The sequence below is a fragment of the Pezoporus flaviventris genome, unplaced genomic scaffold (genome assembly GCF_033815535.1).
Source record: "Pezoporus flaviventris isolate CSIRO_AGI_PZ_B2104156 unplaced genomic scaffold, CSIRO_AGI_Pfla_v1 ptg000212l, whole genome shotgun sequence".
Taxonomy (NCBI): Eukaryota; Metazoa; Chordata; class Aves; order Psittaciformes; family Psittacidae; genus Pezoporus; species Pezoporus flaviventris.
This window is the reverse complement of record NW_026892760.1, coordinates 1,769,013-1,913,120: the sequence shown is the minus strand read 5'-3', so window position 1 is coordinate 1,913,120 and position 144,108 is coordinate 1,769,013. Positions and strand designations below refer to the sequence as shown.

Genomic DNA, 144,108 nt, shown 5'->3' with positions numbered 1-144,108 from the left:
GGATGCTGGTTGAGCTTCTCCACTGTAAAGATCTTTCTGTCTGGCTCGTGATGTGATTGTACATGTCTTTCCCAGGGAAGTTCAGCAAATGAGAGACACAATGTCTGTAATCACACAGATGTCTGGCTGGGCTCTGAAAAACATAGGTACAGATGGACAAAGGCAGGGCAGGCTGTCACCACACTGGGCTCCTGCTCAGCGCTCCCCATGGAAAAAAACACAGGACCCAAGAGCATGACTGTGACTGGGCAGGTCTCATGGGGTTTGCTGTCTCCCAGCACTCACAGACCTCCTGTTGTGTGTCTGAGAGAGCAATCTTGTGCTTAGAGCAGTGACAGAAAATGCTGTAGTAACTATCACACAGTCAGCAGGTCTTCCACCAGGATTGGTATTATTATTGCTATTTGATTAACAAGTGTTATTAAGGTATGCACAGAGTACGCATTTTGCTGAGGTGCACAAAGGGAGCGTCATCAAATCTGAGTACAAATCCACCTCACCAGTTATGAAATAAATGGGCAGAATAGAAAGACAATACTCAGTACTTTCCAGCACTGAACAGTGCTAGAATGATTGAGATAAAAAATACTCTGTACAGAGTTGGTTGCAAGCCCTGGGCTATCTCCCCTCAGGCCAGTGGTGTTGCTCAAGGGCATGGCATGGGTCCGGTGCCTGACACCTGAGGTCTCACAGAGGGCTTGGATCCCTCCAAAACAGCAGCTGGCCGCAGAAGTGGCTGTGCTGAGCCGAGCTTCCTGCTCACAGTCCAAGCTCAACCTTTCCTCGTATGAGACGTGCTCCAGTCTCTTTGCCATCTTACTGGCTCGTTGTTGAACTCTTTCCAGTAGCTCTGCATCCTTCCTGTACTGCGGAGTGGAGACCTGGGCGCAGTTCTCTAGGAGGGGCAGGAATCCTGTTCCACAACACTGGACCCACTGCTCACCTCTAGGGTACATCCTGCCCCAGGAAGGTGTAGGATATGCAAAACACACCACCAAGTGAGCTGTGGAGTCTTTCTCCACACACCCCGGACCCTGCACCCACCCTACTGCTTCATCTAACGCCACACTATGACGTCACACCACGCAGGGGGAGAGTCTGTGAGGTTGGGCACTGTGGGCCCAGATGGAACTCACAGCGTTCTGCAGGCTGAGTGCCACTGGCAAGGCGGTCTCTTGGCCGTCTTCAGGAGCTCATCTGCCCACACAGACAAACCCTTGCAGCTTGAAGAAGGCGTAATTTCTCACCAGGATGGTGCAGAGGAAGGCTCGTCCACGAGCACGGGCGGCTGCCTGGCCAGGGAGAACAGCTAGCCGCAGCAGGCAAAGTTGTTCGAAGGCTCGGAGCACCCAAGGGCAAAGGTCTGCCCACTGCCCTGCTGCAGAAAGTGAGGGTGAGTTCAGCGCTGCCTTTCACCCCATGTTTGCACCAAGCCTGCCCGACTTGGCCAGGCCCAACAGCGCTGCAGAACCAGCACCATCCTCCTGCCTGGGCTCACTGTGGCTATGTGACGATGAAGGAGCTGGGATACTGTAGTTCCTAGGGGGCACCCCAGGACTCGTGCCACCCTCCCTCCCCAGGTACGGCATACGTACCCTGACTGCAAGGGGATCCTGCCCGGCCTTCCACTCCACACTCTCAGCTTCCCCTCTGGAGGCCACAGCCACAGCCCTTGCCTCACCCCCGGAGAGGGACTGCGTGGGAACAGCACCCACCTGCCTGCAGCTATCTGGCATGTACTCAAGGAGGATCCTGAGGCTTTTCTCTGATTTCTTTGCCCAGGGTTGCTCTGCAGTGTGGTAACGGCCATGGTCTTCCTGCAGAGGTGCCTTTGCTCAGGGATCGCCACCATGTGAGTACAGCGCCTGCTCAGTAACAACACAGGGACACGGAGCGTGGAGGGCTCAGGGCGAGCATAGGGAGGCTGGTGGAGGAAAGTGGGGCTGGTTGTGCTCCCCGCCAGGAGCTTTCTGGCTACTTCAAGATTACTGCTCCTCAGCTTGTAAGAGAAAATCCCCCATGTGCAGGGCTCTGCCCTGGATCATTGCTGCCAGCCAAACTCCCTCTTTTCCAGGAAAGGGCTCATCCCCTTGACAAAGAAGAGGCTCTTCACAGTCCTCTTCTTGATGATCCTAGCGGCTTTTGGTGAGTATTTGCCTGTTGCCAGTGGAGGCATGGAGGCAGAGAATGCGAGCTTCAGAGTGAGAGAGAGGTGCTGGTGGGGCCCTTCCAACCCCTCCATGTCTGAAGCTCAGGGAGCTTCTGAGATGTCCATGATGCAACCAGCCCCAGAGCCAACAGCTGAAACAGGTGCAGAGCCTATGATGCTCACCACAGATGGGAGGAGATACGGGCTGTAGCTGTGGGGCTCCAAGCACACCTGGAAGCTAGGAGTGTGCAGAGCCCTCCGGCATGGGGAGAGGGTCTCCACTTGTAGTACCAACCCTTCTCTGCATCCCTATGTCCTCAGCCAGCCTCTTGCCATCCTGCTGTGGGAGGGGACCATGTGACTACAGGGATCATTAGAAACCCTGATATAATACCTCTTTTGGTGATGTGAATTACAGCTGGTGCCTTCTGTGGGACCTCGACGGTGATGTGGATGCTGCAGACAGCAGGTCTGCCACAGGTCAGTGACTGCAGCTGTGGGACCGTAAAGTCCCACAGAGGAGCACTGGTGGAGGTGGGTGCATGGGTAAATAGCCCAGTCCCTCCAGTTCCAGGCAGTGACATAGAGAATCAGCCGCAGCTTCTGCCATGACTCTGGAAAGCCCTGGCAGTTCTGGGGACTCAGGAGAGCCTTTTCCTTTCAGGTACTGCTGGGGGAGCCTGCAGCTGACCTGTATTCCTTTCGGTAAGAGTCCTCCCCTCTCTCCTGACCTGCATGCAACACGTTTCATGGGGTAGCGGCAGATGAGCTCCTGCTATTTTCATTCACTTTCACAGTGCCCAGAGCGTGTATCTTGTGCTCCTGCCTGGGCCTTTTGCTAAACCTGGAGGGGAAGGAAGTATTCACAAGCCAGGGAAAGTGAAAAAAAAAGGCTGGAGCTTTGCTGCCTCTCTTCCTCCCAAGCTTGGAGGCTTTGGGAGGGGCTGGGCAACTCTCTGACAAGATCTGCTTTCCCGCTGACTGCAGAAATATGCTTGCTCTGGCGCGGAAAAAAATGGACAACATGCAACATCTGAGAGATGAACTGGCAAGCCTGGCTGCAGAGATCAACACTGTGAAGAAGGTGATCCTGCACTTTGGGAAAGAGGGCCGGGCCCTCCCTGGGCAGCTGCTGGGCTTTTCTTGCTCAGCCCACACACCCCATCCGTTGCCGGGGGATGCTGGTTGTGCTTCTCCACCGTAAAGACCCTTCTGGCCAGCTTGTGACGTGGTTGTTTGTGTTTTCCCCAGGAAGCTCAGCAACTGAGAGAAGGGATGTCTGCAATCACACAGATGTCTGGCTGGGCTGTGAAAAGCACAAGTACGGATGACCCCAGGAAGGCAGGGCTGTCATCGCACTGAGCTCCTGCTTAGCGCTCCCAAAAGGAGGCTGTGTGGCAGCCTCGGTTCTCTGAGGCACAGGGACACGGAACAAAACCACGGGATGCAAGAGCGTGACTGTGACCGAGCAGGTCTCCTGGGGTTTGCTGTCTCCCAGCACTCACAGACCTCCTGTTGTGTGTCTGAGAGAGAAATGCTGTCGCCGGGCATGGGGATTACCTTGTTTTCCTGGGGCACCCACAAAGGTGTGGTGCTGCATATGGAGGCTGGCAGACATCCTTAGAAATAGCCTGCAGCCACCAGGTCCTCAGAGCATGGAGCCTCCTGCACTCTCCTTTCTTCTCCCTCCAGGGGCTGCCATCAACCTGCAGAGATCATCCAGCAGCTCTGCATGGCTCTGCAGGATGTTTTGGTTCCTGTGTATTCCACCCATTCTGGATACCTTTGTGCAGGTAGAGTAGCAGAAACTGTCAGTGCTGCTTCTCTTGCCTCTTACAGAGTCGGTTGCAAGCCCTGGGCTATCTCCCCTCAGGCCAGTGGTGTTGCTCAAGGGCATGGCATGGGTCCGGTGCCTGACACCTGAGGTCTCACAGAGGGCTTGGATCCCTCCAAAACAGCAGCTGGCCACAGAAGTGGCTGTGCTGAGCTGAGCTTCCTGCTCACCGTCCCAGGTCATGTCTGTGTATTTCCCCATTTCCCTGCCACAGCTTGACTGTCCCTCTCCTGACTGGACAGTGAAGGGTGGGGAGAGGCTTCAGAGCTGCTGTGCGAAAAGACAGGTTTCTTTAAAGGCCTGACTCAGGTGCAGGTATCAGATGTTTCCCGCTGACAAGCTGTTTTCCTTTTTGCCCGGTTAGGAAGATGAGTGGGCACTTCCATTCACTTCCCATTTATGGGGAAGTGGACAAATGCCATTCGTTTTGAGGTTTTCCCACAGGTGCAGTGCCGCCTATGGTTCTGGCTGCACAGGAGAGCAGTGGGCCACATCACACTCTCACTTTCATTCTCTTGTCCTCTGCTTTCAGCCTGATTCTTCCCCGGGATACTGCTGGCCTTTCCAAGGGTCTGAGAGTGAGGTGCTAATCCAGTTGCCTGCAAAAGTACGACCAACGGCCATCACCGTACAGCACACCTTAAAGACAGACTCTCCGCTGAGGACTATCAGCAGTGCCCCGCGAAATTTCATAGTCTATGTGAGTCTGCTGAGCCCTGGGGGGCTGCGACCCGGCTGTGTGGGAAAGCTGTAACAGGGACTTGCTGGTCTCTGCGCATCTGCTGAGATTCTGGTGCTCCCAAGCACTGCCATCCTCTGACGGGACATTTCAAGGGACATGTGGAATGGTGTCACCCCACGTCCTGCTCAGTGCATTTTCATAGAATCATAGAACAGTTAGGGTTGGAAAGGACCTTAAGATCATCTAGTTCCAACCCCCCTGCCATGGGCAGGGACACCTTACGCTAAGTCAGATCACCCAAGGCCTCGTCCAGCCTGGTCTTGAACACTGCCAGGGATGGAGCATTCACAACCTCCCTGGGCAACCTATTCCAGTGCCTCACCACCCTAACAGGAAAGAATTTCCTTCTTATATTCAACCTAAACTTCCCCTCTTTAAGTTTTAACCCATTACCCCTTGTCCTATCACTACAGTCTCTAATGAAGAGTCCCTCTCCAGCATCCCTACAGGCCCCCTTCAGATACTGGAAGGCTGCTATGAGGTCTCCACGCAGCCTTCTCTTCTCCAGGCTGAACAGCCCCAACTTCCTCAGCCTGTCTTCACACGGGAGGTGCTCCAGTCCCCTGATCATCCTCATGGCCCTCCTCTGGACTTGTTCCAACAGTTCCATGTCCTTTTTATGTTGAGGACACCAGATCTGCACCTCCAGGTGAGGTCTCACAAGAGCAGAGTAGAGGGGCAGGATCACCTCCTTCGACCTGCTGGTCACGCTCCTTTTGATGCAGCCCAGGTTACGGTTGGCTTTCTGGGCTGCAAGCGCACACTGCCGGCCCATGTTCATTTTCTCATCGACCAACACCCCCAAGTCCTTCTCCGCAGGGCTGCTCTGAATCTCTTCTCTGCCCAACCTGTAGCTGCGCCTGGGATTGCTCCGACCCAGGTGTAGGACCTTGCACTTGGCATGGTTAAACTTCATGAGGTTGGCATCAGCCCACCTCACAAGCATGTCGAGGTCCCTCTGGATGGCATTCCTTCCCTCCAGGGTATCAACCAAACCACAGCTTGGTGTCATCAGCAAACTTGCTGAGGGCGCACTCAATCCCACTGTCCATGTCAGTGACAAAGATATTAAACAAGACCGGTCCCAACACCGATCCCTCAGGGACACCACTCGTTACTGGTCTCCAGCCAGACACTGAGCCATTGACCACAACTCTTTGTGTGCGGCCATCCAGCCAGGTCTTTATCCACCCTGTGGTCCATCCATCAGATTGATGTCTCTCCAATTTAGAGACAAGGATGTCATGTGGACAGTGTCAAACGCTTTACACAAGTCCAGGTAGATGACATCAACTGCTCTACCCCTGTCCATCAGTTCTGTAGCCCCATCATAGAAGGCCACCAAATTGGTCAGGCAGGATTTCCCCTTAGTGAAGCCATGCTGGCTGTCACCAAGCACCTTGTTGATTTTCATGTGCCTTAGCATGCCATCCCGGAGAATCTGCTCCAAGATTTTGCCAGGCACAGAGGTGAGACTGACTGGTCTGTAATTCCCAGGGTCATCCATTTTCCCCTTCTTGAAAATGGGGGTTATATTTCCCTTTCTCTAGTCATTGGGAACTTCACCTGACTGCCATGACTGCCCAGCACCTCTAGGCTCTTGAGTAACACGCGACGGGGAGACTCAGTCCTACTGCATCCTGCATCAGACTGTGCTGGAGCTGCAGGAGCTGGAGGGAAACCACATTCCCAGATCTGGCATGAGCGTTTCCTTGTGGCTGTGTTGAGCCTGAACTGCTCCCATGTGCTTTATCTCCAAGGGACTGAATGAAGGAGGCAAAGATGAAACTCCGCTTGGGACATTCACCTACACTGCACAGGAAGAGGTTATCCAGACCTTCCCTTTGCAGGTACAGTGCAGCAGGATTTTCCCCAGGACCCATTTTCTGGGCCATCAAGCCTCAGGTTTCCAGAGCCACCTGCCTTGCTCTCTGAGGCCTGGCTTCTGATCTGCAGGGGAGCAGGGGTCCTTTGGTGCGAGGGTGGGAGAGGGGAAGAAGGGAGAAGCTGCCACCTTAGCCAGTGCAGGAGCTGGTCCTGGAGCCAGACCTGGCTGGCAGAGGAAGACGGGCGGAGCCTGCTTTTGCTCCCAACACCCCAGGAGTGACCCTGGGTTCTTTGCAGGATGAGATGAGAGACTTCCATTTCTTGAAGCTTGTCGTACAGAGCAACTGGGGAAAACCAGGCTACACCTGTATTTATCGAGTGCAGGTGCACGGGAAGGTGGATGGAACCAGTGCCATCAGCCAGATTTCAGATGTGAGGAACTCACTTCAGTAAGAATTAAAGAGGAAAATGGAGAAAGGAGGAGAGTGATTGGCCGTTAGTCTGGGGCACAGCAATGTCAGTGGCCTTCTCACAGCTGCCAACCACTGCCTTTCGCAGGCCAAGGCCTTCCTCAAGCTTTTCACTTTCTCTCCACCACAGGAATGTTTCTTAAGTGACCAAAAGGAGACAACATTCCCATTGCCTTTTCTTGCCTAGTTCCTTGACAAAATCTTTTGTGGGTCATGATCATCAAAGCACGGGCCCATTCCATTCACACAGCACCTTGACTCTGGGGACGGGGTCCAGTGGGGCCCCGCACAGGGTGCAGCCAAGTCTGCATGAGGTGATGGGGCCTGAGCAGCCTTACTGCCGTGAAGGGGAGGATGTTGGCTCAGCTTCCCCATGCCCATGCATGCTCCCAGGAACAGCCCTCGCTTTCTGTCTTCTGCTCGACTTTAAGAAAGCCGCCATTTCCCCATCTTGAAACAACAAAACACAGTCAGCTTCTATCTGACTACTACACATGCAAATATCTGTCTTTGTCGTGGAGAGATTCGCCCAGTTCAGCTCCACGTTTTCAGCAGCAAGTCTGCAAGGCTGCGGACCTACACCCATTACTCTCAGACTGATGTAAACTCTGAAGCCTAAGTCCAACACTCCCACCATCGTTCCCGCTACTCTGCTAAGTCTAGGAGGCCTGAAAACCAATGGAATCTTCTCCTGACTCCAGTGGGTACAGCTCTGTGGGAAAAGCTTGGGTACTTAGCTCTCCGTCCATGTCGCTTTCCTCATTTGCCTTTGAATTTAATGTGGGACTAGGCAAGCTCAGGTGGACAGTTACATTGTCATACAGCTAATTCATACTTCAGGATAGGGGATTTTTTTTTTTTTTTTTGAGAATTCCACTGCCTCTGTCCTTTGTTGGTAAGGATATGAGACTTCATTGGTACATGCTTCATTTTCCATGGAAGACTCTGTCAGGAATGCTGGGAAGAAAAGCATCTGGTCAGCTGTCTGCTGCAAGAGGATGGCAGTAAGCTGAGAATCAGATTGACTAAGGTTGGAAGTCCCTTCCGCAGGACACCTGGTCCAGTGCCTCTGCTCAAGCATGGTCATACAGAATCATTTGCTCAGGACTGTATCCAGACAGCTTTTGAATAACTCCAAAGTTGAACAATTCGCAACCTCTCTGTGCAGCCTGTGCCTGTGCCAGGGCTCAGTCACTCTCGCAATAAAATAGTTTCCTGACATTTTAGAGGGCACCTCCTGTGCTTCAGTCTGTGCTCATTGTCTCTGGTCCCGTCACTGGGCACCACTGAGAAGAGCCTGGCTTTGTCCTCTTTACACCGTCCATTTGGACATTTATACACTTTATTAAGATCCTCGCGAGCCACCTGGTTTTTTCTAGTCTCTCTCATACTTTCTTTGTAGGAGAGATGATCCAGTCCCCTCCTCATTTTTGTGGTCCTCGGTGAACTCTCTCCGGTTCATCCATGCATCTCTTGTATTGAGGAGCCCAGAACTGGGCACAGGACTCCACATGTAGCTTTATCAGTGCTGAGTAGAAGTGAAGGGTCACCTCTCTCGGCCTGCTCAAAATCCTTTGTTTAATGCAGCCCAGGGTATCATTTATTTTCTTTATGGCAAGGGCGCATTGCTGGCTCGTGGTCAAGCTGATGTCCACCGAGACCCCCAAGTCCTGCCAAGCTGCTTTCTAGGATATATTGGTGCCCGGGGCTTTTCCTGCTCAGGTACAGCATTGTGCAGTTCTTACTGTTGAACTTCATGATGTTCCTGTCAGCTCATTTCTCCAGCCTGTTGAGATCCATCTGGATGGCACCTGCTGGTGTATCTGCCACTCTTCTCAGTTTTGTGTGCCGTTACTGAGGGTACACTCACCCCTCCATCCAGACCATTCCTGAAGATGTTAAAACAGCACTGGACCCAGTATTGACTTCTGGGGTACACTGCTAATTACTGGCCTCCAAAATAGTCTTTGCGTATGCAGGACAGGGAGGTGATTTGAGACAGCTAGCATGGTTTCACCAGGGGCATGTTGTGTGTGACCAACCTAGCTGCCTTCTATGATGTCCACTATTTCAGTATAAATTCAGCGTTATTTTCTAAATGACTGAATTGGTGCACACTGTAACAGATTCCGTGGTTTTGGTGCCACCAAAATAATTTTAGTCACAGCACAGCAATCTTGTGCTTAGAGCAATGACAGAAAATGCTGTAGTAACTATCACACAGTCAGCAGGTCTTTTACCAGGACTGGTATTATTGCTATTTGATTAACAAGTGTTATTAAGGTATGCAGAGAGTACACAAAGGGAGCGTCATCAAATCTGAGTACAAATCCACCTCGTTATGAAATAAATGGGCAGAATAGAAAGACAATGCTCAGTACTTTGCAGCAGTGAACAGTGCTAGAATCATTGAAATAAAAAAAAAAACATTGGTTTTACCTTAAAAGAAGATTAGATCATAAAAATTCCATGAAGTCTGGAATGCAGCTGAATAATAATTCTGATTTTAAGATGCACAGAATATATAGGAAAACTTAAAAGTATTTCAAAGGGACAGACAATAAAGAAAGTTTGAATCATCAGACATCATATACTGTAATGCAGGCTCTAGCAGAGAATTTGATGCAGCCAGTAAATCGGAGTCAAGATTCTGGACACTGTCTTCCTCCTGAACTCTTACCACTGGCTCCCTACCTCCAATCTTTATGGCTCAAATTCACCTTTCCACAAGCCAACTGTTTGTCGCACAGCTTGTCATGGGAAAGCTTAGTATCACCTCCCTCCCTTATCATGTGTAGTTTAATGAGCAAAGACACTCTTCCCACTTTGAGAGGGGTGAATCCCATCCGACACCAGTAAACCTGGTGCCATGTAAGCCATCCCATTATCAAAATACTCCAAACTGTGGAGGTGTCACCAGCCATGGAGCCATGTACCAAAGGACCGAGTCCACCTAGTCCATCTAATGTCACTGCCCACAGCTGGAGAGGATAAAATAACTTGTATCCCAGATCCCCCTTACCCACTGTCCCTTTTGATCACACTTGGGACTACGGGTCGCAGCGTAATCACCACCCCCATAGAAGACCACTAACAGGCAGCAGCCCGAGGGCCATACCAGGCTGGCAGTTTCCTGACAATGTCCTTAACCTGGGCCCCAGGGAGGCAGCAGACTTCTGCATGAGAGGGGTCTGCCTAGCATAGTGGCCGCGCTGTTCCCCTCAGAAGAGAATCACCTACAACTACAACCCATCTTTTCTGCCTCACAGAGGTGATCGTAATATGGGGATTATGCTTTTCTGACCCTGCCACCACTTCTGCAGCAGATGGACTTCTGACCATCCACTGACTGGCCTTTCAGTTCCTGAGCCTCATATTGCTGAGGTTGTACATGTCAGTTACATCGTGTCAGCAACTCAGGGGTCCTAGTGATCATTGCACTTTGTGTGGAGATGGAATCCCTTGTGATCATTGTGCTATGTGCAAAGGGTATGCTAAGTGTCCCTGTCAATACCACAGTGAGGAGGAAGAAGAAACAAGGGAATAATTCCCCTGGGTCAACCGCAATATTGTGCAAAGGAATGTTTTGTTCATTGTTTAAACTGCATGAATGTTCTTAGAAAACAGGGGGGTAGGTAACTTAGAGACATGTCCTGTTACAGAACGTTGTGAAATCTGTGCGCTGAACAAATAAACACATAAGGAGTGGAATTTATGGGGGCTAAGATGGTGGTCAGACTTGTGACAGACATAGTATTTCTTCACCCGGAGACAAGACCCCAGCAACAGGTGAAGAAGCCCGGGAAAAGAAGACAACAGGATTGGCTGAAGAAGCCCGGGAAAAGAAAACAACAGGACTGGCTGAAACCGAAGAAGCCCGGGAAAAGAAGACAACAGGATTGGCTGAAACCCAAGAAGCCCGTGAAACCAAAAAGTATAAGAGACTATTCCCAGAAGTTCCCCTTGTGCGTCTTGGGCGGAGCGAAGACTCCCCGGCACACCCAGTACTGCTTGCTTATTGTCTCTCGATATTAATGATAATAAAAATCATTGGCTAGATGATTCCTACTACTCCTTTTAGGTCTGCCCCTAGGGTGAGCAGATTGTCCACACGGTCACATGTGACACAGGCTCTGCCCTGGATCATTGCTGCCAGCCAAACTCCCTCTTTGGTGAGTATTTGCCTGTTGCCAGTGGAGGCATGGAGGCAGAGAATATGAGCTTCCTCCTGAATTTCTTCCTCCTGAACTCCTACCACTGGCTCCCTACCTCCAATCTTTATGGCTCAAATTTACCTTTTCACGAGCCCCTTTTGAAATTCTTAGAAACATGACATTCAGTGTCTTAATGATCAAGTAAATAAAACTCCGTAATAGGTGTTTTCTGAGTAGAAATTAAAAATGTCAAGCAACTTGTTGAATATTTCCAAACACAAATAGTGTTTCCTTCTTCCTCACCAAGATTCTTCTCATTTTGCTGTTTAGCTGGATCCCAGGTGTCTGAACATCTACCACAAAAATAAAAGCTCCATGAAGTTTGCACCATGTTAAGTATATGAGGCCAAACGCAAACAAGTTACAGAGGCTATTCTGATATGTAGCCAAAAGGTGTAAAGGTGTAGCTATTTTCAGGCACATCTGGAACATGAGCAGATCCTTGGTGTTCACAGTGAATATGCGGGAGAGATCTATTGACAGGAAAAAAGAATGTACAAAGAATAGACTTGATAATAGAGATTCAGAAGTTGCATTATCATCATCAAAATTGCCTCCTTTGGGACAAACTCCTCAACAACTAGGTGTGCATCCTCTACATAAACAAAACTTATCCTCTATATAAACATGAAAAAAAAAAAAAAGAGGCTGTTGCCTCAGGTCTGTAGACTGGAAATCGAGTATAGCGGCAAAGACATGGTGCAAGTTGTCCACCAATTTTGCATATCAAAACAGCTGTAGATACCATAACACCCAGTATATCTTAATCTTCGCCAAAGAAGTCTTCTTGTAGCTAGGTGACATCTCTGAATTATAGAGATACTCAAAAGCTAATTAAAAATTGTTTGCCAAATATTGTTTTTATCAGAAAAAAATGTCATGACTTTTTAATTACAAATTGTTTCCAGAGACATTTTTTTTAAATTACCAACTCAGAATACAATACCTGAAGAGTATGAAAGTTTAAACTACTGTTTTCTAAAACAAGAAATTTCACTATATTTTTAAGGTTTCACATACTTTCTTTTTTACTGAAACCTGTGTAAAACATGACATATGAAATGTATAACTGAGAGAAGATAGCAGTCATTTTACTTCAGAGTGTATTGGAGTGCAGAACATTAAAGCTCTTTACTCTTCATATTGGCTAAAAAGCAAGAGCTTACCAAAACCAAACAAAAGAGTCTCCTGTGCTGAGATACTTACAGAATCCATTTTAAAAGAAAGAGTAAGCTGTAGTCCCTTGCAATGAGGGAGAAAATACTTTGAAGCAAGGTAACTTCTATTCTTTGCTAATAATATAATGTCATGTGCGAAAAGGAACACCAGGTAACATGACATGCATGAGCTGACTTTATTAAGTGGCCAAAAATGTGGGACAGGCTGCGTTAGGTAATGACTGTACACATATGCACACATATGCGTGTGTGCACACAGACACACACAGAGTTAACACAGTACGGGGGGATGATCACTTCTCTGGCTCTGCTAGTTATGCTATTTTTGGTAAAAGCCAGGATGCCATTGGCCTTGTTGGCTGCCTGGGCACAAGTTGGCTGACCAACATCCCCAGGTCATTTTCCACTGGGCAGCTTTCCAGCCACCCTTCCCTAAACCTGTAGTGTTGCATAGGGTTGTTGTGGCCCAAGTGCGGGACCTGTCACTTTGCCTTGTTGAATCTCATACCATTGGCCACAGCCCATTGATCCAGCCTGTCCAGATCCCTCTGCAGAGCCTTCCTACTCTCCACCAGAGCAACACTCCCAGCCAAATTGTGTTATCCACAAATGAGGGTGCACTCAATCTCCTCATCCAGATAATCAGTGAAGATAGTAATCAGAACTGGCCCTAATACCAAGCCCCGAGGGACAGCATTAGTGACCAGTCACCAACTAGATGTGACCCATTTGCCACCACTCTTTGGGCTCTGCCATCCAGCCAGTTTTCAACCCAGTGATGAATTATCCTACCCAGGCCATGAGACCCCAGTTTCTCCAGGAGAGCACTGTGGGAGATGGTGTCAAAGGCTTTACTTAAGCCCAGATAGACAATGTCCACATCATCAGCCGGGCAGATCAGCTTATTGTAGAAGGAGACCAGTTTGGTTAATCAGGACCTGCCCTTTAGGATCCCATGCTGGCTGGGCCTGATCTCTCTGTTGTCCCGCACATGCCTTATGATGTCACTTAGGATCATCCGCTCTATGGCCTTCCCTGGCACTGGGGTCAGGCTGACAGGCCTGAAGTTCTCAGGGTCTTCCTTCGTGCCCTTTTTGTAGTTAACCATCACATTGGCTACCTTCCAATTCTCTGGGACCTGCCCACTAGACCAGGACTGCTGATAAAATGATGGAGAGTGGCTTAGCAAGGTCCTCTGCCAGCTGCTTCAGCACTCCTGGATGTAACCCATGCAGTCCCATAGACTTGTGTACATCTAAATGGAGCAGGAAGTCACTAACTGTTTCCTCCTAGTTTCTGTGGATTCAATCAACTAAAATACATAGTAATATGGAGTATTTTCACACTGATTCTGTGACAGAAAATTGAAACTGCAGAAAAAGCAACACTCTCCAGCTGCTCCATGGCGGTGTCTTCATAAGGGCTTAGTGGGAAACATTTTATTCATTCCATCTGGGGTCCTCTGCTTCTGCGTGGTGCCAGATGTCCATGTACCAGGTTTCCCAAACTCTATTATGCTGTCTGAAACCAATACACAATGATATTACACTAGGCCTTTCCAGCAGTTTCAGGTGCTCTTCTCCTGCCACTTGTTGATCATCCCCCTCAGTTCTTGCCTGCTTCCTTGTCTGTCAGCCATGGGTAATTATACTTAGTAACTTACTTATAATCAGGGCAAAAGTTGCGATACTTTAGCAGCAAATAAAAAATATTTTGGAGACAAAAGTACCAAATTAAACATTTGGGAAGGAATGAAAGCTTAAACAGCCTATGAAAATTTTTTGCTTTTATCATATTTTGCTGACTGCATTGTCTGTAAGTTTTGGAAAACTGTCACAACACAGAATATCCAAATAAATTGACGTTAGGACTGCCTAGTCCTTGGAAAATCTCTGTTTTGTAATCCTGATGGGTTTAACTTTAAAGAGCTTCCCTAGGTCTTCAGGAACAAAGTACTAGCTGAAGCAGCTGCTGTCGTAATGATCCTTTGAAAGGACCCACAAATAAAGACAGCAATAATTGGTTACTAGAAGGGATTTTCCAGAGCTCACCAACAAAACGTTTCTACTTTGCACATTCAAGGTGCTTGCAAAGTAATGTGCTGACACTGTCATGCCTGCAGTACAGCGTGTCAGCCTTTACAGCAATAGCACTGTACAGGTGTAACCAGAAGCTTTATCATCTATGGAGCTCTATCCCCACCCTGGTGTTCCTTGCTTATTTTTCTATTCCAGTGAGATAACACACACACACACTCACACACACACCCTTGTTTCTGTTTGTCCGAGACTTTAGTTTTCTTTTAAACTCATTTTAAAGGATCAAAACAATAGCAAGCATGATGAAAGTCTCAGGAAAAAGTGTCTCTGTTGGCTTTTGGTCAAAAGCACATTTTACAAAGCACTGGCATTGCTGATAACATTAGCTCAGCTCTGTGGTGGTACCATGCAGGGCACACATGGCAGTGATGTGCCATCACTGCTCCTGTAGCTTTGATATGCTGAGTCTTCTCTGCCTTGTCTGTACCAAGTGCATAATGCCTCAGGTTATTATCCTCTTGTCCCACACAATGTCTTCTTTTGCATGTAATGCATAAGGTTGATACTCTTTTATGTTTTTGAGGGTGGTTTTAAGATTACACATGAATAGTACTTGTTTCAGCACTTTTTAACAGGCACTTTCAGCTTAGCTATTTACCAATATGAGTAACTTTTATCTCTGGAGAACCCATCTTTACTCCTGAAAACACTTTTTGATCATTCTTCTTGCACTTACCTCTTACAGTCAAGTTACAGATTAAGACCTTAGATATTATTAGCTCCCACACCTCCTCTTACTCCTAATACATTTTTAGAGAAACAAAATAAAACACATTTGAAATTACTGTCATTTTACAGTGAAGAGCAATCAGGCACTTACTTAGCTACTGCAGGACACGCTTTGGAAAGTATGTAATCATGTATGCCTCAAGGGCCCAAATGTAAACGGTGTACAATAAAAAACAATTTTGCTACAAGAAGGAACCTCAATTAATATACATAAAGTATTTGAGGAACTTCAGATGAAAGCTGCTATGAACTGTCAAAACATTCATATTCTAATATATTCCTTGAGACAGTTTGGCCCAAAGTAAGCGTACCTCTCCTCCCAGCTAAAGGCTGACAGATGTTCTTCATGATGAATAGTTTATGCTTGAATGAACAATTTCAGAAGGTATTCTGATTTTTTTTATTATTTTATGTTTTCTGAAGGTGAGCATCTGCAAAAGCTACATCTAAGCGCTACATCTAAGTATGTGTGTGCATGATAGATATTATAAAGCTTTGTGCTGGAGGGATCTGCAGCTAGGTGACAGCCAAAAATAATTTTATTCAGGACAGATGGGTGATGTGGGTATGTGGGTGCTAAAAAGCTCTCTTACTATTCAATCCTTATGTGTGCTTTATTAACCCATTCTGAAGATCCACATGAAAAAACATCTAAATTTTGAAAATATGAAACATGAAAGTAGGTAAGGTGAGCTTTGGCAATTTCCACAGCTTGGGCTTTTGGGGTGTTTGGAGTTTTTCTAAGTTTTACTGTTCAGGGTTCAGTGATACTGAAAAAGCAGGTTTCCACAATTAGCTTTGCACAATGTCCATTATAGGAATTTCTGTGTTTGCTAACAGTATGCTTTATAACTTTGAATTTCAGAACGGAAAAGTATCTATTTAAAAGTTAAAATTAAATGCCAAGGGGCCCTCTACTGGCTTACGGTATTAACACCAAACAGTAACAAACCCCAGATACTTGTAACCCTGCAGGAAACATGGCCCGAAATCTAAGAGATTACCAGATGCATTTAGATTGGAACATGCTGGACTTTTAAAACAGATTTGTATCCCTCCCACGTCTTGAAAGGCTGATGGCAGCATATGCTGTATGCGGCATTAAGAAATTGGCTTATCCAGTGGCTGCTGACTGCATGGTAGACAAAACCACATTCATACTGCAATAGAGGGGGCTGCAGTGCTATGCATCATCGGTTGAAAAAATGCTTTCCAGGGGTATGAAAATAGAAGAAAAGCATGTCCTGTTGCATTTTCTTACAGCATATCAGGGCCCACACATTCAACAGGGGTTATGAAATTCCTGATGTTGCACAGTCCTTCACCGCTCCAGGGAGCTATGACAGAAGTGGGCTGCTGGCCTCTGTTAAGTTTAGAAACAGGACTGGCAGTTGCACTGTGTCAAAAGGGAGCTTTTCACCTGAGACACCAAGTAAGAAGCTTCTTGTGGAAACTGGAAATTCTTGCTCAGAGGTGCAGCAGGTGATTGTTAACCTTCAGGAGGAGTATTTTAATAGCTGTCTGTGCCTCCAGTTTCACCCCCTGGTAGTCTCTAGAAGTGCGTATACAATGCTGCAAGCCAGATCTGCAGACTTGTTTCTTCATACTTTTTCATACTGCAGTATTGCAAAGAGCAGCAGGAAGTGAGAGCTTTTCTTGGATTACAGGGAATTTTGGAATTCCACAAACTTCCTTTAGAAATAAAGAAATGAAAAATATATAAAATAATGGGATTATTTATTACTTTTTCAGGCTGAGAAGAAGAATGGTAAAAGAACCACTGATGCTGATTGCACTAGTACTTGATAGGCCCTCTGACATGAGGGTATGAAGGACCACATCTATAGTTAACTTCACAGTCTAGTGAAATGCCAAAGTTGTGACCTCCAGACACCTATTTATGAAACTGCAGTGCATTAATACCCCCAGCTGCCAAACGTCATCCCACTATTTAGTGGATGATACCTTCAGCTTAATTCCATTTTCAGACTCTCAACAGAAGGTTAGAGTTATTAATAGTGGCCTTGGGTAAAAGCAGAATTTTTTATTTGACTGTATTAATTTGTACAGAGCAAGACGAACAAATTTTTCCTCAAGTCTACAGTGTAAAATCTGAGCTTCATGCAATTGTTTCTGGCAACAATTCCCTGCCAGCACTGGAAATCAAGTCTATGATGAGTCCATCCTAGGATTTGGAAAGAGGTATAAGGTGTTCCCTCAGTGACTTTGGGAACCCCATGAGACCCTGCTAAAATTCCAGGCTGAAGCAAATAACTTCATGATACTCTAAAGTGAAAGCAAAGAGCAGTTTCTGGGAGAAGGAATGTTGATAACATGATCAATTTATCTATAATGTCCCATGCCTCTGGAAGCTTCCTCCTTTTAAGCAGCTTCCTCAGCTTTACATATAACTAAGCATAGCAGCTGTTGCCCTTTTCTAATGGTCATTGCGGGTCTCACTTATTTCCATGTGGTGTACCAGGCTTTTTATCCTCCTGCTCAGAAGTGTTAAAATGATGGCCTAAACAGTCCAGCTGCCTTCTATTTAGTTTATATCTGTAATTCATTCTGCTGTTTGAAGACCCAGCTTCAAAGTGGCTGCTTACAAACTTGCAGGAGCTGGTACGCTGGCTCAGCATTACCCTGCCCTCTATCCCACTCATCACACAGGACCTCGGTACAACATTGGATTAAAAGATTGATGTAGGATTGATGAAGATGATGCACCTGCACTTTCCTTTGGACATCACCACTGATGTGTGCTGATGTCTATCAACATACTATGTCTTTTTCTGATGCTCAAGTTTTCATTATAGTAACTGTGAGCTGTTAAGCTATTTTGGCCTACTGCAAAAGGACTGTCAGAGGCCTCCTCCTTCTCTCATGCTGAAGAAGTAAAGTTCAACATCTGCACCAAAGTTAGTCCAGATGAGAACCATGAAAATGGTCAGAAGACCATGTCTCCTACGAAGAGAGGCTGAGAGAGTTAAGGTTGTTCAGCTTGGAGAAAAGAAGGCGTAGGGAAGACCTTATAGCAGCCTTTCAGTATATAAAGAGGGCTTATAATAAAAACACAGAGATGCTTTTTACCAGGGCCTGTACTGACAGGATGAGAAACAACTGTTTTAAACCGAAAAAGGGTAGATACAGGTTGAATGTAAGAATGAGGTTGTTTTACAGTAAGGGTGGTCAGGCACTGGGACAAGTTGCCCAGGGAAGTTATGGATGTCTCATTGTTGGAGGTGTTCAAACTCAGGTTGGACTGGGTTTTCAGCAACGTAATACAGTGAAAAATGTCCCTGCCCATTGCAGGGTAGGGGGTTTTAGCTACTCCAGACCATTTGATGACACTATGTTTCTATGACTAATGGTCTGAAAAGTAACGCAGAGTACACCCTCCATAATTCTGCAGATGATACAAGACAGGAAGGAAAGGAGCGGCTGATACAGAGGGCTCTGCTGGCATTCAGGGGGATCAGAGCAGGCTGGAGAAATGGGCTTACAGGAACTTCATGTACTTCAGCAATGGGAAATGCCAGGCCCTACCCCTGAGATGTCTTTCTCATGGCCCATGGTGCCTGGTGTTGGTGCTTACAATATCAGGGAGAAAAAAAGGGAATTAGCTGTGGGGTGCTGTGCTCAACGATAGTCCAGGGATGTCCCCAGGGTGCAAGCAAATGGTCCCCATTTGGAGCCATAGCCTCTCTCTGCACCCATTCTCCATATTCTCCGCAAACCTTTTGCCACTCTGGTGTGGAAGGCGACAGAGTGGTTATGGGGATCATTAGAAAAGCTAGTAAAATAACTCTGGTGATACAATTTGCAGCAAAGTGTCTGCCACACAGGTAAGTGACCACTGAGGGACAGGAAAGTCCCATAGATGAGCACTGTTGAGGGTGATCTGGTAAATTCCTGAATCCTCCAGTTTCAGGCAGTGACCAGCAAAGAAACACCAGTGTGTTTCTGCAGGTACCAGGAAAGCAGATCTTGTCTGAGAGCTTCCCAAGCCTCTCCTGGAGCCTTCCAGCTCACGGACAAGCTCCCTTTTCTTTCCCTGCTTTGTTAGTGTTTGTTTTCAACTTCAGGCTTCACAAAAGGTAAGAGTGAAAGGCACAAGTATAAGAGCATAAGGCTGGCTGCCATTACCCTACCAGATTTGCCTCGGGCCAGGAGAGTGCTCTTACTGTGGGGACTTCAGCTTGTCCACTGTCTGCCCCAGCAGTATACGAAAGGTTAATGCTCTGTGCTAATGTTCTGTGTTTGAGTCCCAGAGCTGCCAGGGCTTTCCAGAACCAGTAGCTGTAAGGAGGCATGGCAGAAGCTGCTGCTTCTTTGACCTGCTCCCCTGTGCTTTATCTCCAAGGAGGTACTATTAAAGGTAAATAGCATAGAATTTATCTGTACTTTACTGTGCACAGCAAGAATATATCACAAAGCTGAGCCAATCTTCTGCAATTATTTTAGGCCAAATGGTAATGAAAGACAGCAAAGCCTTCTGGAAATTTCAAGTCTGTGTTTGAACTATCAGACTGCTACGAGTTTAAAAGTAAGAAGATAGTTACAGAGTATTCTAGAAATTCTGAGCTTAAGTCTAAGACAACCTACTGCTCTTTACAGAAAATGAAGATCCAGTTAATTTCTATAGAATGCACTCGAGTTTATATGGTGTTTATACCTGGAAATCTGCCCTAATTCATTAGTTCATTTGCCCATCAGCCTATTTCTATGCTGGGAAGAAGACCCATCTGCACACTGACCTACACAGACCCTGTACCCTGCCTTTATGAGTCTAGCCAGTTTCCTCAGCCTGTAGATACAGCAAGCCTAGGATACATTCTGGAGCAGAACTAGTGCTCAACATAGCAGTAGCCATAAAGATTTGAAAGACTTAAACCATGAAAGACTTAAACCAAGAAAAAAGTCCACATAACAGTTTTCAAGTCTTGCCCATGTAGTTCATGTGAGACAAGCAGTATGATTACCTGTAAAGGAAGTGTTGTCTGTATAATCTCTAAGACAAGATCCAAATACAAAATTCTGAGTCTGACTACAATCTTTTTCCTTTCTGGAGCAAACAGGCTGTTTTAAAAGAGGAAAAATCCCACCTCATTTGCTTCAATCACTTCTTTATTTAAATGGAATAGTTCAGGAAACTGTTGGGTTTTTTGCTGTACTTTTCACAGTTTCACTTTGCAATAAGTGAGAAAGTCTAAGAAGGTGAAAGCTTTATGAAACCTTAGGGCTCAAAAGAACTGAAAAAAAAAAAAAAGAAAAAACCCCAAACAAATAAAACCAAAACAGAAAACCATCAAACTTAAAACATTTAGCTATATTTGGCAGCTGACAGCCCAGTGCTGGAAGACTTCCTAATTTCCTCTGTGAAAAGGAAAAGCAGTTCTACAGCCAAGATTGGTAATTAGGAACCCATGCCACACTTCTGAAATGTTTCTGAAAACACACACCTTAGGAAGCAGGATGATAGAAATTGTAAATCTGACAGTGAAAAAAGGATATTGCCTCCATCAACATGTCGTAAGTGCTTCTAGAAGGGAATAGAGTCACAGGGCTCTGTAACCAAAGCTTTGAACTGCTTGAGACATAAAAGCAAACAGCCTTCTGCTTTCTTCCAATCCATGAATCACACCCTTCATCCTAGCACTGAAGCTTTAGGTGCAGACTTTTATCAGCCACAGTAATCTCTGTTTTGGCCAAGTCAGATTTTGGTCTTACCACCTGAGCAATGAAGTGTTCTTCAGGGATTACCTATACAGAGAACAGAGCACTGCGGAAATGCCAAGAATTTCATAACATATCAAGCCTGCGCCCATGTCATCAACTGATGGCATGTAACAGTTTTTGACTATTCTGCGCATTCCTTCTGTCCCCGTTTGTTGAAAGACAAACATTTCCCTACACCTTAAAAATCACACTCAGCAGAGTGAGGCAGCACTGCACACCAGTTATCCTTTTGCTTTAAACCATGTAAAATTATCCCTAAGATAGTTGCCCTATGTTTGCATGCCTTCCACAGACACTACAAAATAATAATCTGATAAAACAGAGGTGTGCAAGGGGGAAGAGTGACTGCTAAGCCTTCAAAATTAACAGTTAACTAAATGTAACACAGTTAACTGTAGTAGATCACCATTAATGCATCTGTTAGAAGTTTCAGGGCCATCTGGTTTGAAACAGACTTCCAGTCACCACTTAAAGAAACTAAACTGTGGCCAATCTTAGGATTTAGCCCAGAACCGTAATGAAAAGTGATGGGAGTTGTCTGTCTGTCTGTCTGTCTGTCTATCTATCTATCTATCTATCTATCTATCTATCTATCTATCTATCTATCTATCTATCTATCTATCTAATCTATCTATCTATCTATCTATCTATCTATCTATCTATCTATCTATCTATCTATCTATCTATCTATCTATCAATCATCATCTATCGTTAATAGTTTGGGTTGGAAGGAACCTTTCAAGGTCACCTACTCAAACTCCCATGCAATGACCAGGGACATCTTCAACTACCTAGATCAGGTTGCTCAGTGCCCCATCCAACCTGACCTTGAACTGAGCCGTGAATGAGGCTCTGTAAGAGTCTCTGTCAGTGTTCATAGGGACATCCCTTTGCTAGGCCTGTGGGGTTATGTGACAAGGTGCTGGCAATGGGGGCTGCAGGACAGCTTCTGTGAGAGACTCCACCTGCCTCATGCTGGACACAGCTGGACCCAGCAGACCCATCACAGCACATGGCTGAGCCCATCAAGCAAAACAGTGGTGCCTCAGAGAAAAAAACTTGAAAAAGGGTAAAACTCACTGGGCAGAGTGATGAGGAGGGGAAAAATAAGAGTGAGAAATAGCAGGGGGAACACCAAGGTCAATAAAGGGTACTGAGGAGGCATTAGCAGGGACCCACTGCTGGAACAAGGCAAAACTGTAAGGAGTGTCCTGGTTTTAGCTGGCATAGAGTTCATTTTCTTCCTAGCAGCTGGTGCAGTGCTGTATTTTAGCTTTAGTCTGAGAACAATGCTGATAACACACCAATGTTTTAGTTGTCGCTCAGTAGCGCTTACGCTGATCAAGGACTTTCAGTCTCATGCCCTACCAGTGAGGAGGAGCACAAGAAACTTGAAGGAAGCAGAGACAGGACACCTGACCCGAATTAGCCAAAGGGGTATTCCATACCACAGCATGTCATGCCCAGTTTATTCCCCATGCCCCCCCCTCCCTTTTCATTTTTTATATATTCTTTTTTAATTACTTCAACCATTAAACTGTTCTTATGTCAACCCACAAGCTTTACCTTTTTTTCTGATTTTCGTCCACATCCCATTAGGGAAGAGCAGCTGAGCAAGTGGCTGTGCAGTACTAAGTTGCTGGCTGGGGTTAAACCATGACAAAGAGGAAGGAATAGCAGAGAGGAGCTGTTATGCACTGACCATAAACCTCCCATCTTCCTGCAGTGCTTAGGAGTTAGGAGTGAAGGAGTGAATTTGAGCTTGGGAAATGTGGCTGGAAAGGTGCTATCTTAATGTTTGCCTTTTTACATAAATCTACTTTAATTGGTAATAAATTAGTTTTCCCCCAGTCAAATCTGTTTTGCTTGTGACAGTAACTGGTAAACAATCTCCCTGTCATTACCTCAACCCACGAGCCTTCTTACCCTTCCACTAAGGAGGAGCAGCGAGTAAGCAGATGGGTGGGTGTTTGGCTCTTTGCCACAGCTAACTCACCCCAGTATGTGTACAACAAATAATATAAAATAAAATAAAATGCTGTGTCATATGAAAGAAAAATAATTCTAAGTTACCATGCCTTTACGTTTTACTAGGGGGTTTGTGAAGACCAGCATTCTTTAATGAGAAACAAACTGCATCCACAAGATTGCATTCTGGTCATCATGACATTAACTTTATGTGCTCAGCGTCTGTTCAGGAGGACCGTTATATGTATGAGTTTTAACTGACTGAATGACAAAAAAAGTATTTTTCACATTTGCAGGAAATGAGGAATTTTTTTTTTGCTGAAGTCAGCACAACAGATTTGAAAGCAACAAAGAAATAATCCACAACATTATCCTAGTTATTCTCTCAGCATTTATTTGAAATATCAATACTTTCCATAATATAGTTTATGCACTAAGCAGTAGGGAATTGTATTCACTTCACATCATCCAGTACTGAAGTGGCACATTCGAAGCAGCACATTAAACTTCTGGAAGAGACTGTACAATTTAGATAAATAGAACTCTGGATAACTAAACTAACAGAACTTCTGCAACCATTACCAAAAGAATGCCAAGAAGCTAGGCACAGCACTGTACACACAAAGTGCAGGAAGGAGGAACACAAGAGAACCAACTAAACACATGGGGGGAAATGTTTTTGCATATATGGCCACATGTCTTTAATTGGTCAACTCAAAAAGGTAACATGCTTCATTTAGTCCTCATTGAGGAGAGAATGTGCACAAATGATGTTCGAAGAACACATGGTAGACTGAAACAAATTAAATGAGTGGCATGTTTGGTTGGTTATTGTATTCCCCAGTGAATGAGTTTACAAAGGGTATCTGGTGCTTAAGCAGCATCATTTTGTGCCAAGACTTGACAAAAAACAGTTAACAAATGCCAGTTTTATTCCCCATCTTGCCCTCTTACTGGCATTTTGGTGAGCATGCTCTAAGTACCTGAAGGGCAAATTCAGGTGGTTTGTGTCCAAGGTTTTTACTACAGGAATCCCCATTTTATGGTTTACAGTTTACCTGTGGATGGAAATAGGCCTTTTAACAATAATTAAGACTATAAGAATGAGCAGAACACACAGTACAGTGGTTCACTTTCTGAGAAACCAGGTCTACATTTATGCCATCTCTCTGAGAATAAGCCAATTTGGTTGGAAGATACAATTCTGGTTAGTCAATGTTAGACCTGGGTGAACCGCATCATTAGGAAGGGAAAGATCAAACAGCAAGAACTCTTCTTTTTATAGAGAGCTAAGACTCAAAAGTAATACAATGGTGATAGGCATTATCTTCCCAAAACCTCCTGCTACTTCACTATGAGTTACCTGCTTTGTTTGCCATCATCTTACCAGCTTCAACTCCATAATGCCTCTGGTTACCACCAGGCCAGCATGGCCAATAAACTAACCCACACTATACTGGCTCAGAAGATACCACGCATCACCACCATGTAGTATGACAGCACACAAACCAAAGATGCTCAGTGGGAATCAGTAACTCTATCCACTGCAGTTTTCACTTGTAAGGTGTAAGAAGCAGCATTTTGAAAGCAGTGGTACTGCACAACTATCTGGGTCGCAAGTGGTGGATCAGCCATCCTAATTGGGCAACGGAACTAGAATATCAACATAATTGATGGGGAAGAAACCTGACTGGCCATGAAGCATCCCCTCATACCAGTTTTCATCAATCTGGTTAGTGAGGGTAATGATATCACCCTCTTTAAATCCCAGCTCCCCTTCGTTTTCTGGTTCAAAGTCATACAGAGCTCGGCAGCATGGCTGATCCATGTGAACACCTATGGAGAAGAAACACAAAGAAAAAATGTGCTTAAAAATCTCAACAGTTGTATCATTTTTACCACAGTACCTACTACTGGTGTTGCTGTTTCTGCTGTCACTCATATGCCAACAACAGTTCTCTGGTAACATCTAAATTTGGACTGCTAAACTTATTTAGGAAATAGCTATTAGCTTTTGGCAGCCTTTAATTTTCATATGTGACTACCAGTCGATGTCTGAGGATCCTGAAACAACAAAGATAAGGGGTAACGAGTTAAAACTTAAACAGGGGAAGTTCAGATTGGATATAAGGAAAAAAATCTTCACTGTAAGGGTGGTGAGGCACTGAAATGGGTTACCCAGGGAGGTTGTGAATGCTCCATCCCTGGTGGTGTTCAAGCCCAGGTTGGACGAGGCCTTGGGTAGCATGGTTTAGTGTGAGGTGTCCCTGACCATGGCAGGGGGGTTGGAAATAGATGATCTTAAGGTCCCTTCCAACCCTAACTATTCTAAGATTCTATGAAGATACAATGAAGCTCACACCTAAAAGCATGGCCACAAGCAATATGGAAAAAAAAAAAAAAAAAGAAAAAAAAAGAGAAGCAAAAGCCGTAATATATTTCCAGCTTTACTGGCACAGAGATGCTTTGTCTATTTGCCTCAGGTAAGTAGCCTAAGGGGCAGCTTAAAATGACAACGAAGTTGTAACTGTGTCCTTGTCCTTTTATTGGAAATGTACAGTTACACTGTAAACCACTGTATGCTCCTAATCCTCTGAATTTTAATATGAGATTTTCAAAGACCTTTTCTCCCAATCCTCACAAAACACTTGATTGCAGGGCCACCACAAGGCAGATTCAAAACAAGTTTGAAATTAAAAGCTTTCTAATATGTTAGTTCATGAACATCTGAAAATAAATCCATTAGAATAGCTAACGAATAAGTTATTAGTTAGGTTAGATTTTTGGACATTACATATAATTAATAAATATCCCCTCCACCCCCAAGACTAGTTAGTATTTCAGCTATTTCATGTATACTGGCTTCAGGATGAGTAAGTTTCAGATTTTAACTTCTTGGATATTCATTTCAACCTCATTGTGGCTAGAAAGCCCATGCTTGAGATATTTTAGGACAAACATATTCCACTTCTATAGATCTTAGTAGAGCAATTACCAGATTTAATTTATTAAATTCTGTAGTGAAACTTTTTTCATTCCTTTACCTATCACTTAAGTGTATTTTGCTTTATTTGTCATGAAGACTATCTTGCTGGCATAAACAAGCCTTACAACGTGTGTTTGGTGTCTCTGTTGATATGAGCTGAAATTTAGAAGACCTTAACAAATAAATTCCAATGACCAGACTGCAGCTTTGAATGAACCAACCCAAAAATACTTTAAAGACATTTCAAAGAAGGCGTTTGTCTGGAACTGTTAAACACTTCAAAAGAAAGAACCCCCATTGAAGAAAATGCTAAATACAGCTCTCTGAAGAGGAAAACATGAATGCTGCAGACACACAGGAACATAAGTCTGCCCTGCCTTAGCACAGACAAGTGTTCATTACAGTGTGTCATGTAAGTGAAGGTGACAGTTACTGAGAGCTTTAGCTCATGTACAAGGAATCTCCATTGTATCACCCTTGTCATTAGCATAGGTTACTAAGAACTTGCATGATTATCTAAGACAATTTCCAGCTGCAGGTGCCACATGGAGATACTGTTTCTGCCTGTATCTGGGAGAACATCAAACATCAGGATGTGATTGGAAGGAAAAAAACCCTGATTAAAGATGTAGTGAAAAAAATCCAGTCTTGTAAGGTGGAGTGTGCTAGCAATTGTCACTGAAGTAAACTGGAATAACTGAGGTCAGGATCTGTATGGAGGACAGCTCTCACATGTCATGGAGTAAAAAAACATTACTCTGAGAAACAAACAATAATGCTTTTTTAGTATGTGCTGATATGAAATAGACACTTCCTTAAGATACTAATTATGCACAGTCATATAAATGCTTAATCTTGCTTGCACTGCTCTCAGTTGGGCAAAGAAAATAACTTTGATAGCTTTGTTTTTCTTTTTAGTGATTTTCACTTTCAGGCTCTTCCTGTTGTACTACCTGGTTTTAAAAGGCAGGATAAGGTTATAGGGGCTTTGGAATGGTTCAGGGTTCTGCATTTTCACAGAAAATGTCCTGTTGTTCTTCCGGTTTCCTAGATGTCTTTATAAAGTTCTATATTTTGAAGTGAATTTAAGTAAGGCCGCATCTCTTTGCGCTTCTAGAACTAAGGAAATTTTTCATGCAAAGACACATTTAAAGCAGTGGATGATCCATTCCTGTTCTCCTGCCTGAGGATGTGAGCAAATCACAAAGAAACAAAGAAACAACATTTCTAACAGCTCTGTCCTATACTATCTTCATTCTCATTATCTCTCACTATGAAAGAACTAATCTCTAGATGAAAGCATAGAAATTCAGCATTGTAGCAAAACTTCAAAGTTGGGTTTTCTCCTCATATTGATACTGCCTTTTACCTGATGGTTTAGGTGTAGTGGCATGGGATATTCCTCCATTATGCTGAGTATTATCACCAGTTGTGAATTCCAGGCTCATACGGGGTTTGGGCTGGTATTCTCTCCTGGGCTGAGATGATGCCTCTTTTATTCTGCCAAAACATGAAGTGTCAAGAATTAGCTTCTTGTTAACAGATGAGATGCACCAAACTTCTTTATTTCCACGGCTGAAGTTCTGATGCACTGCTCATTCAGACTAAACAAGTTTGGGCATTTGTAGTAATTTTTTGTTTACAGCATTAGTTTAAATTACAAAAAAACCACACAATGTGACTATGCCATGAGGCTGTTAATTTTAATTTCCCTCTAAGAACTTAGCATTTTGCCTGGCTTCCTTTTGCCTGACAATAACAAATCGCTACTAAAGGGGAAAAACTTGTTACGTGATTAGCCATGCCTGGAGAAGTGCTGTATGAGCATCTCTGCCCCAATTTTTAGCATGATTTTTGCTTCCATCCCTGGCAAGCCTTAACTGTTCAGCTGGCTGATGCCAACTCTTGTCATTTTAGGAGGAGACTGTGTGGGAATGTACTGACTTCAGCTGCAGACTTAGTTAATTTGTAATCTGGAATACTTGTTTCACAGAGGTACAGAACTCCAGTTTTCCTGACTCTCAAAATAAAAATACTATGCATCATTAATTTCAACTTATTTTTCTAATTGAGAAATCTGAAATTTCTAAGAAAGGGTACATTTTCAGATTCCAAGGTAAAATTCAGGGACAGGATGATTACAGAATCAGAGCAGCTTGTGCAGAGCAACTGCCACATATATTTCTAATACTGCACATGGGAGAACACTCGAGCTAAGACCTCCATATTTAAAGCACAAGTTGGTTTCTCTAACCTTCTCTAGATCTGCCCTAGACTTGTTGCTGGCAGCACATTTTGATTTATCTATTGAAAAGATCTGCTTTTAAATTAATCAATTTTGGTATTGATGACAAGGGTTTCCGTACTGTCCAATATACTACGTATGTTAGTCACTTCCCAGAGATCACTTTTCTTCTTTACAAAACTGTAAACATAGTAGAAACATCAATTAATGTTTTTAACAGTTAACATGAATTGTCAAAATAAACTTAAGAAGGCTTTGCTGTGTTTCACTTATTAACAGAAATTACTTTTTCAAAACAGCAAAGTTTTGAAGCAAGAAATACTTTAAGTTCATTATACCTAATGAAACAAACACCATGAAACAAACACCAGATATGAACTAAAAGGCAACAGTTCTACTGACTTGCTAAAAATTACCCAAAAGCTCAGCATAAGCCACGTTTCTTAAGAAAAGAAACATCTCCAAGGAAACCATCCCTGCTTCCCAGCTGCTCTGTCACAGAACTCTCTCTTGAAAACTGCAGCCTCCTTTTGCTTGATGGAAAGGAGAGTTTAAAAAGAAAAGCCTTTACTGACCTTCCAGATTTTATTTACTTTATTGCAAGTCTACCAATGTTTGCTAAGTTTCTGAAGTCCCAGTTCCTGGAATCATGGCATTTTAAGGAACCTTATGCCTTCCATTAATGCACACAAGTTAAATGAAAATTCTTGCATTTGCAGTTCCTGAAGGAAGTTTTAAAGCCTAATCTAAAGGGCTCAGGAACACTTGAGTGTATTTTTAAATTTTTGATGTTTTTTTCTCAGCCTAACTCATTTTTTCTTAAAATTCTTTGGACAATATACTAAACAGGACAGTATCAACAGTAACTCAGCAGTTACAAGACATTGTCCATGCCAAACAATAGTACAAACAACTTCCATTTACATCTTTTTGTAAGTATCTAGGAAGAAGTATCTAGAAAGTAGGTGATACCTGCTGTAGACATCATTAAGAATGATCAGTAACAAATTTGCTTGGCTTAAAACTAAAGCATTATATATTTTTTTTTGTCATAAAACAACCCCCAAAACCCAGGGCCATGCATTCTTTGCCACCTATGTACCATTACCATCAGCAGGAAAAGACAAGTAGTTCTAATAGCAACATCTCTACATCCCTTCTTAATCCCTGGCATAAGCATATCACAGTGCTCCAGTTTGTGTCCAGTGGATTATTTAGCCAGCACACTCTTTACAATTAGGGATGCATAATAAGTTCATGCAAAAGATTTACTTCAGCTGATTTGTGACAGCAGTCTGATGTAAGGTTCTTGAAAAGCTAAAATGATTCAGAGCTGAAACTTAAAGAAAAGATACTGAACATTTAGCAGAAGTTTCAAAAGTGCAAAGGATTATCTGAATTGATACAGGAAGAGAAATCTGTTGCAGAGAGGTATGTTTGCTGTACGGAGTAACTTATGGACTACAGAACATCTCATCTGCTCCCAAGGATTCTTTTGTAAAGTGAACTGCAGCATTCATTTGGAAGTGCTGAAAATCACTCTGTGAGCTGTTCAGGCAGTACTGCAAACTGCCTTCAGAAACAGCCTTCTGGGCAGCCTACCTACGAAACAAATGCTGCTCCCAATCACAAAGAAATGTTAAGACTTAGAACTGGATGAGGTTTTACAGACTGTGTGCTCTAAGAAAATAAACACTGACAGACCCAGCAGTACCAGAAACTAGATCTGCACGAATGACATCAGAAAACTGGAAGGAATCATGGATGATTTAAAAACTGCCTTCACACAGTATGTGAACATTATCTGCTCTTGAGAATTATATGCAGCTTTAAGGAAGAGTCTTCTAGAAGTATGTGAACTAAACCAATCTTTCCTGGTGTCCTGGGTTCAGCAGTAGCCGTCATTTTTCTCCTCCTTGGTAGCTGGTGCAGTGCTGTGTTTTGACTTTCGGCTTGGGAACAGAGCTGATAACAATGATGTTTTGGTTTGGCCAAGGACTTTGTGAGCCTCATGCTCTGCCAGGGAGGAGGGGAAGCCAGGAGGAAGCAGAGACAGGACACCTGACCCAAACTGACCAAAGAGGTATTCCATACCACAGCACGTCATACCCATCCGGGTGGGACTCGTTTCTTGGCCGGTGGTATTGTATTCTCTTCCCTTGTTATTTTCTCTTATCATCGTTGTCGTTGGTAGTAGTGGTGGTGATTTGTGTTGTACATTGGTTGCTGGACTGTTCTTGTCTCAACCCGTGGGAGTTGCACCCTTTCGATCCTCCTCCCCGTTCCTCCGGGAGCGGGGAAGGGGAGAGCCCCGGCGGGGGGGGCGGTGCTGGCACCACTCACTGGGAGTGAGTGAACAAGCTGTCTGGCTAGGGTTTAAACCACGACACCTGGATTTTTTGTTTCTTTGAAGAAGAACATGTGTGTAGGAAACTGATGAACTCTTACAAACATTATTTTCCTCACTTCAAGGGGGTACAATCTGTTTTTTATGGGTAGGAAAAAAAAACAGGAAGTTCTAAAATATTCTAAAATTCTGTTAGAAAGATATTATATTGTACCAATTCTGAGATGGCACTTGCAGTTCCAGAAAAGGGGATGGAAGAGGTAAATTAGGATGAGCCTTGTATCAAGTTTGATCTGGTAATTAAGCTGGAAAAAAGGAGTATCCAGTTAAGGTGGCAACTGACAGGGGTCTCACTACCTGGCTTGGGAAGTTGTTCACGTAGTTGTAACAATCAATCTTTAACATCTTCTCCTGGGAAGGACTACGTCATGAATGCATGCAGGAATGGGAAGGAATCCAAAGTTGTAAGTCCCACTGACTTCCCATATTTATAAGCACTTGCTTTCATTTAAATCACATCTTTTTTGAGCTGACATGCTTTCCTGAACACAGTTCTCATTCAGTCATACTAAGACGTATATGTATCTCTAAAACATACAAACCTCAGCTTCCAATTGCCTAATGAAATGATCCTTGTTTTCATATACATACAGTTACCACGTTGCACAAGGCAACAGCTTTGCATTTTACTCATGTTTACTGCCTCCGTAAAACAGAAAAACACAACCCAACAATCAACAAAATTACACAAAGTGCATTACCTATCTTCCAGCTTAGAAGTAACTCGCTGTAGGATCTGTGTGGCCTGCTTGTGGTACTCCAGCTGGGCTTGTACAAGAGCAGAAAGCTGGCTCACTTGTTCAATCTGAGGATTGACAACAAAACATCAGATCAGCAACAGCGAGTAAAGACCACTGTCTCAGTGACACTGAAAAGGCAGTTTTACTTATCTCTCTAAAAAGTTGATTTTCACATTTGTAGTTTGTAAATAGTTACATATCAGTCTTTATTCATACCCGTGTCTGGTTATGACCTGATCTGGAATGGTAACTGCAGCTCTTCTCTGCTGATGAGCTCCATGGCAGATTTGCAATGAACAGCAGCCTACAGACCTACCTCATTCAGCAGAAACTATGGAAGTAAAAATGAGACTGTAATGAGAGCACAATACACCTTTTCCCTCCCTGCTTTTGAGGGGCACAAAACCAGAGTGACTATGGTTATGCTTCTGGCCTGTGAAGCAAACCAAAACATGAAGATACTACATACTCTTGGATACAGAGTATTTGTAGTGCAGGCAGATAGTATTCTACTTCATGAGGGAAGAAACACCCAAAACTTTTGTGTGGGAATGCAATAGCTAGCAGTTTCAAAATACCCAATGCAGCAATGGTATAATGCAGGCCAGCACTACCTGACCCCATAGCACTAGATGTCACTACAAGGATTAAAACTACAATCTTGGTATACTTCTTTCATTTCAGCACAGCTACTTTTAATTTCTAGCATGCAAATATTTTCAGGTTAGTCATGGCCCCTCTACCGCAATCTGGTAATACAGAATTAAATTAGGTGTATATTTAAACTTTAAATAAATCAAATCATTTACTTCAATAGAAATATTTAAACTGAGTTTCTTTTGACCAGGTATTCTGTAACACAGATTTCAGCTGAAATGTTTTTTTCTGCCAAAAGAAATAAATTTTTCTTCTTTCTTGATTTTATAATCTCAACATTAATTATAAACAGAAGATTTAAAATACCTAATAGATGCTCAATCCTAAACGAGTCTGTAAGCAAAAAATAAGCTGCAGGGTCAGATTTGAGAAGTCATATTAACTTCAGCTTTCCTATTCACTATTGCAGCTGATTACAGCAGAGACCATGTAGATGCGAGTTCGTCATCTCTGATCTTTACCAATCCTCTCAGGAGCCCACACACCTGAGCAAACATATTGGCTCAAACCTTAAAACCGCAACTAAGTAAAAGTCATGACTTATATTTATACAGCTCTAAGAAGGAAGCTAAATTGGTTTTTAAGTAACACTACACAGGAAGCACAAATGATGCTACAAAGAATTTATGTTCTTTAGCTCAGCTACCTATAAAATTCAGCTACCTATAGAAGTCCTACATGTGCATGCTGTACATTACTATAGTTTCAGAGCCTTCCACTGAGTCGAACAAGGAAGCAAGTGCTTCCCCATTGTACAATGACGGGAATTTGTGTTGTGAAGTATTTAATAAGGCTTTCTGGTTTTAGACTGTTTTAGATTGCCTTCACTGCTCTTTTTCAGATTCAGCTCAAAGATTGACAAGGGACCTCACATCCATCTCCAAAAGGTTGAACATGCTTGACTCAGCAATTTCCTTTGATTCATCAAATTTCTCCAGAGCCTGGCGAAGTTCTTCATCAGGGAGTTTGCCCTGTCTTTTCTTCTTGTAATCAAAATCCAGGCGTCGACCCTCCATTTTCTTTAGGTGATGCTGAAAAACAAAAACACAAACACAAGCAAAGAATAAAGGATGCTCCCCAACTCTCTTATACTGCATTGTAATCAGTTGGTTCACTAACATTTGCAAGTGTTTGCTGTGCATCAACGCTTCCCCACAGGGAAGAAATACAGATCAATGAAATAGGTCATTTTACATATCATTTAAGAAGTGATGGTGTGCTGCTGTCTAACATTAAAAAAAGGCCATGCAGAATGTGTAACTGCAACTACCATCTGTATAGTATATACACGGGTTTATAGCTTTTTAACACTGATGCACAATTACCTGAACACTACGTTTTTTCCCAACATGTTTAAAATAAAACTCTTTTAAAAGCAGTTTTGCGACAGAACTGAAAAGTAAAACTCAAGTCAAAAGAGATTATAATCAGATCATCTCTAATTCTGAAAGCCCATTTTAAACCACATGACTAACATAAAACTTTTAACATATACACAGTCTGCACATTTGGTATTATTAAAATGCCACATTGAGGGCAATACCTGTATTTCTCTAAGATCTTTGTCATGCAGATTCTGAAGTGGGTCAATGAAGTTTTGTTTTACTTCCATGTCAAGAGAGTCCTTGACCTCAGAAAGCTCCTTCATAGCTTCTCCGACATCTGCAAGTGCTGGTCCTGAAAGAATGTATGTCCAGCTTGTTTCGAAATAAAGTTACAAACCACCTTAGAATGAAACTGAGTCATACCATTTCCCAAGTTTATCAAAGAGTATTAATACACTGAAATATTAATAAAAATTAATACAATGAAAGGACATGGATTTTACACGTCAGCAGTCCCCAGAGTTTATGCCTTGCAACACAGTTGAACTTCAGGATCTATGCTGCATCAAGACAGCTTTCTCCACACCACATGGAAGGGTTGTATTCTATTCATTCCTCACTCTGGTGAAGCAAACATACTAAAAGAGAATTATCTGTATTTGCTCCAGTGTTGCCATCACCAGACACTAAAGCGCATAGGAAAACATGTCTAACGCAAGTTTAGGGCTCCCTGTTTCTACCAGTGAGACTGGTGACAATATCAAATATAAAAATTCTTAACAATTTCACAGAATTATTTAATGAAAGTTTTTTATGAAACTGTTGATTTCATTCAAGTTCATAAACTTCAAGAGCAATTAGCTGCTTTCTGAGTTTTCCTCCAAGATTCAAGGCCATAAATATTACCACTCTGGACAAATTTACGTCCTCTGCCTAAAAACAAAAACAAGAGGCTCAAAAATGCCCTCCTGGTTTGAGATATAGGTTGGTGGGACACCCCCCTTCCCACACACACACATTTTCCAAGAATACAAATGGTCTTAAAACCTAGAAATGTGAGAAATCAGGAGTTTTGTCTCTCAAGCAGGGGATACCAGGAATGCACTGCAAAACTAGAGAGCCTGCCAGACCCAGATGAAGAGTGACAAACCAGCCATAATAGCCGCTATTAGTTAAGGACATGAAAATAGTTGTCCTATGTACTCTGCTGCATGCTACTGCAATCATCAGGGGATATACAGTGATTTTCAAAAAACTAAATTCTATTAGTTCTTCATTTTCCCTTTAAAAATGTGTTTGAAATCTAGCAAATGCGAGGCAAACAATAAAAAATCAGAAGTCTTTAGCACAAATCAACCTACACCTGCCAAGCTAACTAGTAAATTATATAAAACAAACAAGAAAATATCTTTTCCACTGCAGATGTCTTTATATCAGGAGGAACACGTTATGAAGATTTAAATAGGAAATGGAATTTTCACAGACTTGAAGGTCCTGCTGTATAAAAATTATTGCTGTATAAAAATGACTGCTGTATAAAAATTTGGCCAGGAAATTTGTGTGAGAAAAGTACAGAACAAAGGATCCGGCCATGTATGTCATTGTTTTTAGTTGGACCTCTACTGTTGAAGAACACAGTGTTAAGTCTCAGTTTAACATTTCTAACTCGGGCAGCTATAAACTTATTCAAGGCTTGGAGGGAGGAGTGGTTGACAGATAAGACAGGAGTATGCACTAGTACCTTAAAGTATGGAATTTCATCAGAAAAAAGGTCTAAGTCTATTAAAAATATATCAGCCTTTATTCTTTGCCTGTAATGACAATAACATTTATTATAAGGATTCTGAGGACAAAGGGTTTTATTGTACACATGCATAGACAATATTACAATTTCTGAACACATATCTTTAATCCCAATACATCCTCAGTAGTGTACTCCATGACAAGAGTGCCTAAAGCCTACACGGATATGGGTTCAAATGGAAACAACTCTACTTTCATCCACAATAAAAAAATCTCTAGTCCAAATCCATGAAAGATATTCAACAGGCCTACTCCTAGTTTCTCCTTAAAGGAGAAGTCTGATGAAGCATAACACTCATGCTTCTTGCAGAAGCTGTTCTTTGTAAGAGCACAACACTTCAATAATGAAAGTTATATTAAATGTTACTACCATTTTTATTGCATTATTATGGAAAGGGAAGTAATAAAGTTACCAAAGTTGCATTCTTCTCCAAGCTCTCGTCCAAATTTCAGCATCGCATCTGCCAGCAAGGCTTCAGCCTGAGGGTAACCTGGTCCCTTCTCCTGGCCTCGAATTTTTGACATAGTGTTGATCATGCTGAGTTTAGCTCGGGAAGCTGAAGCAGGCAAGTGACAGAGGTTACAAATATGCAACAGTTTGATTACACAGAGAGGAATGCACTCCTTAGATTTCTATGAGCTACCTACAATGTTATTTCAAGGACAGTATGTAAGTTTATGACTATGCTTTGTTTTTCATCTATTATTTTTAGAGCAAAGGAATGAAGTGGTGTTGATCTGACTTTTTTTTGTCTTCTGCTTGTAGACCAGAGAGGATGTTCTGTCCTGAACTTTAAGTCAAAGCTTCCCCAGAAAGCCCAGGAACACTTCCAAGATAACACGTTCAACAGGTGCTCCAACTCACGTAGAAAAACCTTTAATTCCCCAAAGCCTATCTTCAAATTCTCAGGTACCAGATGGACAGCAGATTGAGCAAGCCTTGCTTTGAAGAAAACTTCAGACTAAACTGGAATTTAATCCAAGAATAAACTGCGGTGCCCTATATGTTTTAAATGTTTGAAAGAAGTATTAAATTATATTCCCAAACATGATGTCCAACAACCTCTGAAATTGTTCTTGCTTTTTATGGGGATTTGGGGAAACTCTACTTCAGAGTAGTTTTAGCCTTGTATTTTATTTCAGATGCACAAATGCAGATTAAAAGAAAGCACACAATTATCATAATTGATGAAAACAAAGACAGCAAACATAAAAGAACAAATCTGTTTGCTGATGTGCTTTAATGAATTTTTGCAAGTATAGACTGTGAATGGCCTGCAGAGAGTGAATTAATTAACAGCACTTGACTTCAGATTTTGCCAGCTAAATCCTAACGCCAGCAAAGCTGATGCAGTGAGTGTTTCTACCTACATTACTGTGTGTGCTACAGTGGGGCAGCTACAGATGCATCTACCTACCTTTTGCAAAGGCCTGACTTAGTTGCTCTTAGTATTTCTGCTTACAACACATTAGTAGGTCACACTTCCATGTGCTGATTTCACCGGTCAAAATTCAACCTTGTACACATTTCTGCAGCAAAACATAACACTAGCAGTCTGGAGTCAACAAGTGCTTGCTCTTAATTTTTTGTGTATCAAGAGAGGGTTCTTGTTGCTGAGTATGTTTCACTTTGTAACATAGAAGCATAGAAACAGACACAGGGAAATCAAGCAAATGTCATATTACTTATTATTTTTTTGACATACAGTAAATATGTTTTTGTAAGCTTTCTCATTACCCTTGAGTGCCACCAGATCATGCTTTTCAGCATCTGTATTTCTTGATGCCTTCTGTTTCAACTCACTATAAAACTACAATCAGCAGACTGGCTGACTGTTCAGTACAAGCAACTGCATTTTAATGAAGTGTCTGGCTTTCAAAAATGGCATCAAAGTTATGGTGGCAATTAAAAAATACAGAAGTGCAAAAGAAACTAAAATGCAAACAAAATCAGACAGGGTAGTGAAGTCAGCAAGCTTAGTTAAAACAGGAACAAATGAGAGTATTTTCAGAAATAAAATAAAAAAGATTTTCCCAAAAGAGTGACTATAAATAAGTGGCTATGTTCTGGACAGGTAAGCAAGAGTAGACAGAAAAGAAAGAAAGATGAAAGGACAATTAGGGAAGGGCAAGAAATAAATCATAGAAGAAAGGCATGCATGAAAAATTCAAGCTTCAATGATTCATCTAATCCTTTAATAATGATTACATCAGAAACCTGATTTAGTAGGAAATTTTAGAATACATCTAAGTGGTCTCATTCCACTTTTCTTCTATTAAGGTTGTTTCCAGTAACTTCCACAGGAGCAGAGGTGTTTGTGCTCAGTCAATCTCAAAATCCTGTCTGAGCCCTTTCATTTCTGTTCCTTTATCTGCTTTCTTCCCTAAGTTATGTTTCTATCTGGGCGAGGAGAGGCAGAGATCCACAAAACACCACATGGAAGTGACATGAATACTTGGGTTTTTTCCAGTTGTGGCCCCTCTCCTTTACATTGGTTTTCATGGTGTCACCAACGATTCACCTTAATATGAAGTGTTAACAGCACGATGGCAAATCGTAAGAATATTGCCAGAAGAGTTTGAAAGAAACTTCAGCAGTAGGTTCAACTGATCATTCTTTGTATTTTCAATCTTGTTCATCATTCACCCTCTTTTCCTTGAAATTACGGTCACGTACATCTGAATGGAAAGTCTTTGAGCCTTCAACATGTCCAATTTTAGTTACTTTCAGGTTTGGGGGTGATTTTTTTTGTTTGTTTGGGGGTGGGTGTTTGTTTGTTTGTTTTAATTGGTAGGTCTACAAAGCTATCTTTTTCAGTCACACTTTTTCAGTCACACTAATCTCAGCCCAAAATCTCTTTCAATAAGTTCACCTTTGTCTCTAATATCCTTTCCCTTCTTTTCCCTACCCTTTCTCCTTACCGCTTCCCTTTTCTTTCCAGCATTTGTTAATTGTTTAGTGAAGTTAGGCAATGCTGAATACTTCACTTATTGATCCTTCAAAACACCAATAAGCTAATTATCTTTAGCACTGCAGTACTATGTTATCCAAGAATATCGATGTTTTCAGGGCACATGTTGTTATCAAGGAGTGTATTGGCTACTGTAATAGATGGAAACCTAGCTGGCAGTTGATTCCTGCTCATGACAGAGAGACTTTAACAGAGTGTTTTTCACCAAAGTATATTCAGTAGAGCACATATGTTTATGTTCATCATGACAGTTTGTTGGAAAGAGCCAGGAAAACATAGGTGCACAGTTGTTCTACGACCTTCATACTTGGCTGTACTGGGGAGCCTGGCCAAAGCTCTCGGTACAAACAGTGAGATCACGAGAAACTGCACAGCCCCACGAGTAAACAATTACCGAGCTGGCATAAAGCTGGTTGTTCTTCTAAGGGTATAACAGCAGGACCCTTTTGTAGCTGATTCCAAAGCCTTACCTATGGGTGTATGCATCACATAGGAATCTTCCCAGTTACCTCAGAATCTCAGCATCGGCTGCAGCGGGGCTTCCCAGCTTGAAGTGTGGGCCTGGATGATGATTTGGTGGTAACTGATGATATATTTCTTCTTAATCTCTGTTCTCGCTATGCAGCGATTGTTTGATGCATTCCTGATTTTCCTCTGTGCTTTATTTATGTATGTATCTCTCTGAATTGCTGTAGTGTACTTATTCACTATAGAGATACATAACCTGATTTGCGTTAGTGCGCTTATTCCCTTTAGTGCGCTTGTTTAATAAACTGTGCACGTTATACAGCTAACATATGGTTGTTTTGTTGAGTACGCTGCCTGTTTGCAGAACAGGTACATCCCAAACATTCTTCTCCTTGCAAAACCCAGGTAAACTTTTAAAGACAATCTTCTGTTAAATACTGCTGTTAAATAATTTTTTTTTTCATTACATTTCTTCCTTTTCCCAATGATGCTTCTGTTTTTTATGAGAATGAGAAGGTAAACAGGATATACTGGAAATCAGCATTTTTGGCGCCCCAAGTAAACACCAAGATAGTAGGGAGATTTTTAAAAAGGAAATTTTTTATTTTACTGGAAATATTAGTGATTTTCCACACAATTCTTGTCACTATAGAGTCATTTTGCAATTGGCATAAAACAATCTAAGATCAGGTGAGAGCTGAAAAGGATCAGTCCTACTTTCCTCTTACTCCATCTGCTATCTTTGCACAGCATGGAATGGGTAACATGATCTCATTTGATATGCAAGAAATTACATCTTCCTCCTGCCTATTACAGTTTTAGTTTCCTGATTCTACTTGCACATGCCACAAGAAGATGAAGAGATGTATAGCTAGAGCATGGAAACTGCTCTTTTCTGCGGCACTGCAAACCTGCCTCAGCTTGAGATGCCTGAAATCACACCCTTAGCTACTTCCAGAAATTCAACTTTCTGTTGTTACTGTGAGCCTCCTTCATGATTCACAGCAATTGTAATCACTCAGACATGTCAGGAAGGCAGCCAGGGAAGCACTAAACAGCCAAAGCTTATTACTGAGTCTATATGATGATGCACAACAGCAGCTTCACAGTACTTAACAATTTTATCACTAGCCCCATGTTTGTCAATCCTATGGCTTTTTCTGCAGAGTGGTTGTTGACAATGAGCAATGAATCTGCAGAGTCAAGTCATAAACACTTTTTCATCTGTTGACATAGAAACTGTTCTAGTCATCATTATTTTCTTTCTAGCAGTTCTTGCACTTGTAAATATTATTCTTCCTTTTTTCAATGCGCTGGCAACATCATCAAATTATCCTCCTTCCCTCTGTTTCCAGCTATGAGGAAACAAATTCCTTACAGTGAATGAAAATCTGGTCTGTACTTCCATGAGACTCTAAGATACTTACGGTAGGTAGAGGGCTCCATCTTACCTTCACTTTATATCTGTTGACCCCATTAGCGGAGACACCATTGACTTATTGAACCCTTATACTCCTACATCACTACTCTTGACTTTAATGGTTTACATGATTACAACAGCTCCATCCAGATCCCTGCTCCTTCTACGGATCCTCTGCCAAGAGAGCAGCATGCACCACTCTCTCACCCCAATCACAAAAAACCTTCCTTCATAGAAACCATTTATTTATTTCTATTGTGAAGGTTCAAATTAGTCATCTTTGATTATGTTCTTTTATCTGCCTTTTTCTCCAGTTCTACAGCTCTTTTGCATGCTACCTTTTAGCTCCCTCCTTAGTAACTCTGACGAGGATGGGAAATCCCTAGAGGACTTGGTGAAAGCCCTTGTTATGCCTCCTCCTGCACCCTAGAGGAATTTGCTTCACAGCTTTGTCTTTATTCCCATCGTCTGCAAGGACTGCCTGCTCCTTTTCCCTCACACAGGGACTGCAGAATGCCTCATGCAGACACCCTCACTGTGCCTGATCCCGATCCCCAACTGCAGGTTGACGGCCTCATCCTGTTCCCATACCCAGGCTGGTGCCTGATGCCCAGGGCTGTTGCTGCACCAGTACCCCCCACTGCCTGGCTAGAGCAGTGGAATCTGCCCTGGCTGCCAGGCACTGCCCTGCTTCCCCTGAGGAGTCCATAGCCACCTCCAGCTCTCAAGGAGTCCCACACTGCTCACAGTGTTGACATTCAGATGTCTGTAAGTAAATACACCTATTTCACCAATTTTGTCTTGATCTTGACTGCACCAGTGAGCATGGTATCATTCAGACTATATATATTGGTGAGACAGAGTGTCTTCAGAAAGTGCTGCAAGTACTGTAAGACTGTGAAATTACATTACCTGGATTGGGCTGAAGATACTCTATTGTCTTTGCCATTATCTCCATAACTGCCCTGCTGGTAACATCCACTTTCTAAATGAGAGTTAAACAAAAAGAAACAGGAAAAGACATGTTAAGCAAAAGGAAGACTTTTTTCTTCTTTTAAAAATAAATTCTTATAAATTCTTTTGACTTAATTTCTGTGTCCCTGAGAACTGCCCCACTACCAGAATGGTGATAGTATCAGGAAAACTACCAAAGTATGAGTTCACCACTTCAGTTCATAGCAGATCTTCTTAAGTGAGGCCATTAGTACAGAGTACCTCAGGATGTGTTGGGAACTTGATGTGACTTATTGTACGGTGCTGATACTTTCCATAACCTTGGGAAACATCCACAACATGGAAAATTTTTTGATAGACCAGTCACTAAAACTATTTGAAGAATTAGCCATCTTTGATCCCCCCGCCCCCCCCCCCCAAAAAAAAAACCTGACAAAATGAGAGGAAAGCCTATGTCAATCAAAACCAACCACCAGTAATAAAATGAGCTTTCTAACTCTTTCAGAGCAAGTTCTAGTAAAACTGGATCAAGGAAGACTCGGTATCACTCTGTTTCCAGTTTCAAGAAACCTACCAGCAGAGACACTCTGGCCATTGACTTCCCCTGGCTGACTCCATTAAGAAGTTAATTTATATTTAGAAATCTAAAATACTTAAACCTGAAAAGCAGGTTTTTTACTTTCTTCTACTGTAATAGGAATTCTTGTTTTTCTTAAGATGTACTCTGCATCAGCTTCCTAAGCGGCATATAGCAAAGTATGCAACTATTCTCCCTCTCAGAATCAGGCCTCAAACTAAAAAATGTTGCTTTGGCAGGTTTGGGGATCCTTGTAACCTGTTCTGTACTCTGCATTTATAAAGACACATTGCATTTCTCTGCAGGGTAGCTCGTGTCCCACAGGGTGAACTCCTTTACCATAATGGCAAGTTCCTACTTTAGAAAAGAACACCTGAGACAGGTTGTTTGCAGCACACTGTGAGTGACGTCTTTCCCATTTCCTCTTGCCACTGCCATCTGCCAGGTCTTGCCCTGTGCTTTACACAAAGCAGCAGAAGAGGTCTGCCAGCCCTGGGTGAGTAAGTAGCTGAACTGCCTGGTAGAGAGCCCAGAAATGGCTAGGAGGCTGCACAGGAGAGTGGGCGTGGGGAAACAGAAGGCCAGGGACAGGCAGAAGGAGTGTGGCCACTGCCTGCAGAAACGCTGGCAGGGAACACAGGGCCAGGCGGGGAGTGTGGAGGAAAGCAATGAGTTTACTCCACTCTCTTCTCAACTCTCAGTGCTTTCACCTCCTGGGCTGCCAACCCATGCCACCCACCACCACTACGTGGGACTCACCCCTGGCTGTTGCAGTGTCCTATTTTCCACCCTAAACCTTGGACTAGTTTTCTGAATCTTTGTTAACATCTTCCAGTTTTGACAGAAGTGCCTATACTTGTGGCACATTCAAAAGGAAGCTGGGCAGAAGGGGAGAAACCAACTATGCAGTACTTTCACAGGAAGAAGTACAAAGCATATGCCCTTCTCCTTTATTTTTTTATCCAAGCTTTTTTCCCCATCTCACTATATAAATGTGCAAATAGCTTCTGTTTCTCTCGATCAGTTATGTAACACATACCTACCCTACAAGTCACCTAGCAGTAACTTGTATTACAAGATTTTTCAAAGTCGAAGCTAGAAAAAAACTGTCCATATTTATCCTTCCAACTGAAATACTATCACCATCACACCCAGCTGTGGCTTTTTCCCCGCCTCCTCCACAGAAACACTCAGTGCTACCACTGCCAGCCTCACCAGGCAGTATGCTGGGGTTAACCCGATCTACCCATGTAACTTCGCCAGTGGAGGGTGCCTAACAAGATCTCTGAACATGTGAGTGAATATGCCACTGCGACTGTCAATCCCCTTTGGCAGACAACTCTTGCTCCTCTTGACTGATGCTTGAGGAGCTGAGAATTCCAGGCACCCTTTACCAGTGAAATTACCATCATGTAGGCAGATTCCTTTTCAGAGAACTTGTACGCTGTTTTGACCAAAGCTAATTTGTAGCTGATGTCTGCCTCAATCTCTGAATGAAATACTGGCATTACAAAGAGTGCCATATATTACATATGCCTTGGTTAGAAAAAAACACACATAAGAAATATAAAGCTCAGTCTGGCTGAATAAAAGTTTAGTCTTTAAATATTATTTGAGTGATCCAGGGACAGAAACTTTGAAATTCCTGTCCTAGAAAGGAAACTGAATGGTAATAGTGGATATACCCTAACGAATTTAGACTTACCCTTTCCATTTCTTTGAAGTCATCATCTAGCTTGGTTCCTTCTGCACCTCCTACTTTTTCACTCACTTTCTGCAGTTAAAAAAAAAACAAAAACCACATTCAGCAATAACTGAAAAATCTAGCATGTTTTCCTGGTGAAATGTTTTGGGGTTTTTTGTAAGTTAGTACAACAGTCAGACATACTATTCTTTCTGAAAAAGTTATTTCAAACTCACTTTAAATTACACAATGAGAAAATAAGATGTTACCGCTTAAGTTTCAGAGACCCAGTCTCCTGCTGGTGTCAGAAATACACTGTATCATGTCTTTGCAAGATCACACCTCTATTTCTCTGTTGAATGACTGTTTGTATCTTGGAACTTATCAAGCAATTAACCATCAATGACGAATCTGTAGTCAGCAGACAGAAATATCCATGGTCACATGTGCTCACAAAAAAAGGAGGTGCTCTGACAGAATAAACAGGGGAAGGAATCAAGGCTATAAAAAATTTCTCATCAGAGCTGAAAAATGGCCCAGCTGCTTTGCCCAATGTGTACCAATGCAACACCAACAGTAATAATCATTCCTAAGCGCAGAGCAAGAAGCTTCCAAGGCTGGACTCCAGCGACTCAGAAGACAACAGGCACCCATAACCCCATGACTAAGAACTCTCAGAAACATAACTGACTTAAGCCACTACCAAACCTTCACCATTAAGAATTGAGTTTCTAAATAAAAGTGATAGATACAAAAAAACTCTACTGACCATGAAAGACCTTGAGGTTCACATGAGTTATATATAAAATACCCATTTGACAGCTCTGTTAGAAAGAACGAAAGGGATCTTTGGTTTCATGTCTTTAGAAAATACTCTGTTTTTTATAAAATACTCAGTTTGAAAACTAATTGGAAAATGAACCTGTGCTACTGTTTCATTTCCCTGATTCAGTGGAAGACAATGAACTGAGTTTCCACTTACTGTCAGTGAAAGTGACAGTAACAGATTTGAACAGTAACTGCTATGCAGCACCATTCAAAATGGATTATAGCAACTGAGTTGTCAGTCGCAAAGTGTTGTAGTGGTGTAATTCCACAACTAAGTCAGGTGCATATGATCCAGTGAATGGACTGATCTTTCATTGGGCTGTCATAAGAAATTCATTAGATTTATGATTTTCTGTTTTCTATCCATTTATAGTTCTTTGTAGTGAACGCCATGTAATTCTTCAAACTTTCCTAGGTGCCTGTGAATCATCTTTAGAATGTTGTAATGAAGTGTATCTACTGATTTCAATGAAGTGACTCCTGCAATAAAAAAGGAGAAACAGAAGAAAAATTGCCATTATTCCTCCTGGTTTCAACCACTGTGTTAACTTTTCTTTAGCCTTCTTTTTGCATAAAAGGAGGAAGACTCAGTTCATTATTCAAATGCTATTAATAAAGCCCAGACAATTGGTTAATTTTAAATTCAAACTCCAGTTCACTCCAACAAAGCTGCAAGTGCAGCATTGCTAAGCATTTATTAATGCAGGCTATAATTATAGGAAATGGCTACCAGCTCTGTTTATTTTCTGTCAGCTCCTGGCAAATTAGTAGCCAAAATGGAGCATTAATGAGACCGGTATTATAAAACATCATGAAAAAAACCCAAAACCCAAACAGCAAACAAAGACTTTTACTTATCCATTTTTCCTGTACAGAAGAGATGTGCAAACCCATGCAGACACTCTCTGAATGCAGATGAGTTTGCATGGTCTGTATTACTGAATTTTTGCCTTGCAGAGGTTAGTGAAGTGCCACAAAAAAATCACAGATTTCAAACTCAGCGCTGTTAGGAATAATTCTGCAGTGGCAAAGTGATAGATTCAGTGTCCTGAAAGGTGCTATTCATTTGCAGTTTCTGTGAAAAAATGGTAGAAAAATAAATCATAGAAGATCAGAGGCTTTCTTCACCAGCCCTTGAATGAATCTTCTGCAAACAGACCTCCTATTCAGATTTCTACCAAGTTTTCATGTCCCTGAAAACAACAGTATGAAAATACACTAGTACTTACATATTGAAACCAGATTTTAAATAACTAAGTTCAACTCTAAAAGGATACAAAATCCCCAAAGATAATTAAGGTTCCAGCCCTTTTTCAGCTGTAGCTTTACTTCTCATCACTTTGAGGTCTTCTCATAGTTGATGAGGATTTGCAAAGTAATTGCAATTGTAATCCCCACAGATGCCCTAAAGTTCCCATCTGACATCTACAAACCATAGCAATTACTCCTTCCTTCCATATTCATCATTATTTTAGCTGAGGAATGTATGGCACTATTTATAATGCAGATCTTTAGTCTGTTGGAATACTCACTGCTATGTCAAAAAGTGAGGTGGCATGGTTTAAGCCCAGTTGGCAACCCACAAAAAAAAACACGCAGCCACTCTCTCACCCCCCCCCCCCCATACCTTTCCTCCCCCAACACCTGGAGAGATGGGGCGGAGAATCGAAAGAATGTAACTCCCATGGGTTGAGATAAGAACAGTCCAGTAACTAAGGTATAACACAAAACACTGCTGCTGCCACCAATAACAATAATGATAAGGGAAATAACAAGGGGAGAGAATACAACTGCTCACCACCTGCCGACCGATACCCAGCCTGACCACGGCAGTGATCTTGCCCTTCCGCATAACTGCCCCCAGTTTTACATCCTGGGCATGATGTACTGTGGTATGGAATACCTCTTTGGCTAGTTTGGGTCAGGTGTCCTGTCTCTGCTTCCTCCCAACTTCCCCTCCTCCCTGGCAGAGCATGAGACTCACAAAGTCCTTGCTCAGAGTAAACATGACTTAGCAACAACTAAAAACATCGGTGTTATCAGCACTGTTCCCAGGCTGAAAGTCAAAAACACAGCACTGCACCAGATACTCAAAAGGAGAAAAATGACTGCTGCTGCTGAACCCAGGACAGCAAGTCATCCTTTTCTTCTAAACATGCTATAGATTTTTGGTCACTTTGTCAATATTAGCCTCATAATCACCATCGTGAGTCACTCATTTAAGGTTACTAACGGAACTATGTGCTAGCAAGAAAATTCATTTGTAAAGCTCTGGGTCAAGTACTGTTACAGGCAACAGAGGTGAATCAAAGAAGAGAGACGAGCTGTAAAGCCTTCAGCTCTGGAGCTGAGTGACTCATCTTTCAAGGTAGTTACACCATAGGCCCTCAAAGAAGTACCTTCACCTCCATTATCCAGGCAAAAATTGGGTTTGGGAAAGCAGTGACAGACCACAGGAAAGAGCTGAAACAAAACCCCACTTGAAAATTTAAACTCAGCAGTCAGAAATAAGAACTCAAATTAAGGGTTCAAATATAAGAAAAAAAAAATCCTCAAAAGTTTCTGCCTCTTAGGTCAGGGAAAATCTCTTTGCAAGGCGATAATCTAAAGTGGGCAGTTGGGAGCAGTGGGCCTGAGAAAGGCAGTCTAAACAGAGTTTAATTTGCAACAGAGCCCACATCTATGTCCATCACTGTCCTACTAGATTTATTCTGCAGCCCTTTTATATCCATCCTCCAAATCAACTGTTAAAGCATTTAATTAAGGCTACCGCTCTTACCATTCTCTAAGATTGCCAGATTTGATTATAACAGGTTATGAAGCTATGCCAGTTTCATCAGCTGAGGATCTGCTCCTGCTCTGAAGATTCAGAAGTCTAACACAGCCAGCTAACAATTACAGCTAGCCAGAAAACAAACTGTCCTTTGCCATATCATTTGAGTTGAGGTTTCAACATTTTGGTTCTTGCTTTAGAAGAACCAAACAGCAGAATGAAAATTAGACCCTTTAAGTTGTCCTGGAAAATGGTAATACTACATCTCAGTCCGGTCATATGGAAGAATTAAGACCCAATCCGATACCACAGCCAGCATTATTTACTTATTTTGTGATCATGCATTCTCTTCCTGATGTTGATTACCCATTCCATCTTGCCCCCAAAAAGCCTTCGCAACAAAATTATCATTAAAATATCAGCACATTTTAATGAAAAATAAGATTCAACATCCAAACATTGAGTAAAAGTGCTGCTGTGCTCTGTATTTGGAGCTACAAATGCATGCCATAAAGGAGAAGAGACTTACTCTCTCAGTCTCACCATGGTGTGACTGCTTTGCAAACAGGGCATTCAGTTTGCATCATAGGTGAGGGCAGTCTATTGTGGTGGCAATCTATTCAAAGCTGGTTTTCTGCTTCCGTATAGAAGCAAACTGCCTTCTGTACATGCTGCCAAACTTTCATGAAATTAATAGAGCTGCAGTCTCAGGTGACTACTATTTGTAGTTTAATGATGATCTTGCTGCATTTTTGTACTGTGCTAGGCTTTCTGGTAGCAGTTTGAACTGTGAGTTGCTCAGAAGGCACTCTAGTACAATGCAGTACCGTAGTACTGAATCTCATAGAATAGCTAAATAATCCACATTTGATTTACATTAGTATCTTGCAAATAGTGACATACAGCAGCATCAGACTGATATCATTATCAGTTAGAGGACTGCTGTATGGGATATTGTACAAGTGATTATCAGTGTGTATTATAAAAGGCAACTGGAATTTTCAGCATATTCATAGTGATTGCACAAGCATATTTTTGTCCCGTGTGACATGCTGAATGATGACACAGCATTACAAAAAAATAAGGTTAACTGCACAACTATATGAAAATGGAACAAATGGCTCCATAACTAAGACCTACTAGTTTTTTTGTTTCATGTGAAATCCATCTACCGAACCATACTCCTGTCCTTATGGCTTATATTTCAGATCCTGTCAGTCTTTAAAACCTGTCAGATCCTGCCAGTCAAAAAACCTGCCTTTTTAATATGGTCTACCAGGAAAGAAACAAGTTTCTTTCTTCCCCTGATTGTAGGATTTATGCTGCTTTTCTTGCCCCTACTGAAGCATTCTGACCAGCAGATGTTAATATTCTGCCTAGGTGGAAATGTATCTTTATAAAATTGGAGTTTGCTCTAAAGCACATAGCACTTGTTCTCAGTCACATAAAATACTGAGAACTCAACTGTAAAACATGACATTGTTACGTGTAAAAAAGATCTGTATATTTTTGATGCACAAAAAGGTATTAATTACATCTTTTCCCCCACACAAAAGTCTGTACAGTTAGTGAAGGTTTGCCAACACTGTAGGCTTTTCGGAAGGAGAAAACATTTGGAAAAGAACATTTATAAAGAGCACAATCTCTTATCAAGAGTATGCATTTTTTTATTATTATTATTCTGTCACTTCACATGCTAGAGTAAGACAAAACCTCCAGACTAATTTTTCTGTTTGATCCTGCACAGTTTGGCATTTATGGTATCAGAAACTGTTATCTCAGAACACACGTGAAATCTGAAAATGTTTATGGTCATAGCCCTGGTTCTCTGCAGATAGTAAAGCATATTTCCTTGAGCCAAAGGAAGTATTTAGCATAGCATCAAGAGAGAAGTTTTTCTGATTTCAGATAAATCAGAATAAGGACTAAAAGAAAAATCCACCTCAAAAGCATATGTAAATTAGCTGTATTTTAGACTCCTCCAAGTAACACCAGAATATAAAATAAAAGAAGGACCTTTTCCAGGTTAGTCTGGAGGTAGCTTATCTTCAAAACCACAAAGAGGCTGTAGAAAATATCAAGTGTTGGTTCACAACACCTTATCCTGTACTGGAAAGGAAATTGACGTGTTATTTCCAGTGAGGTAGAGAAAGCTTGATGAAGCATTTACGGAACAGCTGATTTACCAAATGATCCAGTATCATTATATTGGAGAGCTACAGGAAACTCAACAGATGTGAGAAATCTCATCAGAAGCCAGGAACGCCTGCTAAGCCTCACACTTACATTGCACTAATTTGTTAGAGCAAAACCCCACGTTTAAACACAAATGATTTCACGAGAGAGGAAAGCTATCACCCAGTCTCTTGCATTTAAAATTCTTTGAATTTTATTCTATTTCTCTGTTAATTTGTAAGCACCTTGCGCAAAATCACGACTGTCAACAGGACATGACATGAGAATGTAGAACAAGTCACTTAGGCAGTAAAACAAAAATAGGATCCAAGCTTAATATACATTTAAGATACAGTAATGCTCATTTACGTTTCACCAGTAAATTTCTCTCCTTCAACGGGATGACTGCTCCACAATGCAGTCTGGAGCTCATCAGCACAAGATCCTTCCCTTGCAGAACTGAGGAGCACAGCGACTCCAACTGAGGAACACAGCTACCAAGGTCATGAAGGGGTCATGAAGACAGTGTGAAATGCAAAAGGGAAAGAATGAGAGATCCAGGAATCTCCAGAGAACTCCACTGTTTATCTCATGTTTGCACTGAGACTTTGATTATGCCATGGAAGCTTTGCTTTCTCCTTGGCAGAATGAAGAAATACACTTGCCTACCACATGGGAAAATTGTGAGCATTCATTTGCACCTGCTACTGCTTGCCATCAGGAGTGTATCTAACAAATGTTTGTGATGTGGTTTAGGTAAGCATCTGCCAGACAAGCCTGAGATTATCTTTTCCTTTTCCCTTCTGTCACTCATCAGATATATTTAATCAGGAAATAATATACTCCCTCCCCCGAGAGCACTGATACAACTTTCTTCCTGCTAGAAATCCCTGTTGGCTAGCTTGTTCCACAACACCAGCCACAGGCTGGGTAGGTTTATTCTCCCTTAAAAGTTCCCTTGACTCTGCTGTTGCATGCAGAATATCAACAAAAAGAGTACACTATTCAAAGATCAGGAAGTGAACTGAGTTTTGGAAACTCAAGAGAAAAGGGAAGGGTATGACTGGACTCTAAAAGGCTTGCCTTAATCTTTCACAAAGGATCTTCTAATTACCCTTTATATATATACACAATAGCTTGGTCTTGCTAGTCCTCATAGCAGCTAGTAGCAGGGCACATAGCCCTGTTAATAGCTGCACAAACAGCCTAAAGGCACATCAGAAAGCCAGGGAAGTTGGCTATAGATGTAACATACATACAACACAGGAACTGCGTTGTATGCCAAAGACAAAGCCATTGATAAAGCTTGTCAAGTCATGAAGGAAACTCTTCAGGGGACAGGATCTTCAGTAACACAATACAGCTAAGTGGAACTATTTATCCCCAAGAAGGATAAAAAGAGATCAGTATCCCAACCTCCAGCACTGATGCAGTGTTATAAATACGTGTTGTGAACTTATCCTGCATTCTTACTCTCATTAAGAACCAATCCCCAGTTTGCCTTTTCGTTTTTTGTTCTTCATTTTCTGCTAAAGCTGTCGGGGGGGGGGGGGGGGGGGGAAGGCAGGGGAGGAGGGTGTCTGTATCAATCCTTTCTTCAACCAGTCTGATATAGTATTTTGCTTTCTGACTACTAGCAAGGACCACACTGCAGAATTCCTGCAGTTCCAGCATCACAGGGAGTCATTCAAATTCAGCACTAGCACATGATACGAAAGTATGCTGCAAGCGTCTGCACTGACAGGAGTTACTGCAGAGTCTCTGCTGCAATGCCACTGCATTACATTGGAGGCTGTCCATTGGTAAGTGAAATAAAGCAGGGTGAGAGGAGGGGAAGAACTGCTGATGAAGTGCTGGTGTAGTAGTGCCCTGCACTGCAGAGACACCCACCATGACAGATGAGGTAAGTATTACTCTAGAGCAGACAAAAATTTAAATCAGTATCATGCGTTCCAGTAACAGAGATGTGCTGATAGCTGAGACACTGCAATGCACCCACAATAACCAAGATAATCCGTTTCATGCATTTAAACTTATTTACTGAAGTTTCACGTTTTACCAAGCATACACTTTGGGATGCTGTTCTTTGTAAAGTTTAAGTTCAGACAGAAGCTGGTCACAACCCCAGCACCTTTGCAGTTCTGAGTGGCCTCAAGAGCTGGGAAATAGAAACTGGCAAGAACTCAAAAGCTGATGGAGCTGAGGACTGTCAGAACACTGTGTGCTTTTTTTAACACTCTGTCCTCAGCAAGCTACCAGTATGAGAAACAGGGAAGAAACTGGCATTAAAAAGGTGGCTGCGTTAGCTGAATGTGCCAATGTCTGCTTTTTTTTTCAGTACAGAAAAAGAGCAGAGAATCTGTTCCCGTATATTGTCTGTTCCCACATGGTACTTCGTCTTATGACAACAGTAGCATAACCTACTCCATTCAGTGGACCTGTAGGCAATAAGATGCTCCCAAGGTTTTCACTCCTGTGCAAAAGGATCTGGATTCAGACCCACAATTATTAAAGGCTCTCCACACAGCAGTACTGGGAATGCTGCCCTATGCTTCAGGGCCACTGAGAAAGAGGACATCTGTGCTCTGTTTGTTTCACTGAGTGCCAAAAAAATTGGTAGCTGCGTGAGTATCTCTTCAGTGCAAGTGGCTCAATCAGCTGGGTGGCAATAAGGAAACTCAGAGAGGAGAAAAACTAATACCAGACGGCTAAGAATTTTGGGGATTCTCAGATATCTAGAGGTGCTCAGCACCAGCTTTCTCCTCTGGAACGCTATCAGTTGCCAGCTCTTGAGCTGTCACATTGCGTTACTATGAATAAATAATGTTTTTTGTATTTTAGAAGGAGAGCGTAAACCATGAAATTATGCATTCGTTCACACCTTTATACTTCTCTGTCTCCAAAGCAATTTGTTTTAAGCTTAAATGGGAAGATGCTTCCTCTGGTAGATAGAACTGAAGTGTTAAATTCAAATGCTGCACTTTCAGGCAGGTAAGCTGTGTATCTGAAAGGCAAAAAGAGGGAAAGACAGCAGCATATATCCATCCAGCTAGTATCCTAATCTGGAGCCCATGTACAGTATGACTCATTTTATCTCAACTACATACATTAACACATGCTAGCCCCATCTACATGGGTCCTAAGTTCAGCAGAAACAATGATCTCTGCCTTCCTACTGCTTCACTTGGCACATAGAAGCGTGCCTTACCACAGAGCAGATCATATCTGGGTAGAGGTGACAGGTGGCTTAAACCACCCCATAGTTTCTTAACTATGCCACCAGCCTCCTGGAGCTCACCTGTGCCATTTCAACACAAAACCCTGTTTCCTGCAGCACTGGTTTCAGCTGCCAGCTGGGAGGCAGAGTTCATATTCACTACTCATGAAGAGTAACATTCAGTCTTGGCTACTGATCCAGCTAACTTACATGCACTGAATGCCAGTTCTGAAAAATGCTTGAGCATTTCACATGCAGGTATGGCAAGTGAGGAGCACTTGGGCACAGTTTACACCTTGCTAAGATCTTCACAAAACACAAATCCAAATATCTGATCAGTACTATGCAAACAGTGACACGAGGTAGTGTTGCTTGGTAAAGCAGACTCCACTACACATGACTTTGTTAAGCAAAACAACTACTCATTTTAACGGAATATTAAAGCTTTGGGGGCATTGTAATTTAATTTTCTCAGTACAGGAATAAATTTTAAGTTCAGCAGAAATAAATAGGGCATACTCAGACCCCTCAAAATGGCAAAATAACAGCACAAGAAATTTGCAGCAATTAAATCCCACTTAAGGCATAATGCATAACTCTGCATAACGTATACCAGTCTACATGCCTTTTGCTGGGTGCAGTCTAGTCCTTAACATCTGGAAATGTGGGAATGCCAGGAACATTCAGAAGCTGCTAGAGGCCAAGAAATCAAAACACGGCTTAAATACTGTTCACTGGTTTAACAGCTGTAGAAACTGCATTATTGTGAATTTTTCCCTTCTGAATTTGAAAGTGCATTTACTGGAATCTGACAGTGAATTAATTTCTGTGTGGCAAAGGCAGGTTGTTAAAGATATTCTGTGAAGGAAAGCATGTCTATATGCTGTTGCTGGTACAGATGTACATTTTATTTCCGGCGTGCCTATTGCCATATGCCTAAAATGTTGCAGTCTGTACAGCACAAAAAAGTGCCTGTCCAAATTATCTGTATATTTTCTTATGCTATTGGCAATGTTGATAATTTATTAATTATATACGGAGCAACCCAAAGCTATCCACTACTTCCAGTCTGATAGCAGAGAATTTAGAAATTGCTGAGGTCTGCTTTAAGCTTTAACTTTTTTACATGAACACTACATAAACTAAGCTGAATGCCCTTTCCTTAAACTCACATCCTGTGCCTTACTGTATAAAGGCAGTATGTTACAAAGCACTGTTACCAGGGGCAGGAGAGCACTACAGCAGAACAGTAGCACTCAGACAAGCTCTGGGTATCTCTGAGGTGATGCCTTTGATTGACTGAAATGCCTTTTTTCACTTCTGAGATGTATGCAAATGAGAAAGGAGAAGAGAAAGGGGACTGGATGAGTTATGACAGAATGAAACCTACTCAGATAAAAGAAGAAAATGGCACAGAGGTCACCACTTAGGCTGACACTGTTCTGTGTATGAGCACGCTGCACAGCGCAATGGCCAGGGGCAGATGCAGCTTTGCTTCTCCATCTGCAGCAAGGTCAGCAGGGGGACCCTGTCAGAGTCCCTGGCGGGGAGAAGGAGCTACCCCTTCCAGCCACAGCCCTAGTGGATTAATATTTTAATTTGCAGACGACAGTTTTCCTCCTTTCACCATTGTGTGTATCCGCTACCAGTGACAAAGACTTTAAATGTAAGGAAACAAAGACTGCATGAAAAAGAGACCCCAGACTCAGCTGTGACCTAAAAGACACTATTGCGATTCACCAGCAGCGTCCCTGAAGTCCAGGCAGTTACACAAACATGCCTCCATCAAGAAAAAGCAGAGCTGAGCCCACTGCTCTCTCCCACTTAGAAATGCTTAGAGGTACCAGAGAAATGAGAAAAATGACCATAATATCTCCCCCGGAAACAAACTGTACTGTAGCAATGATCTCACTAAGCATCTCATGACCACTGCCAAGACTGATTATAAAACATCATGGATCGACACAACAAACTCTGCTTTAGATGCGCTAACAATACGTGTCTGTGGTACTAGCTGCAATTCAAGATACTGATGCTTTAAGAACGGTCCTGTGACAAAGGGAAATTAAAATATTTTGCTATTTTTTTTTTACTGAATTTACAAAGCAGTGTCTCATTATCTGAAGGGATACAGAGATTTTTGAGAAATAACAATGAAATAAGCTTTTTTTATTTCTTTTTTTTTCCTAATGGTAACTCACAATTGGTTTGAATGGTGGAATACAGATGAAATTTAAAAAAAAGTTTGGCTTGGTAAAAGGACCTGTGACCAGCTCAAAAATTGTCAATATTTACACCTTTGACCATCTCAAGATATTTACAGTCTTTTAAGGTCTTTTACAATCAGTCTTCTAGTCTTTTACAGCAGCCGAAGCTCTGCGCTTCAGAATACATACATACCTGAAATTTCACAGACAAGAGGAATGTTCCTATTAGAATGCAAATTCAGCTGGTTTTTGCCAGGTTATACCCCCTGTAATTTTAACATCATATGAGAATAAACTATTGCACTGCCTTGGAAGTATTCTTAATCAATGTAAAAAGTAATTCTCCAGAAATCTTAAATATTTAACACGGCTGTTTCTCGCTTTAAAATACTGTGTTTGAATTATTAACCAAAAGTGACATACAAGCAGAAATTAATTATACACAGTGGAGATCGGCTTGAAGTGTGTAAATACGCTTTGCTAGTCTTGACCTGTCTTAGGGCACCTTCCAATCTACAGAAGATCCCAGACAAGCCTGCACAAAAAATTCAGTGGCAGTCAGAAGCCCCTGGAACTCATCTCAATACCATCTTCAGGTTACGGAGACTCTGAGCAGCACAGATTTTTCACTGTTACCTGCTTATGATGGTGCACTACATGTCATAGTTTTAAAGATACTGTAAACTCATGTATCCTCAGAGCCTGGTAGAAAGCCACCAAATGAGGAAACCCCATATTACAAGTGATATCATACCCATACAGACAGCTTCAGACACCACTTCTGCTCATCTACGGATGGGTCTCTGTTACACCAATAGCTTTACAGCTTTTTTCCAGTGGGGTGCCTCAGTGACTGAGCATGACCTATGCCAAGTCATTTAATCACTTGTGATCAGATTTCAGCATATATGCATTTTCCCTACACCACATCAGCAGAAGGGTGGATTAATCAGCTGGGATCCCAGGAGCCACCATGCCTTGGAGTTAAGAATGTTTGCAAAGTACCAATAATCTTCTTGGTAGAACAGCAGCAAAACTTGCTTCTTGGCAACCATGCGAGTGCTTCCAGAGCTGACCTTTTACCACAGAAATCAGCAGAAAAATTACCACTGCCTTTACTGAGACAGGATCAGCTAAAGCAGCAGAAATGATGAGGTTTTAAACACCTGACCTGCTCAGAGGACGAGGGAAGGCTTTGGATGTTGTTTACCTGGACTTCAGTAAAACCCCTGACACCGCTTTCCACAGCATTCTCCTAGAGAAATAGGCTGCTCATGGCTTGGATGGGTATACTCTTTGATGGGTAAAACACTGGCTAGAAAGCAGAGACCCAGACAGTATTGATGAATGGAATTAAATTCAGGTAGCAAGGTCTCAAGTGGTGCTCTCTAGGGCTCAGAATTGGGCCCAGTTCTGTTCGTATCAATGATCAGGATGAGGGGATCAACTGCACCCTCAGGAAGTTTGCAGATGATACCAAGCTGGATAGCAGTATTGATCCAAAGAGGCCATCAGCATCAGAGCGGCCTGTATCAGCAACAGAGTGGCCAGCAGGGCCACGGCAGTGAACGTCTGTTCACTGTACTGGGCATTGGTGAGGCTGCACCTCGAATCCGGTGTTCAGTTCTGGGCCCCTCACTACAAGAAAGACATTGAGGTGCTGGAGAGTGTCCCAAGGAGACCAGATTTCAGGAATACCAGCCCAAAACAGAACAGTAATGCCAGACATTTTGAAAGAGAAACTTTTAATGATATGTCAACCTTGTAGTGGTTTTGCATTTCATTATTATCAGCTGCCGTTTGATACTAACAATCGTACTTAACAACTGTAAGTGCAGTAGTCCACAGTTAAAGCCATTAAGTATCTTTGCTCTAAGCACCACTGTAATTGATTAATAAGAATACATAAAAGCTTTGCCTACGCTAGGGAGTCTTCTGAAAAAACTCCTCCTTTAAGGCTAGAAATACCCTGGCTCCAGCAGGCCTTCCAATACTGGGAGTATGCCGCTGACAATTGGAACAATGCTGTTTCCAACCCTGTTCAGAAATGGTTTTCACTCTGCAAAGCCTGGTGACCTGCCTGCACCTGGTCTCTCCGTGGATCGGCAAGGTGGAATTCAAACAGTTTAACATTTCTGTTTTGCTAGATTAAATAAGGTAAGGATAACTTAAGACTTGAAGACGGCTGCTGGAATTTAAAAAAGCAGCAGCATAAAGGCATGCTGAATTACACCTACTTTTGCACATGGAAGGTGAGAAAGAAGGAATGAGTAAAAATATAGCAACACTTTAACTATGAACATCTTAAATATTCAAATGAAGGCATTTTGATCCTCTAAATTAAGTGCAAATGTGGAAGACTGGAAATTACACAAAATCCAATACTATCACCATGACAGTATGCCACTGGTTTCCTAGGGGAATCATTCTTAATAGTTAGCTTTACAGGATAATGGCATTACAGTATCCAAAGAAAATGCGTTTCTTCTGCTTAAGAATAAAAACTATTTGTGTCTTGAGCTTCTATATTGCCAACGTTAATTTGGTGTGAAATTTGCAGCATAGGTGCACATCATGTAGTCACATCCTAACACAGGCATTACAATACATTTGAGTACAGGTGAAGTTTGGTTGGTTGGGTTTTTTAAATGATAAAACCCCATAAATAAATATAATACGCATATTTAAATGAAGACATGCAAGTGCTAATATTTCTTTCCTTCACCATTAGCAATGCAAAACTGAGGATTTTACTGGTTGAAAAGTATCTAGAACTGAAGAAGGGAATATGGAGACAGAGAAGAAGTCATACAAGTTTTTGCAATATCTCATTTTTCATACTTCAGTTATACCAAATATGTCACTTACTTTGAAATTCTTTAAAATGGTGGACAACAGATAAGACATGTTGTGAATAACCATGAACCTGTGAATAACATTTTCTCAATGTCCCAGTTCCTTAGCTACTGTGTGAAATTATAATACCCAGAATAATAAACTGGTTTTACATCTCTCCTTAAAGTATGCATGAGCTATGATGTGATCTACAAATCAGTCACGGTTTTCCTTCTGATTATGATCCAGTAATCTCATATGCCAGCTACCCTATGCCAACATAAGCATGAACAAACACTAAACAAGAGCTATGGAAAGATTTTTGACATACAAATTTAGCAGCACTTTTCAAAAGCCAGAAGAACACCACACACAAGTGACACTGTGAAAATAAGCTTGGTACACACAATCTGACAAATCACAGCAGATCAAAAAAAATTGTATGGGTACACATATTAGTGGTGTTCTCAAGAAAGACTTTTTACCCACTTCTTACCCTCAGGGAAGTCTCAGGTTCTCCATTACCAGTATGGGGGACAAGACAAGGTGGGCCATGACCCACTGAATCCTGTATTTGGACTTTCAAAAGAGCCACATGGGAAAAAAAGCCATGGGCTTAGCATTGGTGTGGAAACAGCAGCCTGGAGAACACCACAGCACCACAGAAATATTCAGTAAGACAACTGGTACTGCCACTGTGCTTCTGAAAGGGGACAGAATCTGGGGGGGGGGGGGACTAGGAAAATAAAGACTAACAGCATGTCCTTTTAAAGATGCCAAAAATTCACAGGCCAAAGTCGTCTTTCTAAGAGAAGAAAAGCTACCCCCAGCTATGCACCATCTCCTGCTCTTCACCAAAAACATGAAGCACTATCTAACATGAAGCACTATCTAGCAGTGAAACTGTCCGAAAAATTGCTATCAGCTCTCGTGACGTGGTGGCCACCCAACCATGGCTATCATTTCCGATCAGTGCACAACACACTAGAATCTGTCCATGAATCAATTCTGCCAGGAGCCACCCTGACTTTGTATTTTTATGGTTTCAGTATCAGTACAACTGGAGTTCTTTGCTGAGATAACCTGGCAGTGCACTCCACTCTTGTGACTTATGACCTATTTTATTCAGCAAAAAAGTGGGACCATGAGAAGGCTTTGCTGCTCTACAGTTTCCATTTCATGCTAAAGCTTATCTTACCACAGCACAGACACTCTGTGGAATAATGCTACTCTGAATTACTGAGAAGATCGAAGAATTACTGTGCTTAATGCAAAAAAGCATGTAACTGCTCTTATGACAAACAGTGTACTGATCTGAAGGAGCAACTGATTAAGCTTCTAATTCTTCTTTTCTGTATAATGTTCTCTTGCAAAGCTGGGTTCTTCCAGTTCACTTTTCCCTTAACACATGAAGTTGTTTCTGTCAAATAGAGCAAAATGAATAGTTAGAACTGCAAATCACAGAATGGTTTGGGTTGGAAGGGACATTAAAGCTCATCTAGTTCCAACTTCCCTGGCAGGGCGCAGGGACACCTTCTGCTAGACCAGACTGCTCAAAGCACCATCCAACCTGGCCTTGAACACTGCCAGGAATGGGGCATCCACAGCTTCTCTGGGCAACCTGTCCCAGTGTCTTACCAATCTCAGTGAAGAATTTCTTCCTAATGTCTAATCTAAATCTTGCCTCTGTCAGTTTAAAACCATTGTGAAAAGTTGCTCTCCTGCTTTCCTGTAGGACCCGTTTAAGTACTGAAAGCTGTTCTAAGGTCTCCCCAGTGTCTTCTCCAGGCTGAACAACCCCAGCTCTCTAAGCCTTTCAAAAGTCACCACTGCAACTGCTGAGCCTGACAGGAAATACATTTTTAGCATCTACTGGCAACTGGCAAGATAACAGATACAGACTGCATTTTTTAAAGTTCAGAAACCTAATGAGTGCTTTCTTCTCTTATAATGTGTATCAGTGAAAAGAAACACCAAAACAGCCAGTTTAAAGTAAGGACATTATGACCTGAGTAACTTACCAACAATAAATTTTATAATCATCACAAAATTTGAAGATGGAAAAATAAATCAACACAAAACAATCTTCCAATTTTGCTGTCTTGACACAGGAAAAAAAATCCTATTTGAAATCCAAAGAAATTTTACCTCTAAGAGACTGCAGGACTGGGACTAGATGCACTAAGTATACAAGCTGACAGAGCTAGTCATTTCTTGAAATGAGGTTGCTAATGTTCCTGTGTCATTGTTCTTTGCCTGAAGAATAGTAGCTACATTTTTCTCAATTTTTCTCTCACATATTTGAGCTGTAAGTCTGCCTGGGTAAAGCTGAGACTATTTTTATGCAGAGTATATACCATTATGCTACTTCAGTCTATAAAGACTATAGGCTTGACACTGCCTAGGCACTAGTGTTGAGGAGAGGTATACCTTCATTTTGTCAGGCAAAATGCAGTGAAACTTCTCCAGCATCACACTGCCCAAGGACACATCTGAAAACTAAAGCCCTCTTGCATTCCTCATCACACACAGCCTTCTGAAAACTGCAGACAAAAGCAGTAAAAAGGGAAGCTATTATGACACTGGGCATCTTGTGTTAGACAATCAAAGAGATGACTAATATGAGCTCTGTTTAAACAATTCAAACGATACGCATGATGATGTCTTTTTCTTCCCTGGAATCTCTTCTACGTAATAGCTTCTGATTATTCAATGCCCTTTGTAAGGGCAGTTGGGAACCCACAAGATCAATGCCCTTAATAACTGCAGAAAGATTTTTATAGTTTAGAGCATGTGAATGATAACCAGAAATAGTAACTACCGGTACAGGACTACTGTGAAGTGAATTTAGACATGTTCAGAAATTTCTCAAACAGTTTGACAGATAATGCCAACTGGCCAAAAAGGCTTCTTTTTGACAGGATTCTACCAGTTTCATTATGACATGATAAACGTTTTCTCCATGACAGGACTGAAATTCTCTTCAAATCAGGTCATAATAAGTTACCCTGTAAGCTCACTTAAGAGTGAGACTGAAGACCCTAAAATGTGGTTCTCTGACACCCCACAGCTTAGTCCCTCAGTAAAAAAAATATGCTTGGCTCAATTAACATTTGGAAGTGAGGGACAGGAAGAAGGAACTCACACAAAGTGGAAGAAGTCCAAAAGAAGAAATTAAGGTAATCTAGTTCATGAGAAAAATGTGTGTGAACAGAACAGCACATATTTAAGTAGCTACTCTCAGGTTTATCCACAAAAAATTCTCTGCTGCCGCAGAACTGTTTCCAGCATCATGCATGTTAGGAAATTTTCTGTGATCTTGAAATGCCACACAGGGCAAGAAAATCATGCTCTAATTTGACTAATTTATAGCTTACAGAGTTTCTAGGCGTGTTGATTTTTTAACAAACTCTGTGAAAGACACCTTCCTCTGGAGGTTGATGACAAGTTGGTTTGCAAGATCCTTTCCTACCATGATATCGACAACACTGCAAACTAAGTCAGCAATTAATATGTGCAGGCTAAAATAGTAAGGTAAGAAGGGTAAAAGTTAACATTACAAGTGCAGAATGTGTAAATCCCTCCATAAGCATAAATAAAAACCAAACAAACAAAAAACCAGGCCTTGTTTGCCTTACCATGGCATCAGTGAAGTTTCATTCACTTCAAAAGGTACCAGAAAGAGCTGCAGTAACTAAATACACAAAAGAAAAGCAATTTGTTTGCATAGCAAAAATATCAAGAAAAATTCTTCATGATCCATGAACTTTATTATACAGCATTTCCTAATTTAATTACGCATTAAAAATCCATTCACCTATAGCTTTTGAGAAGTTAAACGATTAACTACTTACTCAGGCAAATGCATTCTGGTATTCATTACAGCTTGTTACAGTTAAGACACAGACAATCTCGCTTTCTTTTGTATGTAACCACAAGTTATAAATTACATATTTTAACTGCTCTGTAATAAGATGTTTAAATTACTTCATGGTAGCCTGCTGTATCTATAAAAGGTTTTACTTTGAAATGATGGGCCTTTACAAAGGATAAACTAAGTGCCATTCACTCACAGCAGAATAATAATTCTCCATTACTTCTGTCGGCCTTTCCAGTGGAGAAAATTGCAAAGGTTATTCAGGCAGGTTTTTCTGGTTTATAGAGCCTTTAGACAAATGCACCACTGCAGTGCACAGGATTGCTGCGTTTTACCCCAGGTGGTATGTATAAAATCTTTTAAGGTCCATGTCAGCAAGTGAAATCTTGGTGTCTAGACGATCCTGCCCTCGTGCTTTATCTTCATTTCTGCATGCCTAATTACCTCATGGAAAACCTTTGACCAACAGACACAAGAAAACTCGCTCTCATACTAAGGATGTTGACAAAGCTGCAAAGTTGTGATTAGTGACAAACGTGTTTTGGCTGTCATTCTGAGGCACATGTGTATGTCTGTACTACATAATGCAGACCCACATCAAAGATATCCAACCACATCTGGTAAGGCTGGCATATCAACAAGAGCATAGCACAGTGCTGTAGAGAGTAACTGACCTCAGCTTGTTCGAGGACATGGTAGATGTGGTCCCACAGGGGGTGGTAAAGGATGGCAAAGGAGTGCAGCAAGCCTGGCAGGTCTTACAGGGCAGTCACCCCTGAGCACAATGGGTAATGGTCATGGCTAATGGTTTATACTCTACCTATAGGATAGTAGCAACTGGACTTCCTCAAGGGTCGGCCCTGGAATCTCATCAACTTTTCATCATCTTTATCAGGGACCTGGCTGCCTGTGGAATATATATACACTGCAATCAGTATATATAACGTAGATCTGGTAAAGTCCTGATTTTGTACATCCTACCACAGTGGATGTATTAGATGATGTCTGTCTAAACCAAGAATGGGATGCATCAGCAAAGAAAGCTCAGAGAAATTTAAGACTCTCTTGGTAGAGAAAGCAAATTGCAAAGAAAGATCTGTATTTGAAATGATCATAACTGCAAAATTACTACAAGAACTATTTATTTGTTTAGAAAACGCCGTGACTGAATAGCTGATTTTCTGGGGAAAAAAAAAGAGCACGCAAATGCTCACATCAATTTGCAGAATATGTAAATACTCTAAAACTCAAGTTACAAACTTGCATTTTTAATTTGTAAGGAATACATCTGCATTCCTAAATCAATACCATTAAGTAATCAGATCAAACCTCTGCCCTATGGAAACAAAATTTTGACCAATGCAATTAACTTACAAGCTGCAAAGGCAACAGCATTTTGTGGTAATCTGTGGGAAAGCCCATCAGCACAGATGATTTTGTGTACTTCATGAAAAGCATGCTGATTGTTGCAAAAAGCATACTAAACATTTGTATTTAAACTTCAGACTGTGTTCCCAGTAGAATATGGCTGAACACTATGCAGAGAAACGCAGCATACCAAATCATATTATATTTTATAAAATGTGAGGGAGAAGTATTATTTATTGCTGTAGAAACTGCTCAGGACTTTCCATTGATTTATACGTGCATATACTATTTCTTTAGACTGCATACATTTACTACCATTTTTCTATTGAAAAAATGTTGTTAGATGAAGGATACAATTTTCAGTGTGCAGGCTATTGCTAAGCTAACTTTTAATTGCTCTCTGCTACAATGAAACTGGCAGGTCTCACTGATTTGAGATTTTCTTTCCTGGCAGGTGAGCAGCTGTGGTATGCACGTAATGCATGCATAAACCAGACCTAATTTCTTGTCTTCAGGCTCACTAAGCTGACTTCCGCATTAGGCCAATTTCAGTAGCAACGCCAGTGGCACAGGTTCCCTAAATTAGCATGGCTCAAATTAATTATTTAGAGAAGGAAAGCTTTTCAGACAGCAGTACACCTAGTACACTAGGCCACAACTGCAGTGCAGACCTATGAAAGCATCATCTCAAAATGCATGCAGAAAAAGAAATCTGCTAGCTTCAAGGCTGTTAGTCAGCAAGCACCATACGTTAACATAAAGTTTCAGAAGCACAATATGTCATCTTGTACTGATTTATAAACTGTGAGTGTGCATTTAAAAAAAAATAATAATCTGAGATTGCTACAATCCACTTGAAGAAAAAAATAAACAAACACAAAACCCCCAACTTTTTAAAAGTTGTACTCTCCAATAGTGATGCCTTTTGAAAATGCTGGGAGGTAAAACTGGCTGCTCAAGTCAGTGAAGAGTGAACCTTTTTGCTGTTTTTCTTAAAAGAGCACTATTTGAAGAAATGGTGAATTCATGCCAAGAAAGGTCCTAAGCCATGCAAACACATTTACTCAAGCAAAGCAATGGACACATGCTTTATTTTTAAAATCTGTCACCAATTTCACATACAAAAGAACCCCATTCTTGTGTTAGACCTAAATAAGGATTGCACAGTGAGGAAACAGTATTCATCATATAGAGAATTGGACAACGTATTTAATAAGCATTGCTGCACAGAAATCAGTATAGATACAGGTTTACTGCAACAACTCAGAAATGTGCCGTCATTCAGAACTTATTTCACTTTTTTATTACAATTGCTCAATTTTAGTCTATATAAAAGTTTCTCCCCCAGAAAGAAATATATTTCCAGTATAGCTGCAGAGAGGTTTAAAACCACTATACACACCACAACTTGGTCTGTTTTAATGCCAGTACTCTCAATGGCATCTAAAGAGCAGAGAAGGTCCAGGTATTCTGTTAGCCATATATTCAACCTGATATAGCTTTCTCCAGTGTTTGAATTTGAGCAGCATTCCCTGAGATATCATAATTCAGCCTTATACAAACAATCTTTCTCTCACTTCCCACACAAGTAGCATTTGTTACTAGCTTGTCCAATTTATTATCAGGTCAGCCACGACTGTTTTAGTGTTTAGGAAGATGTCTGATGAGCCATGAGTCACAAGAGAGACTTTATGCAATGCCGTGAACAAAAACAATGGGATGCAGGGAGAAAGAAAAAACAAAATGCTCAATCTCTGTGGATAACTTTCAAAGCATCTTGGAACAGTTCCAGCCCTGCTACGAAATTGATCCTGATACATTTTTTTGTGCACAAACTTCACCACTGTTGGAAGTAATTGCTGCCCTACCTCTTCTTACTCCCAATAGGAGGCACAGGGTATTTTTAAAAGGTGACTCTGTAAAAGATGCAAGAGTATTTGACATTCAGCCCACTTCAGGCCTAAAAATTTTCAGCTATAGGCAGCTTCCTTGTCTGACTATCCTGAACCACTAACTTCTGGTAAAATAATAATCCAAGGTCTAATGACAGCTGAACACAATTCTTCTTCCTGAGTTTCCCCTGCAGCTTTTTTAGTGTCCACAGTTACCCAGTGCTCTTCCCAGCCACTTACCTACCCATCTTTCCTTCTTCAAACGCCAGCTTCTCTGTAGTGCAGACACTTCCCTCCCACAGGTCTCTCCCCTTTAAATATCTGTACAAAACCAGATGAACTATCTGCCAGTGATCCCAGGTATTGGAAAATTTTACCAACTGCATCTCTGGTGGACAATCTATATGCAGCAGGAGTGACACTAAATGAACAGAAACGACAAATACTGAAGGTCCTGCACATGAAATATCCAATTTGCTATTCTGATGAGACAGAACAAAAAGATGCACGAAAACCCTCAGATTGTTTGGCTGCAAAGTTTGACCATTTTATATCATTTTCATCAAATACAACATTGCAAAGACACATGACAGAATGCTTTTTAACAAATCAGAACTCAATAAAGAGAGAACTTTTACAGAAAAGGAAGAAAACTCTGAATACTTGTCTCAAGTCTTAGCCAGTCACCAGTGCTGCACTGCTTTGGGCACCTTATTTCAGCTGTCAGTATGTTAATTTCTCAGAGAAACGGTAATAATACTACTCTCCTTTGTAAAACATGTATGTAATGACAGTGCATTTAGTCTTTTATACAGGATCTCTATTTACACTTTGAGATGACAACCACATACAGTGTATAGTCACAATATATACTCCTAATTATTTAAAAGAAAAGAAGAATCACATAAGGGTGTACAGCCTTTAATTGCTGTTGCCAAGTTAGTCAGCTACTGCTGACAACAGGGATATCTTGTAACTATTCTCTGATATTCAAGACATTGATACAGAGATCTTATTTTCTTGGAGAATACCAGCATTATGTGAAGCACTACAGTTTAAAGACACAGAACATACTATGCTATAGTCTGCTGCAGCTATTAGAGACATGGTAAGAATTACTATGGTTGCTTGAAGATGGTTCAGGATTAATGATGCTCCAGTTCTGTTTGAGACAAACTAATCCCTCATTTGAAAAATTGTAAGATACATCTCTGTACACAGCTTAGCTTCACCTACATCAGCTATATGCACTGTGGTAGAGCTATGACTCACTGAATGCTATCTTTGAGCTGTGTTTTATAATCACGACACTCCTCTCGCCTCATTACAGATGGTGGTAGGTTTTTTTCTTCTTGGACACACCACTGATATACTGCAAGTTCATCACACTGCTAACACCTAACACTGAAAGGCTTTTTAGAACTTTATATATAAAGACTTTTCAGAGAGCAGCTATAAAACAAAAATTAAAAACAGCAGTAGATGCTAAATGTCATCCTGTAGTAGACAATTAAAGAGCATATGCAGGCTTTGTGCAAGTAATTCTCCCAAAAACCTCCCAAAAGGTTTACCTTTTGCAGAGTTATTGTTGACTTTCATTTCAGTCCTTAATTCAGATTTAACCCTACAAAGGAAAACGTGTTTGGTTTCAAGCCTACTTTTAGAGACCACTGGCTCATATAATGAAATCATTATCCAGAGTTAATAATCTCTGGGAAAGGTCCCAGAATGGCTGAAGTGCACTATTTTTGATGGAGAGACTGCTGCTGATCGTGATCTAGTGCTATCAACCACATGTCATTGCAAAGACTTCACATGCACTGATTAATACTCTCAGTGCCCTGGAAATAGCAGAGGTGATGTGATCTGAAAGACTGAAGGCTTTAGAGATTTTCAGGTCACTAACAGCTGACCTGCCAGACAGTGTTATGCTTTTTTTACATGGAAACCCTTTAAAACAAAAAAAATAAAAAAATAGGGGGAGAGAGAGAGAGAGAAAAGAGAGAGAAAAAGAGGAAAACAGAAGCTGGAAGTCATCGTAAAAGTGGAAGAGGTACAAACCAGCCAGAGAGGTAGAGAAGATCAGGAAATGGGACAGGTCAGACTCTTGAAGAATGAAACAAAGCACATATTCCTTTGTGTGGGATATAATGCTATTTCTTTCCTTTCTCCTTTTTTTCTCCACCATGGATTATGACTGCACTTTAGTCCCACTTCTGGAGAAAACAAGCAGCTCAAAGGAGTTCACTGTAACGTCCAATTTCTCTTCAGATGTTAAAACGCTCAGGGTATTGTCTTTGGCAGTTCCCTGAGCAACGCCTCAAGCTAGGTTCAAGGACAGTTCCACAATACTTCTCTAACCTATAATGTCATTTTACAGATCTCAAACTGCCAGTAAAGTTGTTAATAATATTGCTTCCAAGAAACAGACATTAAAATTTTACTTTTTCTTACTTCTGAAATGAAAGGCACATATACTGAAAAGTACAAGTGAAAATCACAGAGAACAGAACTGTAAAGCCAGTGAAAACAAGGGTCAAAGCCGCAGGGGGCAGGTGGGGAAGATAAACAAAAGCCAAATTATTCTGGTACCTCCCTTCATAAACTGAAGGTCTATGCTCCACTTACAGGTTCAATACAGATCTGGATCTACCTCTGCACCAGGCATCACAATGTCTAGAGTAATAAGAAAGGATTGGTTTGAATTTGGCTAGCTGAAAGCACTAACTCTAACCAGCCTGTTCTGAGACCCGTAGCATCAAGGACACAACCAAGTCATGCACTAGCTCTAAGCAGCCTGCCCTGAAACTTGTAGCATCAAGGACACAACCAAGTCACTCCAGCCAGCAGAAAGATGTGTCACTCGTACTTTCACAAGGATCTTTGTGATTAACAGTGCTGACACAGCACTCTCAAACCTATGGGAGGATCTTTTGCAGAGCTGAATCTTTCATATACTTTACACTGCAGATTTCATTTTGTGACTGAGTTAAGGTTTCCAGAGAGGCACCAGATGAATTAAAACAGTTCTACTGATTAGAAGCTACGTAAGAAAGGGTGTGTTGCCACAGACCCAGGAATAAAGGTTTTTATTACAAAAAATCCCAAGGGCTCTTGACACGGAGGAGTATTTTTTTGTGCTATTACAACAGTCAGATACAACAGAGTATTTGTTGAAGAAGCAGCAATCATTTGTTATTTAACTCGGACCTAAATACAGTAAATACTGTGTTAAAACGCTTTTCCATGTCCTTAACAGAACTCTCCCTCTTTTTAATAACCACCTAAAAAAAGTTTAAAGTTATTATTTTTCTTCAGTCTCATAAAGACCCAAAACATTTTTTCTATCCAAGCAGTATCTAGAGCCACTGGCTGTGGATTATATCGCAAGCAAATACATCCTGAATGGATTCAATGTTTATTTCTGTTTCAGATTAATCCCTCTGTGAACTGGCTGGCTGTGTAACAGCAAGAAAAGATGTGCATGACTGTAACACTACCTTTCTGCAGTCCTAGCATTACAACTTTTGTGAAGAGAAATTACTAAAGTACTTCGTCTAGTTGCACAGGAAGTGAGTTCAATAAACCATCAGATAAGATATTTTTCCTTTGAGGACGAAATGAAAGTTACAGTAACACTTGGAATCTGAAACAGAACTGGTTTTGTATGATCTACTTAGCTCTTCCCTATCTAAAATGTTTGTTTATTTTTATGGTGCAAGAGATCTTTCTAGCAACAGAAAGAAAACTGAATTTTTGCAAGACCTTGAACTGAAAAAGCATTTTAACATCTGCAGACCCACCTTCAGCTAAGCACTTGGCAACGGTCTTAGCAACACATTACAATAGGTTTTGTTTCACAGACTTCCTGCAAGTGGAATAATTTTGCTTGTACTTGTTATTCTTGCACACAGTGGATGGGGAGCCTCCAGGTCTGAGAAACAACTGTAACTTTTTAAATGACACAGACTGGTAATGGACTAAGTTGTGCAAAAGTTCCCCACAAAAAATACAGTATTCCTCTGCTGCCAGTTCAAACCATAAGGAGGACCACCAACAATTAGCCCCTGTGGGGGTCGTGTATCTGCTGTACTTGGAGCTGGAGTAGCTGTGCTGACTGTTGGTTTGCCCTCAGATCCAGCGACGTGTTTTTCCTTTTGAAGGTGCTGGATAGTGTCGAACAAGGCCCTGTAAGCATAGGCCAAGCCCCAGCCCATTGCCATGATTTGTCCATCTCTGGTATTGCTGCTTTGGAGACAGAGGAAATTGAGCAGCTGTCCACCTTGCCTAGTCTCTCAGAGGATCCTTCTGTTGTGGGGTTACTGAAAGTTGAAGAACAACAAGTGCCAATTGCGACCACAACAATGCACCGGCGGCAGTATCACACCAACCGAGACTCCCTGATTCTCATCCATCAGCTGATCCGCAGACTGGAGAGGCAAGGAGTGATCAGCAGGACCCGCTCACCCTTTAATAGCCCCATATGGCCAGTGCGAAAGTCTAATGGAGAATGGAGACTAACAGTAGACTATCGTGGCCTGAATGAAGTCACACCACCGAGTGCTGGTGTACTGGACATGCTAGAACTTCAGTATGAACTAGAGTCAAAGGCAGCCAAGTGGTATGCCCCAATTGATATTGCCAATGCATTTTTCTCAATTCCTTTTGCAGCAGAGTGCAGGCCACAGTTTGCTTTTACTTGGAGGGGTGTCCAGTTCACTTGGAACCGACTGCCCCAGGGGTGGAAACACAGCCCTACCATTTGCCATGGACTGATCCAGACTGCACTGGAACAGGGGCAAGCTCCAGAACACCTGCAATACATTGATGACATTATTGTGTGGGGCGATACAGCGGAAGAAGTCTTTGAGAAAGGGAGGAAAATAATCCAAATCCTGCTGAAAGCCGGTTTTGCCATAAAACGGAGTAAGGTCAAGGGACCTGCACAGGAGATTCAATTTTCGGGAATAAAACGACAAGATGGATGTAGACAGATCCCCACAGATGTGATCAACAAGATAACAGCAATGTCTCCACCAACTAATAAGAAAGAAACGCAAGCTTTCTTGGATGCAGTGGGGTTCTGGAGAATGCACATCCCAAATTACAGTTCGATTTTAAGCCCTCTATCATGTGACCCGGAAGAAGAATTAAATTTTAAATGGGGCCCTGAGCGGCAACAAGCCTTTGAGCAAATTAAACGCGAGATAGTTCATGCAGTAGCCCTTGGACCTGTCCGGACCTGGCCAGATGTAAAAAATGTACTGTACACTGCAGCTGGGGAGAACGGTCCTACCTGGAGCCTCTGGCAGAAAGCTCCAGGGGAGACTCGAGGTCGACCCCTTGGGTTTTGGAATCGGGGATACAAAGGATCTGAGGCCAGCTATACCCCAACTGAGAAAGAGATACTAGCAGCCTATGAAGGGGTTCGAGCTGCTTCGGAAGTGATTGGCACTGAAGCACAGCTCCTCCTGGCACCCCGGCTGCCCGTGCTATGCTGGATATTCAAAGGCAGGGTCTCCTCTACACATCATGCAACTGATGCTACATGGAGTAAATGGGCTGCACTAATTACACAACGAACTCGAATAGGAAATCCCAGTCGTCCAGGCATTCTAGAAGTCATCATGGACTGGCCAGAGGGCAAAGATTTTGGAATGTCACCAGAGGAGGAGGTGATGCATGCTGAAGAGGCCCCACCATATAATAAACTGTCAGAAAGTGAAAAGCCGTATGCCTTGTTTACTGATGGGTCTTGCCGTATTGTGGGAAAGCATCGGAGATGGAAGGCAGCTGTATGGAGTCCTGGATGACAAGTTGCAGAAACCGCTGAAGGAGAGGGTGAATCGAGTCAGTTTGCCGAGGTGAAAGCCATCCAGCTGGCCCTGGACATTGCTGAACGAGAAAAGTGGCCAGTACTTTATACTGACTCATGGGTGGTGGCAAATGCCCTGTGGGGGTGGTTGAAGCAATGGAAGCAGAGCAACTGGCAACGCAGAGGTAAACCCATCTGGGCTGCTGCACTGTGGAAAGATATTGCTGCCTGGGTGCAGAACCTGGTGGTGAAGGTACACCATGTAGATGCTCACGTACCCAAGAGTCGGGCCACTGAGGAACACCAGAACAACCAACAAGTGGATAAAGCGGCTAAGATTGAAGTGGCTCAGATGGACTTAGATTGGCAACATAAAGGTGAATTATTTTTGGCCCTGTGGGCCCATGACACTTCAGGCCATCAGGGCAGAGATGCAACATACAGATGGGCCTGTGACCGAGGGGTGGACTTAACAATGGACACTATTGCCCAGGTAATTCATGAGTGTGAAACATGTGCTGCAATTAAACAAGCCAAGCGGTTAAAGCCTCTTTGGTATGGAGGACGATGGTTGAAGTATAAATATGGGGAGGCCTGGCAGACTGACTATATCACACTGCCACCAACCCGCCAAGGCAAGCGCCATGTGCTTACCATGGTGGAAGCAACCACCGGGTGGCTGGAAACATACGCTGTGCCCCATGCCACTGCCCGGAACACTATCCTGGGCCTTGAGAAACAGATTTTGTGGCGACACGGCACCCCAGAGAGAACTGAGTCAGACAATGGGACTCATTTCCGGAATAACCTTATAGATATTTGGGCCAAAGAGCATGGCATTGAGTGGGTATATCACATCCCTTACCATGCACCAGCCTCTGGGAAAATCAAACGGTACAATGGGCTGTTAAAAACTACACTGAGAGCGATGGGTGGGGGAACTTTCAAGCATTGGGATACACACCAAAGGCCACCTGGTTGGTCAACACCAGAGGATCTGCCAACAGGGCCGGCCCAGCCCAGTCAGAACTTTTACATATTGTAGAGGGGGACAAAGTTCCTGTAGTGCACATGAAGAATTTGTTGGGGAAGACAGTCTGGGCTATTCCTGCTTCGGGTAAAGGCAAACTCACTCGTGGGACTGCTTTTGCTCAGGGACCTGGATATACTTGGTGGGTAATGCGGGAAGATGGGGAAGTCCGATGTATACCGCAAGGGGATTTGATTTTAGGGGAAAACAGCCAATGAATTTAATTGTATGCTGTTGCCTGCTGTGTAATACTTTTATAGCCCATCAACTAGATGTCTTCAGGTCACCAGCGACTAGCCCTGACTTCCCTCCAACCATCATCCCAACAGAGAATGAACTTTGATAGAACCGGATGAGTTCTGCAGTAAAGGAACGATCAGCACCAGCAGGCAACGATCCAACACTGCACACAGCCTTTCCTGCCCTGAAAGACTGTTACAAGAGATGGAACCTGACATCATGGACTGAATGGACTCAGCAGCATTATAGGGATTGGTCCATGCACTAAGAAATGATCTCTTTCTCTCTGTCTGTGTGTGTATGTGGATGTATATATATGTGAGAGCCATGGTATATTGAAAATGTGGGATCTGAGCACGACGTGAATGGTATGGAATAAAGGGTGGATACTGTCCTGGGTTTAACAGTAGCAGTCAATTTTTCCCCTTCTTGGTAGCTGGGGCAGCGCTGTGTTTTGGCTTTCAGCCTGGGAACAGTGCTGATAACACCGATGTTTTCAGTTGTTGCTAAGTAATGTTTACCTTGACCAAGGACTTTGTGAGGCTCATGCTCTGCCAGGGAGGAGGGGAAGCCAGGAGGAAGCAGAGACAGGACACCTGACCCAAGCTAGCCAAAGAGGTATTGCATACCACAGCATGTCATGCTCGGGGTGGGGGGTAACTGGGAGTTACCCGGAAGGACACGGGGTCTTCTGGGTCAGATTAATTTTTCGGTGGATGGTATCGTATTCTCTTCCCTTGTTATTTTCTCTTATCATTGTTGTCGGTGGTGGTAGTGGTGGTGATTTGTGTTGTACATTGGTTGCTGGACTGTTCTTGTCTCAACCTTTGGGAGTTGCATTCTTTGAATTCTCCACCCCATCCCTCCAGGAGTGGGGAAGGGGGGGGAGAAAGAGGGAGGAAAGGTGGGGGAGTGAGTGAACGAGCTGGCTGGCTGGGTTTAAACCACAACAGGGGTCAAAGTTTTTTCCTTAGATCATCTTAGCTTTTGCACTAAGTACAACAGCCATTCACCTCTAATGGCCTCTGGTTTTATTTGGTGTTCTTTATGCCAAGTCCCTCATTCTGCGTACTTTGCACTATGGTACAGGAGTATCCCTGCCCATCATCATTCCTTTGATCTTTCCTTGATGCTTGGTGGGGTTTTCTGTTTATTGTGATTAGCAATTAACCTGATTATAAGCATACCTCTTCCTCTCAAGTGAAGAGAGGAAAACACAAAAATGCCAACCCAGGGTTCCAAGTCAAAAAAATCTTCCCCACCTTTTTTCTCCATGACATATTTAAAATCTTACAACTAACTCCACTATAGTTTTTGGAGCATTTTCAGCCCTAGAGTATATTAGAAAGAACTTTTAGATAACGTTAGTGTTCCAAACCAGATGACTGCTAATCCATTAAATAACTCCAAATCATCACATACACATGCTCTGTCCTGGGTTCAGCAGTAGCAGTCATGTTTTTCCTTTGTGTTAACTGGTGCAGTGCTGTGTTTTGACTTCTAGCTTGAGAACAGTGTTGGTGAAGCCGATGTTTTCGGTTGTTGCCAAGTGATGTTTACCCTGACCAAGGACTCTGTGAGGCTCATGCTCTGCCAGGGAAGAGGGGAAGCTGTGAGGAAGCAGAGACGGGGCGCCTGACCCGGGCTAGCCAAGGAGGTATTCCATACCACAGCACGTCATGCCCGGGGTGGGTAACTGGGAGTTACCCAGAAGGACACGGGCTTCCGGGTGGAACTCGCTTTCTTGGCCGGTGGTATCATATTCTCTTCCCTTGTTATTTTCCCTTATCATTGTTTTAGCTGATAGTAGCGGTGGTGATTTGTTGCTGGACTGTTCTTGTCTCAACCCGTAGCAGTTGCACTCTCTTGATCCTCCTCCCCGTTCCTCCGGGGAGAGGCCGGGGGGGGGGGGAGACGGACACGGACCTCGATTGTTGTCAGCTCGGCACCACTCACTGGGAGTGAGTGAACAAGTTACCTGACTGGGTTTAAACCACGACATGCTCCAACATCCCACATGCAGGACACATTGTACAGCATGCCCTGCAGAAAACACCTGCAAACTCTGGACCAGTTTGTATATCCATAGGGCTTCAGTTCCAAAAGTAAAGGCTGTGGTTCCACTTTGCAACACAAATGCTGAAGACTGATAGGAAAGTGAGGGTCACAATAAACACTCACTTTACCTCCTGACAGGTAAAAAGTTGCCTTTGTAACAAAATGATGCAGAGACTTCACACATAACACATACCAATACCTCCAGAATATCACAACTGTTTCCTCATTTTGGCATCCTGTACCAATTCTTTAGTATTTAGGAAGTCTCTAATGGCATCTCATTACTTAGGTCAGAGTAACTTCAGTTTCATGGGTACTGAATTCCAATTTTTTTTAATAGATATTAAGGTTAAAATTTGTTTGGCTATTTATTTAATTAAATATACAGGTTGGATTAATTTTCCAAAATTTTTTTACATCCCTGCCAGTGTTCAAGGCCAGGCTGGACAGAACATTGGGCACCACGGTCTAGTGTGACGTGTTCCTGGCTAAGGCAGGGGGCTGGAACTAGATGATCTTAAGGTCCTTTCCAAACCAAACTATTCTATGATTCTATATTAATTGTCTAGCCACAAGAATACTTAATATATAACTAAAAATACTAAACCATGATTTTTGATCCCCAAATTTGCTATTCTCAGGAACAAGACCCTGAAAACCTTTAAAGATGAATGAATAGTGCAGGATTCATTTCCAGAAGTTAAACTAGTATAAATTACTGGAATAAAAGGAATGAGAAACTAATTAATTACCTCATATAGTAAGACTGCTGAAACAAAGATAATTAGTACAGTTCTTTACAGAACTGTAAATTGACTGTTACATTCAGTCAATTGCTGAGGTGAGTAGCTCGAGAGAGGACGCCTTCAACACCGGAGCTGGGGGGAGATCCGCGTCCAGGAGCCCCAACTCAGAGCGACGAGAGCCACCGAGGGAGCCTCAAGTCCTCGACAGGACCTGCCCAGGAGCCGGCAGCTCAGCTGACGAGAGCGAGCAGCTGACTCACACGGGGCGGAGCCAGGAGCAGCGGCACCAGCCCTGACTGGGTAAAAACCTGCCCCAGGGAGCGCGAGCGAGCAGAGCGGGTGGAGGCAGTTTGCGCGGGCAGGCGGGCGGGATGGTGAGCACTCGGCATGTGAGCAGGGCCCGCTCCGGGAGCTCTGCTCTGGCTGCCCCGGCGGTGGCAGCGTAGGCACCCAGACAGAGCCGATGAGAGGGGAGGCTGCAGTGCAGAGCTCGGCGTGTAGAGAGTGCCTGCACTGGTCTGGTGAGGGGTGGGTGCACAATGGGCAGGGCTGCACTCCGTGCTCCCTGGTGGAGGTGCTCCTGCAGCAGGTGGCTGAGCTGCGGGGTGCTGTTAATAGACTGCGAGATGTCAGGGAGGCTGAGAGGAAGCAGGAATGCTTGCTCCAGGCCCAAACTGTGCAGGGGCCTCGAGGTTCACCGCTATCTCAAGAAGGAAAGAAGGAGACCGTTAACCCGGGAGGCTGGGAATTAGTGACAAAAAAAAAAAAAACAACAAAAAAAAAGAAGGAAAAGGGCAACCAAAAGCGAGGGGCTTCCCCCTAATTCCCCTGTCCCCACGCAGAACTGCTTTGCTGTCCTGCAGGGGGCTAATGAGGAAACGCACTCGAGCCAGAAACAGCCGGCTGATGCACTGGTAAAGAAGATCTCTACTGGTGCTGCCAGGAAAAAGCGGCGGGTCATAGTAGTAGGGGACTCTACACTGAAAGGGACAGAAGCACTTGTCTGCCGGCCAGACCCCGTCTCAAGGGAGGTGTGTTGCCTACTGGGGGCACGGATCAGGGATGTGGCAGAGAGGCTGCCTGCTCTAGTAAGTCCCACGGACTATTACCCATTCCTGGTGATACATGTGGGTGCTAGGGACATAGATAGTAGTAGCCTGGGGAACATAAAGAAGGACTACAGAGCCCTGGGGGAGGTGGTTAGGGGCTCTGGAGCTCAGACAGTCTTTTCATCAATTCTCCAGGGTACAGGGGAGGACGTAAAAAAAAGCTAGGAGGATTAGCCAGGCTAATAACTGGTTAAAAGGGTGGTGTCATAGTCAGGGGTTTGGGTGTCTTGAACACGGGACCCAAGCTTGTAGGCCAGGTCTAGTGGGGGCTGGTGGAGCTGGTCTGATGGGAAAGAGCAGTTTTGGTAGGAGGCTTGCCAGACTGGTCAAGGACGCTTTAAACTAGATGTGTTGGGGGAGGGGGGCATCATTCCATTCCAACACACCCAGTCAGTTGCCAGAACCTATAATAAATGCTTGGAGCAATGTAGAGATATCCCAGCTGCTCCAGCCAATGAGCCGGCTTCAGTTGGAGCTCGGCTCAGATGCCTCTATACAAATGCCCGTAGCATGGGGAACAAACAAGAGGAATTAGAGATGTGGGCACGTCTACAGGGGTATGATATAATAGGCATCACAGAAACATGGTGGGATGGCTCCCATGACTGGAGTGTTGGAATGGAAGGTTACAGGCTCTTTAGAAAAGACAGGCCCGGCAGGCGGGGAGGGGGAGTTGCCCTTTATGTTAGGGATAGGCTGGAGAGTATGGAACTCTCTCTGGGAACAGGTGATCAGTTGACAGAGAGCTTGTGGGTCAGGGTTAAAGGGAATATAGCTATGGGAGACATTACTGTGGGGATCTGTTACAGACCACCTGATCAAGGAGAACCTGCCAATGAAGCACTCCATAGACAGATAGGAAAAGCTTCACGCTTGCAGGCCCTTGTTCTCATGGGTAATTTCAACCACCCTGACATCTGTTGGAAGGACGGCACGGCCTGGCACAAGCAATCCAGGAGGTTCCTCAATTGTCTGGAAGACAACTTCCTTCTGCAAGTAATAGAGGAGCTGACAAGGAGAGGTGCCATGCTTGACCTCATGCTCACCAACAGGGAAGGGCTCGTCGGAAATGTGATGCTCCAGGGCAGCCTTGGATGCAGCGATCATGAGATGCTCGAATTTGAGATCCTCAGGACAGTGAGAAGAGCGTGCAGCAAGCTCACTGCCCTGAACTTCAAAAGAGCAGACGTTGGCCTCTTCAGGATCCTGCTTCAGAAGGTTCCACGGGATACAGCCCTAGAGGGCAGAGGGGCCCAAGACTCTTGGTTGATATTCAAGGATCACCTGCTGCAAGCTCAGGAGTGTTGCATCCCAACCAGAAGGAAGTGCATCAGGAGGGCCAGGAGACCTCCTTGGATGGATAAGGAGCTCCTGAGGAAAATTCAGTTGAAAAAAGAGGCTTATTATAAGTGGAAGCAAGGACAGGTGGCCTGGGAAGAGTACAGGGATGTTGTCCGAGAATCTAGGGACCAGGTTAGGAAAGCTAAGGCTCAGTTAGAATTAAACTTAGCTAGAGGTATTAAAGATAACAGGAAGGGATTCTACAGGTACATAGCAAATAAAAAAACAGACTAGGGAGAATGTAGGCCCCCTCAGGAAGCTCTCGGGAGAACTGGCTACACAGGATTTGGAGAAGGCTGAGGTTCTGAATGACTTCTTTGCTTCGGTCTTCACTGCCAAAGGCTCTGACCGCACCACCCAAGTCTTGGAAGGCAGATGGAGGGACTGTGAGAATGAAGACCTTGCGCCCACTGTAGGAGAGGAACTGGTTCGAGACCATCTTAAAAATCTGAACGTGCACAAGTCCATGGGACCTGATGGGATCCATCCGCGGGTCCCGAAGGAGCTGGCAAATGAAGTTGCTAAGCCGCTGGCCATCATATTTGAGAAATCATGGCAGTCACCTGAAGTTCCCAATGACTGGAAAAAGGGAAATATAACCCCCATTTTCAAGAAGGGGAAAATGGATGACCCAGGGAATTACAGACCAGTCAGTCTCACCTCTGTGCCTGGCAAAATCTTGGATGGCATGCTAAGGCACATGAAAATCAACAAGGTGCTTGGTGACAGCCAGCATGGCTTCACTAAGGGGAAATCCTGCCTGACCAATTTGGTGGCCTTCTATGATGGGGCTACAGAACTGATGGACAGGGGTAGAGCAGCTGACATCATCTACCTGGACTTGTGCAAAGCATTCAACACTGTCCCACATGACATCCTTGTCTCTAAATTGGAGAGACATCAATTTGATGGATGGACCACTCGGCAGATAATAAACTGGCTGGATGGCCGCACACAAAGAGTTGTGGTCAATGGCTCAGTGTCCGGCTGGAGACCAGTAACAAGTCGTGTCCCTGAGGGATCGGTGTTGGGACCGGTCTTGTTCAACATCTTTGTCGCTGACATGGACAGTGGGATTGAGTGCGCCCTCAGCAAGTTTGCTGATGACACCAAGCTCTGTGGTTCGGTTGATACCCTGGAGGGAAGGAATGCCATCCAGAGGGACCTTGACACACTTGTGAGGTGGGCTGATGCCAACCTCATGAGGTTTAACCATGACAAGTGCAAGGTCCTACAACTGAGTCGGAGCAATCCCAGGCACAGCTACAGGTTGGGCAGAGAAGAGATTCAGAGCAGCCCTGTGGAGCTGGGCTTGGGGGTGTTGGTTGATGAGAAAATGAACATGAGCCGGCAGTGTGCGCTTCCAGCCCAGAAAGCCAACCGTAACCTGGGCTGCATTAAAAAGAGCGTGACCAGCAGGTCGAAGGAGGTGATCCTGCCCCTCTGCTCTTTTGAGACCTCACCTGGAGTATTGTGTGCAGTTCTGGTGTCCTCAACATAAAAAGGACATGGAACTGTTGGAGCAAGTCCAGAGGAGGGCCACAAGGATGATCAGGGGACTGGAGCACCTCCTGTATGAAGATAGGCTGAGGAAGTTGGGGCTGTTCAGCCTGGAGAAGAGAAGGCTGCGTGGAGACCTCATAGCAGCCTTCCAGTATCTGAAGGGGGCCTATAGGGATGCTGGAGAGGGACTCTTCATTAGAGACTGTAGTGACGGACAAGGGATAATAGGTTAAAACTTAAACAGGGGAAGTTTAGGGTGGATATAAGGAGGAAATTCTTTCCTGTTAGGGTGGTGAGGCACTGGAATGGGTTGCCCAGGGAGGCTGTGAATGCTCCATCCCTGGCAGTGTTCAAGACCAGGTTGGACGAGGCCTTGGGTGATATGATTTAGCGTATGGTGTCCCTGCCCACGGCAGGGGGCTGGAACTAGATGATCTTAAGGTCCTTTCCAACCCTAACGATTCTATGATTTTATGATTCCCAAGAAAGTCTAGAAAATGCTGGTTCACATACCAATTAATTCAGTCAGGGACAATTCTATCAACAGGTAGAAACACCAGAAGGTCTATGTGGAAAATGCAAAAAAGAACAATGTATTCTGAAATCTGCAGTGTAAACAAAACATTAGCAGATTCTTCTTGACAATACCAATCCATTTAAATATGAAACAATATTGTTTATTCATTATTCATTGCAAATTCATTAGCAATCAATTTCAATTTATGAAACTGGCCCACAGGGAACATAGCTGAAAAACAGTGCTCACATTCTGCACGTGTGGAATCAGGGTATTGATATAATTGTACACTACTATATCACATTAAAAAAAATCATGTCATAAAGAGACACGAAGTCATGCATTAACAGATTTGGTTTCTAACGCAGCACAGGCAAAACCCTGTAATGAACTCTTAACATTTCTGACACACCAGAACACAGAGTCTAGCAAACAGGCACATTAGAAATAACACTTTGTTCTTTTTCAATTGAAGACTCAGACAAACTATTACAGAGACTGCTTTTTTGGGGAAACAAATCCTACAACAGCCTAGATACATCCAGACTGGTAACAGCAGAAGCTTATTTATAAGCTGCTTATCTCACCCTGTGTTCACAAGTAACTTCCGCCTGGAAGTTAAAAGACTAATTAATTCTCTGTATGTGGTAGGTTTTGTTTTATCATTTCTCTGAGCAAGGATAAGCAGGATAGCAGAATGCTGTGCAGTGGATCAAGAGCAAATTTCTGAAGCAATTCCTTTGAGCCCTCAGCAAGTTCGCTGATGATTCTATGCTATGTCAGTTGACATGCTGGAGGGAAGGGATGCCATCGAGAGCTACCTTGACACGCTTGAGAGGTGGGTCAATGCCAACCTCATGAAGTTCTGCAAGGCTAAGTGCAAGGTCCTGCACCTGGGTCAGGCCAGTCCCAGGCACAGCTACAGGTTGGGCAGAGAAGTCATTTAGAGCAGTCCTGAGGGAAAGGACTCGACTGATGAAAAACTGAACATGAGCCAGCTTCAGTGTGCGCTTCAGCCCAGAAACCAACTATAAGCATATACATGACATAAGCATATGCTTATGTCATAAGCAGCGTGACCAACAGGTTGAAGGAGGTGATCCTGCCCCTCTACTCTGCTCTTGTGAGACCTCACCTGGAGTATTGTGTACATTTCTGGTGTCCTCAACATAAAAAGGACATGGAACTGCTAGAACAAGTCCAGAGAAGGGCCACGAGGATGATCAGGGGACTGGAGCACCTCCCATATGAAGATAGGCTGAGAAAGTTGGGGCTGTTCAGCCTGGAGAAGGCTGCATGGAGACCTCATAGCAGCCTTCCAGTATCTGAAGGGGTCCTACAAGGATGCTGGGGAGGGACTCTTCTTTAGGGAGTGTAGTGATAGGATAAGGGGTAATGGGTTACAACAGGGAAAGTTCAGGTTAGATAAGGGAGAAGTTCTTTACTGTGAGGGTGGTGAGGCACTGGAAATGGCTGCCCAAAGAAGTGGTAAATGCTTCATTCCTGGCAGTGCTCAAGGCCAGGCTGGACAGAGCCTTGGCTGACATGGCCTAGGGTGAGGCATCTCTGCCTATGTCAGGGGAGTTTGAACTAGATGATCTTAAGGTCCTTTCCAACCCTAATCTTTCTATGACTTTATGATAAAAGCATCATTACTTTAGTTCCACCTATACAATTCACCTTGAAACAAGCTGGTGACTTAAAAATCAAACTGTTAACCTCATTACCAGTGCCAAGTTATTTAACGACCTTCAGATAGGTCACTTAATATCCTATCATGTAAAATAAATCATGAAAAAACCTATTTACAGGTCTTATGTTATCCTAGGTTACATTAATCGATTTGTCGTATGTCCTTTTAACACAGCTCTCCTGAAGCAATTTCTTCCAACACAGAATCACAGAATGGGGCAGTCACAACTTCTCCAACCTGCTCCAGTGCCTCACCACCTCATAGTGAAGATTTTTTTCCTAACATCTAAACTATATCTCCCCTCTGTCAACTTAAAAACATTCACCCTTACCCTCTCACCTCATGCCCTTGCAAAAAGTCCCTCTCCAGTGTTCTTGCAGGCCCCCTTTAGGTATGGAAGACTGTTAAACGGTCCCCAGAGCCTTCTCCAGGCTGAACAAACCCAACTTTCTCAGCCTGTCTCCAGCCCCCGATCATCTGCATGGGCCTCTTCCGGACTCACTCAAACAGGTCCACATGCCTCTTGTGTAGGCCCAGAGCTGAATGCAGTACTACAGGCGGTGTCTCATGAGAGCAGAGCAGAGGGGCCAGATCACCTCCTTCAACCTGCTGGTCACGCTCCTTTTGATGCAGCCCAGGATACGGTTGGCTTTGTGGGCTGTGAGCGCGCACGGAAGCCAACTCATATTAAGTTTCTCATCGACCAGCACCCCCAGGTCCTTCTCACCAGAGCTGCTCTCAATTCAGTTTCTGCCCAGCCTGTATTTGTGCTTGGGATTGCCCCATCCCATGTGCAGGACCTTGCACTTTACATCGCTGAACTTCATAAAGCTGGCATCAGCCCACCTCACAAGTGTGTCAAGGTCCCTCTGGATGGCATTCCTTCCCTCCAGCGTATCAACCGAACCACACAGCTTGGTGTCACTGGCAAATTTGCTGAGGATGCACTCAATACCAATGTCCACATCACTGTCAAAGATGTTAAACAGAACATAAAATGATCAGTTCAACCTACAGGACTAATTTCCCATGTTTTTCTCCTGTACATAGTTTGTATCATTTCACACTGCTTTAGCATGAGTGTAAGGATTATAACCATTGTGCATTCTTAAAGCAGATACAGAAAATACAACATAAATTTGTTCCTACCACTATCTGCAAAAGAGAAATAACTTTATGATCACATTCTATGCAGAAAGTCCACTGCCTACAGAGACCTACTGTGACAGCTGAAGACGTAAAAGCCAAGACAGATGAGTGCTTTTTTGCTCTCTATAGCATAGACTTTTAGTGTTAAATCCACTGTTCTTTATACCAAAGAGAACTTAGCTTTCAGAAACTATCAGTCCTTGTTCTCACCTTACAAAAACTTTGTGACTTAGCCAATTGTGGCACTGGATTCTCAGCCCTCTAGAGGCTTTAAATTCTGCTTTGTTTTCTAGAAGACCTGCTTTTCCATAGCCTTTCTAACATGGCACTGAGCAGAACTCTTTAATCTGTTGTGATTTCAAGCTGATATGCCTGTTTGGCAGGGAAGTCCTGAGACAGGGATTTATCAGTCCGCTATTTCTCAGCTTCCCTGCTGTAATTCATTATTTGCAAGGCTCAGTGTGACTTCCATAAACTCCAGTTATACAGAGTACCCTTCCTCAGCTCCCCAGCCAGGAGCAGCAGGCCAGCTCTGCTGTCCCTCCTCTGCTGAAGTTTCCAATTAGATCAAAGACCAAATTGTCTTGTGAGATTATCAGTGATGGAGGTCCCAGATCTCCCTCACAACTTTGCATAGTTCATAGGTGTCATACATGCCACAGAAGAGTAGTTTATCTGAAGAAACATACAACCCAGTAAGCTATGACAGCTCTTGCTCCAAGGCTCTGTACACTGTAGAAACAGAACCTTGCCCACCAAGGTCGCAAATTACTACTCTAGAAGCCTCAGTCTGCGATGTGATCACTGCATATAGAGTTACAAAGTAAAGACAGTAGCTGGGCAGTGGAAGTCCCCGATGCAAACACTCTGCAGTGATGGATGCTTCAAACTTTCAGAACTTCAGAACTGTCAGAAATTGGGCAGGGACAACCAGAAGTCAATTTTCGGTTCTGGAGAGCCCTACTTTAGCAACTATTCCCCACTCAGTTTTAGGTAAATTGAAATGAAAAAAAACATTTTACAGTGAGAGCTCTTTACTGTGAGGGTGATGGGGCTATGGAACAGGTTGTCCAAGGAAGCTGTGAGTGCTCCATCCCTGGTGGTGCTCAACATCAGCCTGGACAAAGTCTTGGGTGACATGGTTTAGTGTGAGGTGTCCCTGCCCATGACAGGGGGGTTGGAACTTGATGCTGTTAAGGTCTTTTCAAACCCTAACTATTCTACGATTCTGTGATTCTATTTTCATGGACAATTTTCCCTGAATGTTTCAGAATCCGTAAAGTGTGATTGACATGGGATTGCTAAGTGCAGCACACTGCATAGCTCTACAAAGAGACACACTTCCACGTTATCACTTTTGACATGATAAAAGTTTAGCAACTTTTAAATAGAGGTTGTTACCCGATCATTAACAAATCTTCGGTGTTAGTTCATTGTGTGGCTTTGTCTTAAGGATTCAGTGAGCCAGAATTTAAAAAAAACATTTCAGAGAAGAGATAAAATAAAGATAAATTCTTCCAAACCAACAAAATAAAGTGCTCCCAAGTAGGTATAAAACATATGAAAAAATGGAAATTCCACTTTCCATTAAGAACTATAGGATATTTTGCATTATCATGTTAGAATCATTAATGGAGAAGTATACTGATTTTCCATCAATAAATATAACTTGATTATATGCAGGTTTTTTCCCACTGTTGTACTCCAGCATTGGTTACAGGCTGATTAATAAGCTTCCTGAGCCATTCTGAAATACTTAGAAAAACATCAGTGTTCTTTATTTCAATAAATTAGCTGAAAAACAATAGATTGTAAAAGCCTAAGCTATTCTTATGAAAGAATAATGAGACCTTTAGCACCACAAAGCATAGACTTTCAATATCCTCCTTTGTCTATCTTATGTATTTACCCTTTTTCCATTTTTGCCCTCCACATGCATGTCTTTCTTAGTACATGACACAGGTTTCCTTTATGCTGGTACAGCTGAGTTTGTAGTTAAAAAAAAAAAAAAAATACCACCAACAACTTTAAAGTATAAGGGATGGTATTGGAAATGAAAAAATTAAGTACCAGAACTTTATCAGAAGTATTTCAGAAAAGGCACACCAAAAGCTAGTAGTCCTGACAAAATGTAGTAGTAGAAGTGGTGGCTCCATCGTGGGTATATTTGGATATATCTAAGCGTCACAGAATTGCAGTTATGTACCAACGCCAAACAGGAAGGAACACAGTGGTCACATCTGCAACCATTAAAAAAACAAAATCAGAGACATACATCACCCTTCAAAGCAAACACAATGCAGCCCATGCTCACCTTTTGCATGCTGACAATACAATTGTCTTCAAATTCAGAAATTACTGATCTGTCATGCAGGTGTGAAGTCAGATATACAAGAAAAAATTATAATGTCCAAGTTCAGTAAGTAAGTAAGTAAATGTAATTACATAAGTAATATATGAACTGTACCACCATAATCATATTAGTCAGCTTGCCGACACTCATGTAAAATACAAACATGCAACACAAAACTGGCCTGTGTGCTGCCTCAAGACATTCTTGCTGATTACAAGGAGCTGTTCCTTGGCTGGATTTCTCATTTTTTATAAATGAACAAAAAGAAAAAGCAAACTAATTGGAGATGCTGGATCACAGAAAGGATTGTTACCTCTGTGGGTCTTTCTGACAGACACCAGCTGGACCTAACTATGACAGGAGAGCTGGGTGAGGGAGACCCCAAGTTTTTGCTATGCCAACAGAGGAAGACCAGTGGGTTTTCATAGTGGTTTCGCCCCAGAAGCAGAAAAGGAAAGACAGTTTTTACGCTCATCTCCTCCTGCCATTTGAAAGCCAGTGCCTAATATTTGCATTCAGTTAGAGAGGCCATTCCTTGTCAGCCCATCACACTCCTCGCTATTGTCAGCACAGCTTAACCTGTATGCCTCTAAGGATACTGTTCACATAAACTGCTAGCTGTGTATCAACAAGGAGGAACATTTCGACCTACCACAAATGCAGATATATGAATACTGTACAGAACAAGTAGTTTATATGAGATGTTCCTTTTTTGTTCAGAAAATGGTTTCATGTAGAGCAAGTAACTAAGATGCCATACACTTATTAAAGTGCTGTTGCCTGGATACAATTTTTTGCCTATTTCCCTCCCAAGTTACTCTATAAGAAATCTAGCCCTGTTCTTATTGTTCAACTGAAAAGTAAAAATTCCTTTATCTTCAGGGAAGTAATCAAGCAATTGTCTTAAATTAAAAATATTTTAATTTTGACTGGATATATATTAAAAGTTTTGATTATAATATCATGTAACCATAAGTACATCTATCTATAACAATAAATTTTATTTTTCATCAGTTACACACAGTCCACAACTATTTCTAAAACACTGTCTATATAACTTTGTATTTTGCAGATATAAAAATATGTAAATTAAACTGCATGCCTACAATTGTTTTAAAGATAATGAAGGATTTACAGAGACATATTCAAAATTACAATAAATGACATTATTATGTAACAATCTGACTCTCTCTGTATATATGATATATGCACCTTTATGATTTTTCTGGTAGCTGCAACTTCACTATAATTTTCTCATCCACTGTACAGAATGGTCATTATTCATTTAAAAAAAAACAAAAAAAACTAGTTTTTACTTTGTTTTAGCTTTATTGTGCACTCTCTGGACAACTGCCTTACCATAAAACCGTATCCTGCAAAAAGATTAAAATCTTCATAATGTTGTTTCCCAACCATATTCATTAGTATCTAAACCCAGTGCTACAAAACCATGGTGTAATTTATTTTAATAACTCTGTGAGACTGTGAGAAAACTTAGTATTTCATGTTTGCAAATTACAGTTCCTGATATTCTTTTAATCTAGTATGCACAGACTGATGAGAATACATCATCATAAAGCAAAAGTATGTTACTTTTTGGAAAACTTTAAAAAGTAAAAAAAAAAAAAAAATAATTATCCATTCCTGACTTTGTATTATTCTCGGTTAGTCTCATCATTAAGAGCATAGCAACAGAAATGCCACCACAGGTCATCCTCACTCCTCTCCATAAGACTTAAGTCAATAAGCACAAAATCGCCTACTTGATTTCAGCCATGAAGTGTGTACTAAATACAGTGTTTGATCAAGAGCAGAAAACTGAAAATCAGAAAAGAAAGAAAATAGAAAAAATAAGAGAAAGGGAGAAAAGGAAGAAACAGAAGCAGAATGTGAGAAAACCTAAAAGAGAAAGAAAGGGGAAAAAATCCACAAAACATGTCGCTTTTAATAGTCCCTTCTGGCACATCAATTCCTTTACCTACTGTTTGATGGAACTAGCTTAGCCCAACTAAATTTCCTGAACTGCAGTTTGCTGCTAATTTGTTGCATAACCTGGAAAAAGTAGTCTTTAATGAAGTTACAATTATTTTTACTATATACAGTCACCTGCAGTATAAGCTGTCCAGTCACAGAGTCACCTTATTCTGCACTCTCAAGAGTGAGGGTTGTCATGGCTACTGTTACTTCAAAAGTCTTGACTTCATATGACTGACATTTTATGTTTAAAAATAGTATTACATCAAAACCTAAGGGACAAAAAAGACATCTCTGGGCAGGTGCTATGCAAGCACAGTAAAAAGATGGCCCTTTTTTTTTTTAATCTAAAACAATTACAATTTTATTATACAGAAAAAAAAATAATTGGATTGATTTTCCATATATCTAGCAAAAGCACTCAATGTATTTAAAAAGGTAACATTTTTAAGAGCATGATGGAACACAGGATAAAGCCCATTTTTTTTAAATGCACAAAAAATGGAAAAATTATCACACTTCAAATACTTGTTACTGCATGATGTTGTTGTAGTGTGTTCCACATGCAAGCACTTTTGACATTTTCCTTTTATGCCATGCAGACTTGCCATCTATGAATTTGTGAAAGTCTTGCTTTATTAAGGCCCACAAAATCATGACTGAAATAAATCTAAAGGACAAAAGTAAACAAAAAAAAAAAAAAGAAGAGATATTATTTTTCTACAACTCTTGTTGCTTTCACTTCGAGGAATGGACATGTTTTCTTTTTTGGCCTTAGAGGACTCAACTCTACTTAAGATGAGTCATGAGGATTTCTCCCTGCTGAAAGCGACAACTTCAGAGTCCTTATTACTTTTTAATGATGTACGTAAAAGCTGACTACTCACCAACAGCAGTGAGGTACATTACTTCACCTTAGGATCTGACCCTCATTTACTTTCAAATCTTTTGTCAATTCACATTTCTTCCTCTTAATGATACTTGATAGGGCATACACAGTAAAGAGAAGTTTTACAATCTGAGAATTCAAATGCCAGCTGAAGTTCACTAAGAATGTATCTTCCGTGAAATTAATCAAGCTCTACCATTTCCACATCACTTGAAATCTGGCAGCCAGAGAGAACCTAAACCCACTTTTTGGTTAGGATGGTTACTATTTATGCTGCATGTTATTGTTCCTTGCTGAAGCCCCATCTCTCTCTACCTGCTGAAGATGTGGCCTGCAGAACAATGAGTAAGGGCTGTGCAGAAGCAACTCCGTAATTTTTGAGGTGTTTTCTTTGAGCATGAAAAGAAAGGTCAAGACCTTTCTACTATTCTTCACTGTCTTTGGGGAGGTTTCCAAACCAACATGAAATTGATAATCTAGCTGTAAGAGTCTGCCTACCATTGGCAGCTGCACTATTTATAACATGAATTTAAAACAACTTAGTTACTCGTTACTTTAAACCAAACTGCAAGTAAGACTTCTTGTTGGACTTTACAGGAAGGTCTACCAGAATCGTCTAACCTCAGTGTTAAAGACCCGAAAGGTCAGCTACACTTCTGAGTATGGAAAGAATAATCTAATGATGCAGTATGCTTTCTAAAAATGTTGTATTAGTTGCTTTTTAAGCTGGAGGGGCTTGATGCTGTTTCATTCAACAGCAATGTTTCCTCTTGTTTTGTGTGTTTAGATTTAGGGAACAACCCATGTCTCTATTTCTTTGGTGTTTACCATCTTATATCTCAATGAATGGTAATATTTACACATTTTTGTTTCTGACCTGGATGATGCAGTTATATGTCAAAAGGGCAAAATGTTCAGCACATCTATCTTCACACTGATTAGCTTTCTAACCTTGTAAATGCTCCTGATACCAACAGCAAACAAGAATCATAAGAGTTAACTTTAATTGCCACTTCTGACTTTGGATGAAGGCAAAGGCTACAAAGCAAAGCTGATTCTGACCTCTAATATTCTGCACAATTTCAACAGCACCCTTTCAGAGGGGGAAAAAAAAAAAATCCTGACAAAAACAGGCAAAAAAAAAAAAAAAGACATCAAACCAAAACTTAATATGAATAAGAATGAAGATGCTGGTTTATTTCTGAAAGTATCTATCTGAACTGTAGTATTTAGGAGTTTTCTCCCAATATGCATTCAAAAATATGTCCTTTTAGAAAAGGAAAAGATATCTTCTTGCATTGTAATCCAGAGATATTACTAAGATACTTGTAATTGCTGAACAAGACTCTGTTGTTCTTCTGCATGTAGACAGACTGATATTTTCTAGTTAATCCTTGGGCTCTAATTCTTTGAGGAAAAATTATTGTCAGTACCAATATAAAATGAAGAACAGTATGATTAAAAAGAAACAGTTAATGGCTAAGCTAAACTTTTTTAAAATCAATGTACACGTAAATTCCTAGAGGAGCTTGATTTATTGGAAATACACTTATTATCTGGCCAATATGCAGCAAGTGGGAAAATGCCTTACACATATATGCTCCTGGCAAACGAAGCTCACATATCAAAGATTTACACAGCTGTGCATAGCATCTACTACTGAAAAACAGCAATGCTGAGTAATTAATAATAAAAAAAAAGAATATTTCACGTGTTTACTGTAACACCCATGCAACAATTGAGCACATTACAGTAAGAGTTTGACACGTACTTTCAAGATCTGTATCAGTACTATATTCTTTCAGGTAAAGTCCAAGACAAAGCCTTTAATCTTCAGAGACCTATATTAATTGAAACATGCTGTAAAGACAGTAACACTCTCTCCACTCTCACTACTAATTTTCAAAGGAAGGAACACTGATAAACCATCATCTTGAATGACCATTTGGCATTTGCTACTCACATCAGTGCAAAATACCCATTGATACTAGTGAAAGGGTATGAAAGTGAATTTAAGCATTACTCTGTAAGAATATACAGCAGAGAAAGTAAGTGATGGATTACAGCAGAGAAACTGAGTCCACACATCCCACAGGAATACTAAGAACTTCTGGTTCTATTCAGACTTCTGGTCTTTGAATTTGTCTTTACTGCCATTACCTTTGGCACTTTCAATTTGACTATGCAGCTTCACATTAGTTCTAGTGAGAACATGCATTATGAAGCCCTCTTAGATCATCTGGTCTGGTGCTACTGTAAAGAACTATACAAGGTACTAGCCGTATCCCAAATATCCTTCTGCAGCATTAAATTCTTAGCTGCTTTTTAAAGTTGATTTTTAAAGAATGCAGCAACAAAGGAAAACAGATTCTCAAAATACTATTAGTATAAACATGAACAAAACACTCAAAGCCAAACCCACATGCTCCAGACCCAGAAGCTAACGCAGACATGTAGCATCACATAAAAAATATGAGAAGCTTGGGTCTTAGTTAGCCATGAAAGCCCTGAAGAGGAGGCACCACCACCAAAATTGTTTTTCTTTCCATATATAACTAATCGGTACAAAAAAATGCGTCAGTACATACCGTCATTATTGCTGTACAGCTATGGGCAGTTCTACACCTAGCCCATGAAATATATTTTCATGCTATATAGACTATTATGGTATTCTCCATTAGAAATGCCAAAGAATACAACTTACGTAAACTGCCTCAGAAAGAGACAGTTTTGGCCACGGACCATTTACCCATTAAAGTTAAAATACCACCTTAAAGTGAAGCGGGGCAGCAGCTTGGCACTCACTGCCAGAAGCAAAGAGGCTGCTTGTTAGGGTCTAGCAACCTGCAGTCCAGCCAAACTGCTGTCTCCACATTTAAATTAAGTCAGTGTCAAGGATGCTGACTACCATTCAGCTGAGTTTTCATACAGTCAGTCATTTGAAATCTGTATTAAAATGTTTCCTGGACATCCACATAAGCCATCTGGAGGCTGCAGACCCACAACATTGTGCCTTGCAGCTGCAGAGAAACCTTATACTTACACCAGTGTGATTTAGCTCCCAAGGATGCCTCACTGAGCTTGAAGAAAAACCTATCTGAGGTCACCTCCTTCTTCCTGAAGGATTAACGACCAAATACAAAGTCACCTACTCCTCAGTGGAAATACGCCATCCACCATAGTAGCCAGCAACCATGGAAAACAATGCTGTAACTTCAAATATAATTTACTTAGAGAATAATATACAAAGTAGTGCACTCCTATTTTTTATAATCATCCCAAAATGTAACAATAAAAATGGAATTCTTAATCATCTAATGATACATACAAAGCTGTGCATAGTAACATAATAGCAGATGCTCTTTCCATACCTGTTCAAGTACATTTTAAAGGATGAGGTGAAACACACTTTTCAGGTTTCCCACATAAATGTTTAAGTTTTCTTTTATTCTGGAATAATGCTGTCAAAAGATAGTGTACTAGAGAAGAAAGAGTACTTCCAAGGACACACAGCATGAGAGCAAGTGGTGAAAAAACACACCTTACTAGTCCCCAGTGTTTTTTGGGAGATGTGTCTTTTAATTTTTCCTTGAAATAAAACAGATGCAATCATTCTCCTAAAGACAGCTCCAAAAGAAATCAAATACTTTTCAAGGTGCCCCTTCTGCATAACATTAGCCATACACCACACTTTCCTGTGATATTGCATGTGCTAAAATTACTTGACACACTTGTTTTGGAATATTCATTTGCTTTAAAACTCAAGTAAAAATAAGTTAGTTTCTGCTGACAAGTGCTGATACTGCTTTGTCATTCAAAGAAACCCAGACACAGTCTTTAATTATATAGCTTTGTCTCTCCACCACAAGGTAACTCCTATGACCATGGTCTGTTATTGTCACATTCGAAAGGCATAACGCAATCTCTTGAGGGGAACCTCACTCATGTTCAGTTTCCAAGACACTGATTTCTTTATGAGTTCTCAGTGACACCTGTTAGTTAATTTCAAATTCACTGATACAGTTCATGATCACAAAAGAGAGAGATCCTTCTGTCACTTGCTGAGTGTTTATTTTAAGAATATTTTAAGGTGGGAACCTGTTTCTTAAGGTACAAATATGAAGGATCACAAGAGATGGGGATTATTTATTGCTTCTGTTTATTACACATGCTACATGAAGAATGAAATGTAATGCCAAGTATTTGCAGAATTTCTTTTTTCCACAGATAAATATTTGGATTTTAAGAGCCACTGATTTCTCTGGGTCTGTCATGGACTTGGAGTTTCACAAAGTACATTTTCTTTTTGCAAGGTATGTATGAGGATTATATTCACCGAGAAATTAAATGGAACAAATGTGAAAGGTAATGGAGAGTTTAATTAGCAGATAGACATTCTTAACACAAGCTGTTCACCTAAATGCAGTATCTTTTGATCTGTAAGGGAACAAGTGTGTTTGGATAGTTTACTAGGGATTTTGACTAATACAGATGTAAGTAGCTGTGAGATAGTTACACCACCGCTTTCATCCTTATGTCTCTGCCCCATTCCTCCAAAACCAGATTTTATCATGCCCGCAACAGTCTTTAAATAAAACTTTTGTTAGACTGATCCTGCCTGACGTTAAGTCTGTGTGGCTTAACTGAAACAGTGATAAATGTGCAGGTGTGTATGTGATCATGACAACAGTACAAAAATGAAAAGCTCAACTTTGTAACAAAACCAGAATCAGTAAGAGTTCTTCCCTTTCTCACCACATAATCTCTTACAGATGAAGACTGAAATATTAGTACCAATATATTTTTCTCTGTGAAGGGCTTTGTAAGTCCAAGAGGGTAACAATAATGTGCTAGCCATCTGTATGTCATGGGCTTACTCCTCTTTTAACTCTACAGGTGAAGCTGTAAGAGCAACAACTGCGTAAGAAGCTCATGAGTGGCAACGACAGAACTTTGCCAAGAAAACTGTTGATCAGGTTTTTTTTATTTGCATCTAAATGGATCTCAGTAATGCTGTGTCCAAAATCCTGAGGGAGCTCTGGATGATCCATTCTCCCACTGAAAGCGTTAACAGAACGGCCTTTCATTTCATTAATGTAAAATGCACACCTGATAAAAATCACATTTGCACAGGAGAGCTGTCTTACAATCTGACACAAGTAAATTGCTTATCCTGCTGCCTCCGTTTCCTCATCTATGAAAAACAGATAAAAATGTTTGATGCTGCCATGGAGGCACTGTAAGTAATGATGCTATTGCTGTATGAAAGAGGATTTGTTCAAGTAAATCTCCCGGTCCCCCATGAGGCCATTTTCTCCACATGCTTCTCTCCTCTTGAAAGCAGCTTTTTACAAAAATGTGATTTCTTTAAGAACTCTGCATCTACAAATATTCATGGAAGCAATGGAAATTACAGGCATCTTCTTAATGTAAAGACAAATGTGGGTGAAGTTAGACTCAACAGATGCTATGTTACACATGTTCCCCTCAGAAAGAGAAAACAGCTGTTGAGCTCTGCTTTGTGGGGGCTAGCTATACCAGCATGATAAAGAGCATATGAACAGACACATAAATATCTTGTTTGACTGTATTTCACAGACAAGCTACCTTTTTGGTTATGATATCTGGGCACACTAATGCATATTCTGTGAACTGATTTCCCTCCCAGTTTCACTCCCCTTCTATACTGCAGCAGATGCCTCCAAAACCTGACTGCTCTAAGTGCACAGGGTTAATTGTAACCAGCTGGTCCAGAACACAAAAACCTTGTGAGGAAGCTAAAACATTAGAATTCCTTCTCCTCTGCCGGACCACCTCCCTCCCCCCCCGCCCAGTTTTTTTTACTGTAGTTACTGCAAAAACCTGCTTTGCTCCTAGACATGCCAGCAGGCCCTGGTGTCCTGTGGAATGAATTGTCCATGGTGTTTTGCTGGAAAGGAAAATGTACCAATCCACTCATCTGGAGACCATTTAAAGTTCTACTGCCACACATGTGCACCAGAGAGAGGTCAATTTTCAGCCTTGTTTTTAATTCTTCCTGTGTTTTACCTTCCATCCAAAGCTGGGGTTCTATTCCATTAGCAGCTTTCCAACCCCTCAGAGACTGGTTAAGGGAAGGGAGCAGAGAAAAATATGTTCAATAGCTACACACTCCTATGGCTTCAGTTAGGTTTTTTTTTATAACGCTAACATTTAAAACTCTTTGGAGAGTCTTGGATACCATTAAATAGAAATTTTGTATGATTAACATTATATGGCAGTAAAAGAAATTAAGCAAGAGGTGTTACAAATGTTGACTCCCTGCCCTTCTCTCAACTCCCCAACAGGAATTTTCCAAATCTGATATGGTTAAACCAGGTAGCAGAACATCACATGTCACAGCCACGCTCCCTATCATTCAAAAGATCACTTGTTCATTTGTTAAATCTGTCTCAGGAATAAGGTGTAACATCCCAGTTTTGCTGACTGAAAGACAAGAAAAATAGGAGATGCAGATGTTGAATCTTGGAAGCCTCAAGAATTCTCCCATTTTCTGAATGACTGGTTTAAGTCCTGGTAAGAGAAGTGGTACAATGACTCCACCACAAAAAGAGAGATGACCATCCCAAAGTGACTATGGGCTCAGATCTTTCACTAAATGGAAGGCATGAAGCATTGACCACTTCAGACAGATAAACACCAAGTTTCTTAACCGTAGCTCTTCTGAACCCTTGCATCAGAAGAAGCAAGCAGCTCAGCTACTAAGTTGTCTAAAGGCTAGAATTCAGCTGATTATCCATAGAAACAGAACTAAAGTCATGGACAGATTTTAAAAGGCAGTAAAATTTTGGATGCATTCTGTCCCAGGGGTAAGCTGAATAGGATTTTTCAGCATTTCAAGAATTCTGGAATTTCAGGGACAGATTTCAGCTAAATTTGCTTTTACATGCAGCTGTAAGGACAAACAGTCTGCAAAATACGTATCATTACCATCTGTACTGGAGAAAAGAATCTGCTTGATTTTTATTTCTCAATTTAAATTTGAAGCCCAACACTGTTAAGTAATAAATCCTTGCATTTAGGATGCTAAAAAAAAAAAACACAAAAAACCCTCAAAACCAAAAACCATACAGACCCCCCCCCAAAAAAAAAACCACCAAACAAAAAAAAAACAACAAAGCATAAAAGACTATTTTAGCTACTTTGTGAAGTAAAACTACACAGCTGAATTGTAAACATCTCTTAGCATTAAAATGCAGCACATTCATAAAACTTTGCTAGTTAAGAAATCATATTACATAGAGAATTTCAAGATCCTCTCCTAGCCCCAGAGAATGGTGAATCTATGCAGTAACAAAAATGGCTTGTAATTAGATGATTCGTTTTCAGTGATGTGCCCCAAATAAAAAATAACAAACGGCTGTTTCATTACTGATTTTGATTGCCATCAATGCCTACGCACAAAGCTCTTCAGTCAAGGAAGTAAGTGTGGCCTGCAGAAATACTTAAAGTCAACTAGGAGAGAACTGTTGCTAACTCCTCTTCGGTCTGGAGGAAGCAAAATTCACATGACTGTGCCCAAAAGGAGGAAGTAAAATTCACATGACTGTGCCCAAAAGTTGTGATAATTTGCTGTCCAAGACTAGTGCAAACTGCATCTAAACAGACCAGGAGGAATCAGAGGGGAATCCAGCCTAGCGATCCAGACACTTTTTTTCTGTTCTTATTCCTTAGTACCAGAATATAATGCTCCTCTCTACTGCATCTACCATTTCAGGTCACATTGGATTTACATTATAAAGCACTGTGCAACTATCACATTCCTATGAAATTCTAAATTTTTATTCAAAACTTCATGCTTAGGCAGGTACTGTGCTCCTGTAAGCAGTTCAGAAGCACATTTTTTACCATCTAAAACAGGGTTACAAACATTCGCCCTTGAAATTAAAGACATAACAATTTAAGAAGATTCATTGCTAAGAGGCCCATTATACAACTGAAAATGTATCTTCTGGCAAGAAATTCAAACTGAAGAAATGGTATAATAAGCAGATGAATGTCATATATAGCAATGGCTAGGTGAGATACTTATTTTAGGTAACACAAAGGTAAGCATAATTAGAATGAGTCATTAAGAAAACATGACTGCAGACCTGTAAGCATCTCAGCTTAATTTGGTAGCTAACAAGAAAACTTGACAGTTTTTTATGAGACAAGGAGTTATTATAGATTCCAACTTCTTACTAAATTTTTTTTTTGCACTTGTTGAAATACTGCAATCAGTGTATTTTTATTTTGCTTGACAAAACTTCAAGCATCTCAGAAATGTACTTTTAGTCCACACACACACACACAAAAAAAAAAAAAAAAAACAAAACAGTACATAACAAATGATTGATCCTTACTTAGAAGCATGGTAAGCCGTGTTACCAGTTGATAGAGTACCTATGGCAAAAGGTTTCTTACTCTAGAGCATAGAGATGTGTTCTGGAGTATTCATAATGTTTCAAACTTGTTCCTCGTTGTCATTAATTAAAAATAAACATTTAACCAAATCCTTAGATGGCAGAAATTCTGGACCTCAGAGAAGCTCAGAAATGACTGTATCAGAAGATGGTGCAAGGATACTGCCTATCTGTAAACTCTACACCACTGCAATAAAACAGGAGTTATGAGGAAGCTCAGGATGGGTACAGTTAGTTGTATAAGCAAGTAATTAAAACTACTTACCTAACAGATACTCGTTACCGCATATACCCTGGTGGTTTCATGATATGACCATATTACATGATGTAATGAGGAATTTCATTAGTATTTCTTCTGCCTATGGTTTTCTCTGCAGAAAGTGGTAAAAGACTTATTTCAGAGGCACAATGGACAACATCCAATTATTACTGCAAATTGGATTCCAAGATGAATGACTGATATCCCGCTAATTTTTCAAGAGGGGAGACTGAGGGAAAAGGATTTGGTTAGCTCTCGGACATAAAAGTCAGCAACATGCCATTATTAGAGTCTGAGATACTGGTATTAGATACTGAAAAAAAACGTTCTTCTCATTAGCTGTGCTTCTTTCTTACCTATGTCTGCATAAAGCAACAGAGACAGGTAGCTTATGGCAAACAAGCATATTTCAAAGTACTGAAATTTAGGCACTTTATGTAATTCTATACTCAATGTAACACTACATTCCTTCAAAATACTGAAGCTCCCACAATCTAACACCTTTCAAACTACTGCAGTACAGTTGACCTAAGTATGGATACACTGAGATGACAATGCTACAAATCGGCTTTGTGACTTCTGCTTATAAAATCAAAACCACCATGGGAAAAAGTAGGCTACTACTGAGTCTTTTCTTCTGTCACATACCAAGCTCCATGCTCATTCTTATCAGGTAAAGAATGCCAGTTACGATGACAGTAAAAAGCAGTTATCAGTGTGAAGTGACAAGACTGTATGGTTCTCCTCCTAACTTGTCCTTCAGTTATGGTTTTAACTAAGAAGAAAATTAACTCAGAATCCACTAAAATGTGAAGGGACAGCATCCTCTTGGGCCCCTGACTCACAGGCAAGCTGATAACTGAATAAGAGAGTGGCAAAGTAAGACTTTATAATTAACTACAAGCCATCACTAATTGGTAAGGGATTGACATAAGATCCACACAGTTCCTGTCATAAAATATAATTTCAAAATTAAACTGCATGAGAAATCTAGAAAGCAGAGTGGGAATAATCCTTTCAGGAAATTAACGTACAAGAACTTAGGAAAACAACAAAAGCCATTCAAAAGGCAAGTCGTTCTAAATTGCATATATCTCTTTTGATGGATGGATGTTTTGGGTAGGTTTCACAGACCCACAAATAAAAATAAAAAATAGTGTTTATACCTTTGTAAAACTAGAAAGCATGTCACAATATTCCAATGATGTGCACTTTCCTGTGTGCTTTAAAATCAAATCATACAAACCCTTTGGAGTGGAAACTACTGATGTCTTTCCATTTTGATATAAGTTGACACAGAGAACCAGTTTTCCATGATTTTTGGTTTCTGCTAACCACAGAAATTTCAAAGTTTATACTTCATTCTTTTTTCAGAAATAAGCATTAGTTTTTGAAGCACATTTTTGCACATACTTTGCTAAAGGCTGAAAAATACTGACCAGCATTTCTGCCAATTTCAGTATGCTTCAAAAAGTCATGAATGTTTATTCCCTACAAAAAAAAAAAAAACAAAAAACAAAAAAACAAAACCCACCTAAGTACCTATGAAGATGACATGTAAAGAAACAGTCTCAAGATTAGTGACATAATCATAACACATCAAAATTAGAAGGCAGTTGAATCAACTTTACAAATTTGGCCCAGATCATCAGACTGCAAATGATTTTTCCCAGTATCACAGTATCACAGTATCACAGTATGTTAGAGATTGGAAGGGACCTCGAAAGATCATCTAGTCCAATCCCCCTGCTGGAGCAGGAACACCTAGATAATGTTACACAGGAATGCGTCCAGGCGGGTTTTGAATGTCTCCAGGGAAGGAGACTCCACAACCTCCCTGGGCAGCCTGTTCCAGTGTTCCGTCATCCTCACTGAGAAGAAGTTTCTTCTCAAGTTTAAGTGGAACCTCTTGTGTTCCAGTTTGTACCCATTACCCCTTGTCCTATCATTGTTTGCCACTGAGTAGAGCCTGGCTCCGTCCTCGTGACACTCCCCCTTTATATATTTATAGACACTGATAAGGTCACCCCTCAGTCTCCTCTTCTCCAAACTATAGAGACCCAGCTCCCTCAGTCTTTCCTCATAAGGGAGATGCTCCACTCCCTTAATAATCTTAGTTGCCCTGCGCTGGACTCTCTCCAGCAGCTCCCTGTCCTTCTTGAACTGAGGGGCCCAGAACTGGACACAATACTCCAGATGCGGTCTCACCAGGGCAGAGTAGTGTTAGGCACACTTCAGAGTTTTACAATTTCCTATTCACTAGCACAGATAATCTTCAGGAAGGTTCAGCTGAACACATGCTTATTCCAGAATCTGCAGCAGTTAAATAACAAGCTAAGACAGCTGGGTTCAATTTAGGTTGAGGATTACTCAATCATTCAAAAGATAACCACTGTTAAGCCAGTGAAATCCAGTACTGCTGCTATCACTGAACTTAATTGCTAAGCGCAGTTTTTTTCTATTGAGGACATTAAAGAAGTATTTTTAAAAGGCTACTATTTTCCAGGGTGGGAAAAAAAAAGAAAACAACACAAAAAAAACAAAACCACAAACACACACAAAACTGCAACAACAATAACAAAAACCACAAAAAAAACCCCACAAAAATGCAAAACTACACCACCAAAAATGTATACATACAAAAAATCCAAGGAAAACAAAATCCAAACAAATCACACATAATTTTAAATTCTAAAGAATAACAATTCATTCTCAAAATATAACTACTACTCTGAAGTGCCAGATTAATATAAATTAAAGAGATTAAAAGCACATGCATTTGACATTTTCAACGTTTTTTGATAGCATTATGCATACATTTCCTATATTTAACTCTAACTGGTTCACCATTTCCTGCCTAGAATCTTTCCATGTGGGGGAAAGACTTTGGGAAGGGACTACTGTTGTAGATAATGGAATATTTTTTTCTTATTTAGCTCATAAGTGCGTTATAGTAGGAAACAGCTACTCAAGTAGGGTTACTTGAGGTTGCGTATAGCATCTCAAACTACGTACTTCCATTTTCCAGCTGTCTCAATTTCAATTTCCATCTACTACTTTCCTGTCAGAAATCTCAACTGATTATACATTGACTTGTACAAAGGCACAGAAAGATTCTCTGCCATGTTTTTCATAGAGAAATCTTTATTCAAAGTACAAGTGCTAGGTTTTGATATGATTCCATATAAGCTTAAAATCAAAATCTCTATCTATTTTTTAGTACACAGTTGCCAATTTCTTATTTTAGTGGGTTGGGTTTTTCTTTTTCTTTTTTCCATCTGAATAATAAATGGGATCCCAGATTCTGCTGAAATACTTACAGACAGTTTATGGTGAAATGCGTTCATCAATTACTCATATTTGACACCAAGCATTTTCTGGTACCTAACATATTAAGTCCATTCTTGACAAATTAACACTTCAGTGCAATTGTAACTTGCAAAGTTTTTGTATATTCAGAAATGGAAACAAATAGTCTTTCCACTATTAACTGGCTTCTAGGACTGAATCTAAGAATCAGTTAAGAGTATGATAATGACTTTTTACCCTTAGTTCTTATTTTTCATATTTAAGTTCCAGCAGCACTTCCCTGGAAACTCACTACGTTTAACAGTATCTTCATAACAGAAGCTTTTCAATAAAATGACACTCTTAGCAAGCATATTCATGGCATAAATAAGCAGTCAATTTCAGGCCAGTGAAAGCACACAGGTAAGCCTTTAAAGATAAGTAACCTACATCCATTTAAATACTCTGCTTTTCCAATGCACGTTAGTTTTACAGCCATCAAAAGTTCCCCTGACAAAACATGATGAAAAGAATTTCTGCAAGATCTGAATGCTCTTGAAACATTATTTACCATCTCTAAGTAGTTACAGAAGGGCCACTGTTCTATCCTTGCTTATGACTGCAATGGAAGTAAACCTGGGATAAAGCAACGTTTGGTAACTTGCTGTCTACTGGTTAACTGGTTGTTTTACAGCAGTATATTCTCAGATTCCTTGATATTCCACAGAATTCACACTGGTATTATGATACATATCTGAGGCACCATTTTCTAGTAGATGAGGGACCAGGAGAAATGACTGAAGGGACTAGTAAGAGACCACACATTTAAAGGGACATTGTCAAGGCTGATAAACTCAAATGTAATTCCTTGCTTTGTACTGTCATTACAGCAGTGTTATGTCATAAGAAGCTGTAGCTGCAAGAAGCATACTTCAGACACAGCATTTTGACAACAGGTCTACAATCAGAAGCCAGTAAAGAGTTTCCATTTACAAGCTTCTTGCAGGAAAACTGTCTTTAAACAAAGCATGACACTAGCCTAAGAATCTTTCAATTCCTGTTGTTCTCATTCCTTTGATTAAAAGCAAAAGCCTTGTAAGCAGCCTTTGAGCACTTTTAACACTGATATTGCCTTAAAAAACAGTGCTTAATAAAGGAAATAAGGTATATAAACTGCAGAAGGGATACAAAGTTCACAAACACCTGCAGCACTACCTGATTGAATTTCACTATAATTGAAAGGACTATTAAAACACCAAACAACAGGGTTCATAAAGCACAAAGAAAACAGTTTAGAAATCCCTTCATGGTTCAATTTTAATGACAATCTTTAAGTCAAACATCCAAGAATTCCAGAGTCTTTGTTACTGGAATATTATGTCAGCTTTTGGTAACAATGATGCTCTTAGGTATTTTTAAATTATAATACAAATTACTAGTATTTAGTATTTAAGCAAAAAGAACTGGAGACATTTCAGGTAAAATCCATGTCTCATAAAGGTTCATGAAACTTTAGAAATGGCAAAACACTGACAACAACTATCTAATGATATCATCTATTCACTTTCCATGTATGCAACCATAAATAAAAAATAATAATGAAAAAAATTACTTTATTCTAGATGCCTTGGCTTCTTAGGAGATGTCCTTAACATCTTTTATAAAAGGTCATATGAAATGGAAAAGCTGTTTCTAAACAAATGGATAAATACAGGCCATGACAGCAGTGCTACAGCACACGCCCAGCACAGCCAGCCCAAGACCATCTGAGTCCCCTGCCTGTGTCTGTGGGACATGACGTACGTAACCTGCAGATAAGCCATATGCAGCTTATCATACCCTCTGACTAAACACAGCCTTACTTCTTATCAGGCAAATAGAAAGAATAAGTAGCTTGTACCATCTTATGACCTGGCAATAAAGCAGTTCAGAAGGGTAGGGACAAGACCCTCCTAAAAGGTCTTCATAAGCCGTAATTTGTCTGACCAGGCGACCTGCGCCACACAATCCGCTGCCCGTGCATCCTGGGGCGCTGCCACAGCAGCGTTATGTAACCACTGTAATACTCTTACACTGACCAGGAAGGCCAGACACTGGCAAAGCAAAGCTCGTTCACCCCCTCCTCCCTTAGCACTTACAACTGACGGTAACTGCAATTTGTGAATTGAGGGCCTAATCCAGTGTTGTGCTGAAATCACTGAGCAGCTACCAGCGTCCCACCAGGACGCAGGGCCCAACCCCCATGGATCCCACAGGGCAGCGTTTTCCGTGGGGGGATGCAGTGCTGCCCCCCGCAGTCATCCCTCTGCCTCAGGCTGGCTCACATCACACCAAGCACAAAGGGGGTGCTCCCAGTGCAAGACAGAAGACATACAACTGCACGCAGGCACAGACGTCACAGGTGTCAGCAGTGACATCTTTAACATTTTCCTAACTGCTACACTGACGTGCTGCTCTACACCTTAAAAATGGGCTGATGCAAACCAACCTGATTCTTCGAAGAATGAGAGTTCAGCATAGTTGCTTTAAGTCCCAGCAGGAAAGAATATGCTAATTAGTGCTGCTGAGACACTCTCAACAGCATATTTGACTATTTAGAGATGAGGAGAGTGACAAACCCTCTACAGAAACGATGTGTTCCAAGTACACCTCATCAGGAATTGAACTACTTGTGTTTCTTAGAAAAACAATGGACATTTCTTTTTTCCTGCTATCACTGTCCCAGGGTTCATCCCTGTTTGAAGCCAAACATCAATAAAAAGAGTACAACTTGTTTTGAAGGGATGGACAGAATGATTCGACGCTGATGCACTTAGAACAGCTCCTTCTTGTCCTCTATCTCTACAGCATGTAAACTGGCCATAACCCCATCCAGGTAGCTTCTGGATCCAAGATTAACCTGAACCAGGGGCACTTTAGTCACGGATGTTTGTCATTTAGCACTGAACAGTCAGCTACAATAACAATCACCATTTAAGCTGGAGCCAGAGCCAAGACCTCTGGCTGGGACTATAACAAGTCTTTCCCTTATATGCATATTAGAATGAATTTATTGTTTTACACTGAAAAACTGAACTTCTCATTTCAAGATGTTATCTTGTGTGAGAAGTTCATTCATTTATAGCCAGAAGAGCAAAGAGAGACAAAGTAGTGCAGAAATACCCGTTTTCCTTGGTGAATCATTGCGGGAACCAGTGTTTAGCTGCCTTCAGATTCCCAAGTGCTTCTGCTTCCAAACTATAAGTAGTGAAAAGAAGAAGGAATAGCAAGCGTAAGAAATTGTAGCTGTTTCCTCTGTATGCTAAAAATGCCATGTCCGAAGAGCAAAGTGTTATTAACTTTTTATTCCTTTGCAAGAGTGTGAGGTTTAAATGGAAAATACATTTACACTGTCAATGTCACCGTTTCCCTTGGGCAGTCTCAATTCACATCACTATTCAAAGCATGACTCACTCTTCTAGTCAAAGAATACACAAAATATTAGGACACATTTTTAATGCAATAAAATACCAGTTAAATAACTTTGTTCCTAAGCCATTTACTAGCTTCCCCTGGATATTGAGATCCCCAACTGTGGGTCTGGGCTACCAGGCTCACAACTCATGAGAGAGACAAACTATGGCACAAGATGCCTGGGGGAGTTGGTATGAAATAAAAATTCCTTCATTTCTAACCAGCCCACATTTAGTCCTTGAGCAAGCGCCCCGTCACTGAAGACAAGTGCAATTTTCCCCACCACTTTCAATTACAGCCCTAGGTGACAATAACAAAGACCTTTTCATTTCCTGGCTTCTGTGACAAGCAAGAAGTCCAGGTTAGTTTGGTCTAAGAACGTACTGAAATGACAGCAGACATATTGCTGACACCCTGAACAAAGACTTTATGGACTTTATTTTCCTGCATGACATCTTTGTCTCTAAACTGAAGAGACATTAATTTGATAGGTGGACCACTCGGTGGATAAAGAACTGGCTGGATGGCCGCACACGAAGAGTTGTGGTCAATGGCTCAATGTTCAGCTGGAGACCAGTAACGAGTGGTGTCCCTCAGGGATCGGTGTTCGGACCAGTCTGTTCAACATCTTTGTCGCTGACATGGACAATGGGATTGAGAGCACCCTCAGCAAGTTTGCCGATGACACCAAGCTCTGTGGTTCAGTTGATACCCTGGAGGGAAGGAATGCCATCCAGAGGGCCCTCGACACACTTGTGAGGTGGACTGATGCCAACCTCATGAAGTTTAACCATGACAAATGCAAGGTCCTACACCTGGGTCGGAGCAATCCCAGGCACTGCTACAGGTTGGGCAGAGAAGACATTCAGAGCAGCCCTGCGGAGAAGGACTTGGGGGTGTTGGTCGATGAGAAAATGAACATGAGCCAGCTTCAGCGTGGGCTTGCAGCCCAGAAAGCCAACTGTATCCTGGGCTGCATCAAAAGGAGCGTGACCAGCAGGTCGAAGGAGGTGATCCTGCCCCTCTACTCTGCTCTTGTGAGACCTCACCTGGAGTATTGCGTGCAGTTCTGGTGTCCTCAACATAAAAAGGACATGGAACTGTTGGAACAAGTCCAGAGGAGGGCCACAAGGATGATCAGGGGACTGGAGTACCTCCCGTATGAAGACAGGCTGAGAAAGTTGGGGCTGTTCAACCTGGAGAAGAGAAGGCTGCGTGGAGACCTCATAGCAGCCTTCCAGTATCTGAAGGGGGCCGATAAGGATGCTGGGAGGGACTCTTCATTAGGGACTGTAGTGACAGGACAAGGAATAACGGGTTAGAACTTAAACAGGGGAAGTTTAGATTGGATATAAGGAAGAAGTTCTTTCCTGTTAGGGTGGTGAGGCACTGGAATGGGTTGCCCAAGGAAGTTGTGAATGCTCCATCCCTGGCGGTGTTCAAAGGCAGGCTGGACAGAGCCTTGGGTGGCATGGTTTAGTGCGAGGTGTTCCTGCCCATGGCAGGTGGATTGGAATTAGATGATCTTAAGGTCCTTTCCAACCGTAACTATTCTATGATTCTATGACTGAGAGCTCAAAGTCTTTCAGAATCACAGCCAAGCTTAACTCTGAATTATAGAATCATAGAATCCTATCTTATCCTAAGATACAATACACAATCATGCTAAGCTGAGCAAACACCTTTCTAGGAGCCATCTAGAAAAACTTGTTGGGTACCTTGCACAGTGTGTACGAGTGTGCAACTTCCACAAATTCTCACTAGTGCTCTCTTACCAATTCAACCCATCAGCAGTCTAAAATTTGTTTCAGCAATATATCATTCCTGGTTATGATTTTTTTTATAAGCCCTAACGACAATCTATCTCTTTCAAAGAGATTTAGCAGGACCTAGAATGACAGGGGCAAGCTGTGTATGAGTATGTGACTTCCACAAATTCTCACTAGTGCTCTTACCACTTCAACCCACCAGCAGTCTAAAATTCATTTCAGCAACATAACATTCCTGGTTATGATTTTTTTATAAGCCCTAATGACAATTTATCTCTTTCAAAGAGATTTAGCAGGATCTAGAATGACAGAGGCACTCTTACCACTGAGATCACTCAGCTTTCCTTAAACATCCTTGTAGTCTTTCAGCAATGAAATCCTGGGATACCTGTCCAATGCAACATGCTTCCAGCTCGTCCATAGCGCAGCTGCCACAACGTGGCAAGGCAGAGAACAGCCTGTTCTGAATTCTTCAGTTCCCTTTGAATTACTGGCAATAGGCTGCACTGGTAACAAAGTGAAAAAGGACAGTATAATATAACATATGCACTCAGGACAGCCTCTTCCCTTTCCTATTACATCAGAGTTTCACCTGTTTCCTAACAAGAGATGATACCAAAAGCTAAAGTATACGGCTGTTAGAAGAACTTTGTCAAGCTTTTGGTCTGGCTATGACAATGCTATTCTCAGCTTTCACAATTCTCTGTGGTTGACTTTCAGACAAGAAAAAATGAAGAATAAACAATTAAGCAAACTTCCATTTCAATTTTTTCCTGCTTTTACTCTACAAAAGTAAAAATTAGTAAAAACTAAACACAGCAGTATTTGGATGAAGCTCTGTATTTCATCTCAGAAACAAGTGCTCCTCATTGTTGGAAACACAGATAATTTGTAAGCAACCAGAAGTATTATCTTTTTAAAAATAAACCTCCTAGTGGAAAAAAACAGAAATTAAATCTTTTTTATCTACTGCTGAAAATGGTGACTATTTTCCACTAGTTCAACAGTGCCAATTAGGCAAGTTCCTCTTTCGTTGTTAAAACTGTTCCTCTGAGTACCTGTTGGTGAGAAATTCATGCAATTCCATCAAAACCAAAAATGAGCTCTAGAGAAGGTACTATAAAAAGACTTAAGAACTAAACAGTTAATGTCACATGATAGGAATTCAAGTTCCTATTAAATTTCACTAGACTTCACCACCATGGCAAAATCAATCTTAAATGAGACTATTACTATAACATACTATTACCATGACCAGCCTATTTCAGCAAGGCTACTGTTGTTTTCAGAGAAAAGCAGATGTCATATTGATACTTGTATGAACAGTCTGTATTTTCCCGTATGCTTCTGTCTTTATACACCACCAAACCAGATATATGAACAGTATTGGATTTGTCTTCCACCACCTTACAGCAACATGATTATGCCAGGATGGATTTCTAAAAAAGTCTGAACTTCTTTTCTTCTTTCAACACGTGATGCTAATTCCTGAAAATCAGTGGTTTTTTTCAGTGCTTCTTTAAGATCAGTATCAGGAGAGTTGAAAAGAAAGATGGAACACGGAAATACAACACTCCTTTCACTCCCCCTCTTGTAGCAGATATTTGAAGTATTTCTGAATGGAAAAGGGATGTAAACTTATTAGTGTTCTGCTAGAAGAAAGACAGAAGTCGACAACAGTCAAGCTTCTTCATAGAGAGCATTTTCTCCAGCTGAAATAAACAAAAACGCTTAGCAAGAGCTGAGACTAAATGCTGCTTCCCTTCAAGGAGAAGTCACAGGGGAACAATAGCTCTGGGACAACACCACATAGTACACTCTATGCTGGAAATCACAGACTCGACTGAAAACACTGAAACAGGCATCACTGTTTCAATGTCACAGATCAGTGTGCAAGTAAGCTCGAAGGAAAGAACAGGGGAAGGATCAATTTTAAAATCAGCAGTGCTCCCGGGAAGCCTAGAAGAAATGTGACCTTGTAATGTCCCACAGATAGGCATCATTAACATACTCATGCAAATTTCAGGTCAGTACTGGCTTTTCAGCTGAGTTATCTTCTTCTGTGATTCTCAAACTGCCAAAGCTCAAAATAAATATACTAATATAGTCTCAGCCATAAAGCCAACAGATCAATGTACTTATTTTTACTGTCTCGTTTGAAAACTCCCTTGACAAATGGAATTAACTTTTTTCTCTTTTTTTTCTACCTATGGACTGCAAGAAATCAGACCTCATTTAACCCTTAGGTACTTGGCATAGCAAGTACCTAAAACTCAAGCATGCACACACTGAGATTTGGGTATTTTGAACATGACCAAAATGTCAAATTCACTTTTCTATATAAAGTTAAATTACAAAATTGTTATTTTACTGATGTTGTTGAACTTTCAAAGTACCCTGCAAATAATTTCCCCTTCTGTCTTAATCAGACATGCTATTCCTACACTTATCTTGAACAGATATCCCTTTGACAGTGTTGGACTCTGCTGAGGTTAGCGCTCAAAAGCAGCTGAAATTGTGCTTGCTGCAGACTAGTAGCATGCAATGCAACAGCTTAGATGTGCTAAGGCACTTTGATAATGAGTCCCAGCAACTGTGTTAGAGCCTGAGGTGTGTCAGAAGTTTAGCCATCACCACATCACAAAGACACTCTCATTACACAAAACAAGACTGAAGACTAATGTTGTTAACATAATTTGTACTGTACAGTCAAAAATATGTGTGTATTACTATAGATGACTCATTTCTTAACTGTTTACCACCATTTCCTTAAGTTACTCACGTGAAGATAAAGGGGATTATTGTGATGTATCAGCATTCTCTATCAAGACTGCACCCTCACCTGGAAATGCATCAGCAATTTTCCTCCCTCAGACCAACTCTGAAGATGTGTAATTTTTAGACCCAGAATTTGTGTTTGAATGTCTGTTTCTCCTTTTTAGACAGCTTACAACAGAAACTTAAATTTTCAAGATATCTTTTTTCTGTTCCTATGAAAAAGCCATTATTTATGTGAAATGACTTACTTAACATCCCTTTTTTAAGAAAATTAAATCCCCAGTTCTCATACTTGCGCAACCAGAGAGCTTCCACAGGAAGTTCTGAGAAGAAGGACAAAAAAAGACTTATCTGGTTTAAAATGCCAGTGAGACAGCACCTACCAGTCTTGCCTATTAACCCTCACTGATGTGCTTACCTTCAAACTGTTCTTGCTTCATGAACACAGTGTTTTGCAGAGTGATACTCCATCAAAGCTGTGCCTTTCTTTTTTTCCCCAATAGTAATTATGCTACTGCTTGCATCCCTGATGTTCAGGGGTCCCTCATTTAGCCATCTAAATCAAACCCGAGTTTGCTGACTGAGCAGCATCAGAACTTCAGGGAAAGACCCAGAGGATGTGGTCCTCTATGCCACTGCGAAAGGAGTTGACAGAACTGCTCATAAGGTAGGCTCCCTTGCTCTCACAAAGCTATATCCCACTTGCTTACAAGCCGGGTGTGGATTGCTGTGTCACTGGATGTCTTTGTTGCTTTCAGAGCCTTTCACTTCTGAATAGCCTCTTTTCCTCTAAGAAACTGAAACTGCTTAAGAAATAACAGCAAACAATCAAGGAATCCCAGGCTTAAAAAAACGCTTGCAATTGCAAACTGAAAATTCTGTGCTCCAATCAAATACTTACAAGGACTTTCTGTCTACATCCTCTACATCCCATGGATAAATGTTGCAGTCTACAAACACCTGACAAAAGTTTTGTGAAAATGTGTAGCAATCAGCAAAAATTGCTCCGTTCTGTAGCTGGTGTTAAAGCATTACTCCTGTTATCACATGATTACGTATTAGCGAGAACCACCTCCACAGGACAAATCAGCCAGTAGCCTCACCAGCAAAATGAAGAAATACTGGAGTATTTCATGCTTATATCAGTGAAGATCAGGGAGGAAAATCAGTAAGAGATGTATGCCTTGCAATATACAAAGCCACATATATCTTTTTTTTTTTTCACTTAATAATATGAAGAATACTTCCTCCCAAGCACATATCTGCACTTTAAACATATCACAAGCCTAACGAAGCTTTAACTATTGTTCAATTATTGTTTACCAGTGAAAGAACATACCATAACCCTCTCAGTTTGACTTACCTCTTTCGCCAGAATCACAGACAGCTTTTCTCACTACCACCACAGTAGTTCGCATCATCACTGGATAAATTATTTAATGTCCTCACCAAATTTTTAATGTATTTGTGTTTTGAATATTCTTCAAATATGTCAGAAGTAGCTTCAGGAAGAATCACTTATTTGAAAATTCAAGTTCAAAGTAAATCACTATGCAGAACTTGAATCAGAAGAAGAATCTATTTAGCTCCCTGAAATACGCAGAACAAAAAAAAAAATCTGTAACATATTACAATAAAATAATAATAAACATGAGTATTTTAAGAGCTTAAAAATTTACATACATCTTCTTTACTTGGAACGAATTAAACTACAGAATTTACCTATACAAAAATGTTTGCTAAGTTATGTATATTTATTTCACAAGCTTCTGTTTATTTCAAAGTATCAAATTCTGTCTTCCTAGCCTTACGTCAAAACCCTGAGCCTAGATAAAAACTTTGAAAGCACAACTGAATGTGTCACCAAGTACTATATTTTCATCACCTGCACTGAATACCAGCTCATGCATTCTCTAAGAACCTGGAGATCTGGGTTGATCTCTAAGGCATACATAGACACTGTACCCCTGAGCCTGGTCTATCCCCCAAGCTAGCCATAACTCCTTATTACTTCAGGCTCTTTAGTCAGTATGAGTGATACTACATGATCATCCTCCCATCCTTCCCTTTTCACACCTTCCTATTCAGGCAGCTCTACCCTGCATACTTGCCCTCACAAAACTATGTAAGTGCTGGCTGGGAACTGACATGACTCCTGATCTGCAAACCTCTGACCAAAGCAGCTATTTGCACAGAAGTGGCACAGCAATTTTCTCTTCTACAGTTTGTTTCACTTTTATGGGCTTCATAGTGGCTTTAATCACAACAGTTAATACAACAATCACATGCATTTGCCAGGGTCATATACCAGTATTTCCATAGTGGTCCAGTGATCCTCATTTAGCTAGAGCCTTCCTTTCCCACTGCCACTAAACACCCTGTTGAGTCTCTGACATGCAGAGCTCATTTTGTGAAATTCAGCTGGAGCTCACTCCCTCCATGCAGCGCAGAAGAACTGAGTTGCAGCCTGCCAATTTTGTAAGACTACTCCACTGGCATCAAGATATTCCCCCAGCACACATTAATCATCTCTGCAGTTTTATACATGGGAAGACAATTCACAAAGTAGAACTGGAGGATATGAGATTTAAAACAAACTTTGTAGGGGACTCAAGAATAATTTTCTTGACAGTCTTAAGAACTGGTTTGTCGTGGTTTAAACCCAGTCAGGTAACTCGTTCACTCACTTCCCCCCCTTTCTTGCCCTCCCCCTGCTCCCGGAGGGACGGAGAGGAGAATCAAAAAGAATGCAACTCCCACAGGTTGAGATAAGAACAGTTTAGTAACTAAGGTATAACACAAATCACTACTGCTACCACCAATGATAATAATGATAAAGGAAATAACAAGGGAAGAGAATACAACACCTCAGCACCAGCTGACTGATAACTCGCCCCCCAAGCCCGACCAAGCTCCGACCGATACCTCCTCCAACCCTGCAGTCTCCCAGCCCTTCCGGCTAACTCTCAGTTACATCCTGGGCATGACGTGCTGTGGTATGGAATACCTCTTTGGTCAGTTTGGGTCAGGTGTCCTGTCTCTGCTTCCTCCTGGCTTCCCCTCCTCCCTGGCAGAGCATGAGGCTCAAGTCCTTGGCCAAACCAAAACATCCTTGTTATCAGCTCTGTTCCCGAGCTAAAAGTCAAAACACTGCACTGCACCAGCTACCAAGAAGGAGAAAAAAATGACTGCTACTGCTGAACCCAGGACATGGTTAAAGAAGTGTCATGCACAGCTGTTGTGAACATAAATAGTTAAAAATATATTATGCAAAAGAGAGGATGCGTAGTACTTAACACAGCTATTACGCATGTTTCGGATACTGTCTCTCACAGTATCCTTAGCATAGAATCATAAAATAGTTAGGGTTGGAAAGGACCTTAAGATCATCTAGTTCCAATCCCCCTGTCATGGGCAGGGACACCTCACACTAAACCATGCCACCCAAGGCTCTCTCCAACCTGGCTTTGAACACCACCAGGGATGGAGCATTCACAACTTCCTTGGACAACCCATTCCAGTGCCTCACCACCCTCACAGGAAAGAATTTCCTCCTTATATCCAATCTAAACTTCCCCTGTTTAAGTTCTAACCCATTATTCCTTGTTCTGTCACTACAGTCCCTAATGAAGAGTCCCTCCCAGCATCCTTATAGGCCCCCTTCAGATACTGGAAGGCTGCTATGAGGTCTCCACGCAGCCTTCTCTTCTCCAGGTTGAACAGCCCCTGTCTTCATACGGGAGGTGCTCCAGTCCCCTGATCATCCTCATGGCCCTCCTCTGGACTTGTTCCAACAGTTTCATGTCCTTTTTATATTGAGCACACCAGAATTGTACACAATACTCCAAGTGAGGTCTCACAAGAGCATCTTCTAGACGCAATGTCCAGCATACAGCTAGACAAGTCCATAACATGTTGGGTAAGCAACTGGTTGACAGGTCAGGCTCAAAATGTTATAGTAAATGGATGCACTGGTGGCAAGTCACCAGTAGGGTTTGAGAGGGCTTAGTTTCATGCTCTTTAACGTTTTTAAAAATGATCTGTACAGAGGAATCAAACGTACATTAAGTTTGCCAATGATACTAAATTAGGACGAGCTGTAGACTCCCTCGAGGATAGAGAGGCCTTACAGAGTGATCTATATAGACTAGAGATGGGCAATCACCAACTATATGAAATTTAACAAGAGCGAGTGCAGGAATCTGCGGTAATCCTGGTTATACATAAAAGATGTTGGAGAGCAGCCCTTTGGAAAGAGATCTGGGGGTTTAGGTTGATGGCATACTCAGTATGAGTCAACAGCATGCCCTGGCAGCTGAAAGGGCCAACTGTGTCCTGGGGTGCATCCAGCACAGCATCACTAGCTGGTCGAGGGAGGTGACTGTCTGCACTGCCCTGCCTCACCTTGAGTGCTGGGTGCAGTTGTGGGTGCCTCAGTATAAGAAGGACAACAAACCATTAAAGCGTGTCTGGAGAAGAGTGACCAAGGTGGTGAAAAGACTCAAGGGAAAGACTGATGAAAAGTGGCTGAGGTCACTTGTTGGGAAGGATATTATCCCAACACCAACAATGGAACAAAAAGGCCACATACTTACTCTATGGGGGAGTTCACTTTATTGATTTTGAAATCTTTCTATTTTATTTAGTATTTTCCTAAAAGCTACAGAGCCTGGAGGCAAATAATTACTTGAAAATGTCTACTTCATGGCCTTTGAAGGTGAGCATATCACCCCTGCACTTGTTGGAAGGTTTGGAAACATAACCATCCAAAGGTTCAAAACAAGAACAATACAAAACCAGTCCAGAAGTATTTTGTTAAAACTCATGCTTTTAATCCTGCCTCCCAGTATCATAATGGTTCACCTCATGATTTTTAAGTGTTCACAGCTGACTATGCTATGTATCAAAATAGTAATGCTGTCTCATTAAACTACCATAATTTGCAACTTGGATATGCAACATAAAATATTAATCACCACTTCAAAAGCCACTTTCATTCTATAATTTGTAAGAGATAATGCTCTCCTTAAGTCAGCTCCAAAAAGCAGCTAGTATCCACATTTTCCCCTTTTGTTTGTGTTTGAAGCAAACATATACAATGGAAACACCATTTTTTTTCATTTTGCACCAATTAGATGTTGGCAGTAGCTTGTCATCTTCTCTGACCTACTACTTCATTCTAAAGTCTGCCCAAAGAGATACTGAAGATTACCAGAGGTGGGAGATACACATTTAAGTATTGACCATGCTGACACATGAAAAAAATGGACACATACACAAAAGCATGTATCTGTCTCCCTTGTCTGAGTATAATGGGCACAACCTCATAACTGGGAGTGCTTGATACATATCATATACAGATCTGTGAACAGGGGATGCACTGCAGTAATTTCACTGCTAGCACCACAAGGACAAGTACAGCAGAGGAACATGAAATGAAAAAGGCTTGCATGTCTACAGGGACACTCTAATTGGATTCAAGAATTTTAAATCCATCTCCAAATGCAGAGAAAGCAGGGAATGACTCACCAGCCTTTCCACAGAGCATGTGGAGGTGAAATCAGCAGGGAAGATGAGGGTTATGTGGGCAGAACTGCTAAAAAACAAACACATTTGTAGTGTAAAAAAGCAAGTACAAGTAATGCATTCATACAGCTCCTAAGAGCTTCACAGTCTCTGAGAGAAAACCAGGACCACAACAGAGAAAGAGTAATTGCCACATACAGCATCACCCTAAAAACAGCAAACTGCCAAGGCATCTGACAACACAAAAAGCTGGGTTAGTCTCAGCTGCAAGCTACTTTTCATGATGCCACTCAAGCAACTGAGCTGATAAAATTTGCATACCAAGTTAGTATTGTATAAAGGAAGTGTCTGTTCCACTGTGATTTTGTCCTAAGAGCAGCAAGGACACAGGTAGAGGACTGCGTGTATATGTAGGATGACACTGGGATACATCTATTTGCCTTAGTTATTTGCAGCATGAGCTATAGCAGTCTGAGGGCAAGGCAATCTGTGCTGTTACCTCGACTCATGCCCTCCTGGACCTCTGCTGTGTGCAGCCCCCTTGAACACTCCCCTGGAAAAATACAGTATGGGTTATATTCAGGTTGCAGTCCTTTGCTTGGACAATTCTGTGCTAGTGAATAGCTCATATTAAAGAACAAAGATTATTACTTGCAACGCTGCTCTGCAATGCCATTAAGTCTTATGCGCAGAAAATTGTAACAGCCCTAGAAAACACAAGTAAACAGAAGGCACAGAGCCTTCTGTGTATAAGCACAGATAAGCATCCTTCCTGCAACATGACAGTGAAGTACACCATGAAGCTGATGTTTGATTTAAAAAGATTTAAGGACAAAAAACCCAAACTATGCAGTTTACACAAACAGTTAAACTGTAACAAAAAAGGCTTTCTGAAAAATTTAAAGATCCATGCAGCCTAGAAAATTTTTATATCTACATACCCCTACCATGGAAGACTGCAAAGATCACAAAGACTATATAGAACCAGAGAGACATATGCAGTAAAATACCGTATTTGCTGCAGTTACCCCTACACACCACATCCTCTTATTACAGGGATATAAATGTCCCATCACACAATGAAAAGGACTTACGAGAACTGTTAATCATTTCTTCACCCCACTCATCAGTATGTGCAGGCTTCAGTGCATGTTGAGCTCTGGTTGTCAGTATCGTCAATAGTAAATACAGGCTAAACCAAACACAGTACATCTAACTGACCCATGGAAAGCATTACCTACCTATATAGTTCAATGGCATGCCTCAATGAAAGCACAAAAGCCACACAATTAAAACTTAATAAAATATTAAGTGCAAGGAGCTCAGGTATGAAAGCTGACATATCAAGAACAACAGCATAGCTCTAACACTACTCAGGGAATTGTCAGTGTCTCTTTTAATCCTTTTGGGCAGTACAGCAAACTGGTAACAGGTTTTAAAAAAGGGCATTTTAATTTATTTTTCCTTCAACTTCTTCTTTAGCACTGAATGTTGGCAGTGTGTTAAAAAAAAAAACTATTATTTTTTAATCCTGAATTTCAACTTTTTTTTGTTCTCAAAATTATTTGTGGTGTACCATTTAGACCCTGCATGCATTAGAAGAATTTCTGACATTAAAAATCATTTTATCTTCTTCTATTTTTTAAATCATGATCCAAAAACAAAAGTCTCCCAAAAATTGCATGGTCAAAATACAAAATCCTAAGTTCGTTCAAGCTGTTCTCTGACCAGGGGTCTTTGAAATCTTTTGAAAACAAAGAATCCAGTTCAAAGATCAGGAACAATATATTTGTGGGTGGGGACAATGGTTAAAATTGCACAGACTGGCACTGTTTCACTTACATAGTAGCAGTAGGACTTCTGTACTTGAACCACTTGGCCAGCATAGACATAGAAGAAATATCCCATAGTCTTGCCACAGCTCCATTTCTGTTGAGTGGTTGCAGTCCTGATAGTGTAGGGCAAGATGTGCACAAAAGGCTATGTATCAAGGAATAACTTCTTCCTTTCATTGTAGCAAATACTGTAAAAACCATAGCCTCACTACCTAGGGTTTCTTCAAGACTCACTGCTGACAGACACATCCTAATGGTGCTCTGATGCACATTCCACTCTTTCAATAAGAACACACCTCTTCAACGCTAGCTGACATAGCTTTTGCGTGAATAAAATAGAAGACACCCTAAGTGCTTTTCTGATCTGATTTCAAACCTGAAAATCACATTCATACATCTCAGGGCCAAGTGTGCTCCACCCATTCATCTAGCAAGTTAAAAAAATCAACACAAAAAAGCAAATTCCAGAAGCGTCCCTGTGGAAAAAAAACCTGTAACCTCTTGTGTCTTAAGCAAACCCATAACTAAAGAGGAGGTACACCGATCTGTTTCAAGAGAGCATGGTTCTCACCACATATATTAACAAATCTATAAATTCCTTGATAAAGTATTATTCATGAGAAGCGGTGTTTATTACAATTTGTCAGGCTTTTGTGAGAACTTTGGGAAAGAGTAGCCAAATCTTAAAAAAATTATCATAGAATGGTTTGGGTTGGAAGGGACCTTAAAGATCATCTAGTTCCAACCCCTTGGACACCTTCCACTAGACCTTGGCCATTTCTGTGCAAACACTCTCATTCCAATAGAAGGATGGGGCTTAGGTGGCTGTCCTCAGAACCCTTTCCAAAGCAAAACAATTAAGTTGAAAAGCTGTTCTACTGGCAGAAGAAACCCCATCCATTGAAGAGTTATACTTGTAAAACTGCAGCACATCAAGTTCAGCCCTTAGATTATGATACCTTAACTTTCCAAGAAAAACAAGCTCTAACTGACTCATCCAGAAAGACAAACACTACTTTTGATATTTATACCTTATGAATTATTAACTTGCTTGCTGCACCTAGATCGATTTTGCATGAAAATAAGTTTCTGGCACATACCTTGAAGACTTAAAATCATGCAGACTGGAAAAGAACTCTGAATAATTGGCTAGTGCTACTGAAAAGAGCAAGTCCTGTACTTTCTGAAAGTCATAAAAGATCAAATCAAGAATAATTTTCATGAGAGTTTTATTGTGGTGGCACTCTTCCCCACAGAAGCAGAACAGAAATTATTTCCAGTGCTCAAAGATACTTAAATTGTGTCCTCAGTGCTACTACACAACACTAAAGGCGGAAAACAAACCCTATTTCAAGATGTTCAGATAAATTGTCTTCACATTTAAAGGCTTTTGCACCCAATAATAACTGAAATTTAGTCAAAAAATAACAATTGATGGATAAATAAATTGCACAAATTACTAAAAAAAAAAATCAAACTGAAATCCATGAAAATATGAAGAAGGCAGAGTAGGGTGTAAATATTTTAACAGTGTAAAACACTTTCCTGACATCAGAGTAGGGGATGAAGTTGGGGGAGCCAACATTTTGCTCCATTTTAGAACTTTTGCTTACGAAGGATTCAGTATGGTATCCCCATTTGACAAAGTGATAACAAACCCAAGCAACACATGACCAAAACACAGCCCAATGGAAATTATATCAATATGAAACCTGCTATTTTGCTGACAATGAACCCAGCTAGTGGCACTTATCTATTCTGAAATAGATGTGGATTCACTTCATCAGCGCTCGTCTGGTGACAGGCCCATTTAGCCAAACCAGTGGTTGAACTTTCATTCTTTCAGGAGACTTTCTCTGGCATCACACCAAGCTGCCGGTGTAGGCTGCCAGGAGCAAGATTACACTGCTGCTGCCTCAGCAGCACCTTTGATGGGATGAAATAACACCCCTTCTTTGGTGGGGGAATGGTGATGGGGAAAGGAGGCAAGAGCAGACTGCTGCCCCTCAGTGTGCCCCAACTTCAGGTTACATAATAGAAAAATATTTTAAATGCCATCTACTCTTATAGATATGGCCTCCATCATGGGCACAATGTCATCATCAGTATCATATCGATTAGAATTACACATCCATGAACCATTCTGTCCAAAACTGCCTGAGTTTTCCTTCCACAGACAAATGAAATTATGCTGAACTTCAAACACCCAATTCTTACTTTTTATTCTCCCCCATGCAGGTCTATAAAGCCTCTATAAAGAGAAAGCTTGTGAAAAATGTTAGCACAGTAAATATGAATTTCCGTCTTCCCTCCCCAGGAGGAAAAAAAAAACCAAAAAAAAAGTTATTTCAATTTGTATCACTTCTGTGACAGGTTGGATGGATTCCTATGACATGTGCTATAACCTTAGGTTTAGAAAAAGCTACTGTTTTGTCTCCAAGATTAACTGCAGGATTAGATAAGCACTGAAGGCTAGACAATTCAAATGTGGCAAAGATCATGACAATAATACCATGCTGTAGCTCAGTTTTCTTTTGTCAGCATACCTCCATATATTTAAGAGAGGACCAGCATCATCATTGTCCATCAGGGACCACTAAGTGAAAAGATGATGACTACAAGAGTCACAGAAATTGCTATAAAGCAGCACAAAGCAAGACTTTCTAGTTCCAGAAGAAAAAGTTGCTGTAAAGGTGTTTTCAGCTGCCCCTGAAGCTATCACAGACCTCCACTGAGAAGAGGGCCACAGGCTTGCTTCGTCAGAGCACTTCCCACCAAATGCTGCCAATTCTCTTCAGATGTACTTGCAGAGTGACAACAGCTCCTTGAGGCCTGCAAAGCAGATTTTCAACTCCTTCCCTCCTGCTGAACTTTGAAAACTCAAAGACTTCTCTGACACACTAGTAGGTCGTGACAGCGTTCAAGCTCTTCGACCCTCCGTTCTCCACAACAAATGTGTAAGGCAACCTCAGCACCTCCCTTACATTTGCACTTGACAGCTACATAAAACTACAGTATTTTCTGCACAGTTAACCTCTGCAAAATCTGCATCAGTTAAACCTGTTTATGCTGCTTTAGCACTTTTATGACGCATGCCATCAATCAGTATGCTGATGGCCGAAGGGCATATTTATATGTTAAATATGCTGTTTTGCATGAATGAAAAAGAGCAGCCACTTTTCACTGTGTAATACTTCCAGTGAAAATGGAAGTCAAGACATAAAACATGATGCAGGCTGCGTTTTAAGCATAGCATCCACAGATATTTGCCTCCACAGATGCACAAAAATTGCAGATGCATGTCAATCAGTGTTCCATCTTTATGTATACATACATAAAATGGGAAACTGCATATACTAAGTGGATACTGCACTGACAGATGCTTGAGAATTCCCCCCCCCCAAGAAACCAACTCAGTATCTTTTTGTACACAAAGCAGAAGTTCCATCTATTAGGTTTAGAAACAGGGTTAGAAATTGGACCAGACTGTTTAAGCCATCAACAACCCAGAAGGGTTACAGAGTATTCAACTAAAGGGCAATTAAGATTAAGGTCAATTTTTCACCCTTTCAATTATGTAATATCAATAAAAGGACACAGGAGAATGATGCCAAATGTAAATACGTTATCTGGCAATCAAGCTAGAGTGCACAAACAGAGAATTTCCCTACCTGCTATGGAAATAAACCCCTCCACAACTAAGTATTTTTTGCTAAAACCAGTCTTTATTCCCAGATCAAAAATTTTCTCCCATTCCTTCATCTTAAAATTTACCACTCCACACTGAGAGAAACCAACAGAGAATGGTTTCTAAAAGCCTGTTTGGGCTCTATCAGAGCCACGCCACCCTGCCAATGGCTCTCTTTCCTCTTTCCTTTACCTGTTCACAAGTTTCCACACCACAAGAGGAGTCAGCTAAGTCCAACATGCTCTTTCAGGATGAAGGGAAAATGATGGTCACAACTGATTTGTTTCAGTATGAGTTTAGCAACTGTAGAAAACATGTATAAAAGAGGATTGCTTCACCCATTCCAGATGGAAAACAAACAAACCAAACACACCCCCTCCCCCCAAAAAAAGCACACTTTTTATAGCATTTAAATTGTGACACAAATCTTTACACTTCTATTTGGAACTGTATTTTGTATTAATAATATTTTATATTCATAATAAGGATCATCGGAAGGGTTGTGGTTGGAATGGACCTTACAATCACCTGCTTTCAACCTCCTTGGAATGGGCAGAGACACCTTCCACTAGATCAGGTGGCTCAAAGCCCAATCCAACCTGGCCTTGAACACTTCTAGAGATGGGCCATACAACAGTATGCCCAAACAATGAGGCATCCATTGTAAACTGTGATTAAGGGGTACTAATGTTACAAGTGTTATTAGCATGAAAGAAATTAAACCAGAGACTTCAAGACTGCACAATGCTAAACTGGGTTAAAAGACACAGCAACCTGCAAAATAAGTTGAAACTGTTTCTAGTATGACTTAGGACTCTATTATAATAACACATCATACACAAGTTCTTACATGAATAAGAACCAAAGGAATAATTCAGAATTTTTAAAACTTCACATTTGTTTAATCCTATCTGGAAAGCTTCATCCTGGGAATATCAATCCATGTTTCACCTGGGGATTAATCCCTAGGCAAAAAGATTACTCTCTAGAGCAAGGTCAGCACGACTAAGTCCTGGATTTCTCACTCATACTGAAAACAAGCCAATAAACAGATCAGTCTTGCAACGTACTTGTGAGTCATTCTCATACATGAATGTGTCTTCATGGCCTGCCTACAAACACTCTGCTAAAGTCAGGCTTGGCCCAAAAATTCCTGGGTCATCTGATGCCAGGCTGCTAAATCTGGCATCTGGAACTTTGTATTTTTGTTCCAGCCAGCTAAAACTCTTCCTTCCTTCTAAATTACAGTATTGCTCACAATCACTGCAACAGTGTCGTCTGAAGGACAGAACAACATTCACAGACCTTTCACATCATGCTCCCTTCAAAAAAAATTATTTACCTTTGCTGCTGAGGACACATACTCATTAGCTTACAATAATGGAGAACTAAGACTTCTATTATCAAAAAGTGAACTTCATCTTGTCTGCTTCTTAAAACTGGATGACAGAGACACTGTAACTCTTATTTCTGGTACCAGAACTCAGCACAGCAATTATGATTCCTAGACTTCTGACAGCACTGTTGGTAGCAGTGGGAGAAATAACCAAGTAGCAGCAGCAGATGGGCACTGCAGGATGGGCTCATGTGCCCTTAACTCCTTAACTGCTCCTTACCACACCTGTCATGAGGACAACAGGTTTCTTGTGAAGCTTTCCTTACCAATGATGCAGCACAATGTAGTATGAAAAGTGAGACACAATCTCATTCAATGCCTGCATGGGCCACACAGGACTTGACATATCCCATTGCATTCAGGTGTGGGAAGGTGTAACAGCAGATTTATCTTACATGCCGGCACCTACATACTGCTTACAGTTACCAGCGCTGTTACCTGAAGACGCCTGCAACGGCGATTAGTAGGAAACTAAAGGGGGATTTTGCACTGAGTTGCAAACTAACAAACAAAAAGGCATACCACACTGGTTTTGGTCTCAAATCTCTAAATCGAAAGAAATTCCCCTGACTTCTGTGAAACTATTTTAGATTTATCCACAAAGCACGCTGAGTCAGAACCTGATTCAGAAATTGTGCCCTTACAGACTAACACACAGATTTTACATTATGAAACAACTCAAAGACTGGTGAAACATCCACCCTGACCTTCCCGCAATATCACACCATGCCTAAAGCAACAGGATCAAACGTCATTATTCAGATTTCAGCCGTACTCTGGAATCAGAAGAGGAATAAAGAGAAAGAAAAGAAGGTCGTGTTTATTGTTGATTTACAGAGTTAGACTCAAGAAACGCAGATGGAGACACGGCAACAACCCTCGGTAAAAGAACGGGAAGCCCACAGCGGGTGTCTGCCACGGCTGCCTCCCCCGCTAGCCCGAAGCACCGCGCTGGCTCCCCCGGGCAGCCCAACGCCCCCTCCCTCGCTCTGGGAGCCCCTCCCCGCCTGCCGCAGCGCGGCCGGGATCGGGAGGGCAGCACACGCATTCGGGGAAACGCGTGCAAACGCGTGGTCACCCGTGCAGACCCCCCGCACGCGGGCGCATTCACGCACCGTGCACGCTCCGGCACGTCCACGCAAACCCGCGAACTACTCGCGCACCACGCGTACCCCTGGATGTGTACGCACCCCGTGCACATTCAGACATCCCGCGCACGAGTGAAACCCCGCGCGCACTCACAGGCAGCGCACACGCGTGACTGCCCACGCACACTCATGCTCCGCGCACGCAGCACACCCGTGCACGCACAAGTGTGCACGGAGCCCCCCGCACCCCGCTGCCGAGGGGCTGGGGAGGGGGGGGGGGGGGGGTACTACCTGGGTCGCTTTGTGGAACTGCTTCTTGAGCCCGGCCACCGACATGGCGAGGACAGGGCGCTGCGGCCGAGACGAGAAGAGGGGAGGGGAGCCGGGGAGAGCCCGGGGAAGCCGAGCGCAGCCGCGGGGAGCTGCTCAGGTCCAACCGCCGCGCAGCCGGAGCACACTGACCGCACTCGCACACCTGGCAGAAGATGCCAGACGGCGGCAGCGACGGTGCGGAGACGCTGTGACGTCAGGGCGGGATGCACCGCCTTCCACGGGGCGCGCTAGGCCGCCCCTCGCCCCCTCACGCACGTGCGGGCAGCTCCGGTGGCCTCCAGCCCTGCGCAGTCGTTGGCTGCGGGAAGCCCTGCCCGGCACCCCCGCCTGCCCCTCAGTGTCCCCCTGCTCACGGTCTCTCCATCACCAGGCTTGCGGTCACCCTGCAAGCCCCCCCCCCCCCCCCCCCCCCCCCCTTGCTGCCATCGCCACCCCCCGCGCCGGTGTGGGCCACAGACGGGGGCTCCCTGGCCATCTTCTCCGTCCCTCAGCCGCATTAACGTGGTCTGGGTATGTGGAGAAACGTTTGTAGCCAAAACGTCTTCTTAAGGGGAGATTTGGCTGGGACCGCAGATGGTAGCCGAACCCTGGCTAACGGGGATCCCTCAAAAAGTGCTTTCTTCTCCCATGTAATGTCAGCGATGCATAGAAAGCAAAGCTAAAGCCTGCCCGTTGCAGCCTGCTGGTGCAGCTATTGGCTTGAAGGTAGAAGCCTAGGAAACAGATAAAAGTAATGTACTTTAGCAGTTCAGTGTTATAAACACTATCAGAACAGTAATTAACGGTAATTAGACTCTGCCAGCAAAAGGCTAGGCAACATGAGCAATGTGGTCCAAATATAATGATCCTTCTCTGCAGTCTGGAGGAGACACTGTGTATGTGTGCTGAAAATTAGCATAACTGAGATGCACACTTACACAAAGCTCTCTTGAAACCAGACCAGCTGGTTGAAAGCGGCCATGCTTTGCTGCCTTTTTAATTCCATCACAGCAAACAGTCAACACATGCTGGTTAAATGGGATGACAGCATTTTCAGAAGTACCAACAGCTGTTTCTAAGCTATGCGTGGACTTGTGGTGCACTACACAGGCTTGGTGCACCCAGCCAAGCTACACTGCCACACTCTTCAGGCCCACATGTCTTCTCAGCTCCATCATGTATGGGAGATGCAACTGTACCATGTACCTGGCCATCCAGAGGCAGAGCGATGCTTCCAGATCACTGACTTTTACTGACTTGATACAGTTCTTGGAAGCAACTTGCAGTGAGGGAAAGGATCTTAAACACAAGTCACGTCAGTGCTTTTGAAAGCATTACCAAAGCCGTCATCATGACAAATAGCAAACAAAGAATAACCCTCTGCTCATTATCAAGTGGCAAATTATAATATCCTTGTCCTAGGCACACTGGGGGGCACAGCTTTCTGGCCTAGTCCCAAGTCTGTGTAGAAAGACTTCCATCCACTTTAGTATTATTGGAATCATAGAATGGTTGGGTTTGGAAAGGACCTTAAGATCATTTAGTTCCCCCCCCCCCGCCATGGGCAGGGACACCTCACACTAAACCATGCCACCCAGGGCTCTGTCCAGACTGGCCTTGAACACTGTCAGGGATGGAACATTTGCCACTTCTTCAGGCAACCTGTTCCAGTGCCTCACCACCCTCACAGGGAAGAACTTTTTCCTCAACTTCTTCTGTTTAAGTTTGAAGCCATTACCCCCAGTCCTGTCTCTATAGTGCCTGACAAAAAGTCTCTCCCCAGCATCCCTGTAGCCCCCCTTCAGATACTGGAAGGCTGCTATGAGGTCTCCACGCAGCCTTCTCTTCTCCAGGCTGAACAGCCCCAACTTTCTCAGTCTGTCTTCATACGGGAGGTGCTCCAGTCCCCTGATCATCCTCATGGCCCTCCTCTGGACTTGTTCCAACAGTTCCATGTCCTTCTTATGTTGAGGACACCAGAACCGCATACAGTGCTCCAAGTGGGGTCTCACAAGAGCAGAGTAGAGGGGCAGGATCACCTCCTTTGACCTGCTGGTCACGCTCCTTTTGATGCAGCCCAGATATGGTTGGCTTTCTGGGCTCAAGCACACACTGAAGCTGGCTCATGTTCATTTTCTAGTCAACCAGCACTCCCAAGTTCTCCTCCATGGGGCTGCTCTGAATCACTTCTCTGCCCAACCTGTAGCTATTTAATATTATTTTAAAGGATGAAAAATGAGACTGCATGGAGATTCCAGGAGAGGCGTAGGAGTTCCTCATGCTAGCCATTGTGCTTTTGACAGAAAACTTCCATTGTACCTACATTTGAGAAAGGGCTTTTTAGTCTGCAAACACAGCAAGAGGTAAAAAATAGCCCTATGAAAATTATGTCATTCAAATAAAGCAAATAAAGTATTTCTGTCTTACTAAATAACTATAACTGAATGGTTACGTTTAAGGATCGCACATTTGTTGGCTATTCCAAAAGAATACATTCCTGTTTGCTACAAAATTTACATTAAAATTACATTAATAAAAGAATAAATAAGAGACAATGTTGGCACAGAAAGGTCCACACATTCAGTTTCTGGGTGATAAGCTGGAGATGCAAGGCCTCATTTTCAAGGATATTATGCCTCTGCAGCTCCCACTTCTTGTTGATTGAAAGTACAGGTATGTTGCCTGGCTATAAATCAGCCCAAATAGTGGTTCAGTGCCCTGACTCACCTTACATTACTGACTGTGCTTGTTTGTATTCTCGCAGCTGAATCTAACACCTTTACTTGTGCTCACACTTCTTTTTTTTTTCTAGAACATCTGTATTCCTGGGAGTGGAAAGTACTGTCTTTATTAAAGCACAATTTATGTGTGGCAGTGTCAATAGATTTAAAGCTACTTTGGATAAATTAAATGATGACACTTGTCGGCCAAAGAGAACTTAATTTACTGTCTACTCTTCAGTATTTCATGTCATTTATGACTTCTCCTGGAACAATCCACATGAATAATGCTTTGAAATCAGCATCAGTGAGATGAATTCTTTCTTTAATAAACTGTAGTGAACAATGACAAATTATGTTTGCCTATATCTCATTTTAAAATATTTGTATGTATTTATGAGATCTAATATTTGGATCTATATATGTTCCAACTCCAAATCCCATGTTAACATGTATAAATGTAATAGGGTGAGTACTTACTTTTATTCTGTATGGCAAAATAAAATTCTAACAATAAAATAAATAAGGAAAATGTCATTGTTGCATATCCAAGCAGTAACCAAATGCAGAAAGTGCAAGCCTTATCCTGCCTTTTGTGCACATTGTTATGACTTTAGTTGTTAATCACTGTCATTCTTACATAACACGTAGTTTATTCTGCAAGTTTAGAGCTGCATGCTACTCTTCCACCAGTTTGCATTGTCTGATGACTTCAAAAGCAAAAATCTTTAGTAACTTAAACCTTTCATGCAAGTACAATGGCAAACAGTACATAGGAAATAACCTGTCTGTCACAGAAAGAATTGAATTTTTTATTATTGAGGAGCTGTAGTGTGACCTTGTAAATACTGATGGTGTGGTAAAGATCTCATAAGAAATGCTTTTATTAACCTACATAAAAACATCATTCCAAAGAATTTGGAAGAACGAGATTCTTCTGCATTCTGCCAGTTGCCCAGTCGTGAACTCTTCAGTTTTTTTAAAGCAAGCAGAGAAAAAAAACAGGAAAAAAAAAATTTAAATGATTTTGTACTTGATCTTCAAAGGAGCAGCTAATTTGAGGTAGTTCTTATGTAAGCTGCTGATTCAAGGTGCCTGATACTCAAAACCTCTGACAAGTAAGCATTGTCAGAGCTACTGGGACATTTCTGAAAACTACCTTGTTTTTCTCTAGAAGAACGCACAAAATGTCACAATAACTTTGAATATCTATGTTGCTCAGCAAAGCATCGTATAAAAATATTGTACGGCTATCTAGTTAGCAGATGAATTCCTTATAAATGTTAGGTAGTGATTTGCAACTCACTACAATGTTAAGCCCAATAGCAGAACAGGTTTTCCATTAATCTTTTGCAACATTAGCATGGTGGCTGTCATCAATATTTTCTTTAATACACAGTCTAAGCCTTCCCCCAGTCAGTTTGCACCCTGTTTTCAGTCTGTGTTGCTTTGTTTGGGTATAGAGAACCTAACATGCCCGGGTTTTCTCTCCTCATTTCATTCTTTTATAGTGATGATTCATGCCTATTGCCTGGCCATTCTTAGACTGATTCTCAAGTTCTGCTTCATATTTTCTTCAAGGAACTTAAACCCATTTTACAGAGAATAAAGGGGCAACACAACTAGGTCATTCTTGGGGATTTAGGGGTCAGTCTGCTTTCCAGTGTCAGATGAAGATGCATCACAGAGCTGCAGACAACTTCAGCCTGTAGATACCATATCTGCTAAGGTCTTATCAACAAAGATAGAGGTAGAAATCTAGGAACTTTACAGCAGTGGCATAAGACACTGTTATAGTTTAACCCAAGCTGGCAACAAAATACCGTGTAGATGCTCGTTCACTCCCTTTCATGCCCTGCAATAGGATTTGGAGGAGAATCGGAAAAAATGTAAACCCCACTTTCTGAATAAAATATAATACTAATGCTAATGTGTTCGTATTAGTACAATATACTACTATACGTCATAATACTAATACAATATATAACCGATACTAATGAAAATGGAAATAACAAAAAGAGACAGTTATTAAAGAACAAAACAAAAAACAGACAACCCAAACAACAAACAGTGATGCACCATGCAATTGCTCACCACTCACTGACCAATACCCAGCTCAACCCGAGCAGTGATCAGTCCCTTCTGGGTAACTGCCTCCAGTTCATATACTGGGCATGGTGTGCTTAGGTATTGAATACCCCCTTGGCTAGTTTGGGTCAGGTGTCCTCCCTCCCGGGTTCTTGTGCCCCTTCTCTCTGGCAGAGCACGAGAGACTGAAAAGTCCTTGATCAGGGTAAGTGCTACAAAGCAACAACTGAAAAAGCGGGGTGTTATCAGCATTGTTCTCAGACTAAAGCCAAAACACCAGCACCAAATGCACTCTACTGGTGCTGCCAGGAAAAAGCGGCAGGTCATAGTAGTAGGGGACTGTCCTGGGTTCAGCAGTAGCAGTCATGTTTCTCCTTCTTGGTAGCTGGTGCAGTGCAGTGTTTTGACTTTCAGCCTGGGAACAGAACTGATAGCGATGTTTTGGTTTGGCCAAGGACTTTGTGAGCCTCATGCTCTGCCAGGGAGGAGGGGAAGCCGGGAGGAAGCAGAGACAGGACACCTGACCCAAACTGACCAAAGAGGTATTCCATACCACAGCACGTCATGCCCAGGATGTAACTGGGAGTTAGCCGGAGGGGCTGGGAGACTGCAGGGTTGGAGGAGGTATTGGTCGGAGCTTGGTCAGGCTTGGGGGGCAAGTTATCAGTCAGCTGGTGCTGAGGTGTTGTATTCTCTTCCCTTGTTATTTCCTTTATCATTATTATCATTGGTTGTAGCAGTAGTGATTTGTGTTATGCCTTAGTTACTAAACTGTTCTTATCTCAACCTGTGGGAGTTGCATTCTTTTCGATTCTCCTCTCCATCCCTCCGGGAGCAGTTAGAGGGAAAGAAGGGGAGGGGGTGAGTGAACGAGTTACCTGACTGGGTTTAAACCACGACAGGGACTCTACACTGAAAGGGACAGAAGCACTTGTCTGGTGCTTCTCAAGGGAGGTGTGTTGCCTACTGGGGGCATGGATCAGGGATGTGGCAGAGAGGCTGCCTGCTCTAGTAAGTCCCACGGACTATTACCCATTCCTGGTGATACATGTGGGTGCTAAGGATATAGATAGTAGTAGCCTGGAGAACATAAAGAAGGACTACAGAGCCCTGGGGGAGGTGGTTAGGGGCTCTGGAGCTCAGACAGTCTTTTCATCAATTCTCCAGGGTACAGGGGAGGACGTAAAAAAAGCTAGGAGGATTAGCCAGGCTAATAACTGGTTAAAAGGGTGGTGTCATAGTCAGGGGTTTGGGTGTCTTGAACACGGGACCCAAGCTTGTAGGCCAGGTCTAGTGGGGGCTGGTGGAGCTGGTCTGATGGGAAAGAGCAGTTTTGGTAGGAGGCTTGCCAGACTGGTCAAGGATGCTTTAAACTAGATGTGTTGGGGGAGGGGGGCATCATTCCATTCCAACACACCCAGTCAGTTGCCAGAACCTATAATAAATGCTTGGAGCAATGTAGAGATATCCCAGCTGCTCCAGCCAATGAGCCGGCTTCAGTTGGAGCTCGGCTCAGATGCCTCTATACAAATGCCCGTAGCATGGGGAACAAACAAGAGGAATTAGGGATGTGTGCACGTCTACAGGGGTATGATATAATAGGCATCACAGAAACATTGTGGGATGGCTCCCATGACTGGAGTGTTGGAATGGAAGGTTACAGGCTGTTTAGAAAAGACAGGCCCAGCAGATGGGGAGGGGGAGTTGCCCTTTATGTTAGGGATAGGCTGGAGAGATGGAACTCTGTCTGGGAACAGGTGATCAGTTGACAGAGAGTTTGTGGGTCAGGGTTAAAGGGAATATAGCTATAGGAGACATTACTGTGGGGATCTGTTACAGACCGCCTGATCAAGGAGAACCTGCCAATGAAGCACTCCATAGACAGATAGAAAAAGCCTCACGCTCGCAGGCCCTTGTTCTCATGGGTGACTTCAACCACCCTGACATCTGTTGGAAGGACGGTACGGCCCGGCACAAGCAATCCAGGAGGTTCCTCGATTATGTAGAAGACAATTTCCTTCTGCAAGGAATAGAGGAGCCGACAAGGAGAGGTGCCATGCTTGACCTCATGCTCACCAACAGGGAAGGGCACGTTGGAAATGTGATGCTCCAGGGCAGCCTTGGATGCAGCAATCATGAGATGCTCAAATTTGAGATCCTCAGGACAGTGAGAAGAGCGTGCAGCAAGCTTGCTCACTGCCCTGGACTTCAAAAGAGCAGACTTCGGCCTCTTCAGGATCCTGCTTCAGAAGGGTCCACGGGATACAGCCCTAGGGGGCAGGGGGGCCCAAGACTCTTGGTTGATATTCAAGGATCACCTGCTGCAAGCTCAGGAGTGTTGCATCTCAACCAGAAGGAAGTGCAGCAGGAGGGCCAGGAGACCTCATTGGATGGATAAGGAGCTCCTGAAGAAAATTCAGTTGAAAAAAGAGGCTTATAATAAGTGGAAGCAAGGACAGGTGGCCTGGGAAGAGTACAGGGATGTTGTCCGAGAATCTAGGGACCAGGTTAGGAAAGCTAAGGCTCAGTTAGAATTAAACTTAGCTAGAGGTATTAAAGATAACAGGAAGGGATTCTACAGGTACATAGCAAATAAAAAACAGACTAGGGAGAATGTAGGCCCCCTCAGGAAGCTCTCGGGAGAACTGGCTACACGGGATTTGGAGAAGGCTGAGGTTCTGAATGACTTCTTTGCCTCAGTCTTCACTGGAAAAGGCTCTGACCAAACCACCCAAGTCTTGAAAGACAGACGCAGGGACTGTGAGAATGAAGACCTTGCGCCCACTGTAGGAGACGAACTGGAAAAAGGGAAATATAACCCCCATTTTCAAGAAAGGGAAAATGGATGACCCAGGGAATTACAGACCAGTCAGTCTCACCTCTCTGCCTGGCAAAATCTTGGAGCAGATTCTCCTGGAAAGCATGCTAAGGCACATGAAAATCAACAAGGTGCTTGGTGACAGCCAGCATGGCTTCACTAAGGGGAAATCCTGCCTGACCAATTTGGTGGCCTTCTATGATGGGGCTACAGAACTGATGGACAGGGGTAGAGCAGCTGACATCATCTACCCGGACTTGTGAAAAGCATTTGACACTGTCCCACACGACATCCTTGTTTCTAAATTGGAGAGACATCAATTTGATGGATGGACCACTCGGTGGATAAAGAACTGGCTGGATGCCGCACACGAAGAGTTGTGGTCAATGGCTCAATGTCTGGCTGGAGACCAGTAACGAGTGGTGTCCCTCAGGGATTGGTGTTGGGACCGGTCTTGTTCAACATCGCTGACATGGACAGTGGGATTGAGTGCGCCCTCAGCAAGTTTGCCGATGACACCAAGCTGTGGTTTGGTTGATACCCTGGAGGGAAGGAATGCCATCCAGAGGGACCTTGACACGCTTGTGAGGTGGGCTGATGCCAACCTCATGAGGTTTAACCATGCCAAGTGCAAGGTCCTACACCTGGGTCGGAGCAATCCCAGGCACAGCTACAGGTTGGGCAGAGAAGAGATTCAAAGCAGCCCTGGAGAGAAGGACTTGGGGGTGTTGGTTGATGAGAAAATGAACATGAGCCGGCTTCAATGTGCGCTCGCAGCCCAGAAAGCCAACTGTATCCTGGGCTGCATCAAAAGAAGTGTGACCAGCAGGTCGAAGGAGGTGATCCTGCCCCTCTACTCTGCTCTCGTGAGACCTCACCTGGAGTATTGTGTGCAGTTCTGGTGTCCTCAACATAAAAAGGACACGGAACTGTTGGAACAAGTCCAGAGGAGGGCCATGAGGATGATCAGGGGACTGGAGCACCTCCCGTATGAAGACAGGCTGAGAAAGTTGGGGCTGTTCAGCCTGGAGAAGAGAAGGCTGCGTGGAGACCTCATAGCAGCCTTCCAGTATCTGAAGGGGGCCTATAGGGATGCTGGAGAGGGACTCTTCATTAGAGACTGTAGTGATAGGACAAGGGGTAATGGGTTAAAACTTAAACAGGGGAAGTTTAGATTGGATATAAGGAAGAAGTTCTTTCCTGTTAGGGTGGTGAGGCACTGGAATAGGTTGCCCTTGGAGGTTGTGAATGCTCCATCCCTGGCAGTGTTCAAGGCCAGTTTGGAGGAGGCTTTGGGTGATCTGATTTAGCATAAGGTGTCCCTGCCCATGGCATGGGGGCTGGAACTAGATGATCTTAAGGTCCTTTCCAACCCTAATAATTCTATGATTCTATGATTCTATGAACTGAACTTCTGGGTATTGCACATTCAAACACATGGGCTTTTCCTTGTCCAGGGAAGGAACTAAAGCCCATGATATTTGTATCCTGGGTGAATATTCAGTGTACCAAGCTCTTAAGTCTCTTCTGTAGAAGCAGTTCCAGTTTGAGCCTGGAGAAGAGAAGGCTGCGTGGAGACCTCATAGCAGCCTTCCAGTATCTGAAGGGGGCCTATAGGGATGCTGGAGAGGGACTCTTCATTAGAGACTGTAGTGATAGGACAAGGGGTAACAGGTTAAAACTTAAACAGGGGAAGTTTAGATTGGATATAAGGAGGAAATTCTTTCCTGTTAGGGTGGTGAGGCACTGGAATGGGTTGCCCAGGGAGGTTGTGAATGCTCCTTCCCTGGCAGTGTTCAAGGCCAGGTTGGATGAGGCCTTGGGTGATATGATTTAGCGTAAGGAGTCCCTGCCCATGGCAGGGGGGTTGGAACTAGATGATCTTAAGGTCCTTTCTAACCCTAACTATTCTATGATTCTATGTACCAGCTACTAGGAAGAATATTGACTCTATCCCAGCCAGGGCAGACAGAATAGCTGGTATGGTTTTGTGACTCTTTTTGAAAATAGATGTTTTAAAGATGCAATGCTGCTGCACAAAACTGGGTACTAAGGCCAGCAAGAATTGAATCTGCAGCAGTATTTACAGTTAGTAATTCACTAAGTTACACTGGAGAACTTCAGTATAAAGGAAGAATGGCACCATTTTCTCCTAAGTTTGCTTGGTAGATCTCACATCCAGACTCTGAGCAAGTTAAATAACTGTTTTAGAAACTGTATGTTGCTATGTTGCTACTATACAAGGTGTTCTCATTCTGCAAGTCATTTTGTGAAGTAAATGAGTGGGAAAATTCATTTCAGTAGATCCCAAAGAATTTGATCTGTATAGTTTTTTTGATACAAGCTCCTTTTTACAAGGGTTGGTTTTGTTTTTTTTTCTTTAAGACTCAGTTTATATTTCAACAGCACAAAGGTCTGTAAGGCATAATAATATCACTTGATAAGTTGCCTAATAAAATAAAATGCTAAAAATACAATATAAACATTAAGGTAAAGTACTTGAGCCAATGAATGCAAAATCTAATACCAGAAGGTGGTGTGGCTGCATATTCTAGGTCCTTGAAGAATGTGCAGTGGAAGCAAATCACTATGTTCAGCACCTGGCAATAAAATCAAATTGAAAAACCAGTGGTCAACACAATAAAAAGAGGAACCATCAGCTGTTATGAATACAAGTTTTTAAAAATAAGTAACACATAAATACCAAAATAGAGTGCTCATTCACATTTCACTGGGGAAGAATTTGGAAAATCATGAAGTTACTTATGGTGCTCTGTCAAAGATTTTATGTGAAATTTGTGTTGATGTTATCCTCACATTGGTTATATAAGACAGAAAAATATAAACCGGCCTTACAAATGGGAAGGTTTAGTCAATCACACACAATTGTTCAGGAGCTGTGTAGCTCAGTCAGAAATTAAACCAGAAACTAAAACTTATGTATCAGAGTCTGTCCTGGGTTCAGCAGTTAGCAGTCATTTTTCACCCTAGTAGCTGGTGCAGTGCTGTGGCTTTGACTTTCAGCCTGGGAACAGCGCTGATAACACCAATGATTTTAGTTGCTGCTCAGTAATGTTTACTCTGACCAAGGACTTTCTGAGTCTCATGCTCTGCCAGGGAGGAGGGGAAGCTGGGAGGAAGCAGAGACAGGACAGTCACCCAAACTAGCCAAAGAGGTATTCCATACCACAGCACATCATGCCCAGTATATAAACTGAGGGCAGTTACCCATAAAGGCTAGGTCACTGCTCAGGTTGGGCTGGGTATCAGTTGGCAGGTGGTGAGTGGTTGTATTCTCTTCCCTTGTTATTTCCCTTATCATTATTATTATTGGTGGCAGCAGTAGTGATTTGTGTTATACCTTAGTTACTGGACTGTTCTTATCTCAACCCATGGGAGTTACATTCTTCCATTCTCCTCCCCATCCCTCTGGGAGCAGGGGAAGGAAGGTGGGGGGGAGTGAGTGAGCGGCTGTGTGGTTCTGAGTTACTGGCTGGGCTTAAACCATAACAGAGTCCTCATTTGAAACCTAGTCTTAGCTGCTGTACTATAGGTCACCTAGCAAGGATGAGTGAATTCATGGAGTCTAAATAAGCAGGCACTGAATAATTGAATGAACATTAAACCAATGCTTAATTTGAAAAGGGGTGAAACATCATGGCCATGTAAGTGTGAGACATAAAGGAAACAAGCAAACAACAGAAAATCCAATATTGCATTATCTCTTTAAAAACTTAATTCCTCTATTGACTAGGAAATGTCTTGACAGCTTCTGAAGTTAAGAAAGTACGGAAGACACAAACAATATGTTCCAAGCAAGGGAAGATGGAAACATCTAGCAAGCAAAGGAGCAAGCAAATGTGTGTAACACACCATCCTTATGTTAAAATTACAGAAGCCGTTTCATTTCACTTGACACAAACACAGCAGTTTACAAATTAAAAAACTGAATTTTCCTGTTTGTTTCAAGACATAGATTGTCCAGGTTCAGTTCTGGTAGCAATTTACCCTTCCAAATCATCCATTTCCAATCTCATGGATTTACAAGTTCCTTTTTTTTCTTGCTAGATGATTGACAGATGAGGTTTCCTATGAATTCCAAGAGTTCTTCTTTATAAAAGTACACAAAGCTTAATTGGACACAGTACCAATACTCTGAAAGTATATTTCCTCAAAATGTGTTTATTAAGGCACTGTGGGATTTTTGTCACCATGCCCAACAGAAAAAAAAGATCTGTGTTCTTTCCATAGTACCTTGCTAACAAGCATTTTTTTCATTTGTCTTAGCTGATCAGAGCCTTTTATAACAGCACTTTTTGGTAAGATTATTGCTAAGCACTGTCCAGTCTACTGTTCCCAAAGATACTTATGTAGTTCCCTTCCATATTGAGTGAGGTATATTCTTAATTCTGCTGTTCTCTACATATGTCTTGCCTTGTCCATTTAAATTCCACGTTGGAAAAATGCAGGACAATGCAATTATGAATCACATCATTGTAGTTTACCACCAGCTAGTAAGTTTCTGTGAACTGCTCCACTGGTTATGGAGAGATAGCACAGACTGGTTCTTTTCAAGCGTCAAGTCTCCTTTAATTTCTACTTTGCCAGCAGTTAAATAAGTAGTTAAATCCTTCATTCACTGGATGCTGACTAGGCTGGATAATAAATAGATCTTTAAGATACACAAATGAAATAAATTTTCAGCCACCTTAATTTTTCTTTAGTAGTGGTTTGTATCTATGTTTTGTAGCACCAGCACCATTTCATTGTAACAACCAAGGAATATTAGCAAAATGCTTACAGACAAGACACAGCCTTTGGCCAGCAGATCTAGCACTAGTTTTTATCTAGGACAGCTAGCAGCCAGAATAACCTAATTTCTGAGATGCCAGAACACCTTGCACAGCTGCTCTGTTTATATACTTGCTGCATTGTCTAGGCATTGGTGTCTTAGTAAAACAGAAGCAGTGAGAGTGGATTTTGGATACCTTCAGGTTGTTCCTTGTGCACACAATGGGCATGCCTGCACATGCATGTGTCTGTCTGTGTGCAGCAGAACAGAAACATGCCTTAGGTCTGCTGATAGGTTAGATTTTTGAATGGAAAATTTAATCAGTCAGGCTTAATTGGTCATAATGTGTGACTTGCCTATTTGCAACAAACTATCAGCTACATGGACACATCTACTCCCGGAAGGCAAAGCATAGCAAGTAAGTAATCGTAGTTTGTTCTTGATGAAATTAATGGGTATTTCTTGTGATTTCTGTGTTGGTGGGCAGTCCCTCACAGTCGTGTATCAGCAAGGGTGTCATAAATAAAGCACTGCAGCAAGCAGTCTTGTTTCAGTAACTTAATCTAATGTATGCGTTGTGATATATTTCATCTGTTTGGTTCATTACAGCTTACATTACATATAGACAAATAACTATCTGTTTAGATAGAGATTCTGCAGAATGAGAATTCATCACAATTGCTTGGATGGATTAAGATATATGTGCAAAGTTTTTCATGTCTGTGCTATATCTCCAGTTGTATCTAAGTGAACATTTTATATTTGCTTTTATTTTCAGTCCACTGGAAATGTTTTTCAGTATTTTAACGTTTAGAAACTTAAAGCCTGTTATCTTTGTCTCACTGGGATCCCTTTGCAGCTAATAGAAACTAATGTAGACTTTCTAAAGAAACTTTTTAAGGGAGAGTACTAGGTGATATCTTCAGAGATTTAAATTGCCCGTGCAGTCAGCATGAAATACCTTCATAGCAAGTAATGTTAGAATATGAGCTTTAATGGTCAAACAGCTGAAGCAGTGAATTCAGGTTCAGTGATACGCCATTAGCTCTTAACCTCTGTCAACAAAATGCACAATTTCTTGCCCACATGCCTGTGTTTCACAGTATTGTCACAAATCTGTGTGAGGTTTTGCGTACCAGCTGATTCTTCTGTACTATTGAATTTCCAATAATAGCTGTAATCAAACAGCATGAAAATCGTGTCCAGTTGTTCAAATTGCTGTTCACAGGTTCAGAGGATATCCCATCTTTACTGAGAAGAATTATCTGCCACCCTTGACACAGATTGGTAATGAAGTTCACAGATGTTATGACCTATCCCTAGAGATAGTTAATGCAAGAATAACGTTAAGGCATTAACACAAGCATATGGCTGTGCAAACTCAAAAATTAACATTAGTTTGGTCTAATTGCAGAATGTTTCTGAGACTTTTGTGGATCAAAAAGGCCAGAGAAGGGACAATAGATGCAATGAAAGGGTGATTGGTGCATTCAAAGGCTTCAGCTGAGAAACCTCTCCTTCCTTACCGAGCTTTTTTTTTCTTCACTATTTCGATAAGGATTACCGGGATTATCACCTAAGAATGCTGTGTAGTGTACCCTGTAACTAAGTACTGAGCTAGGGACCTTAATCACAGTTACAAGTGCATTGAGTTCTCTAGCCTTGGTGTTCAACCAGGAAAGAAAGGGGCCTTTGCTATGCAGCATGCATAATACCCCCATTAAGTGGAATATCCCTACACTCACGAGGTTTGTTACTGTAGAAGCACCTGTGTTACTACGAGCCTAAGATGCTCCAGGTTCTTAGTCCTGTGTTACCCTCCCCTTAGTGAACAAACTCACATAGATTGATGGGTAAGAGAATCTGAAACAGGGAGAGCATCCAAACCAAAGTTTGGCATTACCCAGACAGCTTTCAGTTTATAGGTTCTTTTCTGTCAATTAAGTAACCAGTACACTTGTCTCAGCTCTCAAGATGATTAATATCCCACCATTTCTCTGCACAAGAAGGGCATTCAGAACTCCGGTGTAGGGGGTTTTGTCCCATTTGTAGGATCAGACTCAAGTTATAACAGCATTTTTACAGAGAGAGAAGACTTGGCTGCCAGTGCATTGCCAGTGGCTACAGTGAAGTCATACCATGAATGAAACTGGATTATATAATTGGTTAGGAATCACAGTTTGGACTAACATCGAGGCTTAAACTAGGACTTAAAAAAAAGGAATGAATTGTGCTGTTTCTACACAGGCAAAATGGGTAACAAAAAAGTCCCCACCTTCTCTGACTATTGATTCGGAGAAAACTCCAGGAACAAACTTGCCAGCAGAGTTTGGGTCGTTTACTTTTCCCAACAAGCTTAATTAACATTACAGGCATAGCAATCATCCTGGCCTTCTACTTATCAGTTATTTTAACTGCTTTCATCCTGGACATCTGCTAGTCTGGGATACTCCCTAGTAGATGCTTACACCAGCTTAATGGGTTTATTAACACCCCAAACATAGCAATCATCCTGTCCTTTTACTTATCAGTTAGTTTACCTGTGCCCACCCTGGACATCTGCTGGTCCCAGATACTCCCCATCCCCTGGTCCTGTCCTTCTGTTCTGAGGTCCTGAGGGCCTGAAACTATGTCAACTACCTTCAAGCACCGCTGTTACTTTCCATTACAAAGCCATCAAACTTAACATTACTTAGAACATTTTGTACTTTTGTGCCTTCTTGTTTCACTATATAAACCAAGAAGCAGTCTGGTCTCAAGCCATGGGAACAAAGATTACTTCTCTTTTCTGTACAGTGTCTGCTCCTGTGCTACAGGGCTTCTCAGGCATTCTTCCCAGAAATGTGACAGAATAACTCACAAAAATGTTGTGGTATTATCTTGCTGTATTTTTCTCACAATTTTTCTGTACCTGCGTGAGGGTGTCACTGCAGCCTGAGCAGGCGGGGTGAAACAGGCAATGCTCCTGAGTGCTTCTTCTGAGCTTGCACAGCATTGTAAAGGAGACAGAGCCTCATAAAATCATGCAGCAGACTCCTACTGGAGTACGTTTCTTTAGAAAGGCTCCAGTATGTAGACGTCATTAGCTCCAGAAGTGCAATAATGTAGATAGAAGTGCACGTGTTCAGTGCTCTGTAAAAACAAATGTAAATGCCCCACAAGAAGTGGCAGAAAAAGGCAATGAGGGAAGAGTGAATCGTGAGCAACATGCAGACTTGTCAGCCAACCCATCCTCTGCTGAGCAGTCTAAAGAGGTCATATATATTATCTAGTATGGGTGACTGATAGAAATAGTTAACTAAATGGATCCAGGCGTTATCGCCCTGGTCCGGCTTGAGCCTTGGGAACGGTAAGGAAAACACCAGGTGCTGTTGCCCTGGACGGGCTCAAGCCTTGGGAACCGTGAAAAAAACACGAGGTGTTAATGCCCTGCTCGGGCCTAAGCCTTGGGAACTGTAAAGAGAACAATGAAGGGTAAAGATCGGTTTGCAAAACAAAGCAGGCGGTTTGCAAGATAAAGCAGGATGTGCATCTCAAAGACAGACCAAACAGTGTGAATATTTGTAACCCTTAGTAGTTTTGCTAAATCGGGATGATAAGGGAGTAAAAGAGTGGAAAGTTACTGCTTAGCACTTGGTAGATTTCACCAGAGCTGGAGTTATGCCACAATCTAGCATATGTTTTATAAAATCATCTCAGATTCTGTGATACATGGTCTCTTTGGGGGCACTGGCTAGCTCATTTCATCCCTTCCCATCTGGATTATAGCTAGAAATTACAGTTTTGTGTTTTCTGTACCAAATCCAGGATATACGCCCACAACAAACATCCTTATTCCAGGATACAATAGTGATGCTTTTGAGGAAAATACAGAATTTAGCTAGTTCTTATGAACCTGCTTATGCCAGATGTTTAATATCCGCTATTGTAAAGATTCACAACCACTTCCACCTGTAATTTGAGAACCATGCATTCTTTTTCCACACACTATAACCACGTTTCTCTATTTTTGTGCCACCATCTGTGTAACATTCAAACCGCCAGTCCTTGCACAAAAGAAGTTAGGCAAAAAAAGTGTCTTTTACTATTTAGTGGTGGATTGTACAGTTCACAGACTGCACAATCTCATAAGCATTTTTCCAGGTTTTCCGATGGGCTACTCTTCCTCTACTTTGGGTACAAGCAAACCCACATTCTGCTGAAATCAGTGCAACTATGATTTGCTTGAAGGTGCTGCAGTACTAGGGCTATGGAAATCCTTAAGGTAGAAAGAAATGAGTATCTTCGATTCATGTAAGCATATTGTATTGAAAATAAGAGAAAAAAATAATGAAAATATTGTAAACATTCAGGACTAGTACTCTTCTCACCTGGCTTTAGATATATACAGTAGAGACATAAATCATAGAATCAAAAAATTATTTGGGTTGGAAGGGACCTTAAGGATCACTGGTTCCAACCACCCTGGAATGGGAAGGGACACATTCCACTAGATCAAGTTGCTCAAAGCGCCATTCAACCTGGCCTTGAACACTGCCGGTAATGAAGCAGCTACAGCTTCTCTGAGCAACCTGTGCCAGTGCCTCACCACCCTCACAGAGAAAATTTCTTCCTAATGTCTAAGCTAAATCTACCCTCTTTCAGTTCAAACCCCTTACCCCTCATCCTGTCACTACACTCCCTGATAAAGAGTCCCTCCCCATCTTTCCTGTAGCCCTCTTTAGGTACTGGAAGGCTGCTATAAAATCCACTTGGATCCTTCTCTTCAGCAGACTACATGACCCCAGCTCTCTCTTCATAAGAGAGATGTTCCAGCCCTCTGATGATCTGCATGGCCCTCTCTGGACCAACCTGAGCAGGTCCATGTCTTTCACATGCTGAGGGCCCCACAGCTGAAGGAACGCAGTGCTCTAGGTGGAGTCTGACCTGCTGACCATGCTCCTTTTGATGCAGCCCACGATATGGTTGGATATCTGGGCTGCAAGTGCACATTGCCAGCTCCTACTCAGTTTTGTGTCCACCAACACTTCTAAATTCTTCTCTTCAGGGCTGCTCTCAATCCCCCCATCCATGCATGTTTGCATCTGTGTTTGGGATTTCCCCAGCCCAGATGCAGGACCTTGCGCTTGGCCTTGTTGAACTTCATGGGGTTCACATAGGTCTCTCTCTCCAGCTCCCTCTGGATGGCATCCCTTCCCTCCAGCATGTCAGCAGCACCACACAGCTTGTTGTCATTGGAGAATTTGCTGAAGGTACATCTAAACTATGTCTACAGGTTTTTTTTTAACTAACAAAGGGAGATATTTACTTCCACAGCAGAAGTTACCTCATGTATTTGCCTGTTTTTAGAAGGCATTAATTGCCTTCAGATACACCTGTTCTCTCAATGAACTCTAAGTTATCTAGACAGCCAGCTTAGATGTAGACTTTTTATAAAGCAGATGCCTGAAAGTAGGTGGCAATAGCATTGTTTGGGACAGAGGACAAGAGAAGACAGGGTGGATGGAGGGGTACTTTTTCATTAAAAGTACTAAAGATATGCAGAAGACAGATTTTCATAGTGGTACAGATGTAAACAGATATTTCTGCTTTTTGCTGTCTGGAGGTTGTATGATTAAACCAATCACTGGCACTCACATATCAGACAATGTTAGGCTGTCAAGGCAGAGAATTCAGATGGGGTTTCACTACTTACCTGATAAGCCCACAGGATGCAATTCCTTTCATACAGAGACTCTGCAATCTACTATGAAGGGATTATTTAATTAAATACATTAATAATGGAGGGAGAGAGACTGAAGAGCTATTTAGAGAAATAATTAGAGATAGAAGCATTTTAATTTGTGTTGCCTATTATATATTTGGTGAATCCTTGTAATATGGAAGTTCCTTCTCTTTTTTTTTTTTCAGTAATATTATGCTTTTTAGTTTGCAGCTATTTCAGATACACTTCAGTCTAATTTAGCATTTAAAGACTGCAGCTACTTGTTGTAAAACTCTTTCTTTTTTAAACTACTATTTTTTTTTTAGTTTGTAAGTGACCTACATTTCCTGTTCCATAGCAAGTTTAAAGAGGCAAGTCTTGAGCTGAATGCTGCTTACATCATGTGCTGGTTTTGTCTGGGGGAGACTTAATTTTCTTCCTGGTAGCTGGTATGGGGCTATGCCTTAAGCTAGAAGCAATGTTGATAACACAGGGATGTTTCAGTTATTGCTGAGCAGTGCTTACACAGGCCTTTTCTGCTCCTCACCCGAGCAGGGAGGCTGAGGGTGCAGAAGGAATTGGGAGGGGGGACAGCCAGGACAGCTGACCCCAAGTGTCCAGAGGGATATCCCACACCATATGGCATCATGATCAGCTTATAAAGCTGGGAAAGGAGAAGTAAAGGTGGGGATGTTTGGAGTGATGGTGTTTATCTTCCCAAGTCACCATAACACATGATGGAACCCTGCTTTCCTGGAGATGGCTGAACACCTGCCTGCCCATGGGCAGTGGTGAATGAATGCCTTGTTTTACTTTGCTTGTGTGTGTGGTTCTTGCTTTACCTCTTAAACTGTCTTTATCTCAACTCTAGCGTTTCCTCACTTTTACTCTTTTTAGTCCTTCTTCCACACCACCAGGGGGGAGTGAGTGAGCAGCTGGGTGGGGCTTAGTTGACAGCTTGGGTTAAACTGCAGCATATTGTATCTGGAAGAAAAATTCTTGAGGTAAGAAATTAATAACTAAAAAATGTAGGATGCCTTTGGAAGCAAAAATCTGTTTCTAATCATACCTTTCCCTCATGGCTTGAAAGAAACTTCATATTTGTAGTCTTGTACTCAGTACAACGTCTGTGCTCTTTGCCACTGATGCCACATTCACTACTGATCAGTAAATATCTTTTATAGATAGCATCAATTTACACTGAGGTTCTTCTACACTGTCGAAACAATACCTCAAAATCAATAAAAACTATGCTGTTATAAATACTCAACATTTTAAAATAATACCTTTGCTGGAAAGTGTTTCTAAAGGAAATATCAGGTGGGAGTGAGGAAGAAAGATGGCAGGCTGAGGATGCTTTTGGAGAGCAGATGAGTTAGTAAAAAGAAAAATAGATCTGGTTAACATTTTAGGAAAGGGATGGTGTCTTCTCTCCCACTTAAACAAATGTAGTTAAGCTTTGCTGAAGTCCCAGGGAGACTTCCATAAGTGATAAACAACATATATCTAAATAGTAAAAGTGATCTGTATTTGATGGAGGACACATGATATTTTGTTAAAATTCACAAAAGCATATTTTGTAGGTAGGTTATTAGAACAAAGGATACGGTTGGGAAAATCAGGCAAAATTTTAGTACGTTTAGATGCTTTAATGACTTTGTACAGAAGACTTCTTTTTCAAGTATTCTAGTCTGGATATCTAATAAGAGGGGGTACCTCACTCTGCATACTTGAGGGACCTTCTAAAAGGTGGTTTTAAACTTTCAGGGATGCAGTCCTTGATCAGCACATTATTAAACACAACAGGGTAGTAACACGCTACTCTGAACTCTGCTTCTATTACTTCTTGGTCTATGCTTTTTAAATTAAATGTCCATTTGAAAAGGAAGACCCATCTTAAGAATCCCCATTTTTGTGCGCACCTTCCTTTGCAAACTGAATTTAAAGCTGAGTGAGAAGCTCAGGCCTGTTGTAAGGGAGATGGAAGCAGTAAAGAATCAGTGTCTTCCCCCAAGACTGCATTTGGGTTCTTGAAACTAAATATAAAAAATAAACCAAACAAACCCACTCTCAAAAAAACCAAACCCAGACAGGTTCTTTTCTTCAATGAACTATTCCAAGCATTAAAAACTACTTCTTTAATTTCTGTTTCTGAAGAATAATGACTTGCTTTAGGCTGGCATCTTTAGATGCTGCTTTCCTTCTGTTGATTGGTATTTCAGAGCCCATTTAGTGTCTCTAGAACTGCTCAAAGTGGTACTGCCCTGCACTTGCCTCTGACGTAATGCTTTAAAATTGGAAACTGAGCTTGGATCATGGGTCATGTAGCACAGTACTGTCACCAGACCATTCTTACTAATGTAGTTCTGAACACTCTATCAACATTACATACATAGACAAAATACAAGACAAAATAGGCCAGCTGCTCCCAGATGTTGATGGAATGCCAGGAGTTCAAGCTGATAGTCTGAAATGAACAATTGAAGGAAGCACTTACTGCTTTCCCATTCAACATCCAAGACTTCAGGCAGTGCCAAACTATAAGTGTCTTCAGCTCAAGCTGCTTAAGGTCAGTGGATTACCCTAAACAGTGAACAATCATTAGTGCGTTAAACTCTCACATCATCACGATTAGTGGACCTCTTAGAAACGGAAAAGTATGAAATAGCTGCCACTGAGGAATTAAATCTTTGAACTGTATATTGTGATTCTGTGCTGAAAGAATAATAGGCTAAAATTTTTGCAACCTTGTTCATACAGCTCTTAACTGGTTCTTAGATCACTTCCAAAATCTCATCATCATTCTTTCTGGAGTTATTCATGGCATGTGGGAAAGGGCCAAACACAATCGTTATTCTAAGGAGTACTTACATCAAGCTCCAAATCCAAATCTTCACAAATCCTATTCGATGTGATCTCTCCATTACATTGCTTTTAACATTATTTTTATCATATATTTAGATAGTTCCATTTATGCCAACACAGAAAGAAGCTGAAAAAGAGTAGTATACCAGATAAGGTACCTAATTTGTATTAATAATCTGAAGAGCAGTCTTTCACATAAATTTTTCAAAGCAGTCATTGACGAACTCATAGCCATGAAAACTGTGAGGAATCCTCCCCCTGAGGAGGAAGGTGCAGCAGAGACAATGTGTGATGAACTGACTGAAACCCCCATTCTCCATCAGCCTGGGCTGCTGGGAATGGAGGAGGGGGAGAACTCATGAGCATGGTTGAGTCCAGGAAGAAGGGAGGTCTTTCTAAGATTTAGATTTGTTTCTCATTATTCTACTAAAAATGAAATTAATTCTTTCCCTCACTGAGTCTGGTTTGCCCTCAACAGAATTTTGCTCTGTTCTTATCTCAACCCACCACAAGCCTTTTGTTATATTTTCTCCCCTCTATCCAGCTAAGGAGGGGAGTGATAGAATGGCTGGGCACCTGGTGTCTTGCCAGGGTCAACCCAACACACCATTACACTGCTGTGAGGTAACTTACCAAATCTTCAGTGTAGACATGTCTGCAAAGTAAGAATCACAGTTGAAACCATCTGTACACTCAAATGTAAAACTGAGGGTTGTGTTCATAAATGTCAGTATTTTAACAGTGGGACTATCTTGATTTTCCATGCTACTGTGTCCAAAGCATATAAAAACTATAGTATTATACAGGTTCCAATCAATTTTGCTTTTTGGGTCTTCTCCAGCCTTAGCACTTTAAGCATGCTTAAAGAGATTTAAAGATACGTCTAAAAGCAACCAGCAAGGGTGCACCCTCAGCAAGTTTGCTGATGACACTAAGCTGTGTGGTTCGGTTGATACCCTGGAGGGAAGGAATGCCATCCAGAGGGACCTTGACACGCTTGTGAGGTGGGCTGATGCCAACCTCATGAAGTTTAACCATGCCAAGTGCAAGGTCCTACACCTGGGTCGGAGCAATCCCAGGCACAGCTACAGGTTGGGCAGAGAAGAGATTCAGAGCAGCCCTGAGGAGAAGAACTTGGGGGTGCTGGTCAATGAGAAAATGAACATGAGCCAGCTTCAGTGTGCGCTTGCAGCCCAGAAAGCCAACTGTATCCTGGGCTGCATCAAAAGGAGCGTGACCAGCAGGTCAAAGGAGGTGATCCTGCCCCTCTACTCTGCTCTTGTGAGACCTTACCTGGAGTATTGTGTGCAGTTCTGGTGTCCTCAACATAAAAAGGACATGGAACTGTTGGAGAAGTCCAGAGGAGGGCCACGAGGATGATCAGGGGACTGGAGCACCTCCCATATGAAGATAGGCTGAGAAAGTTGGGGCTGTTCAGCCTGGAGAAGAGAAGGCTGCGTGGAGACCTCATAGCAGCCTTCCGGTATCTGAAGGGGGGCTACAGGGATGCTGGGGAGGGACTCTTCATTAGGGACTGTAGTGACAGGACAAGGGGTAACGGGTTAAAACTTAAACAGGAGAAGTTTAGGTTGGATAGAAGGAAGAAGTTCTTTACTGGGAGGGTGGTGAGGCACTGGAATGGGGGTCCCAAGGAAGTTTGAATGCTCCATCCCTGGCGGTGTTCAAGGCCGGGTTGGACAGAACCTTAGGCGACACGGTCTAGTGTGAGACACCCCTGCCCATGGCAGGGGGGTTGGAACTTGATGATCTTAAGGTCCTTTACAACCCTAACTATTCTATGACTCTATGACTACGTTGTTTTCCGTGTTCCCCAAAGTGAAATCTTTATTCTACTTAAATCAAAGGGGGATCTTAACATCTGATGCCAAAAGAATCTGATGTGTGTCTCCATTCTTGCCACATAGAAGAACCTGAATTTAGAACTTCAGTATTACATCTGGGTCTTGACAGGATGCCTTGTTGCACAAAGGCTTTTGCAGGTAAACGCAAAGTAAGTATATCTCTCATAGGAAAACTGAGACATGAGAATAAAGCTCCTGCCACTTCTTCCTCCTCCCCAGTCATATGTCTTTCTGCCCTCCTTCTCTCCCCCTCCATGCTGTGACTGGGTGGATTTCTGCATCTCTACAGCAAGCTGGGCCAGGACACTGAAACAGTTGAAAAGTAATCAAAGGAAAGGAAAAGGGTTCAGTTTTCATTTACCTATTTAGCCTTTAGCACTAACCCAAAGGGAGTAGCAAGACATGCAGCCAAAGCAGGGAATAATGGAGAGATTGTCACTTTTAATGGCAGTCAGCTTTTCTGTTGATGTGACTGTGCAATGTATGGTCACCACACCTGAGCAATGTGTGGTCACCACTTAGAAAGGAAAGAAACCATAATGGGGAAGATGGAGCAGTTAAAAGCCCCACTGTAGTTTAAAATCTGTGCAGATGGGTACAAACTTTGGGTCTGTAGAGATGGGTATTGGAAAATTTTTAAATAAATG

General features: G+C 42.0%; 2 protein-coding genes across 3 annotated transcripts; one reads left to right on the top strand and one right to left on the bottom strand.

Moving 5' to 3' along the window:
• The first annotated feature begins 2,362 nt into the window (after positions 1-2,362).
• LOC133262238 (SUN domain-containing protein 5-like) lies at positions 2,363-7,339 on the top strand. 2 transcript variants are annotated; one of them, XM_061441205.1, is made up of 7 exons: positions 2,363-2,854; positions 3,137-3,233; positions 3,401-3,470; positions 3,842-3,942; positions 4,516-4,683; positions 6,486-6,575; positions 6,850-7,339. In XM_061441205.1, the coding sequence occupies exons 2-7, from the start codon at positions 3,141-3,143 to the stop codon at positions 7,003-7,005; spliced, it is 678 nt and encodes a 225-aa protein (XP_061297189.1). In that variant the 5' UTR covers positions 2,363-2,854; positions 3,137-3,140; the 3' UTR covers positions 7,006-7,339. The 2 variants fall into 2 exon arrangements, with proteins under 2 accessions (XP_061297189.1, XP_061297188.1); XM_061441204.1 differs by lacking the exon at positions 2,363-2,854 and having other exon boundaries at positions 2,865-3,233; positions 3,401-3,735.
• Positions 7,340-23,317: 15,978 nt separating this feature from the next.
• Positions 23,318-120,693, bottom strand: SH3GL2 (SH3 domain containing GRB2 like 2, endophilin A1). The gene is made up of 9 exons (XM_061441202.1): positions 120,592-120,693; positions 43,209-43,277; positions 40,885-40,957; positions 35,526-35,669; positions 33,528-33,661; positions 32,857-33,015; positions 31,289-31,392; positions 27,305-27,435; positions 23,318-24,785 (listed from the first exon to the last, which is right to left on the bottom strand). Exons 1-9 carry the CDS (start codon positions 120,634-120,636, stop codon positions 24,586-24,588), a joined length of 1,059 nt encoding a protein of 352 aa, XP_061297186.1. The 5' UTR covers positions 120,637-120,693; the 3' UTR covers positions 23,318-24,585.
• Positions 120,694-144,108: the final 23,415 nt, after the last annotated feature.

Coding starts and splice junctions, on each gene's coding strand:
- LOC133262238 (XM_061441204.1), top strand. CDS start 3,477: ATGACCCCAGGAAGGCAGGGCTGTCATCGCACTGAGCTCCTGCTTAGC. Junction 3,736..3,841: donor TTCCTGGGGCACCCACAAAG/GTGTGGTGCTGC, acceptor TTCTCCCTCCAG/GGGCTGCCATCAACCTGCAG. Junction 6,576..6,849: donor TCCAGACCTTCCCTTTGCAG/GTACAGTGCAGC, acceptor GGTTCTTTGCAG/GATGAGATGAGAGACTTCCA.
- SH3GL2 (XM_061441202.1), bottom strand. CDS start 120,636: ATGTCGGTGGCCGGGCTCAAGAAGCAGTTCCACAAAGCGACCCAG. Junction 33,662..35,525: donor TGGAGAAGAATGCAACTTTG/GTAACTTTATTA, acceptor ACATTCTTTCAG/GACCAGCACTTGCAGATGTC. Junction 27,436..31,288: donor ACTTCTAAGCTGGAAGATAG/GTAATGCACTTT, acceptor ATGTTTTGGCAG/AATAAAAGAGGCATCATCTC.